This window comes from Pinus tabuliformis, chromosome 6, assembly GCF_031772625.1.
Source record: "Pinus tabuliformis cultivar Carrire ecotype Pingquan chromosome 6, CPIR1, whole genome shotgun sequence".
NCBI classification, from domain to species: Eukaryota; Viridiplantae; Streptophyta; class Pinopsida; order Pinales; family Pinaceae; genus Pinus; species Pinus tabuliformis.
In genome coordinates, this window is record NC_142292.1 from 890,553,563 (window position 1) to 890,697,741 (window position 144,179).

Consider the following 144,179-nt stretch of genomic DNA (forward strand, 5'->3'; position numbering starts at 1 on the left):
CACTTTCCATGCCTTGTGTTTCATTTGTGTCTCTTTTTGTGTTTTCGCTTATGTGAGTACTATCTCCTTTATTTCAATGAATGCTTGCTATCATTTTGATACATACTAGCTTGTCATAGCACTATTTCAGTTTTCATTGTTGTCGCATGAATGAAACTATTTTTTCACGAACAGTTCTCAATTCGGCGACTCGCCTCACCCACATGCATGTTGATGTGTTTACTGAATCTTTCATTCATGTTTGCATGTATTGTCAATCCCTTCTACTTTCACGAAGTGTCGCCTTGCAGCCACTGTCATATTTGCTTTCAATTGCCCGTTGGCGAGTCTGACCAACCTTGGTCTGACTCTGCCTTCACTGAGACATCATTGCGCAATATGGGGAAGGAAGGCTCTGTCTTCCTCTCCAGAAATGCACATTTCTACCCAAGAACTATCCTCCAGGACTGTTTTGCGCATTTCTAAGGGGCAGTGACTGCTGGCCCAAAAAATTGCGCAATTCAGTCACTGAGCCTGCAACCATTGCTAGCTGAGATTGTGCATTGCATAATTCTAGCAGTCAGCAGCCAGACTAGACTGTGCATTGCACAGTTCCAGCAGTCATCCAATCTCCAAGCAACCTAGACTATTCCTTTCATAGTCTTGGCAGTCAGTCTCCTGACCTCCCGGCCGAAATTGCACAACCTTCATGATCAGTCACACAGGCATGTTGAAAGTCAGTTCCCAAGTTCATTTTGGTTTTTGACTAACAGATTGCTTGCCATGAGTGTTTCCATGTCTCCAGATATTGCAGGTGTTCATTTTCCTCTCAACAGTGCAGGTACGAAGGTTTCCAAGAGGGCATAGTCGAAAACGTCATTCAAAGCACACCTGGAGATGCAGTCGATCAAATGCCTATGAGCTTGCCTACTCATGAAGATATCGAGTTGTTCGTAGAAAAGAACATCAATATATCACAACGAGAAACATCATGAATATCAACTGAAGGAAACATACCTAACACAACGAAGGCAACGAACACAATGAATGCAAGAAGAAGGTTGTTGACAATAGAAAGGCGGAACAAAGTTGCAAGATGAAGCAGATCCATTGGTAAAGCAACTTTGGAGACTCAGGATATGAGGTGACGGTGCAACATGAAGATCACACAAAGACAGATAATGGAACAAAGAAGGAAGAAGCAACTCGAGGAAGAACATGAAGTTGCATAGATAGACGAATGAGTTGCAGCAGGAATAGGAACAACAATGGGTGCAACATGCCCTCACAGATGAAACTGCGCCCGTACAAGTTAAAGGTCCATCCCAACAACTGGCATGGAGCAGACATGGTGAGTAGTGTTGTTGATCATATGCAATGGATTCAACAACATTCATGTCATTATGCACATGCATGCAATCCAACCCATTCAGCACACTCACCAAGGCGAAGACAAGAAGCAATTCCAACTGGAGCTGAACATGTACTTCGGCAAGTTGATGCGAATGACCACCAGCACACACTTGAAGATCAGCACAAACACTATGCATTAGTGTGTTTCCTATTCATCCACACCTAAGAAGACCATGTGCATGTTAGTAGATGAGTTCGATGAAGGAGCTAAAGTAATGCGCAGGTTGAATAGAGGCAAGAGTTTGCTTCAGCAAGATGTCACCATGGGGTGCATGCACACCATCACGGATGACCAAGTTTGGCAACTGCTCACCACATTCACCATCACAAGCATGTAAAAGAGTTGGTCTCATCATGGCTTGCTCAATCCATGGTGTCCCACATGAGTACATGTGCATTGTAATGTTGATTCATGTCAAGTGTAAGTCAAGTGTCAATAGTTGGATGTAATAATAATAAAGTAGGGCAAGAGTCATGAGGTTTGTTGAATTGTTACAAAGGGGAATGTCAAGGGTCACCCCAGCCTTTGTTATAAAGAGTCCCTCATAACTCATTGTAAGGGATTTTGGTCAGCCAATCTTCCAATAAGACTATCTTGGAGAGAGCTTGGATAGTATTGTAATGTGCCTTGGATTCTTCACTGCACGAAGCTAGTACATGTCTTTGGTGGAGCAGGCAGATGTGGCTGTAATGTCCCACTGTTGGGGCTACTAGGTTTACATGGATATATTGTATGATTGGAACTTACCTTTCTTTATATAATAAGAGCCAACATGTTTTCATGGATATGTTGTTATTGTAGTTGGACTGTTCCAGTTTCTGTAGAAATGTATGTTGTTTAACTTACGTAGTTGTGTATGAAGTTTTTTTATGCAATTAGATGAATCTTGTTGCAGATGTATTGTTGGTTTAACCATCACTTTGGATTGCCAGCTGACTTGCTTTCCATCTTGTGATGTATCTTTTCTCATGTGTTCCCTTCCCAACTGAGTACTATAACAGGTTGCCAAGGGGTACACTCATCTCAACCCACTTGCATTAGAACCTCTCATGAACATTCGTTGACTCACTGCAGCGGTCACACCCTTGCTATTGACAAAGTTATATTACTTGCCTCTGTGCAACATCGCGGTCAAGGCATTCCTATATGACCCACTACTGGGACTCCTACACCAAATGGTCTGAGGTCTAATTGGGAGTTATTACTGTAGAGATCCCCTTACGTGTTGGCGGATCCAGCACCATCAAGATTTTGGTGCTATAAGGAGAACCAAATGACAAGCTGAGTCCTCACATCTGTTTTGAATCTCTACACATCTATCATGACTCACGACCGAGCTTCTCTTCTGGAATGCATGTCTTATGGAAACGATTTCATCATCCCGAAAAAGCTCTCAGATAACTTGTCTCATAAGACATTTGATGGTGGAGGATATGTAGCCTTTGTAAAGCACGCGGTCGACATTGTAGGCTCATGTGAAAGACATGGATTCTTTGAAGAATACATGAGTTGCGCATTGTTCATCTACACACTTTGAGGTCACCCAATGAACTGGTGTGCCACGCTACCTGAAAAATCTATTCATTATGTTGCTCATCTGGTCGCAGAAATAGATCGTGCCTTCAATCACTTTAACTAGATTTCACTTGATCAAGAAATTCTAAAACTATGAAAAGCACTCGATGAATCCGTTGATCGGTTTTACATATTCTTTTGTAATCTTGCATACCGATTCCCTCAAGATGAAATTGATTGGGAATTTCTTTATGGAAGATTTGAGTATCTTCTTCTCATATCCGAACCCCGCTCAGCACACTTCGATGATGGAGCTGCGGAATCCCAAGCAGGCACAGTCACTGCCACAAGTGGCTGTTCACCTTCACCTCATTAAACAGCTCCACCATCGTGGAGTTATGTGGGAGATCATGCACACACCCTTGTTGAACTATCACATCCTCCCACCCCACCAGCTCTTGGGATTTGCATAGATTTGGCTTGCAACCCTATTGGTTGTCTCGTGGACTCATTCCCTCAACCTTTGTACTCGCATTCTTTTGATGCTTCAGATTGTACTGTCTTGTGTTCTCCCATTCCAGACTCCTCACTTGTCATGAATGAGGATCAAGCTGTTGACGGAGTTGGTGTTATGTAGCCAACCTGCACCATCATTCATGATGAGTGTGTGCGGGAATCTAAAGAAGAGTTCACAATGAAGGATGACTCCCTTTCAATCGTGCCTCGTCCGCTTCATCCTGAAATCCCTTTTGATTCTACCATGACTGCTTTCCCCTATGAAGACTCGTTTTTGGATGCTTCTACTTCCAATCATTCACATGACACATTGGATGTCAATCTGTCATTACAGTGTAGAGAGGGCACATCTTCCTCATAAAATCCGTCCAATCTGTCATTTATCTTTATTGAAGACACAAAGGGTGAACATCTTTGCTTCTCATCTACCCCTCTGCCGGATTCATCAAATCATGAGGATGCTGACAAGCATCTTGAATTTTCTGATCTTGGTTGTCATGATCAATTCACTTGTTCGTCCAATCACAATGTTTATTCAATCATTGTTAATCTATCCAAGATATTGGTCTACAATGATCTATCTGTAAATGAGGTTGAAACCACCCGAGACTATCGAGGCACTTCAGCCCAAGCTGATGGTTATTCCAGGCGCTCGCTATCCTGAGGTTGGTTTCACTTCCGGTGAGGAAATTTTTGAAACACTCAAGGCTCCTCATCACCCTCTTCTTTGCATTGAAGATCAATCAAATACCTAGATTTCACTTCCTCCACTCGAACTACACGATCCCATCACTCACGTGTAGGAGGAATCTCACACAGCAAGCACACATGCACAACAGAAGTGGTCTACCTTTATCATGTTTTCTTGCATGTCACAGTCAAGAGAATGCATACTCTCAACATGTGCATGCGATGTAGCACAACATCATGGCAACACCATAGAATTCATGTCATGCACTTTCACTCATCTTTGTTCTGTGGTCACTTGTAATCTCAGAGTGTGTTTGTCTTCACTGTTACATATTTCTTATTTGCTGATTCGCAGAATTGTCTTGTTCACGAACCATGCCTTCACCAACATGGGTCAACCAATGTGCCAGTGGCTGCATCGGAAGTATCACTTTACGTGAGATGACCCATTCACTGTTAGCTTAGGAGTAGGAGTAGTGTTTGCTTTTGATTTGTTTTCTTGCATGCTTGTTTGCTTACTTGCTCTGTTTGCTTGTTTGCTTGCTTTCTTGTTTTCTTACTTGTTTTGCTTTCAATTTCACTTTTGCTCTTACTTTGCTTTGTCATTTGTTAGTTCACTTGTTTTGTTTCGTAGGATAGTTTTGCATGAAACCATGTATGACTCTTGAAGGAAGCTGGGTAAAGTACAAGAGGCCTTGTGCTGCTATCACTACTTGGTTATCTATCATCCTGCCTCTGTATGAAGAACTTGTTTCTTTTAGTCCATGATACATCGAAGGAAACTACGTATTGTTTGAAGTGAACCTTGGTGAAAACATAATGCTTGCACGCTAACTAGTATCACCTATTCTAATAGGTTGTTTTTGGGTTAATCCTTGTCATCTCAGTCAAGTAGAGTAAGGTGAGGGGGAAATCCTTAATAGGAACAATAGAGATACAACAACTACTTCTCTGCTTGAACAACCTCTTCTTCTCTCAATAAGTCAAGATCCCTCTTCTGCCTCTAAAATGAATAAGTGCTATGCACAGTTACAAAAATAAAAAATGTGAACCAATATAACCCTCAACCCCAGTTTAAACAACTATGTTGCCTTGTCTTGGAATGTGTGTCAATCGACCCAGAGCTTCGCAGATGCTACATCTCACAATCAAGCTAGTGTGAAACTAGGATGAGCTGAGAACTGAACAATACTTCCGTAGGTTTTAGACTTTCCTTTCACGAGTAAGGTCCATTCAAAGAGCTAGAGTTCTACCAGTGTGTCGCCAAGTGTTTTAGCGGCTACAACCACCCTCCAAAATTTTTCCTTAGCTTCGTTTTGGAACCTCCCTGCCAACTTTTCACATCATCTTGCCTTGCTTCATCAAGTTCACAAGCTTCAGTGTTTTTCTTGCACAAAGGCAGCCTATCAATCACAACTCGATGCATTCCCCTCATAGGCTCATCACTCAGACTTTGTCTAGCTGCAGGCTAAGAAGTTCCACCCAGAAATTGTGTAATTTTGGAGGGCAACCATCCCCTCCAAAAATTGCGCAATCCTAACTTGCAGCCTGCTGGGCTCCAGAATTGTGTAATTCTGGCAGTCAACACTCATAGTGAAAATTGCGCAATTTTTCCTAGCAGGGCTACTAAGCCCAGAATTTGTGCAAATCTGGGCAGCAGTCAACTTCTCTAACCAGAAATTGCACAAATCTCTAGGGTAGCCAGCCCAGCTCCCAGCGAGAAATGCGCATTTTCTCCCAGCAGTAGAGCAGTCTCTTGCATGTGCAGCTGAGTTGACCAGTTCCCTCCCGGACTGAAAAAAGCTGACTTGCATGCATGGGCTACTTCACCTAAGGCAACATGCAAAGGCATCCCTTGTTTCAGGGATCTATGTTTAACAGTTGGAGGTTACATGCAAGGTTCATTTCAGGAACCTCCCATGAAGTGTCTCTTTCCCTAGACTTGTGACATGTGCGTCACAACCTCGATATTATAAAAAATCATCAACCGGACATTGCAAAGCTCATTCCTTACATCAACCTTGTAGCTCTGACATCCCACATCACATCTAGGAGTAGTCAGCACGTTCAACTCAGTTGTTTCAGGGTAAGCTTATTTTCCATGCCTTGTGTTGCATTTTTGTCGCTTTTTGTGTTTTTGCTTGTGTGATTAATGTCTGCTTGATTTCAGTGAACGCTTGCTATTATTTTGATACATACTAGCTTGTCCTAGCATTGTTTTAGTTTTTGTTGCTATCTCACTGTTGTCGCATGCATGAAACTTTTTTTCATGAGCGGCGACTTGCCTCACCCACATGCATATTGATCTATTTACTAAATCTTTCATTCATGTTTGCATGCACTATCAATCACTTCTACTTTCACTAAGTGTCTCCATGCATCCACTGTCATATTTACTTTCAGTTTCCCATTGGCGAGTTAGACCAACCCTGGTCTGGACTCTGCCTTCACTAAGATAGCGTTGTGCAATCTGGGGAAGGAAGGCTCTGTCCTCCTCTCCATAAATGCGCACTTCTGCCCAGGAACTGTCCTCGAGGGTTGTTTTGTGAATTTTTGAGGGACAATGATTATTGGCCCAAAAAATTGCGCAATGTAGTCACTAAGCCTATAGCCATTGCCAGTTGAGATTGTGCATTGCGTAATTTTAACAGTTAGTAGCTAGACTGCACTGTGCATTACACAGTTCCAGCAGTTAGCCAGTCTCCCAGCAACCCAGACTGTGTGCCTTTCGCAGTCAGTGTTGTTGGGTACCAAATTGGCCTATCTTTTCCTTGCATTTCCACTCCTCTTTTCATCCCATTTTGTGTTCATTTGCATACATTTACTATAAAAAACTATGAGGTAATTCCCCTTTATTGTCTCTTGGGATATTTAATTAATGAAGTAGAGTCATGTGGGTTTTACCTATGCGAGCCACTAAAATATGTTATGACAACAGATTATGGAGCACAGGTGTTGACCTCATGGCATATCGCAGCAGTTCCGTGATCCATAGCAGCTGATTGACCACGACGAAACAACATAACTGATTTGTAGTTATTCTCAGCCCATTTTAGATTATTCATGTTCTTTCTCTCTCAAGACTAGTGCTATGGTTGAACTGATGTATATATTTGGGCATATAGTTGCCAAGTTTTGGGGAGAGATGTTATTCCCCTTTATACAGTATAAAACACAGGTCATTCCTGTATCAAAGCTAGCCAGACCCTGCATTGTATTGTAACAGCATTGTTCAGATTAATAAAATATAAACCTTTTTGCTAATCTATCTTTCGCTGTGAGTAACGCAGCCCTGATCAAAGAGATGGGCCCACTCTTCTGATCAGGTGCTGTGTATTTCCTTGTTATGTGTGTATTGTTTATTGTTGTGTTTATTTCTTGATTGCTGTTGCAGATTCTTTAGATAACTGTGAATACCTTTTTAAGTTCTGTAGTTGAGTTTCTAATTCTGTTTCAGCAATGCTTTGATTTGGTAATCACAAACCCTTGGTCGATAACATATTGTAACCTTGCCTTTGCATATACCTTGGTGTTGCCTTGAAAATAATACGCACCTAGATTGATACATTAATGTAGGAAAAGGGGTGGATAAATTGCTCATACCTAGACACCAACAAGTGTTTTGACCTCCCAGCCGAAATTGTGTAACCTTCATGATCAGTCACACAGGTATGTTGAAAGTCAGTTCTCAAGTTCATTTTGGTTTTCGACTGACATATTTATTTCCATGGCTGTTTCCATGTCGCTAGGTATTGCAAGTATTCATCTGCCTCTCAGTAGTGAATGTACAATTGATTCCAAGAGGGCAAAGTCGAAGACACCATTCAGAGCACACCTGGAGATGCAGTCAATCAAATGCCTATGAGCTTGCCTACTCATGAAGATATGAAGTTGTTCATAGACAAGAACATCAAGATATCACAACGAGAAAAATCATGAACAACAACTAAAGGAAACATACCAAATGCAATGAATGCAGTGAATACAATGAATGCAGCGAATGCAATGAATGCAACAAATGCAACAGGAAGGTTGTTGACAACACAGAGGCGGAAAAAAGTTGCAAGATGAAGAAGATCCACTGATAAAGCAACTTTGGAGACTCAGACTATGAGGTAACGACATGAAATGAAGATCACACAAAGACAGATAATGGAACAAAAAAGGAATCAACAACTTGAGGAAGAACATGAAGCTGCACAGACAGACGAATGAGTTGTAGCAGGAGCAAGAACAATAGTGGGCACAACATGCACTCACGGATGAAATTGCACCCGTACAAGTTAAATATCCATCCCAGCAGTTGGCACGGAGCAGACATGGTGAGCAGTGTTGTTGATCATATGTAAGGGATTCAAAAACATGCATGTCATTGTGCGCACGCTTGCAATCCAACCCATTCAGCACACTTACCAAGGCAAAGACAAGAAGCAAGTCCAACTAGAGTTTAACATGTACTTCGACAATTTGATGCGCATGACGACCAGCACACACTTGAAGATTAGCACAGACACTATGCATCAGTGTGTTGTCGATTCAATCGCACCCAAGAAGACCATGTGCATGTTAGTAGATGAGTGGGATGAAGGAGGCGAACTAGTGCACCGGTTGCAACAGAGGCAAGAGTTCGCTTCAACAAGATTTCACCATGGGGTGCATGCACACCATCACAGATTACCAAGGTTGGCATCATCTCACCACCTTTGCCATCACAAGCATGTCAAAGAGTTGGTCTCATCACAATGGATCGAGTGTTAGGGATGTCTTGCATGGCTTGCTCAAGCCATGTTGTCCCACATGATTACATGTGCATTGTAATGTTGAGTCATGTCAAGTGTAAGTCAAGTGTCAATAGTTGGGTGTAACACTCATAGAGTAGGTGAAGAGTCATGAGGGTAGTTGAACTGTCACAAAGAGGAATGTGAAGAGTCACCCCACCCTTTGCTATAAATATTCCCTCATAACTCATTGTAAGGGCTTTTGTTCAGCCAAGCTTCTGATAAGACTATCTTGGAGAGAGCTTCGACAGTATTGTAACGTGCCTATCTTCTCCACTACACGGAGCTAGTGCATCTCTTTGGAGGAGCAGGCAGATGTGGTTGTAACGTCCCACTGTTGGGGCTAGCAGGTTTACATGGATGTATTGCATGATTGGAACTTACACTTATTTATATAATAAGAGCCAACATGTTTTCATGCATATGTTGTTATTGTAGTTGGACTATTCCGGTTGTTGTAGGAATGTATGTTGTTTAACTTACGTATTTGTGTATGAACTTTTTTTTATGCAATTATATGAATCTTGTTGTAGATGTGCTGTTGGTTTAACCATCACTTTCGATTGCTAGCTAGCTTTATTTCCATCTTCTGATGTATCTTTGCTCGTGTGTTCCCTTCCCAACTGAGTATTGTTACAAGTTGCTAAGCGGCACACTCATCTCAACCCACCTGTGTTAGAACTTCTCATGCACCTTCCTTGACTCACTGCAACAATCACACCCTTGCTACTGATAGAGTTATCTTACTTGCCTGTGTGTGACATCGTGGTCAAGGAATTACTATATGACCCACTGTTGGGACTCCTACACCAAATGGTCTGAGTTCTAATTGGGACTTCTTACTTGGGAGATCCCCTTTCATGTTGGCAGATCCAGCATTGTCAACAAGATCTTAGCAATGGTATTGTATGCATTACTCATATTATAATTTGTATGAAAATTGCATTAGTGAATATTTAGAGTAGCTATCCTCATTGAATTTAATCCCTGATAATTAGGGGATGCAAGTCAAGTCACAGGTCATAAGAAAATGTGTAACTTTGACATCGCAAGTCAAGTCTCATGCCCCAAGGTGTGATTTGAAACTTATAGCTTAACATAAGAAAAATGTGAAATCACCTGGTCACTTTCAATAGGTTTAGATAGGCCATAGGTTATAAGTCACAAAATAATATCATATTTGTCAAATGACTATGCTTCCAAATTGATCAACGACATGGAAAAGTGTATAAACTAAGGGAAGGTGACAATTTCATTTTTGAGTGGTTAATTATGATTTTGGGCCTAGCGAGCAAAACCAAGTTTTGGCCCCTTAGAGTCAATCTTTCTAGGTCTTTTGGAAACCATAGATAGGTTATAGAAGGTACAAAACCATGAGAAACCAAAGGAAAAGGGAGATAAGCAATAAAGTATGGGGTGTCTCTGAAATTTTGAAAGAGTCAAAAAAGTTTGGGCCTATTGTAGTAGCTACAATAGAAACCCAAGAGAAAGCAAGAACCTTGATATTAAGGACACAAAAAAAATGTAGAAATCAATAAGAAAATTCATCACACAGAATCAAAATTCCAATAACCAAAGTGTGATAAATTGAATAAAAATATCTTGAGAAAACGTTTTAGGAAACAATCTACAAAGAAATGAAGTTTCTTACTAGATTAGTGTACTCACTCCAACCAAAAGAGTGTGAGTCAAATGCCAAATTCATTATCCCACCATTGTAATAATAAACCTAAACATAATGTTGAAAATACATTCAAAAGTTAAGAGTGAACATGCAAACAATTGATACACAAGGCCAATTAAATGCCCTTACCCAAACTTAAGTAAGAGGGCATGACTAATAAACAAAAAGTTGGGTCACGCGAAAATATATTAAGAATGGAAATAAAACAAGTTGCCTTCAAATTGATGGTTATCCACGACAAGGGTTTTTACCAACATAAGTTTAAATGATTTTACTTGAGTTCAGAAGGGGTCTTTTGGAACTTTACTGTGGTGATTGCTACTATAGTTACAATGCCAAAGAGTGGATGTCCAAAAACGAGACCATTGAGCGAGGTCATGGGACATTAATGGGCTTATCTCCAATGTGTGTGTCAGATCACCAGGGCAAGAAAATATTTAACAGGTGAATCACAGAAGGTCGATGACAGAGATGGAGGCCAAATGGAAGGAAAGGAAAATTCCATTTAGTTGGGTCCTAAATAACCAAAAACATGGAGTGAGCAATAAAAAAGGGAGAGGAAACAGAAGAGTAGAGAAAAAAAGGAAGAAAGGAAGAAAAACCTAGGTAATGCAAGGAGAGAGTTAGTAGTTGGGGAACGAATCTGGGGAATCGGTTGTACAAGGGTGGGAGATAGGCCTTTTCGAGACAACATCAAGAGGGATATAATAGAGAAGATATATATATATATATATATATATATATATATATATATATATATATATATATATATATATACATATATATATATATATTGCCAGAGGTTAGTATCGGAAACCTATAGAAAATTTAGAGCAATAAACTCTCTCTAATATTATTGTCTTTGTGTGTGAACATAGTTATCAATCAAACAAGAAAGTAAATTGGTACCCGTTTTTTTGAGGTAGCAAAAAATCACCCGATTTTGAAATGTGGTGATCCCAGAATACACTTTTTTTTTAGCGTATTTTTGGCACTTTAATTTTTGTTATGTATCAAGTATGAACATTTTTTTTCGATGTTAGTGATTTTCATGCCGATTTTGAAAAGTGTTGATGCAGCATCAACACATTTTTTTAGAGGGCCTATTTTTTACACTTTAATTTTTTTTATATATCAAGTGTGAACATTTTTTTTTGTTAGTGATTTTCATCTTGATTTTAAAAAGGGTTGATGAGCATCAACCCTTTTTGTTTAGAAGGCTTAGTTTTTACACTTTAAATTTTCTAATGAATTAAGTGCGGATAATTTTTTTTAAATGTTGGTGATTTTCATGTTAGTAATAAACAATAAAAAATAATAATAAAAACATGAAAAAAAAAAAAAATCAAATACAAAAAAATATTAAAAAAATAAAAAACCTATAAAAATGTAAAAAAAACATAAAACATAAAAATAGAACATAAAGCATGACAAAAATAAAAATAATAAAAACATGTTAGTAATAAAACATAAAAGTATATAAAAAATAGAATAAAAAAACATAACAAAAATAAGAAACATAAAAATAAAAATAAAAAACATGACCAAAAAAAAAAAAATCAAATACAAAAGATATATATAAAAAGAAGGAAAAAAAAATAAAAAAAACCTATGAAAATATAAAAGAAAACCAAAATTAACTCGTAAAAAAAAAAAAAAAAATTGAATAAAAAATTAATGAAAATAAATAAATAAATGATTGTTTTTCAAAAAATATATAAAATTTAAAGAAAAACAAATTGATCCACAAAAAAAAAAAAAAAAATCTAAACACATTTTTTAAGTTAAAAAATTAATAATAATAAAAAACCTTATTACAAAAACAAAATCTTAAAATAATTACCAAAAAATAAAAAAAAAATAAAAAAATATTTAAGTGAGCTCGAGAGGCTTCTCTCCAAGCCTTTTGAGCATAGGAATAAAATCTCAAATCAAGCTAAATAATTCGTTTCTTTAGGTCCGATAGACTAAAGTTTGGTCTCAGTGGACGTTAACCACCATCATCATCATCAAAATAAAAAATAAAGAAATAACATTGAAAAATAATATATATATATATATTAAAAAACAAAATTCAAAAAAAAAACATTAAAAAAAAATATATATATATATATTATATATATATATATATATATATATATATATATATATATATATATATATATATATATATATATTCAAAACAATTAAAAAAAACAAGTTAAACAAAAAAAACAATTAAAGAAAACAACAACAATTAAAAAAACAATTAAAAAAAACATTTAAAAATAAAATAAAAATAAAAACAAATAAAAAAGAATAAAAAAACAATTTAAAAAATAAAATAAAAAATAAACAATTTAAAAAAAACAATATATATATATATATAACAATGAAAATAAATAAAAAAAATAAATTAAAACATAACCATCCTCACCCCCATCCCCTGTCGCCTCTCCCCCACCTGACCCCAACCCGACCCAACTACCCTCCCTCACCCCCGTCACCTCCCTCACCCTTGTCCTACCCAACCCACACCCTACCTGACCCACACCCCCTGCCCCCCTTAACCCCTGTCCCCTCTTCACCCCTCCCCCATCGGAGTGCCACCCCACTCCACCCCCGTCCCCGCAAGAGAAGAGGGAGGGAGGTGGGTTGTGGGTCGGGTGGAGGCGAGGAGGGGAGGGAAGGGTAGGGAGAGGGTGGAGTTTAGAGGGGGTCGAGTGGGGAAGGGGCGGAGAGGAGATGGAGGTTAAGGAGGGGAGGGGGGTAAGGGAGGAGGGTGGGGTGTGGGTCGAGTGGAGGAGAGAGGGGGGGAGTTGTGTAAGGACCTGCGATCCGGATCACCTTCACCGTGCGAAATGCGTGCAAGGAGCATGAGAAAAATACGAAGTGAATGAGCCAAGAAACGAGTTTATAAGGTGTTGGGTGAGTTGAGGGGGCGGTCCCACGAGTTGGGCGGGACAACCCTCCTCCTGGGTGAGACAACACATTGTGAACGAGTCGGCTTAGGCATTGGGCGTGGGTCGGCCGTGTGACACAACCTACCACCCACCTGTATATATTGGCATGCATTTGTGGAGGCAAAGGCATCATTTGATCAACACGAGTTCGATTAAGGAGTTCTATGGTTGCGGATGAGCCCGCACGACAGGTGAAAAACTCGTGCAGAAAGTTGGGTGGAAAACTCAGGTGAGAAACTCGGGCCAGAAAACTCGTGCAGGAAACTCGGGCGAGGTCGTTGGGTAGAAAAATTGGGCGAGGTCATCGGGCAGAAAACTTGGGTGAGGTTGCTCGGGCAAACCGGGCAAGGTCGTCGGGCGACCCGGGTGAAGTTGTTCGGGCGAGCCGAGTGAGGTCGTCGGGCGACCCAATTGAAGTCATTCGGGCAAACTAGGTGAGGTCGTTGGCCGACCCGGGTGAAGTCGTGTGGCGACCTGGGTGAAGTTGTTCGAGTGAACAGGTTAGGGTGAACGGGTGAACGTGCGAACGGGCGAGGGCACACCATGCACAATGAAATGGTGGAAATGGTGAAGTGTTGGAGTTGTGAACAGAGGTGTGACTTGTGTGGAGGCACCCGTGTGTGGCGACTTGGTTACAACAAGGCATGCCCAAGTTGGGCAAACAATACGATCGTGCGACGAGGTGAACGAAGGGTTGGTGAGTCATGCGATGACCATGTAGAGGTGCCGACAAGCTAGGTGACTAAGTTTGCCGAAAGTTGGAAAATTGGCTAAGTGTAAATTTGGGGTTTCCCAAGATTTAACTTGTACTTATAAAAGAAGATTATATATATTGATTCGGGTAGACGCATATTGCAGGGAGTTGCCCCTCCCTTTATATTGTTGTGCATTTCTCTTGTATAACATTGTTTATGTGAATGTTATGGGCTTTCACTATATAAAGGACAAAGATAATACTCGGTAACAAAAATAAACTAAGAATGGAATGTTAGGCGTAGTCTACAATCATAAGTATTGGTGAAAAGAAAACGGTTGGTAGTGCCGCACCTCGCTATAGTGCGGTTGGAAGATTACCGTCAGTGTAGGGGCATGACAGGTGGTATCATAGCTGATTCAGGTGGAGTGCAGATGAAGGAAGCTGATCTCACCAATAGGTGGAATCAAGAGCTGGTTCAGTTTTGCAGAGGGAACCTGGTGAATAGTGAAGAGTCAAGAAAGATGACTATCTTGCGGGACATGTGTTTTGCAACCTTCAAGGAATTTGAAGGAAGTCTACTTGAAGAATCAAGTAAGGTTGAACAAAGTTTTGTAGAATGGGGCAAAGGCTTGTTCAAATCAAAGGATGCTCTTCATGCTTTGGTCAAGGAAGGGATTTCTGACGGGAATAGGGATGAAGCCTATCGACTTGCAAAGGAAGTAGACTTGTTTGATGCAGAACTCAAGGAATTGACGATAAGGCAAAACTTGATTCGAGAAAAGTGGAAATGGATAACTCTTGAGAAGAAGCATTCCATAGCTTTGACTCATAAGGAGAAAGTTGTAGGATGCGATGGTAAGAAAGAAGAAGCTGTGATAGTTGAGGATGTTGCAGATGTGACAATGATGGAGGACAAACTTGAGGATGATCAAGTTGGACCAGGATCGTGCAGTTTGCAGACATGGGTGAATGAGGATACTCACATGGAGGAGCCTCATGATGACGATGATGTAAGTATTATTAAGTGTTTCACTTGAGCATTTGGTAGATGAACCATATGCAGGGAAGAGCAAAATCAGTTTGCCGATGCTAGGGAGGATCTTACCATGGATGTCTACGATGAGACCTTGCATGGAGAAGCAAGGATTGTTGACTGTTGCAGGACTTGTTGGGGTTGTTTGTGACCTTATGGTAGAAGGTACAAGGGCCTGTGATAAGGGAGGAACATGATGATCATTGAGGAGGAATGGGTCATGCTTTAGCCACATGGAGAATTGGCTAAGTGCCCGACATGACTCATGGGCAGATTGAGGGGCACACACCTGGCTATGATGATGCTTGGGTGGACTTCTCATGGCTAATACTAAGAAAAAGTCTTGGTGGAACCTTTGGTAGGTAGCTATGATGGAGAGACTCATGTGATGATGATATGGTTGGGTGACTGATTTCACTAGACCGAAGATTGCAGACTTGGAGGAGGATGATTGATTGTTATGGGTCTACTTAGTTGGACTACATGGGAAACTTAGTCATGGACATCAGGTTGGAGCATGGGAGTCTTATGCAGGGACATTATGCAGGAGCACTTGTAGAGGTGTCACTTATGGGCATCCAATGAGGAGTGCCAAGGCAAGGATGTTGTGCAGGTGGATTTGCTAGTGTGACATGGAGATGTTTTACTTATGAGCCGATGGAGAGGTTGTGCACTCTTGTACAACAAGGCCATGGAATTGGATGGAGTTGTGAGCAGACTATGGAGCATTCCTACTACATGGAAAGCTGAGGCATCTTGCAGAGACCTTTGGGCCGAGACATGTATGCTTGTTAGAGTGTTGGACTTGGAGGATCTGATGCATTGAGGAGCTGAGGTCAGAGACTTTGATGCAGGATGGGATGCATACTTCCGAGTACATGTATGGATGTGGCTTGGAAGTGTGACTTGATGTGAAGGATCGATATGAGACACTTTGGAGTGATGGAGTTACAACGATGATGATGCCTTGGTGACAACACTTGGGCATGGGTTCAGCCGAGACTTAACCACTTTTGACACATGGGAGATGAGACAGGTGTATACTTGTTTCTATGATAGACTTGAGGGATGGCACATATAGATATGATGGAGATTGCTTCGTGGACCTAGATGTGTCACATCGAAGAGTCAAGGTTTGATGAGAGGATCTCTTCACTTTGAGGAGATGGATGTTTTTCAGATGGATGATGATGTTGGGGTAGATGTGGCTGATTTCATGCAGCACATTAGTACCAAACTTCATGGACAGCATGTTACAGATGAGATGAGGACTACTTCATGGACCTGAGCATGGCTTACACTTATACAAAGATGGACTCTTGATCGAGTTGAGGATGTGACAGGATGTTCTGAGAAATGACTGATGGTGGCATGAGGATGTACATTCTCATGGTTTGAGTGTGACAATTGCACTGATCACCCGACTAGTTCAAAAATGGGGACGCGTAGTGTGCAGAGATGTGTTAACATTATGTTGGAGTATCATGGTAGCAGTTCACACGATGATGATACATGATGAGCTCAACACGGGATGTTGCAAGAAGCATGTAGCTTGAGATGGAAGGGCCAACCTTCCACGATGGGAAGCAGCGTGTGGAGATTGTGACAGGGTGGTTGACGATCATGGATTGAGATGATTTCTGATATATGACATACCGATGGGGTGTGTGCCTCGATATGATGATCTTGGTGATGGATGGTTGCCGAGATGATATATTGTTGAGGATGACAATGACTTCAGGTGGGGGAGGATGTAAGGACCTACGGTCCAAGTCACCTTCACTGTGCGAAGTGCTTGCGAGGAGCATGAGAAAAATACGAAGTGAACAAGCCAAGAAACGAGTTTATAAGGTGTTGGGAGAGTTGGGGAGGTGGTCCCACGAGTTGGGCAGGCCGACCCTCCTCCTAGGCGAGACAACACATTGTGAATGAGTCGGCTTGGGCATTGGGCGTGGGTCGGCCGGGTGACACAACTTGCCACCAACCCATATATATTGGTGTGCATTTATGGAGGCAAAGGCATAATTCGATCAAGGAGTTCTACGGTTGCAGATGAGCCCACATGACAGGTGAAAAACTCGTGCAGGAAAGTCTGGTGGAAAATTCAGGTGAGAAACTCGGGCGAGGTCATCGAGCAGAAAACTAGGGCAAGGTCATCAAGCAGAAAACTCAAGTGAGGTCATTCGGGCGAACCGAGCAAGGTCGTCAGGTGACTCAGGTGAAGTCGTTCCGGCGAGCCGGGTGAGGTCGTCGGGCGACCCGGGTGAAGTCATTTGGGCGAATCGGGTGAGGTCGTCGGGCGACCCGGGTGAAGTCGTGTGGCAACCTGGGTGAAGTTGTTTGAGTGAACGAGTTAGGTTGAATGGGTGAATGGGTGAAAGTGTGGACGAGTGAGGGCACGCCGTGCACGATGAAACGGTGGAAATGGTGAAGTGTTGGAGTTGTGAACGAAGGTGTGACTCGTGCGGAGGCGGCCGTGTGTGGCGACTTGGTTACGACGAGGCGCACCCAAGTTGGGAAAACAACATGATCGTGCGACGAGGTGAACGAAGGGTTGGTGAGTCATGCGGTGACCATGCAGAGGCGCCGATGAGCTAGGCAACCGAGTTTTCCGAAAGTTAGAAAATTGGCTAAGTGTAAATTTGGGGTTTCCCAAGATTTAACTTGTACTTATAAAAGAAGATTATATATATTGATTCGGGCAGACTCATATTGTAGGGAGTTGCCCCTCCCTTTATACTATTATGCATTTCTCTTGTATAACGTTGTTTATGTGAATGTTATGGGCTTTCACTGTATAAAGGACAAAGATAATACTTGGTAACAAAAATAAACTAAGTATGGAATGTTAGGCGTAGTCTACAATCGTAAGTATTGGTGAAAAGAAAACGGTTGGTAGTGCTGCACCTCGCTATAGTGCAGTTGGAAGATTACCATCAGTGTAGCGGCGTGACAAGTTGTGTCACACCCCCAATTCTCTTTTCCTTAAATTGGCCGAGTGCGGCACCGCCTAAGTAGTTAACATCTTCCATTTTTAGCTTACTTTACAAACTATGCCTTAACATTCATCATAAAAAATGAATAACATATTAATGTGCGGAAACCATTAATATAAAGACATCATGAACAACAGCATAAACACAATCATATGCAAGAGAAATCTTTTATTATATATGAGAGAGTTTGTACAATGACCAGGAGCTTGGCTCCATTGGCGTTTACATCCAAGTCAAGCGCCCACCCGTGCAAGAGCACACGGTGGTCTCACCATGACTTCACCCAAAATACAACATGAGTTTCTTTGCCGAATAGGCGGGCGCGCCCGTGCACGACCCATGCCCAACACAATCCAAACTCATATACAATACTCTGGCAGGCAGGCACCCTAGCGCATCCCCCACCCGCGCCCCAACCGAACTCCAAATTTGCGCAAGTCTTGTGTATCCCGCCCAGCGTGCGGGCGCATTAGAACTGCGACACGCTGTGGCTATACCCTTTATTCTTGCGCCTTTTCTTGTTGTTCGACTGAGCGATGTTCGATGGTTTGAAATGCCAACTCCTCCACGCATATATATGCTACCGTCATGTAGCACCACGCCCTGGCCGACACTTCAATTAAACCTCCAACCGCCGCATCCTCAAACGATATGCAACGCCATCATATGGTCGGTTCGCCCTCCATTTGCTACACTCCTCGGTCGGTTTCATGAACGAGCTCCCCAACTCGCCATATAAGCGTGGAACGCCATTCTGCCCGTGCATATTAACATAGCGCCTCATCCTTGGTCGCTCCACGTACTATTTTATGCCTTAGTCGCATTGTGGAGTGGGCGGAGCATGCGCCCGGTCACTCATCGACCGCAGGGAGTTACATCCTCCCCCACTCGAACTCATTGTCACCCTCGACAACCTCGACTGCCTCAGAAGCTTCCTCTCATACTTCTCAATCTTCTTCTTCCATCTCCAAAGTGAGTCCTCCGATTCCCAGCTTTCTTCCTCTGGTGCATTCTTCCATCTGACAAGAAATTCCCACTTCATGTGGCAACCAATCCCTGTAGTTCTGAAGCTAAAATCTTATCCAACTCCAGTCCTGGCTTGTCCACAATCTCGGCTGGTCCTCTCGGTGGTTCATCTCTCTCTGGACGTCAACATCAAGTCTGCATCTCTTCAACTGACTCATGTGAAAAACCGGATGCTTCATGTGCATATGGTGCAGAAGCTCTAGCTCATAAGCAACTTCCCCCACTCTCTTCTTCACTCGGAATGGTCCCTCATACTTCTGTGTCAGTTTGCTCGTAGTCCCCTTGGCTGGCTGAAACTGCTCCCCGGTAATCCTGAGAAACACCATATCTCCCACACTGAAGTGCGCATCTCGTCTTCCTCGATCAGCCGATTTCTTCATTCTCCTTGCAGCTTCGTGCAAGCGCAACCGTGCCAACTCCAAGGTCTCATCCCAAGCCTTCATGAACTTCTTCGCATGAGGACTCCTCAAAAAACCTCTTGTCACTATGGTATGCTATGCAACCGGCATCTACCCATTCACCAACTCAAATGGACTATACCCCGTTCTAGAACTCTTTTGAATATTGTAGCTGAACTGAGGAATATCCAAGAGTTCAGGCCAATTCTTCTGATCAGCCATCACATAATGTCTCAAGTAGTCCTCCAACAATGCGTTGATCCTCTCGATCTACCCATCTGTCTACGGATGGTAACTTGAACTCATCAATAACTCTGTACTGACTAACTTGAACAATGTGGTCCAAAATCTGCCTGTAAAATGCAATCTCGGTCCGACATGATGCTTAATGGCATCCCCCAATACTTCGCTATGTTCTTAAAGAACAACTCCACAGTCGGCTCGGCTCCACATAGTATCTTTGTTGGAACAAAGACAACATACTTGGAAAAATGATCAACGACAACCATTATCCCATTATACCCCTGAACCTATGGCAACTGAGTGATGAAGTCCATCGAGACACTCACCCATGGTCTCTCAGGAATCGGTAAAGGCTGCAACAGTCCTCCTTGCCTCTGAGTATCCGATTTGTCCTGCTGACAAATGATGCACGTAAGTACATACTCCTCTACATCCTCTTGCATCTTCTCCCAAAAGAATCCTCTCTCCAACAATGCCAAAGAACGACGCATCCCTAGGTGGCCAGCCCATGGCGAGTCGTGGCACTCCTTCAAAAGGTGCCTCCTGAGCCCAGATGACTTTGGAACATAGAGTCGGTTTCCAAAGAACAAGAACCCGTCTTGTAGAAAGAACTTTCGTGTCTTCCCCTCCTTTATCTACTTCACTATATTATGCGCCAAAGTATCGGTTTCAACACTTTCCTTGAGCTTATTCTGCATCTCTTCTGACATTTAAACTCGACTCCTACTCCTAGCTGCCCGATCTTCTCCCTCCAATGCCGCAAGTTGTCCCTTCCTGCTAAGGGCATCTACTACTGCATTGTGTCTTCCCAGTCTATACTCGATAGTCATGTTGAAATCTGCCAAGAAGTCCTACCAACGAGCTTGCTTCGCAGAAAGCTTCGGTTGTGATGCAAAATAACTTGCTGCAATGTTGTCCGTCTTGACAACAAACGACTTCCCAATCAAGTAATGTCTCCACACATGAAGACAGTGAATGATTGCAGTCATCTCCTTCTCGTGGACTGGATACCTCCGTTCTCTATCCTGCAACTTCCGACTTTCGTACGCCACCCGATGCCCATCCTGCATAAGAACCCCTCCTATGGAAAAATCCAAAGCATCAATGTGTACCTCAAACGGTCTCTCGAAGTTAGGCAACTTCAGTATCGGTGCTGTAACCATCCTCCTCTTCAAATCATCAAATGCCTTCTGACATTTATCCATCCAACTTCACCTCTTCTCTTTCTTCAATAGGTCTATCAGTGATGATGTTACCTTGGAGTACCCCTCTACAAACTTCTGTTGGTAGTTGGTCATGCCCAAGAACACCCTCATCTCATGGACATTCTTCAGTTCAACCTAGTCCTCAATTGCTTTCACTCTGCTCGACTCCATCCGTATGTACCCTTGACCAACAATATGCCCAAGGAACAGAATCTCGGTCTGAGCGAACACGCACTTAGACTTCTTCAAGAACAACTGATTTGCCCTCAGTGCCTCGAACACCATCGCCAAGTGCTTCTTATGATCCTCCATGTTGTCACTGAACACCACTATATCGTCCAAGTACACTACTACGAACGAATCCAAGTATGGTCATAGGACATCATTCATCAAAGTGAAAAACGTAGCAGGAGCGTTACACAACCCGAATGGCATAACAAGGAACTCAAAGCTACAATACCTTGTTACTATCACGGTCTTCTTCTCATCTCCTTCAGCTATCCGCACCTGATAATATCCATGCCTCAAGTCCAGCTTGGAAAACACTCAGGCTTTTGCAAGCTTGTCAAAGCAATCAACAGCCAATGGCAAAGGATACTTGTTCCTTACCATCTTCTTGTTCAATGCATGGTAATCACAGCACATCCGTAGCTCATTCGAATCCTTCTTCTGCTAGAACAATACCAGAGCTCCATAAGGGGACCTTGAAGGTCTGATGAAACCTGCATCAGCTAACTCCTTTAGCTATCGTTTCAATTCCTCCAACTCAGGTCCTGACAATCAATAAGGTGCTTTAGCCGGGGGTTGCTTTCCTGGCTCAAGCTCAATGCTATGGTCCACTGCACGCCTTGGTGGAAGCTTCTTTGGTAGCTCATCAGGCATCAAATCCGCATATTTGGTCAGCACCTCGAAAATCTCAGCTGGAACAGGCGTCCCCACTCCATCACCTTCGACATCCTTGAACATCACCGCATATGTCTCCATATTTGACTCCTTCATAGCCTTCTCCAAACTCAGTGCCGAAACATGCTGCACCTTGACTTCCCTCCTTTGCCTATGAGTGGGCAAAGTCCAAGTTTGTGACTGTCCAACCAGCACCACCTCATCACAGAAGGGGACAACAATAGCCATGTTGCCCTTCAAAAAATCTTGTCTGAGTATCATATCGAAGTCGTTCATCTCCATCACTGTGAAGTCCAACTAACCCTTCTAGTATTTTATCTGCATAGGCACTTCGTGTGCCAAACCCGCCACTTTAGCTCTAGAGTTCACTGCCTTGACTTCCACATTCGATGGGAAGATCATCGGTCTAACCTCTTTTGCTAACCGTGTCATCATGAAGATATGAGTGGCCCCCATGTCCACCAGAGCTTGAATGGTCTTGCCATGAACCATCAAGTCCATGAAACCCAGACTGTTAAACCATGATTTCTCCATAACTTTTCCCTACATACATGTCTGTTCTCTGCGTTCATCAAGCAACGACTTCACTCCTTGTGAACCTACTCTGATACCACCTGTCACGAAGTGCAGGTGTGTATCATATTCATCATACACTGGCTTCAATCATCACAAACTTGCTCTGATACCACCTGTCACGCCCCCAATTCTTTTTTCCTTAAATTGGCTGGGTGCGGCACCGCCTAAGTAGTTAACATCTTCCATTGTTAGCTTACTTTACGAACTACGCCTTAACATTCATCATAAAACATGAATAACATATTAATGTGCGGAAACCATTAATATAAAGACATCATGAACAGCAGCATAAACATAATCATATGCAAGAGAAATCTTTTATTATATATGAGAGAGTTTGTACAATGACCGGGAGCTTCACTCCATCGGCGTTTACATCCAAGTCGGGCGCCCACCCGTGCAAGAGCGCACGGTGGTCTCATCACGACTTCACCCAAAATACAACACGAGTTTCTTTGCCGAACGGCCAGGCGCGCCTGTGCACGACCCATGCCCAACACAATCCAAACTCATATACAATACTCCGGCGGGCGGGTGCCCTAGCGCATCCCCCACCCGTGCCCCAACCGAACTCCAAATCTACGCAAGTCTTGTGTATCCCACCCGACGTGCGAGCGCATTAGAACTGCGCCACACTGCGGCTATACCATTTATTCCTGCGCCTTTTCTTGTTGTTCGACCGAGCGATGTTCGATGGTTTGAAATGCCAACTCCTCTGCGCATATATATGCTACCGTCGTGTAGCACCACGCCCTGACCGACACTTCAATTAAACCTCCAACTGCCGCATCCTCAAACGATATGCAACGCCATCATATGGTCGGTTCGCCCTCCGTTTGCTACGCTCCTCGGTCAGTTTCATGAACGAGCTCCCCAACTCGCAATATAAGCGTGGAACACCATTCTGCCTGTGCATATTAACATAGCACCTCATCCTTGGTCGCTCCGTGTACTATTTTATGCCTTAGTCACATTGTGGAGCGGGCGGAGCACGCGCCCAGTCGCTCATCGACCGTAGGGCGTTACAAGTTGGGTCAGGTGGGAGAAGGGTAGGAAGGGACGAGGGTGACGGGGGTTATGTTTTAATTGTTTTTTTTTTTGAATTACCTTTTTTTTTTAAATAGTTTTTATTTTTTATTTTATTTTTAATTGTTTTTTTTTTTTTTTTTCATTTTTTTTTAGTTTTTAAATTTCAATTTAAGTTTTTATTTATTTATTTTTAATTTTATTAATTTTGTTTTTAACTTTTAAATTTAAATATATTAAATTTTAAATTCTTTTATAATTTAAATTTTAAAATATATTTACAAAAATAAAATTAATTTGTTTTTTTTTTTAACTTATTTTTTTAATTTTAATTTTAAATTTATTTTTTTAATTGTTTTGAATAGTTTTATTTTTATATTTTTATTTAATTTTATTTTCTGATAATTATTTAACATTTTTTAAAATGATATATATATTTTTTTTTAAATGGTCCTTCTTTTAATTTATATATATATATATATATATATATATATATATATATATATATATATATATATATATATATATATATATATTTATTTATTTATTTATTTATTTATTTTTTGTTTGTTTATTTTTTATATTTATTTATTTTTATTTTTTTACTTAAATTTTTCATTTTTACAAGCTAGTTTCGATTTAGTTTTTTTACATTTTTATGGTTTTTTGTTTTTTTGTTTTTTTGTTTTTTACATATTTTATGAAATTTAATTTATTTTTTGTCATGAATCGTCCCCTTGTCACCCCTGGCCAGTTGAGCCTCTGGGTCACCGCAAATTGTTTTATTTATTTTTTAAATGTTGTATTTTATTTTTGTAATTTTTTTTTTTGGGTCTTCTTTTCTTTTTCTTTTTCTTTTTTTTTAAGTTTTACACGGTATGGTTAATTTTTTGTTACATTTTATAGGTTTCTTTTATGTCATTACTTTATATTTTTTATATTTGATTTTTTTTGTCATGTTTTATTACTTTTATGTTTTAATTTTTTTTTCAATATTTGAATTTTTGTTTTCTTATATATATATATATATATAGATAGATAGAGAGAGAGAGAGAGAAAGATTATTTTCTTTGTAGGGTATGTGTCAATGCTTCTCTAGCAACCCGATCCCATTATGTGCAATTTGATCGCTGATTTTAATTTTTTCATTATAATGAATTGAGTCTACCCCACAATGTGTTAATTTCATGGTTGGTCTATAATTTTTCATTACCATGGGTTGAGCTCCCCTACACTGCGTGTCAATTTGATAGTTTATTTGTAAATTTTGTTCGCAATGTATCAAGTTGTCTTAGGCTAAGATTTCAAAATCGCTATACAGTTAGCATTTAAAAAAATTACTCTTGATATAATAACTCTTTCTTTCACGTGTTCATTTTTAAAGTTTTTTTAGTCATAAATTTTTTCCATAATGTCATGCTTAAAATATTTTGAAAATTTAAGATTGTTTTGTAGTCATAATCTTTGGTTTTATTTCCATGGTTGAAAATTTGTCAAGATTTTTAATGTTTTTCTAAGTCGTGACATTTTGTCTTTAATGTTATGGTTGAAACCAATTATAAATATGTTTTCTTAGCACCATGCTTGAAAATTGTTGGAATTTTAAGTTTTTTCAAAGAAGTGATATTTTAATTTTAATGTCATGCTTAAAAATCATTGGAATTTTAAGGGTTTTCAAAGACGTGATATTTTATTGTTAATGTCATGCTTGAAAATCATTGGAAATTTAAAGTTTTTTAGAGTCACGATATTTTGTTTATAACGTCATTACTAAAAAATGTTGAAAATGTACCATGAAAAAAAACGTTATTTTGGCGTCAACACTTTTCGATTTCAAGGTGTTTTTTGCACCAAACAAAATGGCTTTTATTGTTTTTCACTGTTATTTTTAGAAGATATTGAAAAATTACTCTGGAAAAAAATAAAAAATAAAAATAAAAAATCCTTGTTCTGGCATCAACAATTTTCGATTTCATGGTGTTTTTTCATGTTTTTTTTGGGATTTTTGGGCTCAAGTACCCGTTTTGAGGTAATAGTTCTCGTTTGATCGGTAACTATGTTTGTTGCTATAGACAAGGATTTTAGCAATATGTTTGTAACTAGTTCCCATGTTGTTTCATATCTTGTGTGATTTGCCATCGAATTTCCTTGTTGTGGTTCTGGATCTCCTGCAGTTGTGCTATTTGCATAATGGATTTCCATGTTGTTGTACCGAATCACTTGCTATTTCATATCTATTGCTATTTTCATATCACATTATGTGGGGTTAATTAAACCTATGCCTACAATATTTTATCATATTGTGTGGGGACAGATAACTCCTAGCATCAGAAAATAAGATGATTTTCATGGTCTCCACTAAGAAAATTCTGATACACAGCTCTGTGCAAGGCTTCACAACATAGTAATAATCATTCCAAACCATCCATGTTAAAATAGAAAGAGCTATGCCCACAAAAGCATAGCCCCCATAGGTAACGAGTTCTAAAATTTAAAGTGCATATAATGACAAATGTAACATCCAACTTAGGATTGAATACTCAATGTTTCGGGACTAACCTTCCTAAGTGGACCTATCATGAGGTCACAAAGGACTACATAATTTCCAAAAATGCCAAAACGAGAATATATAAGTCCAAAGCATTTATATCATAGATAAGTGTCTTGTGTGTGAGGACACCTGAGATCTGCTCAGCTAACTTATCCAGTACTTCAATCCATTCTCATATTTTGTGCCACTTACTCAAAAAAAAATTCCCATATGCACTTAATTTATCATGAACCAGCCTCATAAAGTGTGTGGTTCAATGGACTTGGTGTTGTCTTCTATGGTGGTCTTTGTATATCAGGTTGTATATCGAGGTCTTCCTATAACATATATTGTAAAGGAACATGGAATTCTTAAATGGGGTGAATTAAAGGGATAGATTGAACTATGAATTAGTACTGGTCTGAGGGTGGGGATAGAAAACCAGAGCAAAGTTAGAGTGGAGACAATATCTTTGGAAACCCATGTTGCCTTGAGGGTGGATACATTGATCTCTAGAGTCCTTTACTGATTAATGGGTGTGGGGTATACATCTCTGGAGTCCCTCAACAACAATTGGGTGTAGGAGATTAACTCTGGAATCCCTGGTTTGGTCACAAGCTCGGTGGTGGAAGCTACATTATCTGTACATTGTCAAATGATGGGAGGAGAACCAGGGAAATTATGCTCATGGAATCAAACACCTTAATATCAAGGTCATGTTAAGAAAAGTACTCTGCTATTGGGCGGAGGGGGAGACATGGTTAAATTTGTATACTGGTAGCTTAACAGAATTTAACTTCTATTTTGGGTGATCTGGTAATGCTTATATTATGTGTTTACAATGGGCTCTTGATAAATGGAATTCTACTCTTACAGTTTGAAATTATTTGCATATAGACAAGTAACATAGCAAGTGAATCTTGCAGCCTTAAAACTCTGAAGCCATCCACCTGTGTCACACGGTCTCTATATATCATATGTGGATGATTCCTATTGTAATAATAATTTCAAATTGGATTCTAATACCTCCTGTGTACCCATAGTCTCAATGTATGCTAGTCACTTATTTCTATGAAACTAGCTAATGAATAAATGTTGCTCTTCCCTTATACTATATCTAGAACTGCCAATAAGGGTTGCACTCAATTCCTGTAGCAGTTGCAAAAAAATTCACCATGGTTGACTATGCATTTTTCTTAAGTTTTTCCTTGTATAGTGACAAATCTTAAGAGAATTCCTTTGTACTAGTTAACAATCTCTAATCTCACTTTGGGGATGAAATTTGGACTGTATAGTATGTGGTGTAAACATGCCATAACTGTATGTGTGGAGCATATTGTCCTCACTGTCATAGGGATTTCAGCATGGGTAAAGTTGATCGATAAGACTCTATATGTTGAAGGCAATTACCTTCATTACTTTAGCCTCCTTGGACATAACTTATACGTAGTTTATAGATAATTAAATTTTTCCAACTTGGAGTGTGACCCACTCTTGTTGAGTTAGTGCAACAAGTAATGAAAATGATGAGGAATTGAGTCCAAGAAATACCTATCGGGTTTGTGACACAATCCAAAGCATGATTTTGAAATCTACTAACCATTGCATTCACCACAAAATTTCTTATAAAGGCATTATACTCTCGTGAAGACCAAATCTAGTTGCACTAATAATGGTTCCTAAGAATGATACCCTATGAATAAGGTAGATAATACTTAATAATGCTTACATCTTAAGGGGGGTCTGTATTCGTAATGATTTAGGTGATGTCTTTCTTCATTAATTAAAATTCTAGTGTTGTTAACCTCAGCTGAATAATAAACCCTAGGATCCTATTGGTGGATCACCCTTTCATTCATTACCTTACCTTCTAGATTTTGCTAGTATTTAAAAGACATCAATGATACATATATCATTTCAGGTATAAAAAACAACTTTATCGAACAACAAATTGTGTAAGTTTTCTTTTATTTGACACTCGAATTTTTCTAGAACCACAACATAGTCTATGTTATCAAGTTTCATAGCATAGAATCTTGTCATTTTTAGCCATACTAGGAAGTACGCTCAACTAGGTAGAGTTTGCGGGGTGGTGAATCCATACAATAGGTCTACTCTTGTGACAAAAGTAAAGACTCATGACTGACGAAACATTATCCATGCTATCAAGTTCTAGGCATTACGAGCCAATCCCTATAAACATTAGATTGCAGAAAGAAGGATGTATGCAACCCTGTCCAATATCTTCCCATAATATGTTGCTATAGAAAGAACTGCCATGAATTATTGTATAATTGATATTATGAATTATGGGAACTTCTAGTAAAGTCTGTGTGCTACTTTTGTAATTACAAATTTCAATGTTATAAATGTCTTAGTGCCAACATGTCTTACCCTAGGTATGACAAGAGTTTACCAGGGTGGAGTAGGGTGTCATGAAAGGGTTACAAAAGTGATGCCATGAACCTTGCCTGAAGGTGTGTAATGCCAATATCTCAATATAGGGTATGATACTTTGTGACCTAAGACATGTAGCCTCGTTCCCTTACTATTCCATATATAATGATATAATGGCAGGTACCATATGTATTATGGTTATGAAACATTGTGGTGCCAATTATGCTATTCTCATAATTACCACAAAAATATTGGTCCCTACTACAGGGAAAACTTACCTTGATGGTTATTAGGAATCTAATGAGAACAATTGGAAACAAGGGAATTTAATTACCTATAAACAAAGTAATTCCTATCAGACCATAATTGTTACTTGTTTACATTCCAAAGATGTGCTAAAGATTACAACTTGCAGTCTTGAGTAGATGTTGAACTTATCACAAGGAGAAATTGGAATTCTACAGGCATACTGGTATCTCAAGTTAGAGTGTAAAATATCTTGTTAGCGGTCCAATGCTAGAATATAGGGATTGATTATGGTAGTTAAGAAAATAACCAAAAATCAAACAAATACAGTGATGGCCATTCAAATCCTATAGGATTATACTCTATTTCGAGTGTGTGTCCTTGTGTATCGATGTCCCTTAGATCCCTGTGATGTGTTGTGGATGAGAAGGTATAGTATGGAGTTATGTGGAGGCATAAAAACTAAACTTAATATGATGCATGAAAAACACTTGTAGACAAATGATAATGGTAAGATAGGTGAATCTTAGGTGTTTCCAATTAACTTCTATGAGCCTACGAACTTTGCACATAATGACTCCACTACAAATTGGAAATTGATGTAACAATAATTATTTCTTCTACTTTCCTTATTCCAATTCACCAAGGTCACTTTGATACACAAGGGAAAGATCATACTAGCGATAACAATGTTTTTAGGTCTTTTATGGGTAACTAGAGAATAGATATTTAGGTCTCTTATGGTTTTGAGGTCAAGTTGCAATTTGTTGAAGTCAATATACCACATTCCACAAGAAATGTAGTTGATTTTGGCACAATCTAAACAACCAGAGATTTCCTAGGAATCCCACTACTAGAATTGTTCCCATGCCCCTTAAGACCACATGGTGGCTATCATCACCCCATATGCACAACTTACCAGTCTTAGTAATTGCACATGTGTGGTATTTACCACATGCAACAAATGTAATAATATGATTTGCTATAACATCAATTAATTATGGTTGAGAAACAAATGCACCCATACCATGGCCAAGTCAACCATTCAATTCCTTAATTGTCACTGTATGAGAAATAACTGTCAAATATTGGTAATAAATTTCCAAATTTGAGTTTGACAACTAACATAGTGATCACATGCCAATCACATTGAACTCCATTTTCTCTCTCTTAACCCATAAAAGAGAAATTTCGGTGTATCCTCTAACTCAAGGTAAACATGAGAAGAAATTTTAGTTGGGTATGAGGCTATCTAACTAATACCATAGATTTTACATGACCATGAAAGAAAATTCTTCATAGGTTTGGGTTTTTTAGAGTCTTGGTAACTGGCACTGTATAGCTATTCTTAACCCATAAATTTAATTTGATGGCATTGGAATGGCATGCCTCAATCTATTATGTTTATCTAATGAAAATAATGCAATAGCATTCTAGTATACAATGATGAAGCTTATGTTTAAATGCTAAGTTGTTACCAAGCAACAACAATCCAAGTACCTTGTTCCTAAATGAAAAGTGGAATTCTAGATATTGTGACAAGTTGACAACTCTTAAGCCACTTAATTTAATTATATTGGATGGCTCATATTTTGTTTAATGCATTCTACAATCAAATAATCAAAATAATTAGTGTTCAATCGAATTATGAGTTATGTTGAGTTCATGCTTCTCTTCAGGCTATTCTCCAATAGGCATGAATGAGCTCTGTTTCTGTATTGTTAAGGGATTGGTTCTTTTGTTTATGGTTCAATGGCCAATTCCCTATTATGGAGAATGTCTCCAAGGAATTGATGCCTACTTTTTTCTTACAACTTGGTTACGAAAAAGGAATTCTATTTTTTGTTGTAATTCTAAATACACTTTTCATACTGCAATTTTGTGACCATCTGAAAGCATACAATTATGTAGCTCTCGATCGATCAGTTATTCCTCTTCACCGCTCTTCTTGTATTTTAACCTAGATCTATGAGGCTCATTTCCTAAGCCTAAAATTATTAGGTGCCAACAAATTGGAGGATAAAACATGATAAGATAAACATTCCCATCACCATCCTTGATGGGAAAGATATAGCATTAATATACAATTGTTGATGAGGCGAGATAGGAAGATAGTTCATGGAGACCATACAAAAAATGACTTCCTTAGCCACCTTACGCCTAGACCGAGTTAAAAAATTGGTTGTCTCTCCACAATTTAGAACCATGGCTTAATCCTAAATGATATGCCCTTGGAAAAGTGACAACAAATTCCCATGGATTCTACACCAACCCGCAACAAAAAACCCATACCCAAAGTAGTATTTATGGGGAAATAAAATTTGTCTTCTCACCCAAAATTGTAAATACAACAAGAGGAATAATATGCTCCCCATAATCCTAAACTTGTATAACTTGTTCGGATGGGAAGAAACTAATGGTAAAATAAAAACAGGGAAACATGGCTCATTGAAGGAGATGCAAACTAAATTTTTTCATACATATGCAAAGCATTGAAAGAATATGGAAATAAACAAGGAAGATGGAAGCCAAATGAGGATATATTGGCAAAGGTATTAAAAAATGAGCTAAAATCCTATTCTATTCATACCAAATGAACGAAAACCCAAGATCTAATATCAGGGGTATAGAGCTTTTTATAGGATTATATTTAACCTTAATGGTAGAAGAGTCAAGAGTTTTAGGGAAGATGTTGGGGGCATTCAACTCTAATTCATAGCAATAATTACCAATGTCTGACCTAAGGGGGTAGGTTGACTCTGGTGAAATCAATATTAATTACTATCCTTATCTATTGGCACACTCTGACACATATCCCTATAGGAATTATTGAAAGGATTATGAAAAGTGACTTAAATTTCTATTTTCCTTTAACAAAGAAAAAGTAGGGTTCCCTCTGATAAAGTGGAAAGGAATTTCCAAACAAATTGAATATTGAGGTTGGGGGTCAAGATACATAGCTTTGGGAAGGCCCTAGCTACCAAGAGTTTGTAGAGAGTAATAAAAGGTGATGTTACCCATGGATCCTCTATAATTTGAGGAGTGAATTAGTGTCCCAACTAACCCTATTTCAATTGTCATGTGAAATGCTCTTCTTCAATATCTCTCTTCTAAGTATTAGAAAATTATGAGAAACTTAGGATATGTGAGGACTCCTTAGTAACGTGTGAAGGAACCCATATGATGCCTGATCCAACTATTCAATTTATTCACAATAATAGTATCTTCCCCTTTGATGATACTGGAAATGCCAACAACCACCATTTGAAAGCAGTGTCAGAAAAAGCAGAAAGGTCATTCTTAGCCTTGGAAGGTGATTCAAAGGATAGCTGGAATGACTATGACAAAAGAGTACAATATAAGTTCAAAAAAATTAGAGATGAGTAAACATAATCTTGTCCAAAAATCTAGGTATAGAATCATAAAGGAGCAATGTTTGTGCCAAGAGGCACTCTCCAACCGAGTATGGTAGAGATAGTTAAATTATCATAGATCCATCTTAACTGTGGATTTACCAAGCACCGAGAGGGATCAAATATGTTGAGGTGAAAACCTCTTTTAGAGTGAAAAGAGTTTTGATCCCTCTCGATGCTTGGGAGATCCAGAATTAAGATGCATCTAGGTTGGTTATTGAAGAATTGCAAGGGGAACTAGCTGGTGGTGGAGAAACAAATGGAAAATATAAGCACAAATCAAATCAAAATTGTTCCATTGGTTAAACCTAAGGAAAAAAGTTATTAACTAGGGACAAATTGCAACAAAGAACTTCCGAAGGACCAGGAAATTCTATTAAACCAGGATGCTCCCATTTTTATTATATCTTAAGAGGTCTATACTGGACATCAAGGCTATAGTAGAAAAATTTGTAGCCTTTCTTGTTCTTTGATTTATTCCCAAAAAAAATTATGTTTTATAGAGAAACTAAAGCATGATAATTTTATTAACTCATTTGATTTGTTTCTACTACCATATTTTTCCGACTCAATATGTTTGTAGTAATTTTTATGTCCCTATTATTTTTCATACTTATATGTTAAATATATGTTTGAGTATGAAAGTTTCCACAGATAATGGAAGCATCATAAAGTCAAGGTCAAAGACTCGGAAAAATTCATTGTTTGGAGAAAAATCAACCATTGTATTTGGTTTTAGGAAATACACTTGTTTATGGTAATAAATGAACATGTTTTGTAGGCCAGTTATTTCTTGAGATCAGACATGATTAGGGCGTGTGTGCTGAAAATGTATATTTGTTCCCATTTGTCTAAATATTTGCATTTTGGTTTGAAAACCGTAGAAATCATGACGAAATACCATGGGGTGAGGTTGGCATAGAGTATGTGGTTGAATTCACAAGTGTCTTTACTGACAAAGAGAAAGAAAATTCTCACTTGAAGGTTTGTTTATTGGTAGATTTTATGTTTCTATGGTGTACTTTTACAGATGAAGAACTCAACTTTTCCATAGTGATGTTGTTTTTTGCAAATAAATAATTCCATAGTTATATTTAGAAGTTGTCGATATTTCAAATCTAAAATAGGATCTTTTTTTGGATTCAAAACATGGACAAGTTTGAATATTCCCATTCCATAGTTCAATTATCGTTGGTTTTCCTTCCTTCAAAGTTTATCCCACATCCTATAATTTAAAAATATAATGTACCTATTAGTTCCAGTCTTCGCAGCCTGTCACCAGGGATCAAAATGGGCTCTTACTATGTCTGGTTTTCAGAGATGTTTTGCACATGATCTTCAATGCAAATCATATCCTAAGTATTTCCATAAAAAGAAGCTCAAAAAAATATTTCCAACTGTATATCACACTCCTGTAACGGGTTTCTGGATCAGAAGATATGATCGAAATGAATGAGTGATTCTCGGTTATGTATGTTTTGAGGTCAGTTGCTGCATACAATAACAAGTTTAGTACAAGATCAGTTTCTGAAATAATGGTAAGGGATTTTTCAAAAGTGAAAGAGGTTTTTGTCCATCACATATGAAATAAAAATAGCCTCCTTCAGTTTATGCACATGTGCTAGTATGTAGGAGATATGCAGTGATATTTGGAGCCTACATTAAACAAAGCAAATTTTTCATATTTTTTACTGTTTTAGTCATTTTAGTGTGGTGCCATTTTACAACAGATGGAAAGTAATTTTGAAAAACCCAAGGAGGTTTCTATTAACCACGAGCCATATAACAAAAACCTCTTTGAGTTTATTCACAGGTATCATGAATTTGAATATGTGACTAGATGTTTACAGCTCATTTTGACAGATTTAAGTTTTTAATGATTTTCTGTTTTAGAGATGATTTTGTGGCACAAATTCCGAGCAACTGGAAATGAATTTCCAGAATTTGAGAGAGGTTTTTATCCAAAATGACCTTATATACAAAAATTTCTTTCAATTTTGTAACAAGTGTTATGGTTTAGGAGATACGAGTTCATATTCAACACCTATTTTCAGAAATTCGGTCCAAGTTTAATGTAACTGATTCTATTTTGAAGAAGATGGTTGAGCTCAATTCCCTTAATACAGGGATGAGCTAAATGTGTAGATTTTATGAATTTCATAGTGTAGAGGTTTTATTTTTGCAGCAGAGAGGTTGTCTTGTATTTGTGTAAATTTTTTCCTGAATATCATTTTAATAAAGTAGTCTTTTGCCCTTTAGATCTGGGATTCATCACGATGCTGATGTTTAGTATGTTTTTCCTATAATTCATTTACACATTATGTTTTTTCTTCCTTGTTACAGCATTATCTAAGTGATATGTTAGGAATTCATCTGTAATGATGCTCCTTTCATGATGATTTTGTTGTTATTTGTAATGGTTGTCTTAACAGAATTCATCCTTGGCTAGATGCTCTGTTGAGAAACCTCATGATTCTCTTTCATCTAAAGTTGTTGTTGCATATTCATCCTTTGTTTGATGCCTACAGGGCAGCGGGCTTTCTCCCCTGTACTTCTCACATTTATAATCTTCACTTGGCTGAACATGGCACTTAATTTGCCCCTGGTTTGCCGGCAAAAACTGACATCGATTCCATAGTCCAAATCATCCTTTCTCTTGTTGTTTTGACTCAAAACAAATCCAAAGAAACCCTAATCTACTATACCTAGCCTAAAATCAGCGTTCATTTCAGTCATCTCAAGCCCTAGTTGCCAATATCCTAATTGAGATTGACAAGGAGAGAGCCCTCTCCGGACCTAGTAGGGCTAGCTACCAGGTTAAGCGTGGTTTGATGTTACCCTAGACCTACCTTCCTTCAGCCTGAGGTCAATATAGGCTCTAACAGAACCTAAAAGTTAGTTATATTTAGAATTTGTCGATGTTTCAAATCTAAAATATGATCTTTTTTTGGATTCAAAACGTGGACAAGTTTGAATATTCCCATTCCATAGTTCAATTATCGTTGGTTTTCCTTCCTTCAAAGTTTATCCCACATGCTATAATTTAAAAATATAATGTACCTAAAAGTTTATTAATCATATTTGATGGAACCAAAGGTTTATCACATGGTACTTTTGGCATGTGACCACTCAATCAATCAGCTCAACTAAGTAGCCATGATAGCTCAATTTCTTATCAATGGCTCCCTTGTGGGAGTGTGCCAGTGATTTTTTTGAGGAATCGAACTGTTTTGGGGGCTATAACACTACACCACTTTCACTAACCCAATTTTCTTCTAGTGGCCTCCTTGAGATATATATATAAAATTAATGTTCTTTTAAAACTTGTCTATCAAAGTGTTGCACAAACAAACACACAAATATAGTTGTTAACGAACCTTCCCTTGCCCTACTTGTGATGTTGAACATTTCCCAAGTGTTACAGAAACATACGTACAAATACAACTATTGATGAACCTTCCCTTCCCCTACCTGTGATGTTGAATGTCTCCCTCGATACCCAAGTGTTACACACACACACACAAATACAACTATTGATGGAACTTTCCCTACCTGTGATGTTTAATATGTCCCTTGGTAAAAAATGGTTAATAATTAGTGGTTGACATTTATACATAAGTTTTTATTAGGTCAAGCCCTATATATTGTTTGTATTGTGCAAAAAGTAAAGTACTAAATGCCAATTTCGAATTGTTTCTGCAAATGGGATTTTGGAACCATTTTTTTCCTTAGGAGTTGTGTCACGATGGTTCCTTCCATTTTTTATTTTAGCTCTTTTGTTTACAATGTTATAGGCATCAATTTTCTTATGTAACAACTAGTCTTCGTGTTGGGAAATGTTGAGATTGGGGGGGGGGGTGTGGGGTGAATCAGTATTTTAACTTTCACTATTATGATTTTCTTTTTCAAACAGTATACGCTACTTTATTGAAACCAACCGGCGTATGTTCGCGACTATAAAGAATGAAACCAGTGTATATGTAATAAATAGGTAATTCATTGTCTTAAATCATTGTGTGATGCATTAAGAAGTAAACAAATTTAGTAAGAACAAAATAGATCAACACACATAAGAAGCACACATGAACACCAACATTTTTTAGGTGGAAACCCAATGTGGGAAAAAACCACCACTGCTGTCATCTCAATCTTCAATCTTCTTATAATAAAAAGTGTTTACAAATTTTGTACCAGTGCAGACTTTTCCAATACGTAGGCATCTACCTGTTGAGGGCTACAACCTTCTCTCATTTTTTAGCAGTTTATTATGGAAGGGAGCTCCAACCCCCTAGCTCTTGCACTGGCTGATATGTTTACCAGTACATAGGCACCAACCTACAGAAGGCTACTACCTTCACTCTTCCTCCAGGGACCACGTTTCATAAATTTTCAGACTGGATACTCTTGGTACATAACAACACAATATGAAGGCCATGTTTCATCAAATTTTCATACTGGACCCATCAGTAACATTGAAGCTCAAAATTAATCACCACTACAATAACTGCATCTACCAACAATCAATCAATCTGAACAGTCAGATCACTGTCACCAGAACACAGAGCTGAACCTAGAACACTGCATCAACAATCAGAACCAACTGCAACCTCAAAAATCATATGTCAGAATGTATACGCTACTTCAGTGAAGCCAACTTGTGTGTATATGCTACTTCCTTTAACAAAACATGTGTATACCTCGAAAAATACTAAATCATAAAAACCTCTGAATCAAAACTTTACCAACCAGAATATTCTGAAGATCTACAATCAAATTACAGAGTTATAAACTGATAGTAGCAAAGATCACCCTTCTTACTCAGTCAATCAATCAATCAAAATCAATCTCCTTATACAGTCAGTTCTAATTTGAAATCTAATGAAGACATCACTAGCAAACAACAGTAAAACATCATCACTAATCAGATAGACCAGTCATCTCTGAACATCAAGCTTTTCTTCTGCACACGCTACTTGGAGGTGCCAAACCAGCATGCGTACATGCCTTCACCAAGGCGAACCATCATATAGATCTACAAATAATAACTTAAAACTTCACAAATTTTCCAAAATTTAGTCATACCCAGATCATAACATGTATAGGATAAAACGTGTGTTAACATTCAGATCTAACCCAACAATTATCATATCATACAATGATAAGTCATTTCAAGTCTCATGATCCTAATCCAACATTGTATCCAAGGTGCACAAGATATTTCAGATCATATCAAAACCATAGCCCTTACAACATAAAATATAGTTCAGATAGAAGTATTCATGAAAAACCCTTTCACTTGCACACTTAGCCCTTTGATCTTCTCCTCCTTATATAGTTTTATCCTTTCTCAATACCTCGAACCAAAAAAACACTTAGAACCTGTGGTATTCTTGGACGAGATCAAGTAGCCATTATTCTACTCAATATTGTAGGCTAATACCATGGCATGGACCCTTGGTATTCATTAATCTTAATTTTCCTTACTTTTCCTTCCCATATGCGCTTTTTCTCTTGTGAAAGGGCGTGCTTGTATATGCTACTTGGACTAGGTGAACCTGGGTATACAACTTAAAATAACTTAAAACATTATTTTTCTTCAATTGTTTGATTCTGATCTGTAATCCTTTGTCCCATCATCATGTTCTTCTGTACCATTACCGTGTTACCTCTAAATTGACCTGTTACAACATGAGTTTACCTTTATCAAATCTGAATTGACTTGTGAGTGGGTTTCCATCAAGGACAACACATGTACCATAATGCCAACAATCTCCCCCTTTGGACTTGATGGAAACCATATTGGTGTTGATTACTTCAAGTTGTAGAACCTGTTAGATATATCAAGCAACACCAACATACTCTCCCCCTTTGAAGTCAAGGGAAAAGGTCGTACCAAGATATTCTCCCCCTTTGAGATATACTATGATGTCCATGCTCCCCTTGAGTACATGCAGAGTCTGCAGAGATATTTTTCAAAAGAATAACATGACTCTATAACTCAACTATGTGAGTATGACCTTCCTATCAATGACTCATACATACATCAATCACCCAACCAAGTGGGGATATACCAAATGTTCATACATGACTCAAAAATTGTAATTATTATGTCATCCTTCCCATCCATAGTGGGGGTACAAATTACATCAAATGTCCAAAAGGACTCCTTAATAGACTCTGATAGAAAGAGTCATACTATTACACCATAGGTCTTTACATGACCTTTACAATAAACGATATGAATATCTAAGACCATAGCTGAATTCAACAACCATGATGCCAACAATGCATAATGTTTTTGAAGGCTAATTCTCCCCCTGACCCTGTGCTACATGTGCATTGTCAACAATTCATTCATCAAGGCATATTCATCAATCAAATAAATAGTAATTAGCATACTGTAACCATTAATAGCAGATTGAACACCCATGTCAGAAACTGATTCTGAGTCTGACCCACTATTTTTCTATCAAAAAAATACATACGCAACTACAACCACAAAAACTCATGTATATACGCGACTCTACTTCATGAAACCCACGTATAGGAAACATTCCTCTGAAGACTGGTTTTAATGGCAGGATGACGCAGAAACTACTCCCAAATTTTGTCTAAGATATTCAAATGTTTCTCCGGGAAGCGGTTTGGTAAATATATCAGCAACCTATTTTTTGGAAGGGACATACTCCAATTTAACCTTTTGTTCAAGCACTTGTTCTCATAGAAAGTGGTACTTAATGGGTATGTGCTTGTTCTTGGAGTGCATGGATGGATTTTTCGAAATACTTATATCACTTGTATTATCACATAGGATAGAGATGGGTGGAGAACATGTGATTTGAATATCATGTAATGTTTGCATCATCCAGAGTAGTTGTGTGCAACAAGATGCAACAACCAAATATTCTGCTTCAGCTGTAGATAAGTAAATCGAACTTTGTTTCTTGTTGAACCACAATGCTAATCGTGATCCAATATAGAATGCACCTCCACTAATGCTTTTTCGGTCATCAACATTTCTAGCCCAATCCGCATTTGTATATGCATGAAGAGTAAGATATGTATCTTTAGGATACCATAGAACAAAGTCTTAAGTTCCTTGGATATATTTGAATATTATTTTTACAGTCTGAAGATGTGATTCCTTTCGATTGGCTTGGAACCTTCCAACAATTCCTACTCCGTGCATAATATCTGGTCTGCTACCTTTTAAATAAAGTAGACTTCCAATCATAGATATGTATGTTGGTTGATTAACTGTAGGAGATTCATCAATAGAAATGAGATTGCTTCACGTTACCATTGGAGTACATACTAGTTTGGAATCTTCCATTATGTACTTATTCAAAATCTGCTTGAGATATTTAGTTTGTGAAAGAAACATGCCATCTTTTGTTTATTGTGCTTGTATACCAAGAAAATAAGTTAGTTCTCCGAGTAAAGAAATTTCAAACTCTTGTTGCATAACAGAAGAAAAATGTTCACTCATAGATTCTTCATTACTGCCAAAAATGATATCATGAACATAAACAACAATAATTAGCAGTTTATCATTCTCAATTTTTGTATATAAGTTGTTGTCTGCATATCCTTTTGTGAAACCTTGTTGTTGAAGATATTTGTCAAGACGATAATACCATGACCTTGGAGCTTGTTTCAATCCATATAGAGCCTTTTCAAGTTTTCATACAAGCTTTGCATCATTTCCCAAAATGAATCCTTCTGGTTGTTCAACATATACTTCTTCTTCTAAACATCCATTAAGAAATGCAAATTTTACATCCATTTGATACACTTTGAATTTTTGAAAACTTGAAAGAGAAAGAAACATTCTTATGGCTTCAAGTCTGGCAACAGGTGCAAAAGTTTCTTCAAAGTCTATACCTTCTTGTTGAGCATACCCTTTACAAACAAGTCTTGCTTTGTTTCTAATAACCTCTCCATTTTCATTCAACTTATTCTTGAATATCCATTTTTTTCCTATAACATTTTTATCATGAGGTCTAGGAACTAATTCCCAAGTATCATTTTTTTCAATTTGGTCAAGTTCTTCATCCATGGACTTAAACCAACATTCATCTTTTCTAGCTTCATTAACACTTTTTGGTTCTATGGAGGATAGTAATTCTAGATAACTAGAAGCTCCTACAAGAGTTCTTCTTGTCTGCACTCCATACCCATTTTCTCCTAGAATTTGAGATTCTGGATGATTCTTTTGAACATACCTGGATGGAGCCTTTTCCCTATCAGTTGTATCTTCTTTTGATGCTTCATTGGTTTCTTCCTCTATATAATTTCGATTGGATACGGGAAAGAATTCACCATCTTCATCATTATCATCTTCCTTTGTTGATTTCACTTGTTTCAGATTTTTGCATGTTTCATTGATTACGTCAATGCATTCAACAATTTTTTGAAGTCTCTTATTATAAAATTTGTATCCTTTGCTTCTAGATGAATAACCAAGAAATATCCATTCATTCGCTCTAGGTTCAATCTTACCAAGTTTTTCAGCAGTCTTTTTGCTGAAACATTTGCTTCCAAAAACTCTGAAGTGTTTTACTATAGGAGGCTTACCATACCAAAGTTCATATGGAGTTTGATCACTATTTACACGACTATGAGCTTTGTTGAGAATATTTACTACAGTATGTGTAGCTTCACCCCAGAAGGTGTCAAGAGTTATAGATTCATCAAACATAGCTCGAGCCATTTGTTGAACTGTTCTATTCATTCTTTCCACCACGCCATTTTGTTGAGGAGTTCTGGCAACAAAGAACAGTGTTTTTATTCCATGTTGTTCACAAAATTCAAAGAAATCATCTGATATGAATTCTCCTCCCCGATCAGATTTGAGACATTTGATTTTTAGTTCTAATTCATTTTAAACTAAAGTTTTGAAGTATTTAAAATTTTCAAATGCTTCATCCTTATGATTTAGTAAACCAATCCAGCACATTCTAGAAAAATCATCAATGAATAAAATGTATTATTCTTCTCCATGAGGTGACTTTTTCCTTGTTGGCCCACACAAATTAGTATGAATGAGTTCAAGAGGCTTACTTGTTGATCCTTCTTTAGAATTGAATTGAACTCTAGTTTCCATACTGAATTGACATGCTTTGCAGATGGTATTTTCTGGGATGATGATATCTGGAAGATCATGAACTGCCTTGAGCCTGCATGCTTTTATTATTTGAGAAAAGCTTAGATGCCCCAATCTTCTGTTCCATAACCATTTCTCTTTTGTTTTTCTTAGATATCATTATTCTTAACCTCCTTTTAGTATCTATATATATATATATATATATATATATATATATATATATATATATATATTTCTTGGAGTTATTCTACCTTTAATTCTGGTCTTTCCTGTGTCAAGCTCACAAACCACACATTCTTTTGATCGAAACAAAACTTCATTTCCTTGATCACAAATTTGACTAACACTCAACAAGTTATGCTTTAAAGCATCAACATACATAACACTTCCAGATTTAACCTTTTCTTTTAAATAAAAAGAACCCTTACCCTTAATGATAGCGGGTGCGTCATTTCCAAAAGAGACATTCTTTTCCTTTTCTAAAGCTTTGTAAGAAACGAGTTTATCTTTATCACCTGTCATGTATTTAGAGCATCCACTATCAATGTACCACTAATATTCTTGTCCTTCTACAAATAAAGCTATGCCACATCTTTCTGACTAAAATTCCTTCCTTTTCCATACCTTCGAATTTGATGATGTTTGTTCCTTTTGAATTGTTGGCCGAAATTTTCTCTAGCATTCGGATTCTTCATGACCAAAATTATTGCAAAATGAACATTCCATTTCATTTTCAATAGGAGAAAAGTTATTATAAGATCTTTTATTGATTCCTGTCACGCTCCTTTGTTTTCTTGCTTCTCTAGTCAAGATAGTATTGTAAGCAACACATTGAGCATCTTTATGACCAAATTTATGGCATGAAAAACATTGTCCGTTAAAGAAGAAGTTTCTATGATCATAAAATCTTTTGGTGTTCTTCACCTTTTGATTGGTGCTTTTATTGATGTTCACCCTTGGAGTAAGATGAGCATGATTTACATGGGGAGTACCTTCAGGCTTTTCCTGAGGATTGACGCATTGTTCACTAATTTTTGCTACATCAAGATATCTTTTGGTGCTGACTGAAGGCTTTTCTAGTTGGGATGTGTTGAGGGCCCCGAAATCGGGTCAACAACAAGGGGGATACCCACCCGGTCGGGAACCTGGTTGGCGGCTCCGTGCCCGTTTGGTGTAGCGGGTCCGACTGGGGATGACGGGACCAGCTTCCCGTTCTAAGGGGTGTGTGTGTGTGTGTAGAAAATGGTGATGTGTGTGTGTGTAGAAAATGATAGTAGAAAATCTGTAATTATTCCTGAACTAATCTAATTCTAAATTCTGAAATGACTTTATAGTACTTTAATCTAACAAAAACAATACATCTAATCTACACTAACCCGGGACAGAATTTTTCCATTATGCAATCTAGAAAGATTTCACAGAATAACTGGTAATGAAGATTATTCAGCTATCATGAGAATATAAATCAATTAAGATGAACCATCTTGCGTAAGAAATTAAGCAAAACGATTGTGAACAGCATATTGCATAATCAGCTATTCATGTATTAAGCACAAATCAATGACTCCACCATACAAAAGTGCCAAATGGTAGTCCACTCATTCATACATTAACATATAAATAACATCAGCTGTATATTACTCTAAGAATGCAAGCAGAAACTAGTCAAGAGATAAAAGTACCATTTATGACTGATTTTAAACTTACAGACCTTAAGCAATAATGATCTATTTCTACTTGCTTCTAATGCCTACTAAGAGTACAGAAGTGCAACATCAGTAGCAGGTATTAAAATGCAAACATAAATAAATCTTGATCTGTCCATTCATCAAAAACCCCCTCCGAGGGTGCAAAAGTGCATGTTCTGAGGACAAGTTTTTTGACAAAATTTCGGACCCTTCTCCAATGCAATGAGAAGGGTTAAATACTAGTAACCGACTAATTTTACTTTACACAAATTCAGGGAACAGCTTCAAATGACCGCCCTTTTACTAAAAACAAATTTATTTCTAAAAACTGAATCTAATTTCTAACCGTTTCTGTATCTGTTCCTTAGTGCTGTAAGCAATGCGCTGTTCGCCCTGAAAGAGTCGGCTGGTTGTCCTTTCCTTTTGTTCGAGCTTGAAAATTAGAAACAACAAGCGCTGGCACCTCTTTCTGTTAGATTAGAAGATATTTTCGAAAACCTTCTCTAGCTGGGTGTATTCGCTGTGCGCACACTTAGTACAACCCAGTTTCTTTTCGAACTGATTTTGCTATTGCTATTTCGGTTTTCGGTTGTGCGAATGACTCAATGAGTTAGAAGTCGCGCTGTATGGACAATCCCCTGTTTCGAGAACTGTTTCCGTTCTTTGTTCCAGGCTTTTCTGGAGCGTCTTTCTTCTCTTGCGCTTCTTTCTCTGCTTTACCAAGTCTGAGCTTCAGGATCTTTTGTAAACACGCTGCTTTTGTGTGCCTTTGACTCTGAGTCTTGGACAGTCTATTTTCATCAGTGCCTATTGGGCGATATTCTGGAATCCGCGGCTCTGCTGCATGCGGCATCCAATTGCGGAGGCATCTTCTCTCTGTTGTCTTATTGGCGCTCTTCCCTTCTCCTTAGATGTTTCCTGCATATAGATTTATATCAGTTGCATGTCTTGCAGTTTACACAAAGAAGAAGGGAAATGACGAAAAGATTGACATTAAAGCATTAAATTCTAATAAATGCGAAATTAATGACATTCATCATAACTTGACTCTTCAATAAATGTGATGCAATCATTTCTGGATATTCGAGCATGCGGTCATTAATTTCCCTTAAGGCGCGCTTTCAAATTTGAATCTACCGTGTATGTCGGAGAATTCTTGCGATGAGTTTTTTCTGCGATTGGTATCACAGTATCGATGGCTGCGACGTTATTAAGTGTTATCGTAGATCGCTAATATCGCAGATTGCAGATTTGCATGGTCGCAGATCGCAGATCGCATGGTCGCAGATCGCAGATCGCAACATCGCAAGGTTTTCACTTTGTCATTTTGTGTTGCTCGTGTGGCATTGCGACATGCGACGTCGCATATCGGCCGTCGGCGCTTCTTTAAGTTCTCCTTTTTCAAACGCTCTTAATGCGCGCGATGTGATGGGTTCTCGCGTCGCTCCTTTTTAGTGTATTTATGCGCTTTGGGCAAGCGCTCCTTTTTCCCTTGCGACGCGATATAGCTTTTAGGGAGCTGATACAAAAGAATTTTTTAAACAAAAATATTTTTTGGATTTTTGGCTAAGGGTCCCCCTTTGCTTGATGTTATTACTAATATCAAACGAAGAGGGGGGTTGTTGGTGACCACAACAATGGCGATTCACTGTGAAGAACCAGTTATCTCTGCATTTCTATTGATCGTTCACTTCCGAAACAGCAAAATTCTTATATGTCTAAATTTTGTTATGAACAGATAGAGTAGACTACCCCTCACCTTGTCAACGATACTTTGTCTCAACCTTTTTTAATCTCAATTGCTTGCTTCCTCAGGCTTTTTCTTGCATTCGCACCAGACATTACTTGGTCTTGATTAAAGATAAAATAAGGTCTTCTCTGCGTACTGGCTTAAAAGTATACTCATTTGTCGTAGGTAGAGCCTCTGCTGCTCGCAAGCGTCCATAGCCTCGACAGGGTTACCATGTTATCCAGCAATGATCCTTTTTCCTGCTTGAGGTTACTCGCAACATTCCAGAGAAAAATCCTTTTTGACACACTTTTCCTTTTTTAATTCTCTAAAGAACAATGTCTTGGTTTGGTGGCCAAATTATGACACAGTCATTCACTTGATTTACACTTTTGCTGAACAAGCCGGCTCGTGATGAGACCTCTTGTCTTTTGATTGCAACAATCTTAAGTCGTTGCCCTGTTTTGATAGACAGTATTGGCAAAGTCAGCAAGTTATAATATCTGTGATCATGATAAGCCGGCTCGTGATGAGACCTCTTATTCTTTGAGATATAGTGTTTTGCTTGGATTATTTCTCTGAATGCTGCAATTCCCTTTTAGCAGGGAGGAAGTCATTGTTTTTCCTTAAGAAAGCTCTGGACGACAATAATAGAGTTTTTTGAAAACAACAGCTTTGCAGAGAGTACTTATTTTATTATTGATGATACCTTTCATGGTGCTGATACAAAACAATTTTTTTACCAAAGGTTGCCTTCGTCAAAGTTCTTTGAGGTTGAAACTAATATCGTGATCAAGGTGAAGTTAACTCTATTTGTTAATAATAAAATTCAGATTTTTCAAAAATTTTGCTATTTGTACAAGCGAAATCAAAATCTGATAGAGAATTGGCATGCTCTTTTCATGAATCCTTTTCACATGATCATCTACAACGGGTTTTATTCATCAAAAAGAGAAAAACAAAACAAAATGAAATATAAAAACTAAATCTATCCTACAAAAATTAGAAGAATTTCTCTTCTATGGAAAATATAATTTAAGAATCAATCCATTGACAGGTAAAGAATCTCTCCTACCTGCCAGATCCTGCAACACGAATGTGGATGGGCCTACGACTTCTACAATCTAAAAAGGGCCAAGCCACAGCTTCTGGAATTTCGTATGTTTGCCCTTTTCTTCATGTGCCTTATCCCATTTCAAAACTAAATCACCCATCTGAAAGTTTTTTCTGGTTATAATGCTTGAGTCAAAAGAAGATTTTATTAGCGCTTGGTGATGTGCATGGGTTTTCCTAGCTTGTTCTCTTTGTTCTTCTAGTTTGATTATTTCCATTTGTCTTAATTGTAATGAGGAAGTAGGTACTTCATCGATGTATTGCACTAAAGACAAAGAGGGAATGACTAAGTGAGTCGGAAGAACCACTTCCCGCCCGTAAACTAAATTAAAGGGAGAAGTGCCGATCGAAGCTTTCTTTGTGATTCTATCAGCCCATAAAGCATTTACCAGCGCTTTGTGCCAATTCTTTTGGTTTTGATCGACTGTTCTTTTGATAATTCTGATTAGGTTCTTGTTTGTTGATTCAGCCAATCCATTACCTTGCGGATAGTAGTTGGCAGAATATTTCAGTTTGAACCCTCTTTTGAGCGCAAACTCGGTCATAGCATTTCCAGAAAAATATGAAGCGATATCAAACATTAAGGCCGTTGGCAATCCAAACCTAGTTATGATAAATTGGTCTATGAATTCAATAATGTTTTCAGAATGAACTGTCTTGAGAGGAACTGCTTCTACCCATTTGGTAAAATAATCAGTTGCCGTAAGGATATACTTATGCTGCTTAGAAGAGTGAGGAACGATCTCACCTATTATGTCCAAGCCCCATTGACTAAATGGTTGGTCGATGTTGACCGGTTGTAGCGGCATGGACGCTTTCCTTTGTTTTCCTGCAGCAGTCTGGCAGACCTGGCATTTCCTTACGTGATTGTATGAGTCTTTGAACAGCGTGGGCCAATAATATCCTGCACGCAAGATTTTGTGTGCAGTCGCATCTCCGGCATAGTGTCCACCTGCTGGTCCATCATAAAGTTCCTGCAAAACCTTTTCGGCTTCAGTTTTCTCAAGACACCTAAGAAGTACAGAATCATAATTCCTTTTAAACAGGACATCATTTATGAGCTGGTATTGCTTAGCTTTTAACCTCAGAGCTCTTTTCTTGGTATGATCCAGACGTGATGGAGCATACCCGTTCTTAATAAAATAAATGGTGTCAGCATATAATGATTCTGAGTCGTTTAGGCTTACCTCATACGCGTGTACCTCTTCAGACGAGTTCTCAGGGATTTGCGATGCTCCAGCTAACATCTTGCAGAAGCCTTGGCCTCTTACGATGTGTGCCGGTTTGATTTCAAGGTCGTATTCTTGTAAGGCGGTGATCCAATTCGCTCTCTTCTCGCCCACATCCTTCTGTATCAGGAGGTTTCTTACCGCTGGAAACGGTACTATGACTTTGGTATGGGCTTTTAGCAAGAAAGGTCTGAAATATTTGATTGCTTTGAAAACGGCATATGCCTGTTTCTCGATGTCAGAATAATTGAGTTCAGCACCTTGTAAGTTCGAGCTAAAGAATGCGATTGGGGCTTCTACCTTTTCGTGATTTGCTTGAGTTAAAATCGCAGCATAAGATTTTTCTGAGGCAAACGTGTATAAGATGAAAGGTTCTGAAAAATTTGGGGTAGCCAAAGATGGAGCGTTGATGATGGCTTGTTTGATTAAGTTGAATGCTTCGTGCTCGTCTAGACCCCATTTGAAATTTGAATTCTTTTTTATCATATTTTGTAAGGGTGAAATAATACGTGAAAAATCAGGGACAAATCTTTTGACAAAATTGATCTGTCCAAGGAAGGATTGCATGGCTTTCTTGTTATGAGGTATGGATATTTCGGAAATTTCCTTTATTCTGTCGGGTTCTATGTGAATACCAGATTTCGATACTATGAATCCGAGCAATTTCCCTTCGCTTAATGCAAAGAAAGATTTCTTTGGATTGAGCGAGATCCCATACCTCAAGCATCTTTGAAAGATTTGCTTCAAATCTTGGAGATGGTTTTTTCGTTTTCTGGAGTACACTGTTATATCATCCAGATAAATCACTACTAATTTATTGACCAATCCTTTAAACGCGATGTCCATGGCTCTCTGAAAGGTAGCTCCGGCGTTGATCAGACCAAATGGCATCTTCCGATATGCATAAGTGCCCCACTTGGTTCGGAACGTAGTCTTTAACTGATCATCGGGATGCACCAGTACTTGATTGTATCCTGAAAATCCATCCAGGAATGACATTAATTCTGAGCATGCTACTGCCTGTAGAATTTGCTCCATAGGTGGGAGGGGAAAGTTATCTTTCTGACAGGCTTTGTTGAGATTTCGGAAGTCGATACAGATTCTAATGTCTTCGTTTTTCTTCCTAACGGGCACCATATTGGATACCCATTTGGAATGCCTAACGGGGAAAATTATTCTGGCTCTCAACAACTTATTAAGCTCAGTTTTTATCTGGTTTTCTAGGTTAGGGTGTATTTTTCTGAGCTTCTGCTGGACAGGTTTCTCGTTGTCAGTCATAGGGATAACATACTGAATGATGGAAGTGTTGTAAGTCTTCAGCTCATCGTAGTTCCAGGCAAAAACGTTTTTGTACTGTCTCAGAAGGCGGATATATGCTGATTTTTCTTCAGGGGCTAAGCCCTGGCCTAGATTAACGTTTTGCGGCTTTTCGTCGGTTCCTAGGTTGACTGATTCGTAGTTCAGAGTTGAACTATAAAGCTTGGCATTAGCCGACCTTTTGAACCGACTTTTCAAGTCATATAAGTCTTCTAATTTGACCACCGATTTGGGTATAGCATTATCAGTGCTACTTTGTTGTGTTTGGTGATCATGACAGTCTTCGTCAATTATCTGGTTTGTGTAGGATCCTTCAGAGGTGAGGAAACTTACGATGTCTGGGTCGTCGTTGAACACTCTCCAGTTGGTGATATTGTCAGGAATGGAAGGTTTAAAAATTAATTCTATTGAAAACCTATCAGGACTAAAATCTTCGGAAGGGATAAGTCGAGAAGCTACATTAGCTAACAGGTATTCGTTTGCGTTTTGAATTCTTGGAATTGACGAGATGTTAAATGCTATGAAATGTGCAGTGAGATCTTGCACTAACGATTGATAATGCTTTAAATGACTAGATAGGCAATGTATGGTGTTACGTACCTGTTTTACGACGATCTCAGAATCTCCAAAGACTTGAAGATACTTAACATTCAATCCGATTGCTTTGTATAGGCCTTGAACCAAGGCTTCGTACTCCGCTGTGTTGTTCGTGCAATCGAACTCAAGTCTGCATGTGAGCATAATCTTGTTCCCGTCTGGGTTGATCAGAACGCATCCTGCTCCTGCCCCCTCGTTGGATTTAGATCCGTCAAAATATAATTTCCAAAATAAAGACGTATTTACAGAATTATCTAAAAAACTAAAGCATTTTGAGTCATCAGTTTGGGAGAAATTTTCAACTTGGGATAAAACTGAATTCTCTAAGTATGGCGAAATATGAGTACTGAAATTGCCTAGGAAAGAACCTATTGCGTAATTGCCTACAATGTTGCTATTGTATGTGATGGCTTCATTTTCTCCTTCTAGTTCTGTCACTATGTATTTTTGGTGCAACTCTCGTTCAACCTTTATCTGATTTGGTTTACCGTTGTATGGTAACCACATGTGCGACCAGTCGGTTGAGAAATATCCGTGGAGTTTCTCTGACCAATCCCTGCTAAGAATCAAGCCATAGAACTCAGGGATATCGGCTACCAGAATGTCGATAAACTGACACACTTTTGGGTTAGACGACAATCTTATGGTCACCTGATTAAGTTCACCAATCACTTCGACCTGGGATCGATCAAGTTGAACTATACGTACTGCAGATTTTTGAGGTTGCACATTCAATTTGGCACATATTGACCTGGGTAAAATATTCGTTGAAGCACCAGAATCGACCAAGCAATTGTGCACGTTTTTGTTGAAGATTTCATATGTGAGAAGAAAAGGAGGAGTATGAGACCTTGATCTTCCTCCAATCAAGGCGATGTCATTTGGATCAATTTTATTTATCGTATTGGTTGGAGGTCTTCCCAGATTGTGGGAAGCCACAGCTGTAGGTAAAGATGTAGTAGGCACAGCATGTAATTCTTTCATCATGATTTTCTGCTGGTGTTTCAGTTTACTCAATTCGTACAGAGTGATATTAGCCCTAGTCTTCTTCATGTCGTCAATGATGTTATAATCCATTTCATCCGACACTATTAGTGTTCTTGATGGAGGTGCTTGTTCAGATTGGACTGGGCTAAGCGGGGTCGCTTTAGCAGTTGTCTTTTTGGTTACGACCCTTTCTTTTGTTGCAGGGCTTGCGCCCTTTTGTTTTGGGGTAGTTTGGGGAGGATCAAGCTGATTTTTGCTTCTCGTGCTAACAGGAAATGCTTCATGATCCTCTTCCTGTGGGAGGATGAAATCCCACATTCCTTGAAGTTCTACAACTTCTTCCTCGTCGGTCTGCCCTTCAGTGGTATTCTCTTCTTCTTCGTCTTCTTCAGACTCGACGTTTGAGACAACACTGGGTGGTTTTACGTCCATGGGAGGATTTTTTTTAAAAGTCCTAAAGGGCTTTTTCGAAGAAGTCTCTGCTACTTGTTTCTTGATATCGACCATCTCATTGGACATGGCTTTCAACACTTTTTGTAACCCTTCCAAATCGAAAGGATCTTTCGTTTGCTTCTTCTTGGTGTCTTCTTTGAAAGAGATCTTCTTTGATTTGCGTTCTTCTATAGCAGATCTCTTTTCTAGGGCTACCACGCGTCTTTCCACTGCTAACGCTTCTGTCAAATTGTCAACTAATGTGGTCTTGTTTGCCCTATCTACAAAGATAGCCAAGTTTGGAGGTAAAGCCGTGATGTACCATTCACATCTTACTTCCTCGCTGGGTTGCGAAGCAGCGGGGATTTTGTTGAGGATCTTATTGAACCGTAAGTTAAAATCTTTAATGGGTTCTCTAGCCTCAGCCTTAAGATTAGATAGGTCATTAATCAATGTCGCCGTAGATCGGTCATCACCAAACTTAGTGAGGAACTGACTTTGAAAAATGTCCCAGCTTGTGATGGATCCGGAAGGTAACGAAAAGTACCATGACCCGGCCGTTCCTTGCATTGTATATGGGAAGAGCCGGACAACAGCGTCTTCGTTAGTAACTCCGTTGAGATTAACAGAAAGCATGAAATTATTGATATGTTCTTCGGCTAGCATACCTGCTTCTGGGTTGAACTTAGGTAGCCATTTCTCTGGATGGGCCGGTATAGGGCTCAGGGGTGGAGGCATTAAAACCGCCCCAGGATTGTTCCATGGAGACTGGGCCATCGTGGAGCTGCTAGCTAATGGAAGTGCAGAAACTGACCCCTGATGCTGAGAAGGTGAAGAAATCAGGATCTTTGATGTTCGAAGAGGAAGGTTTGTGGAAGACGGGTGAGTGAGTTGGAATGGAAAAGTGGGTGGTTGACTTCGCGGTGAGGGAGTTGATATGGACGAAGTGGATGAGAGAGTCTCTCCGTCAGACTCTTGAGGTGTTTTCCTTGCTCTTTTTCTGGTAGGAAGAGGGAGTTCACTTGGTTGTATGCCAAATTTTTCACTCTTTAATCTGGTAAGGGGATGAGCAGGGTTGTACTGCGAAGTCACGCTGCTTTTAGATTTATCAGACCTCTGGTTAAAAATGGAGAATCCCTGGAGTTTACAGATCAAAGTTTGAATTTCAGGGGGTTCAATAGTAGATTGGTCTGATATATTCGAATATGTAGCAGTGGTGGATACTCGAGCGACTTCGAATTCCGGGTTTAACCGTGTTGGAGAAGTCGAGGGAGTTGATGAGGGTGTATTACTCTCAGAATGGTATTTGGATATTGCTTTAGGTGCCATTCATAGTTCGTGCCCTCCTTCTAGCGCCAAATATGTTGAGGGCCCCGAAATCGGGTCAACAACAAGGGGGATACCCACCCGGTCGGGAACCTGGTTGGCGGCTCCGTGCCCGTTTGGTGTAGCGGGTCCGACTGGGGATGACGGGACCAGCTTCCCATTCTAAGGGGTGTGTGTGTGTGTGTGTAGAAAATGATAGTAGAAAATCTGTAATTATTCCTGAACTAATCTAATTCTAAATTCTGAAATGACTTTATACTACTTTAATCTAACAAAACCAATACATCTAATCTACACTAACCCGGGACAGAATTTTTCCATTATGCAATCTAGAAAGATTTCACAGAATAACTGGTAATGAAGATTATTCAGCTATCATGAGAATATAAATCAATTAAGATGAACAATCTTGCGTAAGAAATTAAGCAAAACGATTGTGAACAGCATATTGCATAATCAGCTATTCATGTATTAAGCACAAATCAATGACTCCACCGTACAAAAGTGCCAAATGGTAGTCCACTCATTCATACGTTAACATATAAATAACATCAGCTGTATATTACTCTAAGAATGCAAGCAGAAACTAGTCAAGAGATAAAAGTACCATTTATGACTGATTTTAAACTTACAGGCCTTAAGCAATAATGATCTATTTCTACTTGCTTCTAATGCCTACTAAGAGTACAGAAGTGCAACATCAGTAGCAGGTATTAAAATGCAAACATAAATAAATCTTGATCCGTCCATTCATCAAAAACCCCCTCCGAGGGTGCAAAAGTGCATGTTCTGAGGACAAGTTTTTTGACAAAATTTCGGACCCTTCTCCAATGCAACGAGAAGGGTTAAATACTAGTAACCGACTAATTTTACTTTACACAAATTCAGGGAACGGCTTCAAATGACCGCCCTTTTACTAAAAACAAATTTATTTCTAAAAACTGAATCTAATTTCTAACCGTTTCTGTATCTGTTCCTTAGTGCTGTAAGCAATGCGCTGTTCGCCCTGAAAGAGTCGGCTGGTTGTCCTTTCCTTTTGTTCGAGCTTGAAAATTAGAAACAACAAGCGTTGGCACCTCTTTCTGTTAGATTAGAAGATATTTTCGAAAACCTTTCTCTAGCTGGGTGTATTCGCTGTGCGCACACTTAGTACAACCCAGTTTCTTTTCGAACTGATTTTGCTGTTGCTATTTCGGTTTCCGGTCGTGCGAATGACTCAATGAGTTAGAAGTCGCGCTGTATGGACAATCCCCTGTTTCGAGAACTGTTTCCGTTCTTTGTTCTAGGCTTTTCTGGAGCATCTTTCTTCTCTTGCGCTTCTTTCTCTGCTTTACCAAGTCTGAGCTTCAGGATCTTTTGTAAACACGCTGCTTTTGTGCGCCTTTGACTCTGAGTCTTGGACAGTCTATTTTCATCAGTGCCTGTTGGGCGATATTCTGGAATCCGCGGCTCTGCTGCATGCGGCATCCAATTGCGGAGGCATCTTCTCTCTGTTGTCTTATTGGCGCTCTTCCCTTCTCCTTAGATGTTTCCTGCATATAGATTTATATCAGTTGCATGTCTTGCAGTTTACGCAAAGAAGAAGGGAAATGACGAAAAGATTGACATGAAAGCATTAAATTCTAATAAATGCGAAATTAATGACATTCATCATAACTTGACTCTTCAATAAATGTGATGCAATCATTTCTGGATATTCGAGCATGCGGTCATTAATTTCCCTTAAGGCGCGCTTTCAAATTTGAATCTACCGTGTATGTCGGAGAATTCTTGTGATGAGTTTTTTCTGCGATTGGTATCACAGTATCGATGGCTGCGACGTTATTAAGTGTTATCGTAGATCACTAATATCGCAGATCGCAGATTTGCATGGTCGCAGATCGCAGATCGCATGGTCGCAGATCGCAGATCGCAACATCGCAAGGTTTTCACTTTGTCATTTTGTGTTGCTCGTGTGGCATTGCGACGTGCGACGTCGCATATCGGCCGTCGGCGCTTCTTTAGGTTCTCCTTTTTCAAACGCTATTAATGCGTGCGATGCGATGGGTTCTCGCGTCGCTCCTTTTTAGTGTATTTATGCGCTTTGGGCAAGCGCTCCTTTTTCCCTTGCGACGCGATATAGCTTTTAGGGAGCTGATACAAAAGAATTTTTTAAACAAAAATATTTTTTGGATTTTTGGCTAAGGGTCCCCCTTTGCTTGATGTTATTACTAATATCAAACGAAGAGGGGGGTTGTTGGTGACCACAACAGGATGTTTCTCCAGTGTATCCAAGACCAATATTTATAAGAAGATAACGTTGAACCTTGATGATTTCATCTAAGGTTTCTAATCCTTTAGCAAATATAAGATTAAGATATTTTGTCTTCTCAAGTTATTTTCTTAGACCCACTACTTCACATTCTACTCTTCATTGTGATTTTCTATTTTAGTGAGTTGATGTGTCAAAGTGTCTATGACCATATTCTTTTCTTCCAAACAGATTTTAAGTTGAGTGATTTCTTCAATAAAATCTTCCTCTTCTAAGGCATCCATAAAACCATCATTGGCATAAGCCATGAGTAGTTTAAAACCTTGTTTAGATTCATCTTCATCACTATTAGACAAGCCACCACTATCTTCATGATTATAATAACTTCTTCTATTAACAAGCTGTTTTCTATTACCTTTTGCAGACTCCTTACCTTTTTCATGATTATCTTTATGAGGACATTTAGCGGCATAATGGCTAACTCTACCACAAGCAAACCATTTTAATGGAAGCTTTCCTCTGAATCTTCCTGAACCCCATTGAAGCTTCTTTACAAAGTTTACCTCATCTTCTTCTAAAATATATCCTGATTCCTTGAGATCTTCCTTTTCTTTTCCCTTTGTTGAAGCTTTGAAAGTGACTTCTTTAATATATGATGAACCTCATTTCCTCATTTCAAAGGTAGTTAAAATTCCATGAAGTTGAACAATAGTAATAGATTGAAGATCATGCTTCTCTTATATGGCAGATACTCTTGACTCAAATTTAGAAGGCATAGATCTCAAAATTTTCTCTACTAAAGTAGCCTCCTTTATTTTTTCACCCAGATTCTTCATACAATTTTTGATCTCATCTACTCCTAAAAAGAAACTAGAAATACTTTCATCACTATGCATCTTGAGAGTTTCATACTGAATTCTGAGGGTTTGGAGCTTAACACATTTTACGTGGGAGTCTCATTCGTAGCTATGAATGATTTTGTCCCATATTTCTTTGGCTGTGTTGAGATTCATGACTTTGATGAATTTTGATTTTGATAGACTTCCCAATAACACATTGACGACATTGGCATTGTTTTCATATGCTTTCTTTTCTGCTAGATTTGTGGGAACTGTAGTTGGATATTGGTATCCTCCCTCCACAATTGCCTAAACATCAACTCCAAGTGACTGAAGATAGGCTCTGGTTCTTATCTTCCAATATGCTAAGTTATTTTCGTTGAATATTGGTGGCCTGATAGATCCCATGCCTTCGTGATTGTTCATCTTGAGAGATCTCCATTCAAGTGATCAAGATTGTTTTGAAGGGCCTAATCTGATACCAATTGTTGGGAAAAATGCTTTTGGGGGGGGGGGGGTGAATCATTATTTTAACCTTCACTATTATGATTTTGTTTTTGAAACAGTATATGCTACTTTATTGAAACCAACCAGTGTATGTCCATGACTATAAAGAATGAAACCAACGTATATGTAATAAACAACTAATTCATTGTCTTAAATTAGAGTGTGATGCATTAAGCAATAAATAGATGCAGTAAGAAAATAATAAATCAACACACATAAGTAGCACACTTGAACACCAGGATTTTTCAATGGAAACCCAATGTGGGAAAAAACCACTGCTACTATTGTCTCAGTCTTTAATCTTCTTATAATAAAAAGTGTTTACAAATTTTGTACTTGTGCAGACTTTTCCAGTACGTAGGCATCTACCTATTGAAGGCTACAACCTTCTCTCATTTTCCAGCTTCTACTAGAAGGGAGCTCCAACCCCTAGCTCTTGCACTGGCTGATATGTTTACCAGTACGTAGGCGCTAGCCTACAAAAGGCTACTGCCTTCACTCTTCCTCCAGGGACCACGTTTCATAAATTTTCAGACTGGATACTCTCGGTACATAACAACATAATATGAAGGCCACATTTCACCAAATTTTCATACTGGACCCATCAGTAACATTGAAGCTCAAAATTAATAACCACAGCAATAACTGCATCTACCAACTATCAGTCAATCTGAACAGTTAGATCACTGTCACCAAAACACAGAGCTGAAACCAGAACACTACATCAATAATTAGAACCAACTGCAACCTCAAAAATCATATGTCAGAATGTATACGCTACTTCAGTGAAGCCAACCTGCGTGTATACACTACTTCCTTTAACCAAACATATGTATACCTCCAAACTACTGGATCATAAAAACCTATCAATCCAAATGGTACCAACAACAATATTCTGAAGATCTACTATGAAATTACAGAGTTCTAAATAGATAGTAGCAAAGATCACCCTTCTTACTCAATCAATCAATCAGACTCAATCTCCTTATACACTCAGTTCTACTTTCATATCTAATGAAGACATCATTGACAAACAACAATTAAATAACAACACTGATCAAATAGATCAATCATCTATGAACAATAATATTTTCTTCTGCATACGCCACTTTGAGGTGCCGAAACAGCATGTATACACACCTTCACCAAGGCAAACCAGCATATAGATCTATAAATAGTAACTTAAAACTTCACAGTTGTTACAGGCTTCAGTCATACCCATATCATAACATTTACAGGATAAAACATGCGTTAACATTCATATCTAGCCCAAAAATTATTAGATCATATAATGATAAGTCATTCAGGTCTCATGAACCTGATCCCACATTGTATCCAATGTGAACAAGATATTTCAGATCATATCATAACCATAGCCCTTACAACATAAAATATACTTCAAATAGAAGTATTCATGAAAAACCCTTTCACTTGCACACTTAGCCCTTTGATCTTCTCCTCCTTATATAGTTTTAGCCTTTCTCAATACCTCGGACCAAAACAACACTTAGAACCTGTGGTATTCTTGGATGGGATTATGTAACAGTTATTCCACTCAATATTGTGGGCTAATACCATGGTATGGACCCTTGGTATTCATTAATCTTAATTTTCCTTAATTTTCCATCCCATACGTGCTTTTCCTCTTGTGAAAGTGCGTGCATATGTATACACTCTTTTTGTTCTGTGAACCCGCTTGTATACACTACTTGGACTAGGTGAACCCATGTATACAACTTAAAATAACTTAAAACATTCTTTTTCTTCAATTGCTTGATTCTGATCTGTAATCCTTTGTCCCATCATCCTGTTCTTCTGTACCATTACCCTGTTACCTCTGAATTGACCTGTTACAATATGAGTTTCCCTTTATCAAATTTGAACTAACTTGTGAGTGGGTGTCCATCAAGGACAACACATGTACCATAATGCCAACACTTTGATACAATGGATTTCCTTTCTCATCAACCATATTCATTATTAATGTTTTGGATGCTCTAAGGTTATTAAAAATTTGATCTATTACTAGATTAATGATCATAGCCTCACATAATCTAGCATCTAATAATGGTGTGAAGGTGGCAGTTCCTCGAGGTGGCATGTTGATCCAAGAATGGGATCCATTGGCTTATGTCATCGTAAATGTTTTCAATGCAAGGAATTTTGTATAGGTGAGTATCACAAATGTTGTTAATGCAAAGAATTTTGTATAGGTGAGCTTTTGATCTTGATAATAGCACCATATTTATTTGTACCTATTTGTATCTAATTAAGATAATATTTTTCAGTTTAGTAAACGAGCATCCTTATTTGTGTTCTAGTAGTACTTGGTTACAAAATCATTCCTTGAATTTATCTAGCCCATTGATTTCAATGGTTTTTTTTTCAGTTGATTGATGAATTTATCTAGCCCATTGATCATATTCTAAAAACCATTTATCTTGGGTGGGGAGCTTACCCATATTTTCCATGATGTAAATAGTGATAATGCCATGTTGTGTGTATTTTAGGCATACCTTTAAGAAGGTATCATTATCTAATGGAGGCTAGAAATCTAAAATGTTATCCACTGAATGAGATATAGGATTATATTTTTCGTCATGGGAAGGTTTATGGAGTTTGAGCTTATAGGAATGAATTACCAAAGAATGCCCTAATGCAGAGGAAGATTTGGTTTGAATGGAATTTCATGAACCTACTGTATAATCTAATATTTACAATAATGGAGTGGAAAAAGGGACTTTTCCTTGTTGACCAATATCTTACCATGTTCATTCATAAAGGGACTTTCAAAATTGAAAAGAATAAAGTCAATGTATTATAGGTATTGTGGGGAGGTATAGTGTACCATAGGTTTGATAGGTATTGAGGGGACATTAAAAGTATATCCAATAAAAATAAGGATTTTTTATTAGAAATGTGTATCTGGAGGTAGGTTTTAAGAAAATCCTATTTGAAGGTATTTATCAACACCTAGTGAAATTAGAAAACTAAATTGTTCGCTTGAAATGGACTTTGAAAGAAAACATTTAACCCTTCTTGCAATGACCATTATAAGAATCCTATAATTGCAACTACATAGATATATAGGTTTGTATTCTTTAAAGGAAACTAGGTTATCAAATTCCATAATAAGGGATATGAAACTCACATTAAATGGTGCTTGAATCCTCTTAGGGGATCTTGATTCATTAACCGCTCTCAACATTTCCTCTTCCAGAATGTTTAAAATGCCTATTAAAGGAGAAATCCATTGTCTACCCTTCTAGATTCAGAACTTTGTCTTTTCGGGAATTTTGTAGCACAAAATGCAAATTTTCCTTGGACACCTCTTCCATTAAATAGGCCATTTTTACTACGCTTCTTTTTTTGCTGACTAGCGGAATCGGCAATAGCAATGATATCGTACTCGCGTTACACAGGATCAAATCCCACCAGCTGCCACTATAACCTCTAGGAGGAACCGCCCAGCCTGCAAGGATGGCCCTCGATTAAGATGAGACTCGAACTCATGACCTGCACAGCGACACGGATGACTTAGCAGAGCATCCACTAGCCACAAGACCAAACCTTTGCGGGCCATTTTTACTACACTTACAGAGCTAGGGAAAATGATTTTTTTTTTATTACCTTTGATATAATAGCTCTTATCTCAACATTATAGATGTTTTTAAAATAATATATCCCCATGTACGAAATATTCTCAAAATTTGAAGAAACTAGCCCATCTCTTCTCACCACCCTCTAAATAGTAATGATTTTTCTCTTTTGGCTTGTATAACAATGGAAAATTTTAGTATTTTCATCCCAACTTAATAGACAAACAACCCTATTCTCAAGTTTATGAGGTTATTCCTTTTCCAACAAGAACTTTCTTGTCATTTATTTAAAAATTATGCTTTTAGCTTATGGTTCTTGAGAAAGGTAAGAAACCACTTATTTATTATACAAATACTCTAATTAAATTCCACCTGATATATAAATTTTGTTGGGTTGTTTTATATTCTTTCCACAACTAGCCCATGTAGTTAACCAGGGAGTTAGAAGTGGGGTGGAGCCCCCCCTTCGTTGCACAGATTGTGTAGCGAGGGGAGTCACAGGGGGTTTGAGGGGTCCAGATAACCCCACTTTATGGGGTCCGGGGCAGCGCCCCAGAAAATTTTGTTTTTGGACCCTATGTTAGGTTGGGCGGACCTACCTATGGTTTTGTGCATGATTTTCGCACATGGTTTTGGACACGATGGTTTTCGGTCCATGGTATTGGATGCTTCAGCATGTATAAATATGTATTGTAACATTGAAAGGAACATAATGAAAAATCAAGCTGGTAGTCCCAGTTTTGGGATCTAGGGGAAAATCTTTGTGTATATGTGTTTTATGTGTTATGCTCTCGCATTGTTGATTTTATGTGTTTTATAATTTGTATGCAGGTAATTTCTATACGGGCTTAAAACCTACATTTGGTATCAGAGCTATTTTGGCTTCAAGGGGATGCCTTTGTTGCTGAGGGGTTTCACTTGGGCCTGTGGTAGACCCTATTCAGTGGGAGATTTGCGAGATCGATTCTTGTGGTGAAAGAAGATGGCGAGCAATGGAAAGATAGAGATCGTAAAATTTAATGGTCAGAGTTTTGAGTTATTGAAACTCGAGATGGAGGATCTATTGGTGGATAAAGACCAATGGATCGCAATAGATCCAGGTAATAAACCAACGGGAGTGTCCGATGAATAATGGAAGAAGTTATATCAGAAGGCAAAGAGCACAATACGATTGTGTGTCTCAGATTCAGTATTGCTAAATGTATCAGGGGAAGCTACAGTGAAGGCTTTGTGGGACAAGTTAGGGACTTTGTACCAATCTAAGTCTCTAGTGAATAAATTGTTCCTACGAGAAAAGTTGTATAACCTAAAGATGAATGATGGTGACTCGGTGAGAGAGCATATGAATGCGTTTAATACTATGGTAAGTCAGTTATCATTTGTTGATATCAAAATTTCATATGAAGATAAGTGCATTAGTTTGTTGTGTTCTCTACCAGATTTGTGGGATAGTCTGGTTATTGCAATAGGTAGCAATGCAACTGCCTTGCAGTTTGATGAAATAGTCTCATCCTTGCTAACGAAGGAGATAAGACGGAAAAATATGGAGAGCCAGAATGGTGATGCCTTGTCTGTACGAGGACAATCCTAGAACAGAAACAAAAATAAGTCATCGAGTGGGAGATCTAAATCTAAAGGGATATCTAAATCTCCAAGAAAACCTATAAAGGTGGTGTGCTAGAAATGCGGAAAGGAAGGTCACTACAAAAGGGACTGTAAATCTAAATCTCCTGACAAAGGAAAGGCATCTGATGATGCTCCTTCTGCAGAGGTGAAAACCACCTCAGATGAAGGTGGGGATGTGTACTTGGCTTCTTCAAGTACACATGTAGATCATGAGGCATGGTTGATTGACTCAGGTGCATCCTTTCACTTCACTCCCCATAGAGAGTGGTTCTGCGAGTATGAGAAATATGATGGTGGTGATGTCTTCTTAGGGGATGATAGGAAGGCCAGAATCGTTGGTCGCAGAAAAGTAAAGTTGAAGTTGTAAGGTGGAAGGGTTAGAACACTTTTGTGTGTTCTACATATTCATGCATTGGCCAGAAATCTGATTTCTGTAAGCAAGCTGGATGATGCAGGTGTAAAAACAGTGTTCGAGAAGGATACCTGCAAGATGGTTCGGGGGGCACTAGTATTGATGCGGGGAGATCGAATTGGAACTCTATACAAGCTGCAAGGTGGCACTTTTGTTGATGGGTGCAACAATTCCGTGGTTCCTGAAAGTGGAGCAAAAAATCTAATGGTCTCTGGAGAGAAGACCATGTTGTGGCATCAAAAGCTTGGACATATTGGAGAGAAGGGCCTTCGAATACTTCATGGTAAAGGTATGGTAGAAGGTATGAGTAATAGCTCTCTGGGTTTTGATTTCTGTAAAAATTGTGTATATGGGAAGCAGAATCAAGTGAGTTTCCCCTCTGGTGGTAAGAGGGTGAAACGGATATTAGAGCTTGTGCACAGTGATGTGTTTGGACCTGTGAAGGTCCCATAACTGGGTAAGTCTGTGTACTATGTATCATTTATAGACAATTTCTCAAGGAATACATGGATATATTTCCTTAAGAAGAAATATGAAGTATTTGACAGGTTTAAATAATTTAAGGCTCTGGTGGAAAACCAGACAGAGAAGAAGATAAAGGTGCTGAGGATAGAAAATGGTGGAGCGTTTTGCAGTAAGGAATTTGAAGAATTTTGTAAGAAGTGTGGTATAGCACGGCAAAAGACTATTCCATATACACCTCAGCAAAATGCAGTTGCAGAAAGAATGAACAAGATGTTGATGGAAAGGGCAAGAAGCATGCTAAGTGGTACCGGGTTAGGATAGGAATTCTTGACAGAGGCGGTGGAGACAGCATGTTACCTAGTCAATAGATCACCTTCATCAGCGTTGGAGGATAAGACTCCACAAGAGGTATGGACTGGTAAGAAACCCTCTCTTTCACATCTGAGGGTATTTGGATGTGATGCATATGTACATGTTCCAAAGGAGAAACGAACTAAGTTGGATAGTAAATCTGAAAAGTGCATCTTTATTGGGTATAAGGATGGTTTAAAGGGTTATAAGCTTTGGAACCCAGTAACAAGGAAGGTTGTGTATAGCTGAGATGTGGTGTTTAGAGAGGTGAAAGATGTTATTAAACATGAAGTCCAACCAAAGGAACATGAGAAGATAAAGTTTGAGCTAAAGGAGGAAGAATCAGACTCTACAATAGAGGAGCAATCAGAAGATGAAGAGCCACAAACTCCGGGTGTGAAAAGATCAATTCGAGAAAGAAGGCAACCAGAAAGGTATAGTCCATATACTTTCTGTTCAAATTTTGCTTTATCTATTACTGATGATGATCCCAGAACTGAGAAGGAAGCAGCAGATTCAGAGGATGGAAAACTCTAGAAAGAGACCATGGGTGATGAAATGGCATCTTTGCACAAAAATGAGGCTTGGGATCTGGTGGAGTTGCTGGCTGGAAGGAAACGCATTGGCAGCAAATGGGTGTTGAAGAAGAAGACAAATGCAGAAGGAAAGGTGGAGAAATACAAATCTCAATTGGTAGCAAAAGGTTATTCCCAGGTGTCGGGAATTGATTTTGGTGATATTTTTTCTCCTATTGCCAAGGTAGCTTCTATTAGATTACTTTTATCTGTTGTTTTTGCTTTTGATTTTGACGTAGAACAGATGGATGTGAAAAAAACATTTCTTCATGGGGATCTGGAAGAGGAGATCTACAAGGAGCAACCTGAAGGCTTTGCGGTGAAGGGTAAGAAAGAACTAGTATGCAAGTTAAAGAAATCTTTGTATGGGTTAAAACAATCACCAAGGATGTGGTATCATAAATTTGATACATTTATATGGGGACTTGGCTTCACCAGAAGCAAAGCAGATCATTGTGTTTATTTTAAATTAATTGGTGACAATGTTATTTATCTGGTCTTGTATGTGGATGATATGTTGCTGGTTGGAAATGATAAAGAAATTATCCAGGATTTGAAGATCCAATTTTCCTCCAAATTCAAGATGAAAGATCTTGGTGCTGCAAACTATATTTTGGGCATGGAAATTAAAAGAGATCAGATAAAGAAGAAGATCTGGTTAAACCAGAGGAAGTATGTCGAGACAATATTGCAAAGGTTTAATATGCAGGATAGTAAACCAGTGAAGGTTTCTATTCATGTAGGTGTAAAGTTATCTATTGAACAATGTCCCAAGACACAAGAAGAGGAAGAGGACATGTCCCGTGTTCCATATGCAAGTGTAATCGGTAGCCTGATGTATGCGATGGTCTGTACTAGACCATACATTGCACATGCAGTGGGAGTATTGAGAAGGTTTATGTCAAAACGAGGGAAGGAGCACTGGACAATAGTGAAGCGGGTTTTCAGGTATTTGTGTGGCACTGATGATTATGGTTTGTGATACCAAGGAAGACCAGGATTGGACAGTGTTTGATATTCATGGCTTTGTCGATGCAGACTGGGCTAGAGATCTAGATCAGAGAAGATCTACAAGTGGGTATGTGTTTAACCTATTTGGAGGTGCAGTCAATTGGATGAGTAAGAAACAATCTGTAATGGCAGTATCAACTACAGAGGCAGAATACATGGCAGCCATTCATGCAAGCAAGGAAGCGGTTTGGTTGCAGAGATTGTGTTCGAATATGGGGTTAGTATAGGGAGCTATAAGGATAGACTGTGACAATCAAAGTGCAATTTTCTTAGCAAAGAACCCTGCATATCATTCAAAGACAAAGAACATTGATGTTCAGTATCACTTTGTGAGGGATATGATAAAATACAAAAAGGTGTTGCTGGTAAAGGTGGACACTTTGAAGAATACTGCAGATGCATTGACAAAATCTGTGAGCTCTGAGAAGTTCTCTTGGTGTATAGAAACAATGGGTGTTGCAGGGTGTTGAAGCCCCGAAAATCGGGTCGACAACAAGGGGGATACCCACCCGGTCCGGACCTTGGTTGGCAGCTCCTTATCCGTTTGGTATAACGGGTCCGACTGGGGATAATGGGACCAGTTTCCCAATCTAAGGGTGTATGTGTGTGTGCAGAGTTGGATGATGCTGATCTAAGAGTACTTAAAGCTAATTTAATTCAAACTTTTAAACTAACTCTATGCTATTGTAATCTAATGAGAAACAACACATCTAATCTAAGCTAACCCGGGGTGTATTTCTTCTATTATGCGATCTAAAGAGATTTCAAACAATAACTGGTAATAAAGATCATTCAGCTATCATAAGAATGGAAATCAATTAAGATAAACCACTTTGCATAAAAAGTTAGGCAAAACAGTTGTGAACAGCATATCGCATAATAAGTTATTCATATATCAGACATAAATAAATGACTCCATCGTACAAAAGTGCCAAATGGTAACTCACACATTCATGCAGTAACATATAAACAACTGAAAACTGTATATCACTTTAAGAATATAAGCAGAAATGGCCAAGAGATAAAAGTACCATTTATGACTAATCCTACTCATAAGCTTCAAGCAAAAACGATTTATCTCTACTTGTTCTAACATCTACTAAGAGTACAAAAGTGCAACATCAGTAGCAGACATCAAATCCAAACATTAATAAATCTCGATCCATCCATTCATCAAAACCTCCTCTGAGGGTGCAGAAGTGCATGTTTCGAGGACAAGTTTTTGACAAATTTCTGGACCCTTCTCCAAATGCAATGAGAAGGTTAAAATACTACTTCCTAATTCTAATAATAGTGTATTTACAAAATTTAGGATGCGGTTTTCAAATGACCGTCCTTTTTCTAATCTAATTTTAAAGAAAAAACAACATTCTAAAATAAGGCTACTTCTGAATTTGGTCTTTAAAGCTACAAGTGTTCATCATGGGCTTGAGGAGAGTCGGCTGGCTGACTTCTGCTGGGCTGCGAAAACAGAATCTATGAGAGCCGGAACTACTTTTTCGGCCGCGTTTATGATGCATTTCACAATCATCCATTGACTATGCGGCTTGACCAAGTATGCCCAGTAACACTCCCAATTTAACCTGTTTAATGCTTGGATCACTTTTCCCTTTTCCTGCGCCTTCTGCTTCCAGTCATAGTTTATTTGGTAGGTACCCTGGGGTGGTCTCTTCAATTAAATTGGCCCTGTGTAAATTATCGGGGATATACAGAGGCAGGACATGAGGAGGTACAGTGCTTCCAAACACTCTAATATAGGTGAACCATTCTTCCCCGAACCATCTTGCGATGGGGATGATATCTATCTGTGCCTCGGGTGAGCACCTCGGGGGGTCTTCATCATACATCATTCGTTTTTGTCTTTTTTGAGCGGCTCCTCTTTTCTGGACCAATCTTTGGTGGTCTCTGCTAGGTTTGGGTTCTCTGCCACAAATTTCTTAACAAATTGTGCATTGTAAGTCGCCTGCGGTTCAGGAAGATGATACATAAGCTTTAAATCTTGTGCAGCGAATGATCTGATGAGCCCATGTCCTTGAATCTTGAATTGTCTGTTGTTCATCTCTGCATTGTCAAGTATCCACTTGATCATATCCATATATGGTAGAATTTTGGGCCTTGCTGCTATCCGGTGAAGAAATGAACATGCTAGCTCCTCTAAGGACGCCTCGGAAGAGCGTTGTGAGCCCGCGACAGTAGCAACCTTCATTATTCTGGGATTCTCTTCTTCAAGTAGTCTGTACATGCTTTCCCATGTCGATATCCCTGCGTCTCTGTTACAGGCTGTGTCTCTATACAAAGGCGCCATCTCCTTCGTCTTTTCCTTCGCCTCAGAGCCTTGAGCTTTATTTTTCTTTCCCATTTCTTCCTGCGTTTGGCTTTGAATCGTCTTTAGTTCTTCGTTCCTACAGCTTACGAGTGAAATGGAAATGACTGATCAAGAAAGGTGATGGGAGAGTTTTAAATGCAACAGATATATCAAATATGCCACCTTACATGAAGTAATTCTTTACAAAAGCACGCGTCTTCATTTCATTTAATAGCTGACAACTAATTCCTTTACTATCATTAAAAGCGCATGATCTTGAGTCAGATTATGGTAAGTGGCTTTTCTTTGAATAGCGTGCCCGAAGGATTCGTGATGAAGTGATTTATGATTTGCTTATGTAACATCGCAGATCCGCCATCGCAAATCGCAACATCGCAAATCACGCAAACATACGAATATAATATCGCAGCGATCGCAACATCGCAGGTCGCAGAAGTTTAATGTTTGCCGAATCTTGTCAGCTCATTTTTGCGATATACGATCTTGCGATCGGTGTTATCGCAGATCGGTAAATCTTGAAGTTTTTTCCTTATGAGTATTACTTTATTGCGATGCGATATTATGCTTAACACGAGAGTCTTGCGCTTACCGATATTATAGAGAAATGGAGGCATTTCCTATCTTTTTGCAACGCGGTTTTAAAGATATTTCCCTTATCATAGACTTAGGTTAAAAAAATATTCAAAAGACCTTCGTAAGCTTACGATGGTAACCTTATTTTGAAGAAAGGAAACTCTTGCTTTTTTTTCTAAAATTTAACTAAGGGTCCCCATTCATTTAGTATTTTGGACAACACTTAAATGAACAAGGGGGGGGTGTTGCTGGCCACAACAATTGGCGATTCACTTGGGAGAACCAGTTATCTCTGATCTTCTATTGATGTTTTCAAACTTCCGAAACAAAAAAAAATTTCTCAGAAAACTTAAACTTTATTATAAAAAAATAAAGCATATTATACTTCAAACTGTCAATGATATTTTGTTTCAACCTCTTTCTATTTTAATTACTTGTATCCTCAGCTTGTCCTTGCATTTACATCAGCCATTACTTGGTCTTAAAAAAAAAAAAAAAAAGTCTTCCCTGTGTAGCAGCCTTTTTAAATATGCTCCTTTGTCGCAGGTAGAGCCTCTGCTGCCAGCAGGCGTCCATAGCCTCGACAGGGTTACCTATTACCTAGTAATGATCCTTTATCCTGCTTAAGGTGATCTACAACTTTTAAAGAAAAAAAAACCAGATTGATACTTTTTCCTTTTTTTATTCTTAAAGAACAATGTCTTGGTTTGGTAGCCAAATTATGACACAGTCATTCACTTGATTTACACTTTTGCTGAACAAGCTAGCTCGCGATGAGACCCCTTGTCTTGTGATTTCAATAATCTTAAGTCGTTGCCCTGTTTTGGTGGACAGTAATGGCAAAGTCAGCAAGTTATAATATCTGTGATCATGATAAGCCGGCTCGTGATGAGACCTCTTATTCTTCAAGATATAGTGTATCCTTGGGTCTTTTTCTAAATGCTGCGATTTTCTTTAGCAGGGAGGAAGTCAATTTTTTTTTTCCTTAAGAAAGTTCTGGACGACAATAATAGAGCTTTTTGGAAATGGTTGTTTCTACAGGGAATCCTTATTTTGTTATTAATGCCTTTCATTGTACTGACATAAAACAATTTCTTCACTAAGATTGCTTTCTTCAAATTTCTTGGAGTTGAAACTAGTATCATATCTGGGTTAAAGTTCTATTGATAATAAAGATCAAGTTTCCAAAAGATTTGCTATTTATAGAAGCAGAAATTCAAAATCTTGATAGAGAAAAGGTGTCTTTAGTAAATGTCAAATGCTGTTAACCATAGCAAATTTTATTATGGAGAAAAATATTTAACGAAATGAGAGGTAGACATTCCCTAGGATTATGTACAGAATAGGGATAATCTCTTCTCTTATTTTGCCTACCAACTATTAAAAGTAAACCTAATAACCTAGCTAAATTACTCCTACTCCTATTCTAACTATATACAGAAAATTAACTAGGTGAAATGATATTTCCAGTGGAACCATCTTTTCATTTTTATTCCTACACGTATGTAACTTTCAAACATCAGTGTTAAGAACAAAACTTTTCTTGGACTATTAATGTTGGGTGTGGAATAAGAATGTGTAACTTCAGTTGGAATTCTGTCTGAAATTTCTTTCTCATGAAAACTTCTTTCCAACTGGATACCTATTGGATCATAAAAATCAGAATGAATTTCTGTTATGGATTGATGATCTCGTAATAGGAAAGATGACAAGCCAGGTTGCGAATATGATTTTTTAGTTTTAATGGCCTGTAACCTACTGTGCGTTAGAGTCAAGCTTTTAGCAATTTCTTGTAAAAGGGAAGTTTCCATATATAAATCACTAAATAAATCAATGAAGAATAGACGGAAATTTCTGGAAAGAGATTTATCAATTGGCGTGAATTGCTGACAAGTTTCGAAAGGTACTTTCCTTCATTGATGGAGTTTTGGATGCCAAAGAAGTTTTTTAAGGAAGTCTGATATTGATTGATCTTGGATTTGAAAAAGTTCTATACTTCCTTGACACAGTTTAGTTTTCCAAAATGGTAGCACATCTTTTGAATGTTCTTTGATAAGGTGCTCAACATACCATAGTAATCTATCAAAAGTCTGAAAATTTAAAACACAATCCGATTTTGTACAAAATGAGTGCAAGTGAGAAAGAAAGAAATGATTATCTGTACAAATAATGTTACAGCACAACTGGGATTGACTTGGAATATCTTGTTTTTCACAAGAACTGGCCAGAATTATGGGATCTGAGCAATTTCGAATTCTGTCTTGTGAATCAGAAGACAAGTCATGATTGTGAATAGGCATGGGGGTTTCCTCATGATATGAATCATAGATCGGGGTATTGTCTTGGATAGTAAAATCATGCAAATGATCTTTTACTTTGAAATGAGGATTGACTGATATGATTCCTGAATTAGAATATCTCTCATTATCTGAGCTTTGTTGAGTTACTTGGGATAAATCAACAACATCATCGTTGTCAAAGTAGCTATCTTAAATGATTTTACAGGTTTCCCTAGATTCTTCTTTTTTGTCATATATTTTCAGACAAGGAAGGTCAAGTGGTTCTTGTTTGAAAATGATCAAAGGATGTTCTATAGCTGTCTTTTTATCTTGAAAACCTAATGATGACTCATTTGAATAATCCTCTGTACTTTTTGAGATATCTTTAATATTGAGAGGGGAAAAATTATCATCACTAAAAACATCAGGATAAAGAGAAAAATGCGATTCTTGAACAATGCATTCGAAAATATCATCATGGAAAAATCTTTGTTCATCAGATTCATCATAGACATCGGGCTTTAGATCATACCTTTGTGTACTGATACTTTTTGAAAGAGAAATAGTTTGTTGTTCTAACCTTGGCATCTGGATTTGTTGATTTGCAACGATATTATCTGACCTTGTATCAAAGTCATCTCCTGGTTCCAAGGCAGGCTTTCCTCCAGCATTCTCGCTTTTGTCTTCTTGCATTAGAGCATGCATGTCTCCTAGGCTTTGGGAACTTTCTTCATCATGGCTGATTTGTATATTCAAATTGGAATTCTCATTCACATTAGAAGAAAATGAGACAAAGCTTGGACTAATTTCTGCTTGATCAGACATAGGAGGCAGGGAATGCTCAGCATAATCTGAAGGTTCTTCATCCATGAGTTCACTTTCAAGATCATACTTTAGATAATTAAGATGAAATCGCATATTAAAATCCCTAACAAATTCATCTTGTTTCCGTAGATAATCAATTTCATCATATACCTGGTCATAGTCATAACAATCAAATTCACAAATGAAAGTCTTGACGAATTGGTCCCAGTTGTGAATTGAGGCAACTGGGAGGGTTCTGCACCATTTTCCAGCTTCCGCCGTGAATGTAAGAGTAAAAATTCTGCATAAAACGCCCTCATCAATTCTTTGAACATCCGAACTTGAAACTCTTTGAATAAATTGAAGAGCATGATTAAAAGCAGAAGAATTATTCTTACCATTGAATTTTACCTGAGACAAGAGTCTTACCACTTCAGGTGGAGTGTTGGAAGAGGTAGGAACATGGATGCAACTCCAAATGGGAAGTTTGTGAGCAGCCATCTTGATTCAAATGTTACAATTGAAAATCATTCCAACAGACACTATGTTCAAGCCCTCCTTCTAGCGCCAAATATGTTGAAGCCCCGAAAATCGGGTCGACAACAAGGGGGATACCCACCCGGTCCGGACCTTGGTTGGCAGCTCCTTATCCGTTTGGTATAGCGAGTCCGACTGGGGATAATGGGACCAGTTTCCCAATCTAAGGGTGTATGTGTGTGTGCAGAGTTGGATGATGCTGATCTACGAGTACTTAAAGCTAATTTAATTCAAACTTTTAAACTAACTCTATGCTATTGTAATCTAATGAGAAACAACACATCTAATCTACGCTCACCCGGGGTGTATTTCTTCTATTATGCGATCTAAAGAGATTTCAAACAATAACTGGTAATAAAGATCATTCAGCTAACATAAGAATTGAAATCAATTAAGATAAACCACTTTGCATAAAAAGTTAGGCAAAACAGTTGTGAACAACATATCGCATAATAAGTTATTCATATATCATACATAAATAAATGACTCCACTGTACAAAAGTGCCAAATGGTAACTCACACATTCATGCAATAACATATAAACAACTGAAAACTGTATATCACTTTAAGAATATAAGCAGAAATGGCCAAGAGATAAAAGTACCATTTATGACTAATCCTACTCATAAGCTTCAAGCAAAAACGATTTATCTCTACTTGTTCTAACATCTACTAAGAGTATAAAAGTGCAACATCAGTAGTAGACATCAAATGCAAACATTAATAAATCTCGATCCATCCATTCATCAAAACCTCCTCTGAGGGTGCAGAAGTGCATGTTCCGAGGACAAGTTTTTGACAAATTTCTGGACCCTTCTCCAAATGCAATGAGAAGGGTTAAAATACTACTTCCTAATTCTAATAATAGTGTATTTACAAAATTTAGGATGCGGTTTTCAAATGACCGTCCTTTTTCTAATCTAATTTTAAAGAAAAAACAACATTCTAAAATAAGGCTACTTCTGAATTTGGTCTTTAAAGCTGCAAGTGTTCATCATGGGCTTGAGGAGAGTCGGCTGGCTGACTTCTGCGCTGAGCTGGGCTGCGAAAACAGAATCTATGAGAGCTGGCACTACTTTTTCGGCCGCGTTTATGATGCATTTCACAGTCATCCATTGACTATGCGGCTTGACCAAGTATGCCCAGTAACACTCCCAATTTAACATGTTTAATGCTTGGATCGCTTTTCCCTTTTCCTGCGCCTTCTGCTTCCAGTCGTAGTTTATTTGGTAGGTACCCCGGGGTGGTCTCTTCGATTAAATTGGCCCTGTGTAAATTATCAGGGATATACAGAGGCAGGACATGAGGAGGTACAATGCTTCCAAACACTCTAATATAGGTGAACCATTCTTCCCCGAACCATCTTGCGATGGGGATGATATCTATTTGTGCCTCGGGTGAGCACCTCGGGGGGTCTTCATCATACATCATTCGTTTTTGTCTTTTTTGAGCGGCTCCTCTTTTCTGGACCAATCTTTGGTGGTCTCTGCTAGGTTTGGGTTCTCTGCCACAAATTTCTTAACGAATTGTGCATTGTAAGTCGCCTGCGGTTCAGGAAGATGATACATAAGCTTTAAATCTTGTGCAGCGAATGATCCGATGAGCCCATGTCCTTGAATCTTGAATTGTCTGTTGTTCATCTCTGCATTGTCAAGTATCCACTTGATCATATCCGTATATGGTAGAATTTTGGGCCTTGCTGCTATCCGGTGAAGAAATGAACATGCTAGCTCCTCTAAGGACGCCTCGGAAGAGCGTTGTGAGCCCGCGACAGCAACAACCTTCATTATTCTGGGATTCTCTTCTTCAAGCAGTCTGTACATGCTTTCCCATGTCGATATCCCTGCGTCTCTGTTACAGGCTGTGTCTGTATACAAAGGCGCCATCTCCTTCGTCTTTTCCTTCGCCTCAGAGCCTTGAGCTTTATTTTTCTTTCCCATTTCTTCCTGCGTTTGGCTTTGAATCGTCTTTAGTTCTTCGTTCCTGCAGCTTACGAGTGAAATGGAAATGACTGATCAAGAAAGGTGATGGGAGAGTTTTAAATGCAACAGATATATCAAATATGCCACCTTACATGAAGTAATTCTTTACAAAAGCACGCGTCTTCATTTCATTTAATAGCTGACAACTAATTCCTTTACTATCATTAAAAGCGCATGATCTTGAGTCAGATTATGGTAAGTGGATTTTCTTTGAATAGCGTGCCCGAAGGATTCGTGATGAAGTGATTTATGATTTGCTTACGTAACATCGCAGATCGCGCCATCGCAAATCGCACCATCGCAGATCGCGCCATCGCAAATCGCACCATCGCAGATCGCGCAAACATACGAATATAATATCGCAGCGATCGCAACATCGCAGGTCACAGAAGTTTAATGTTTGCCGAATCTTGTCAGCTCATTTCTGCGATATGCGATCTTGCGATCGGTGTTATCGCAGATCGGTAAATCTTGAAGTTTTTTCCTTATGAGTATTACTTTATTGCGATGCGATATTATGCTTAACACGAGAGTCTTGCGCTTACCGATATTATAGAGAAATGGAGGCATTTCCTATCTTTATGCAACGCGGTTTTAAAGATATTTCCCTTATCATAGACTTAGGTTAAAAAAATAATCAAAATACCTTCCTAAGCTTACGATGGTAACCTTATTTTCAAGAAAGGAAACTCTTGCTTTTTTTTCTAAAATTTAACTAAGGGTCCCCATTCATTTAGTATTTTGGACAACACTTAAATGAACAAGGGGGGGGGTGTTGCTGGCCACAACATAGGGCTAGATAAATGACTAAGCTCTCTTGTGGCCCCCTGTGGAAAGAAAACAACAAGTGGGAGAATGTTGGGTTGTGTTATATTCTTTCCACAACTAGCCCACATAGTTAATCGGGGGGTTAGAAGGGGGTAGAGCCCACCCTTCTTTGTGCCGATTGCGTAGTAGGGGGAGTCACAGGGGGTTTGAGGGGTGCATATAACCCCACTCTCTGGGGTCCGGGGTAGCACGTTGGAAAATTTTCGTTTTGGACCCTATGTTAGGTTGGGCAGACCTGCCTATGGTTTTGTGCATGATTTTCGCACATGGTTTTGGACGTGATGGCTTTCGGTCCATGGTTTTGGACGCAATGGTTTTTGGTCCATGGTAATTTATGCTTTGACATGTATAAATATGTATTGTAACATTGAAAGGAACATAATGAAAAATCAAGCTGGTAGTCTCAGTTTTGGGATCCAGGGGAAAATCTCTGTGTATATGTGTTTTATGTGTTATGTTGTCGCATTGTTTATTTTATGTGTTTTAGAATTCGTATGCAGGTAATTTCTGTACGGGGTTAAAACCTACAAATTTCTCATCTTTAATCTTCATAGCATGTGCCAAAGTAAAAGAAGCTTGCTTTACTTTTTCTAGTTTTTTCTCTAGTGGATCCAAGGGAATCCTCAAATCTTTTATCAATCTGTCATAGTCCTCATTTACTATCCACTGAAGTTAAATTTATATGGACTAGGGATTTTCGTCTTAGTAGAAGCTACTTTAATTAAAACTAAAAAGTGTTTGAATTCCCCTTAAGATCTTATCTATCGTCTAATTTTGATATGATCATCAAGCCAAGCATTTGACACTATAAATCTATCCAATCCTTTTTCTATTTTCTCTTCTTACATCCTCTTGTTCTTCTAAATAAATTTTTAATTTAGTGAGTTCAATATCATATAAATTTAGATCATCTAACTTAAAAAAGAAAAAATAGTTCCACGAGATCTGCACTGAAGCCAAACCCTAAGTCTATAAGCTCTTCAATGTAACATTGATATTTTCATATAAGTATATGAATAATATTAATGCATAATAAAATTCATATCCCAATTGATAATTTGAGATTAAATATTCATTTTGAAAATTTGTACTGTGTATTTTTTATTAATAAAAGTATAATTTATGTATTTAAAATAAATATTAAAATAAATCAATGTAATAACACAACATAATTTAAGATTCAGTTTCCAATGAATTTTGGAACTCTCCATTTTCTATCCCTCCTTGAATGCCAAAATGACAAGCATATAGGTAAGATTTGATAAAAAATGAAAGTGTATGTTACCTTCTAATAAGCTAACAAAGACAGACAAATATATTAATCAGTGTACTTATTCAGTTCTACTATCCAACACAAAAGTATCTCTCCCACTCGACCCCAAAGTAAGAGGTCTTTGATAAAATCTCAATCTTCATAAAGGCAAGGCACTAGGTTTGAGTTGTGCTCCTAAGTCGTCACAGATTTGTTGAAGTTCCAAATGGCACAAGAACTAAAAAAATAAATCACAGGTGTTTTCTTTGGTGAGGCCCCTATATCGTCGCAGGACGCATTATCTAGTCTACGTTGGTGCTTTTTTGTGCTCTAGGGCTTAGGGTCTGCAGAAATCCCCTATATGTTTCTAATAGCCCATCGGTTATCTATAATGTTGGTGGGTCCGTGATGTTTTGAATTCTACGGGTTTTCATCATCATGCCAACCTTTTCCATGCTAAAAACACTCTCAATCGAGTCGAAGGTATGTATCATTCACAAAGATTTCTCGTTACATGGATATTTTTTTCAAACATTTGTTAAATTTGTATTATTTTATAAGCTTCAGCAGTTGGTCTGATAAAATCGTGTATATGAATTTTCTTGTAGTGTTGAAATTATAGGAAATTTGCATCTAGATGGGGTCTTGAGATTAAGAAAGGTTTGTTCTTCTTTGTACTAGCTGGGTTAATGAAGTCTTACAGTTGGGTTTTGAAATTGTCTATCTTTATTTTTTAAGTTTTGATTATTTTCTCCAAAAATTGCACATCTAATCCATGTTTAAGATGTAGATGTAATAGATATGCTAATGGGCACTGAAGATTCAGAGTATCTTCTACAAAGGTTCACCATTGCATTGTTTTCATTTTTGTCTTCATACTTAATCTTCACATTTTGGTATTTGAAAGTTTTTATTGTATAAATTGCTTTAAACACTTCATATTCGTAGAAGGCCCTTGTTGCCATATTTTTTGTACTTTGAATTTTTGTAAGGACCATTTTAGGGTAGTATGTGTAGGCCTTCATTTTGTGTAGCCTTGTCTATATCTTTTAGGTCACTTTTTTAAGTCATACCAATTTCAACATACTAAAAATCTTGTGTATTTAGGACGTGAAGGACATATCTAGTTTATTTTTCCCTTTCATACTCAAAAATTGAGCATTTGAATTAAATTTAGTGTTGTTGGCATGAAAGTGAATCCTTTTACTTGTTTCTACCAATACTCTGCACTTGTTGATTTGTGTGTCTAATGTTCCCATTGTTTAAAATGGGTTTCTCCTTTTTATGCTGGATTGTGGAAAATAAATTTTAATTTATGTTGTCTTTAATGATTGATATGACTATTTTCATCCATGGTATTTTTTATTATAGAAATAGGACATGGATCTGCCATCATTGTTTGGTTATAGTTTTGATTGTTATAGTAAAATTATAACAAGTCTAGTACACTTTCTCTTTATTTTTTACAATCGTTTTGTATTTTCACTTCAAAACCACTTAGGCAAGGATTATGTTACAAGGTTTTATGAAATTCAACATTCAGATTTGAAATTCGTTGAACTTAAAAAAAAAAAAAAATTGAGGTTCAATCAAACTTATGGTCATTCACTAAGTCCATAGCTTAAGCTCGTAAATAACATCATATCCCAGCTCAAGCTTGTAGTCTATCCTTGAAGTTTCCAAGCCCATAGTAGCATATATATAGAAAATGTATATACTATATAGATGAACCTAATGGAAAACCTCATCTGAACCTCATTGAAACAATTGAACTCGAGTTGAACCTAATCATTGTTGAACCTGAACTTCAACCTGAAGTGTGTGACTTAGGGAAAGGATACACTTCATGTCAGGGTTGTACTCTTGTGGTTCCTCTCACATTCACTAATGAGAGGGTGTTTGAAGTTTTATTATTTTACATAGAAAATTAAGAATGCTTAGGTGATTTTTCATGATTATTTATGTCTTGAGAGTGCTTGAATATTTCTTATCTTGTATTATTTCAGCAATCATGGATAATAATAATAAATTATCAATGTTGACACTTTTGTGCTTTGACATAAGGAATAATACATAACAAGATCTTGTCTCATTATATCAGGTCTGAGTTGAAATATTATAGGTAAATAATTATAAAAAATAAACAACATGTGTTTAGTGCCTAGATGTGAACACATGAAACCACGGTAATCTGTTTTCAGAACTATAAATATGTGCATAAATATTTCAGTAATGCTATAAAATATTAATGAGATTTATTGTAAACTGTATGCAGAGTTGATGAATGTTGGGAAGAAGCAGGAAGAATTACATGAACTTCACAACTTGATAACATCAAAGCGGTACAGAGCATAGAAAAAGACACTCGAAAAGATAATTTTCAAATATGAGGAACTTTGTGTTGATATGAGGCTTGGCAAGTCTGCAAAGGATGGACTTATTCAATATCGCATTGTATGCCTACAAATGAATGTCAGTTCCTTGGAGAAGGTTATCAAGTATTTCCTTCATCTCTCTAGTGAGAAGGCTAAACAGGCTCAAGCTCAAGCACATGCATCTGAAATTTCTCTTGATGTTGAGGACTTAGAGTCAAAGAAGACACCAGATGAATGGATGCTCAATTATGTCAATGGATAGAAAAGGAAAGACAAGTCTGATTGGGAATTGGTTACCCCATGGTTTAATTTTCTTTGGGAAACCTATAGAACTGTATTTGAAATACTTTGTGAATCATAAAAATTCAAAGTTGGAAGCATCATATGGGGTGAGTGCATATTAACTAGTGTTGGAATAGATGGGACAATTAATTAATTTGGATAATTTAATAGTAATGGTTGATAAAATGTATTCCACTTAATTCTTTCACTAACAACTCCAAATAGCCTACCCCAATCCAGTAGTGGATGCACTGACATTGATTGATCTTGAGATATCCTGTTTTAGGATCTTTAAATGTTTGTCTATGGAAAGTATGGCAAAGTTTGTTCTATATATTTTGTTTCAATGACAAAGTATATATTACGTTTCAATGACAAAGACACATCCTACACTCCTTCTAACATGTGCAATGGATATAACATCTAATGATTACATAAAGGAAAAATATTGTGTTGTTTTTTAGTGGCCTGTTAAAAAGTGTTTTGAATAAGGTCTTTATTATAGTATGGAGAACTACAATCCTAATTGGATTAACAGATGACTGCACATTGAGCCTTTTAATTCTGTTTGTAATATAAATGGACAATAGAGTTTTGTTGGCTTAGTGAAATAATACACAAACATCTTATGAATTTCAATAAGTATAGGAATCAAAGAGACGAGCTTGACCTGAATCTCCGTGAGAGTTTGTAGCTTTACCTTGATACAAGGTTTGAGATGTTGAAGGTTGCAATTGAGCATGAGGTATGGTAGGTTGGTGAGCTAAATTTCTTATTTGTAATATTTTTTTTTCCTTATACTATTTCTTATGACAAATGGCATATAATATATAGGAATCTTTTCACTCTATAGAATATATTCATGGCCTTATGTGTATGGTCTAGAAGATTCCTAAACCTCAAATGATGACAATATGCTATTCAAAGTTAACAAATATATTTTGGATATTAGAAAGTCATTTGTATCATGATTATGCATGGTACAAGCTCTATATCCTCCACAAAAGCTACAATAAATACTTAGCATAGAAGGATTTGTAGTTGATGGAATCATTTGGATTGTTGGCTACCATTTTTATTATTCCCTATGACCACAAGCACGGGTTCACCATTTTGAATTGGAGAATGGCAAGGAAAGAAAAGGTCAAGAATGGCTAGTCTTTTATGTTTTGGGATCTAGTTTGGATTTTAAAATGGATACCAGAGAAGTGGTAAGTTATTTCAATGAAAGGGATTAAGTTCATATGTCACTATTTGAGATGTTTTCATTTGTATATGTTTTTCTAGTATAAGTATTATATTTTATGCTTAGCTCAAGGACTTTTCTTCCAATATGTCTAATAATAATATGGTTTTTTGGTAGTTGTCACGCTCAACACTTCTATCTAAAATGATAAGTAGTAGGTATAGAGCTCATTAAAGAATTTATTGATGAAATTAAGTCCTTCCTTAATGTTGTTGAGAAGTCAGAGAGCACATATATTCTGCTAAGCACTTTTTATGCTTGTACATTTTTTTCTTTTAGCAAGCTACATAGTTTCAATTATAAATGGATAGGATCTAGTGCAATATTAGGACAAATTTTACTATATCTACTTATATTTATAGCTTATACTAAATTTTTGTATCATATAATCATAATGCGGTTCATTTTTAATAATTCAAAAGCATATTCACCTCAAACTTACTAGTTCTACACATCTCCATTATTTCTTATAAAAAGATTGTTTATCTTAACTCTAATCTTCAAATATAACTTAACATTTGAGGATATGTGAATATAATTTATTCGTACTAACTTTAAAGTCTCCTTGGGTTCATGAAAATAAATTGGCAACATCTATGTATGTGGGTAACTTGTGTCTTTATTATATTTTAGGTTTCCAAAGCTGTCATGACATATGTTCTGCAAGAAGTGAAAAAAATTTATCATCTATTAGAAAATGATTTCCACCCTTTAGGTATTACTAATAAAGTTCAATCATTGCTAGGTAAGCTCTCTAAGCTTAGTGACAAATTGTCTTCATCTGCTCTGGTCTCAGAAGTGCAATTGGAGCAACACGTTCCTTCTTTAGAAAGGTTAAAAACTTAGAGTGTTACAACAGGTGATGGGATTTGATTCCTACTTTTGTTTCATGCTTTCTATTATTATGTGGTGTGACTACTTGTGATCTATAAATGTGGCCTACTTTTAGAGTTACACAACTTACAAAATATGATGGGGAATTTAATTATTACATTATTCAGTTCATTTGTCTCTACTATTTTATGCCATATGGTGTGACAATATTGGATTTGGTATATTTCTTACACTTTGGTGTTAAAGTGTACACACTCTCTTGTGTCTTCTAAAAGTAGAATTATTTAGGTTTTCTAAAGTTAACTCTTGCATGTTCCAAGTATCACTAGTGTATCAAACAATGAAAATCACAGTCTTGTCAAGGATGATATCATTTTCTAATTTTTCTATTATAAAGAGGCTTAGTGTGAATGATATGAAGTACAAATTTTTATGGTTGAATATTTACCATTTAAAAGGAATTGTACCGTTTAGCAGTTAGGTGAAGTAATATAATTTTCTGATTTTCAATATTTTGTATAAAAATACTTCTTCTAATTTTGAGGATTTAGCTTTTGGTCATGGAATATTTTCTAGAATAAGCATAATATAAGCTCATCAGTGAATTTATTTATACAAGACCTTGATTCAGAACATTCCATATATCAGAATCTTATTGAATTGTCTGAATAGTCCATATATTAGAGCTATGAATTGTAGTAGGAGGGGCTCAATAAATTAAGTATTGTTATTACTTATAGGCCAAATGTACCTCCTTAAATCATAATTCAAGTATTGTTATTATCCACTATTGCGGAAATAGTTACATGACTTAAAGTCTAGATCTCCTAAGGCATGGATCAAAAGACACTATAATATGATACTTGAAGGATCTTGTGAAAATAGGATGTGAATCTACCCTTGTATTAAGCATGCATGATGATCTGAAACCATCAGAAATAAATTATCTATTTTATGTACAAAGTAGACTTAGAAAAAATAGTGTGGTCTATAACATTTCTGTTGACATATCTAATAACCAAGACTGACTACAAATCTTCTCCTGAGATGCTTGCTATTAGTTTCAATGCTCATAATAGATATTTTATGCCTCATCAAGGTCTACACAACTATTTAGGGACTTTATTGTTACTAGTAATTATTAAGGCTTGCATGTGGAATAGATCATTGTGCTGACCCTAATATATAGTTGTGGACCTCTATGAGTACGGTGCTACTGTTGGTTTACCATAAGTTACTTTTTTGTTTCTAATACCTATTAAGGCCTATGCATTGAGCATGTTACCTGTGTGGAGCTACTATATACTTGTCTGTTTTCATCCATGACGGTAATTCTAGATGTTATATCTCTGTAGCCTTATATTTCTATAATAGTTAACATAATGAAGGTATGGTGGTCCATATTCAGGTGCAGTTATTTGAGAGATTGATAGGGAATGTCTCAAGCTAAGGCTACATAAATTTAGTATCCTTGGTCTTGAGAATCTAGTGTCGTAATTTCTTCAGACCTGCAAAATTACTTGAGTAATCGATGTGTGTTGATTTTAACCAAGATTATGTAAGTGCAATATGTAAGAGTAGTAGTAACTATAAGCCCTAAGCATACATGTGATTACTATTTCTTGGACATTGTTGCTTAAGGTGATCAACACACCACAAGCCAGATTTAATATGAGCCATTTCTTTTTATTTCCTCATTGAGGGGGATATGTTGATATGGCCTTCAATGCATTAATATACTCCATCGCTTAATGGTGTAAGTAGATCCACTAGTGTTCACTAGACATTTCCATTGATGTTATCACATATTAAGGCAATGCTATTTGTGTTTTTGGGCCCCATATAAACATTTTGGATATAGAAGCAATCAAGTAGCACAAACCAACAGAATTTGTGGACACCCATTATAAGAGGGGTGCATAGATAAAAAGGATGTCTGAAGCATGAGAATATATATATATATAGATATGCTAATTGGTGTTTGTACATCCTTCCATTGTATCGTATTCATAAACCTTTAATGCCTTACTTACACCTCTGTAAGATGGTTCTCTAATTGACCTTATGCCAAAGTATAGCATTAGAGAGGCTTTAATTATACCATATTGCTGGAAACAAGTTTGAAAATGCAATATCTGTGTGATGGATCCAGACTCTCAAGAGGTGGTCATGTCAACTGCGCTTCAATGGCATCTAATGATATGTGGCTAATCTTCTCATCTTTATCATATAATAAAGTAAGGAGAATGAATCAATAGGTGTTAGCTCTAGAAGCGTTATGGTAGGACTGAGTTTGCAATGATGCTCTCAAGTATTTCCCCATGGAATTTCCATAGGAGGCATAGTGGGTAAACCCTCATTCTTGTAGAAACATGTGGTAGGAAGTTGACCCTTAGCATATTCATATCTCCTATTTCTGTAGTTCCATCTATTTAATACTTATTTCCACTAAGGGGACTCTAGTTATTGTGACTGTTTGGTAGCATAAAAGGGCATGGATAGTAACTGTATTACTTTAGAACACTCTTACCTCTTTATAGGCCAGATTTTGTAGCAGAAAAACCATGCATATACTATGGGGATTAGACCTATAGCATGACTCGGAGACATGTAACAACAACAATGTACCAAGACAACATTAAATTCAACACGTAGGAGACTACAACGATATGATGACATGGCTACAATTTATAGAATAATTTGTCAGGAGATCCTATAAATTTTATCATCACCAAAACAATAGTTGAAAGATATGCTTTTAGATCCATAAAAGTATGGTTTTAGGTCCATAGCTCTAACTAGGAAGTAAAGGGTTATCGTGGTTGACAAAAAAAAAAAAACTATATGATAAATAAATAATGATAAAGGGGTCTATTACACCCTAAATTAGGGTCTCATAGTATTTCAATTAATTATTAGATGATCATGATGGGTCATACTTTCTAAGCTAAATGCTATGACTCGTCATAGGATATTATTAGAGATAGTTTACGAAGGACCTCTTTGGCTCAAGGGTTAAGGAAGGATTTTGACTTCAGTATCGAAAAATCAACTATATCCTCAAGATTTCTGCCATCATGGAGGAGGGGAGACATTTTTCTTCAAATTCATTCTTCTACCTTTTAGGTTTTTCAAATTTGTTTGACGTTATCTTGAGGGAGGCACTCCTCCATGGATGACATTGGAATTTCAAAGATTTTGTTTACTACTATTATATGTCTATTAGTTTGTTCTTGGGTGCCTTCAAATAATGAATGGATTTTATAGTTTTATCAAGAAGACCATTGGGAACAAGCAAAATCATCCTCTCTCACCCAAGTTGTTTAGGATATATATCAATGAGAATGATTCCTTTTTATAGGAGCATATTCAACCCTCACTTCTTTAAACATGTCTTCGTCTACACTCTCCTCTTATTGATGATGTGGTCCTCTTGGCATCTACCTAGGAGGGTCTTCAAATGATCAACCTTGGGAAAATTAGGGTTTATGATCTTTAATTGCTTGAAGAATGTTTTCCATTTCTCGCAGGTGGAGATTGAGATCACCATAGCTTATACCTACCCAGGTGTTTCATTTTTCAAGCTCTCAATTCGGATTATGATTGGTTCTCTAGCCTTAGATAATTAAGGGCTATGGTTATATTTCCCTTTTTGAGCATTAGTTCTTTCAATGCCATTTTTAGGACATTTTTCCCAAGATGGACCTTTTGGATAGTCATCAAGTCCACAACTTTTTAGAGTTTTGACATCTAGGGACCTAGTTAATTAGAGGATTATTACTACTATATAGAGAGGGTTTAGACTCATTATGGAATGCAAGAGGATGGTTCCTAGCATATTGTTCAAGAAAATTTTGCAACACACCCCTTTTTATTTTTTAATATTATTATTATTGAATCTTATCTACATCATCCTATGGTGTCATTTAAGTCATATATTTTACATTTTTTTTCATTTAGTTCCTTCATGTACGTCTTATTTCTATTTCTTGCAGACATATCTATATGGAGAGTTTCATCGTGCATCAGACACTCTTTTTATAGCTTCACAAATCCCCTAATAATTCAAAGCAAAATCTATTAAAAGAGTTATTGGTAACCAAAATGGCATTTTAAGTTAGGTTATCGACAACCGTGAAATGTAATTGATTAAATATGTTTTGCTTCCCTTGTGGTGGCATGTATGTGGGTTTAGAAGAGAAAAAAATGAAAGTCTCTAACAAAATTCCCATATTAGAATGGGAAAAAAAATGCAACATTGGTATGTGTACCTAACCTTTTAGAACATGTTCTAGACAGGGACTCCATGCTGAGGACTAGGGTATGTACTAGGTGTTGTCCACATGTACCTTGTTACCTCCAAAATTTGCAAGTAAATTGTTACTTTCGATATGAAGAATTATCAGCCACTAAGATAGAAATCAATGCTTCGCCTGCCAAAGGTCCCAATGTTCAATCAAAATCAATACCCATAGTAGCAATGCCACCTCTAGCTCATATCCTAGATATTATTGGTTATGTAATAGGTTTAGGAAATGCGCTTGTCCCTAGAGATTAGTAAGTAGTAGGCTCTAGGTGAGTATTATATTATTCAATTCCATTTCATTTTGTAAAGAACAAATGGAAAAATTAGCTTTATTGTTGTTAGATGTGAATTGTATTTACTATGATAAGTGTCAACCTAGTTAAAGAAACTTGTGATCTTTGGTTAATGCTTTGTGCAGACCTCCATTTCCTATTTTACTTGCATCATCGATAGGTCAAGGCCTTCAAATGAATGGGAAACTTATATGGCATGTATAGCTTGAAGTTTTGGAATAACTCTTTCGCTTTTGCAGCTGTTGGACCTCTACAAGTATAGTTCATAAAATCTGTAAATTATTGAAATATTAGTTCTATTTATTGTAAATATTGCTAGTTTTATGGGATGTATATTAACATGTATTTTGAGTCCTTTTTTCTAAGTTTCATTCCTAGTAAATTAGGTGCCACCATTGCAGCTTGGGAGCTCAGCAGACACATTGTTGCCAATGGTATTGTTTCAAAACATATCTCTAGGAAAAGAAAACACTCTTTTGTAGATGGAAGTAAAAAACAATCAACAACTTGTTTGGTATTTTAATGATAATATTTCATTTGAATTTTTCTTCACCGAGGATGGTAGGATGGAGCGTGCAACATTTTTGTAGGTAATAATGAATGCTAGGATCTAAATTTCAATTTTCTTCACTAGGGATGGCGTGGTGGAGAATACAACATTTTTGGAGGTAATAATGAATGCTAGGATATAAACTTTAAGCTTTTGTATTGATCATCTGTTCTTTAAGACTCGTGTTAAATTGTGATGTATTTTTAAGTTGACAATAAGGATTTTATTTATATACTTGTCACATTTTACTATTGTTATTTTTTATTCCTTAGGGTGTACACTTGTGTTAAATAGAACTCAATGACCTAATTGTTCGACATTCATCTAATTTATTTCCTTCTAAGGAATGTAGTGGGTTATGCTTGAGAATTCATATTATAATTTGCAATCTAACAAGATATCTTCTACAAACATGATCTGTACCAAAATTATAGGTTTCAAAGAAAAATTTCATGAGAGAAGGTAAGCTTGGTTAAGGATATCATCAGGAATTTAGGAGTATGCCCTACTCATGTTTTCTATTGTAATTTATTTTTTCATTTGAATGACTAGCAATAACAGTGACAAAAGTACGACATAATGCAAATATTGCATCTATGACCAAAAATTGCCTGCAACTGAGTGTAATGTAAGTGAGGATTAAGTGGATTGAGAATAATTAATCACATGTTATTATTGGACTCAACCCCCATCCATATTCCACTTAGTGGGGAGCTCAATTCTAAATATAGGAAGATGTCGTATTGTTTGAAGACTGCAGGTCTTATTCTTAAAATATTCAAATGAATTTTGGCTTCTTATGTGACTAAACACACATAATCACTTTTAGATCTTCAAATTAATTTGAGCTTCTTAGGTACATTTCTGAGTGTGCATTGAACCAGAATTTTGTAGTCATTCTTGCCTCCAAATAGACAGAGACAATTTTTAACAACTTTGGTTCCCCTCCATCTTATGCCTATGCTTAAATATGATATGTGCGTGTGGGGGAGGAGGGGGTGATAAACCACTTGAAGTGTTAAGCATAAATAAAATAATCACTCCATTGATTGATATATTATCCTTGGAGTTCCCAGATTCTATGTCGTTTGGATGGTAAGATGTTCACTATTTTTTAGCCTAAGGGGCCTTTCTTGCATATATAGTGTGGTCAAGATGGTGAAAACATTAAGGAATATTTCGCTATAGTTTCTGTGTAATATTTTGTTCCCCATTCCACCTTTAAAATCATTCAAGTACCTTGAGGTTCCCACCGTTGGGAAAAATACTAAGAGGGGGGCTGAATAAGTATTTTAAAAACTCACAATAATAATTTTCTTTTTTGAAATATGTACGAGACTTTACTGAACCCAACTCGCGTTTGTATGTGAATATTGTAAAATAAACTAGCGTATGCTTAGTAAACTTGTAAAACAAGTCATTCTTTATCTGTTAAACTTAAACCAGAATGTAAGAGATTTATCAGGCATTTCATAAGTAGTAAGCAGGTGCAGTAAGAACATAATAAAGTATAACACATGGAAACTAGGATTTAAGGTGGAAATCCAATGTTGGAGGAAACCACCGTTGTTGTCATCTCATTCTTCAAGCTTATTAATATAAAAAACTTCTTAAATTCTTGTACTGGTGGAGACTCATGCCAGTACACAAGCACCCACCTGTTGCAGGCTACAACCTTCATTTGTTCTCCAACTCCTACTAGAAGGGAGCTCCAAGCCCCCAATATGATTACAATCAACTACTGGCAGGAAGCTTTGACTTCCTCATTGAAGGCTCCAACCCTCAGCAACATCCATGGACCATGTTTCATAAATTTTCACACTAGATCCACCTGCTTTAATACATCACAACTTGTAGATCAACTGAAGAAAACACCAACTTAATTCAAACATAACAGTGAGATCACTGTAACCAGAACACATAACTGAACTCAGAATATTGCATCAACACACAAAATCAACTGCAACCCTGATCATTCATATGCCAACATGTATACGCTACTTCACTTAAGGCAACCTGCGTGTATACACGCTTTTTTGTAGAGAAACTTGCGTACAGATCTCAATATACTAAAAACTTGTAATTCTAAATTAGAAACAGAGTTGACCTGAGTTATTCTGAAATATTCTATTAGCTTACAGTACCCTCATAAAGTTAGCAACATCAATAATCTTTTCAACCAATCAACATGTAACCAAATTAAACTTCATCATTCAATCAGTTCTACTTCAAACATTATCACTCAACCTAGATCAACATGATGACACCATTGACAAAAAACAAAGATATATCAACACTGATTAGGTTGATCAGTCATTTATGAACACAAACCATTCCTTTATGTACGTTACATTGAATAAATGAACCCATGTGTATATGGACTTAACTGAGACCAACGTGTGTACATATATGAAAAATTTGACCTAAAATTGCCTAGCTCTTCAGAACTTCAGAAATGCCCAGATCATAATATTCAGAGATAAAAACATGTGTCAATACTTATATCTACTCAATCCATGAGCAGATCATACAATGGAAAGTCATTTCAGGTCTCATGATCCTGATCCATCATTGTATTCATTGGTGCATAATTATTTCAGATCTATGTGTCAATTATGGCCCTTACAATGAAAATATACTTTATATTGAAGTATTCATCAAAAACCCTTTCACATGCACACCTAGCATTTTTATCTTCACCTCCTTATATAGTTAGATCCTTAGCTAATACCATGAGTCAAAAGTACACTAGTGTCGATGGTAATCTTCGGCAGGATCAAGTAACCATTCCTGCGCTCAATATTGTGGGCTAATACCATGGTAAGGACCCTTGATATTCTTAAATTAGTGCACCATATTGTATGTGACGTTTCTTCTTTGTACCTGTGTGTATACGTGACTTGGCCTTGATGAACCCACGTATCAATCTTAAAATATTCACCTTTATTAAACTTTTAATTCAGATCTGTAAACCTTTGTCCCATCATTCTGTTATGATATTCCATCACTCTTTCACCTCTTAAATGCCCTATGGATTCATCTAGTTACCATATACTTGTTCTCTTATAAGTGAGTTGCCATCAAGGACAACACATGCATCATAATGCCAACAATCTCCCCCTTTGGACTTGATGGCAACCATGTTGGTGTTGATCACCTCAACCTGTAGAAACCTGTTAGATACATCAAATAATTGTTATTCAAATACCAATATACTCTCCCCCTTTGACATCAACAGCAAAGGGCAGACCAAAGACCCCCCTTTGGATTTGATTTGCAATATACTATCCATGCTCCCCCTGAGCACATGTTGAATCTTCATAAATATTTTCAAATGAAGAAAACGACTCTATAAATCAACTGAGTATGACCTTCCTATCACCAAGGACTCATACTTACATCAATCACCCAAACAAGTGGGGATACATATTTGACTCAACCACCCAACCAAGTGGGATTACATTTTTGACACTACCACCCAACCAAGTGGGATTACATATTTGACATGACCTCAAAAGTCCATACATGATTGAATATGACAATTATTACATCATAGGTATCCACATGAACTTTAAATCAAATGACAAATATGACATTAATAACTGAGATCAAAAGATCTTAATAGTATCATAATTCAGTAACCATAATGCCAACAATGTATTATATTTTGCAAGGCTAATGCTCCCCCTGACCCTGTGCTACTTTTTCATTGTCAACAACTCATTCATCAAAGAATCTTCATTAATCAAATAAATATCAATGAGAAAAACATAACTCAATACCATATTAGCAGATTGTACCCATCAACATCATACCAAGAAAAATCAAATCAAAGCTGTTAGTAGCATGTTATAGATTGATCTTGAGTCTGTCCCACTATTTTTCTATCAGAGAAAAACACGCGCAACTGTATACAAAGAAACTCGCGAATATATGCGACTATACTTCATGAAACCCGTGTACATAAAACAATCTTATGATTTTTCACCTATAAAATGAGCAGACTAGATTAACAACAAAATGAGGCAGAGACAACTTCCAATTTCTGTCTAAGATATTCAAATTCTTCTCTGGGAAGACATTTAGTAAATGTATCAACAACTTGTTCTTTGGAGGGAACATACTCCAATTTAACCTTTTGGTCAAGCACTTGTTCTTGTAGAAATTGATACTTAATTGGAATATTCTTTGTCATGGAGTGCATAACAAGATTTTTCGAAATACTAATAACACTTGTATTACCACAGAGGATGGAGATGGGTGGAGAACATTTGATTTGTATATCTTGTAACTATTGCATCATCTAGAGAAGGTGTGTGCAACAAGATGAAATAGCCACATATTCTACTTCTACATCTAGATAAGGAAATGGAACTTTGTTTCTTGTTGAACCAAGATACCAATCAGGGCCCCATGTAAATTGCACCTCCACTAGTTATTTTTTAGTCATCAACATTTCTAGGCCAATCCGCATCTGTGTATGCATGAAGGGTAAGATCTGCATCTTTAGGATACCATTGACCAAAGTCTTGGGTTCCTTGGATATATTTTGAATACTCTTTACTACTTGAAGATGTGATTCCTTTGGATTGGCTTGGAAACGTCCAACAATCCCAAGTGCATGCATGATATCTGGTCTGGTACCTATTAGATAAAGCAGACTTCCAATCATAGACCAGTATTTGGGTTGGTTTACTATAGGAGAATCATCATTAGAACTGAGGCTACATCCTGTCATCATGGGAGTACATACATGTTTGCAATATTCCATCCCATACTTCTTCAAAATATTCTTGGGATATTTTTTTTGTGAGAGAAAGATGCCATCTTTTGCTTGCTTCACTTGTAGACCAATAAAATAGGATAGTTCCCCGAGTAAGGACATTCAAATACTTGATGCATAATAGAAGCAAAGTTTTGACTCATAGATTCATCATTACTGCGAAAGATGATATCATCAACATAAACAACAATAATTAGCAATTTATCATCCTCAATTGTTTTGTACATGTTGTGTGAAAATCTTTTTGTGAAACCTTATTTTTGAAGATATTTGTCAAGACGATAATACCATGCCCGTGGATGTTTTTTTACGCCATATAAATCCTTTGAGTTTGCATACAAGGTTTTCATCATTCCACAAAATGAATCATTCCGTTTGTTCAATATATACTTCTTCTTCTAGATCTCCATTAAGGAAAGAAGATTTTACATCCATTTGATAAACTTTGAAATGTCAAAAACTTGAAACTGCAAGAAGTGTTCTTATGGCTTCAAGTCTGGCTACTGGTGCAAATGTTTCTTCAAAGTCTATACCTTCTTGTTGAGCTTAACCTTTACAAACAAGTATAACATCGTTCCTAATGACCTCTCCATTTTCATTCAACTTAATTTTGAATATCCATTTTGTCCCAATAACATTTTTATCATGAGGCCTTGGAACCAATTCCCAAGTGCCATTCTTTTCAATTTGATCAAGTTATTCATTCCTAGCCTTAACCCAGCATTCATATTTACTATCTTGATTTACATTTTTTGGTTCAATGGTGGATAATAAAGCTAGATAACTAGGAGATCCTACAAGGATTCTTCTTGATCGTACCCCAGATTCCTTTTCTCCTAGAATTTGAGTTTTTGGATGATTCTTTTGAACATACCTAAATGGATCCTTTTCTTTGTTTGATGTGTCTTCTTTTGTTGTTTCATTAGTTTCTTCTTCTATATAATTGCGATTTGATGTGGGAAAGCATTCATCATCATCATATTCTTTTGGCGATGTTACCTTTTTGCGATCTGTGCATGTTTCATCAATCATGACATCAACACATTGAACATTTTTCTGAAGTCTCTTATTGTAACATTTGTATAATTTTATTCTAGATTAGTAACCAATAAGTATTCCTTCATCTGCTCTAGCTTCAAACTTAGCAAGTTTTTCATCATTATTTTTGATGAAATATTTGATTCCAAAAACTATAAAATGCTTTACAGTGGGAGGCTTACCATACCAAAGTTCATATGGAGTTTTATCACTACTCACACGAACATGAGCCTTGTTGAGAATATTTACTGCAGTATGTGCAGCTTCACCCCAAAAGGTGTCAGGAGTTCCAGACTCACCAGGCATAGCAAAATCCATTTGTTGAACAATTCTATTCATTTTTTCTACCATGCCATTTTTTTGAGGAGTTCTAGCTACAAAAAATTGTCTTTTTATGCCATGTTGTTCACAGAAATCAAAGAATTCATCTGATATGTATTCTCCTCCTCGGTCAGATCTGAGACATTTGATTTTTAGATCTAATTCATTTTCAACTAGTTCTTTGAAGATGTTAAATTTATCAAATGCTTCATCTTTGTGTTTCAATATACTGATCCAGCACATTCTAGAAAAGTCATCAATGAATAAGATATAGTATTGTTCTCCATGAGGTGACTTTTCCCTTACTGGTCCACACAAATCAGTATGTATAAGTTCAAGAGGATTACTTGCTAATCCTTCTTTGGCATTGAATTGAACTCTGTTTTCTTACTAAATTGACATGACTTACATATGGTACTTTCAGGTAGGGTGATGTTGGGTAGATCACGAACAATTTTGAGCCTGCTTGACTTGCTTATTTGAGAGAAGCTTAGATGTCCCAACCTTCTATGCCATAACCAATTTTCCTCTACCTTTCCTAGGTAACATTGTTCTTGGCCACCTATCAATATATACAAATTGCTCAAGGTTCTCGTTCCTTTTATTATGGTCTTTCCTATGTCAAGTTCATGAATCAAGCATTGTTTTGATCATAATATCTCCTCATTTCATTGGTCACACATTTGGCTAACACTCATCAAGTTATGTTTTAATCCATAAACATACATAACATTACCAGCTTTAACCTTTTCTTTTAGAAAAACATAACCCTTACCCTTAATGATAGCAAGTGAGTCATTTCCAAAAGTGACATTCTTTTTGTTCTCTAAAGAATTGTATGAAATAAGTTTATCTTTATCACCTGTCATGTTTTTTGAGAATTCGCTATCAATGTACCATTTATTTTCTTGTCCTTCTTCAAAAAATTATGCGCCACATCTTTCAAACTGTAACTCCTTCCTTTTCCATACCTTAGAATTTGTTGATATTTGTTCTTTTTGAGATGTTGGCTATAATTTTCTCCACCATTCAAATTCTTCATGTCCAAAGTTATCACAAAATGAGCATTCAATTTAATATTTAAGAGGTGAGAGATTATTATAAGTGTTCTTCTTGACTTCTATCTCATTCCTTTATTTTCTTGCTTCTCTAGTCATGATGGTTTTGTGTGCAACACATTAAGCAGCCGTATCACCAAAATTATGACATGAGACACATTATCTATTAAAGAAGAAATTCATGTGATCATAGAATCTTCTGGTGTTTTTTACCTTTTGACTGGTGGTTTTGTTGTTGTTCATCCTTGGATTAGAGTGAACATTATTTACTTGTGGAATGACTTTATTATTTTGTTGAGGACTGAAGCCTTGCTTACTGCTTTTTGCTGCATTTAGATAGCTTCCGGTGGTGGCTAAAGAATTTTCTATTTCAGATGTTTCTCTAGTGTATCCAAGACCTGTATTCATAAGAGGAGAGCGTTGTACCTTAATAATTTCATCTAAGGTTTCAGATCCTTTAGCAAATCTAAGATTCAGAGTTTTTATTTTCTCAAGCTCCTTTCTTAGACTTACTACTTCACATTCTAACTTATAATTATGCTTTTCCTTTTCTATGAGTTCATGCTTCAATGTATCTATGGTTAATTTTTTTTCTTCCAAGCAAATTTTGAGTTAAGTAATTTCTTTAAAGAAATATTTTTCTTCTAAATCATCCACAAATTTATCATTAGACTCATTAGTATTTTTCTCAAAAGTCATGAGTAATTTAAGATCTTGATTAGATTCTCCTTCTTCACTATTTGACAAGCCATCACTAACTTCATGAGTATAATAACTTCTTCTATTGTCAAACCGTCTCTGTTGGGTCCCTATAATACTAGTGATTACCCCATTAATATTGTAGTTGCATCCCTTATTAATATTTCTGTGCCCCTATTATCCCCATATTGTTATTACTGTGCCCCATAGAATCCCTCTATTGTTATTTTTGTGGCTTTATATTATTATTGTTAGGTCGACTGGGTTATATTGTGACTCCTTAGACTCCTATATATAGAAAGGAGGTTTTTTCATTTGAATCATCCAAGAATTGTTCATTTATGTAATGTAAAGGAGGTTTCCTCCTCGAAGAGGCTGAATTCTAAGGCGTTGATCTATCTTTTCTATCTTTTCTTGAGCTGGTTTTATAACATTTGGTATCAGAGCTTTGGATTCTAGGGTTTCGCTGCTCCAAACAGGTCATCGTGGAATTTTCGCTATAACTTTTTTTATGTGCCATTTCAGAAGCTAAAAAAAAAAACCCATTTGAGAAGAAATCGCGCTGAATCTTGGGTCCAAATTTCCGAGTTGTTCGTGCTATATTTGCGGAGATATGATCTGAGGAAGTTGGTCTTCTTGCAAACTCCTGAATTTCATTCCAAACAGGTGACCTAGGGAAAATCATCATAACTTTCTCTCTGAGCATCTGATTGAAATTTCGTAAGAAGGTACAGAAAGAGGATGGAATGTAGTTTCTTTTATATGTTTTTTAGAGCCAAAGGTCGAAACAGTGACTCGTGGCACGTCGTACAATTTCGCTCTACTGAACTAGTCTATAATCAGGTCACTGTGGGAGATTTTTCATAACTCTTCCTTGGAGAATCCAATTTGGATCAAATTGGTGGCATTGGAAAGAGCACATAGAGGGCTATTGCAGGTCGCAATTTTAGAACTGAATGATTTGAAAGTACAGAGATACATCAGAGGCAATATCGAGCTCCTATAAAGTGAAAAAAGGTGTGTAGATTCTTTTAAATTATTGCTTAAGATTGGTTTGAAAATTTATTTTGAAGGAATTCAAAGGGCATAGTAGAGCATTATTATTGGTAACAGATGCCCCGATGAAAGAAAATGCAAACACCTAGTAAGCAACCTGAAAGCCCTCGCATGACTCATGAAGAAGAGGAAGAAATGCTACATGATATATCAAAATTACAAGAACAAGTGCAACAAATGTCACGCTCACAAAAGCTAACAGAAGCTAAGATAAATGGCGTGGAATCTAAGATAAAGGGAATGGAAGCTAAGATGGACGATTTGAAGATAGATTTGAAGACAGATTTGAAGAGAGACATGGCAGATTTGAAGACAGACATGGTAGATTTGAAGACAGATTTGATAAATTTTATACAAGAAATACTTACTAATGGTGGAAAGGTTGTAAAGGAAACTCATGATGCGAACAAAAGAAATGTTAATCATGATTTCATAGACTCCAATGTGGGATCGAAGACCCACCATATTCCAAAAATCGATATGAGGAAGTTTGATGGCAAGGATCCCGCAACATGGATATTACAGATGGAGCAATTTTTCGATCTCAATAATGTGCAAAACACACAAAAGGTATGTACTGCAACTTTATATTTGGAACCAAATCAGTTTGTATGGTATCAATGGCTTTGCTCTCGTAAATAAATTATCACTTGGGCAATTTTTATGGAAGAATTGACAGCACATTATGAGGATACAAAAAGCAACACTTTTTTTAGCCAATTGATAAGTCTCAAACAAAAGGGTTCAATAATGGAGCACATTGAGGAGTTCCAAAAATTGAACATAAGGGTAAAAAATATTCCAGAGGAGCATAGGATTGATGTGTTCATAGGGTCTTTAAAATAAAATATCCAACATGATGTTCGCCTTTGGGAACCTGATTATTAGAGAAGGCATTCAGGTTAGCAAGAAAAATAGAAAGCAAAATTATGGCAACCAGGAAGCATACCACTCACAACTATAAAGATGGAAGTGTTGTTGCCCCTAGTCTTCCACAACCTATAAGGTTGACACCACAACAATTGGAAGAAAAAAGAGCAAAAGGGATTTGTTACAGTTGTGATAGCAAATACACTAAAGGTCATAAGTGTGCTGAGAAGAAATTATTCTACATAGATTGCGAAGAGGAAGAAGAAAAGGAGCAAGAAAGGTCAAAAGAAGACAATATACTCTAGGAACAAAGCCTAGATAAAGAAGAAATGAATCCAACCATATCTTGTAATGCATTGGCTGGAATTACCACTCCTCAAACCATCAAGATAGAAGGACAAATCAAGAAGAAAAAGGTAATAGTGTTGATTGATTCAGGAAGTACCCACAATTTTATTGATTGTAAGGTAGCAAAAGAATTGAATTGCTTCTTATATCCAGCACCAGAGTTTCAAGTGATGGTTGCAAATGGAGGAACAATAAATTGCTTTGGAAAGTGCCATAATATCAAGCTATCGATAGGAGAATATGTATTGACTAGCCCAATGCTTTCCATTCCAATGGGAGGTGCTGATGTTGTACTAGGAGTCCAATGGCTACAATCCTTGGGTACAATAGCTTTTAATTTTCAAGAACTTTTCATGAAATTTTCTATGGAAGGAAAGGAAGTTGAATTAAGGGGTATTGCAGGGAAACCAGGAAAGATAATCAGCTCTAATGGTATGACAAAGCTTCTAAGAAAGAAACAAAGGGGTGTAATTACACAATTATGTTCGCTAGATGTTTCCACATTGGAATCATCTATTTCTCCAGATCTCAAAAAAGTATTGAACAATCATTCCAAGGTATTTGAGACTCCCAAAGCTCTCGCACCTGTTCGTGATCATGATCATTCTATTCATCTGATTCCAGGAAGTGTTCCTCCAAACATCAGGCCGTACAGATATCCCTATGCCCAAAAGAGTGAAATTGAACGTATGGTTGCAGAAATGCTAGAGGCTGGTATAATTCAACCGAGTCAAAGTTCTTTCTCTGCTCCAGTAGTATTAGTGCACAAGAAGGATGGATCATGGCGCATGTGTACGGATTATAGGGAGCTCAACAAGCTCACTATTAAAGATAAGTTTCCGATTCCTGTCATTGATGAATTACTGGATGAATTGCATGGATCAATTTACTTCACCAAGTTGGATCTTCATTCAGCATATCATCAAATCAGAATGAAGACTAAAGACATTCCGAAAACAGCATTTAGAACTCATCAGGGTCATTATGAATTTTTGGTCATGCCTTTTGGCCTTACCAATGCACCTTCAACATTTCAAGGTTTGATGAATTCCATTTTCAAACCATTCCTTAGAAAATTTGTGTTAGTATTTTTTGATGATATAATAATCTACAGCAAGTCTTGGAAGGATCATGTTGAACATGTTGACAGGGTGCTACAACTATTGGAGGAGAAACAATTATATGCAAAATGATCCAAATGTTTCTTTGGAGTACAAGAGGTGGAATATTGGGTCATATTGTGTCTCATGAAGGAGTTAAGGTAGACCCTAGCAAAATTAAAGCCATTAAGGAATGGAAAATCCCCACATCCATAAAGCATCTGCGAGGATTTCTCGGGTTGACAGGGTATTATCGCAAGTTTGTTAAGAATTATGGGAGAATAGCAGCACCTCTAACAACATTATTGAAGAAAGATGCATTTTCATGGACTCTAGAAGCAACAAAGGCCTTCGAACATCTTAAAGAGGCAATGTGCCAAGCACCGGTCTTAGCTACACCAGACTTCACAAAAACCTTTATTGTGGAATGTGATGCTTCAGGAAATGGAATTGGTGTTGTTTTAGTGCAAGATGAAAGACCCATTGCTTTTGAAAGTCGTCCAATCAAGGGAAAGTTTTTACACAAAGCTATTTATGAGAAGGAAATGTTGGCAATACTCCATGCACTTAAGAAATGGTGACCCTACCTAATGGGAAGACACTTCAAGGTAAAAACAGATCATGATAGCCTTAAATACTTTTTAGAACAAAGATTATCCTCTAAAGAGCAACAAAAGTGGGTCACAAAGATGTTAGGTTATGACTTTGAAATCATCTACAAAAAAGGGAAGCAAAATGTGGTGGCAGATGCACTCTCAAGAAAGGATGAGGATGTGGAAGCATTGTTGTGCGCCATTTCTATTATCCAACCAGATTGGATAAACGAAGCAAGGGAGGAATGGAAGAATGATGAAGAAGTGTGGGCACTTATTCGAAAGTTACAACAAGATTCCAGTACGTCTGATACATTTAGCTGGCAAAATGATTCTTTATGGTACAAAGATCACTTATACCTCTATAAGAATTCCCAACTAAAACAAAAGATTCTTATGGAATTGCACACTTCTCCCTTAGGAGGGCACTCAGGATTTTTAAAAACTTACCACAGGGTTAAGAAGGAATTTTTTTGGGATGGCCTTAAATTGGATATTCAAAAGTTTGTGGCAGAATGTTTGGTTTGCCAACAAAATAAAGTTGAAACAACTAAGACCCCGGTCTATTACAACCTTTATCCATTCCAAGCCAACGTTGGGAGGAGGTTTCAATGGATTTTATCACAGGTTTACCCAAGTCTGAGGGAAAGAGTGTCATCATGGTGGTAGTTGACAGACTTACCAAGTATGCACACTTTTGTGCATTATCACATCCATTTAAAGCCAGTACAGTTTCTACTGCATTTATGGAAACAATTCAAAAGCTACATGGAAACCCAAAGATTATTGTAAGTGACAAAGATCCCATTTTCAGTAGAAATTTTTGGATAGAATTATTTTCTTGTCTTGGTACTCAGTTAGCTCATAGCTCATCTTATCATCCTCAATCTGATGGGCAAACTGAGATAGTAAAAAAATGTTTGGAAGGATATCTTCGTTGTTTTGTATCTGATAAACAGACACAATGGGTCAAATGGTTGCCTCTGGTTGAATGGTGGTATAACACTTCCTTCCATACAACAACAAAAATGACCCCATTTATGGCACTTTATGGATATCAACCACCATCCATCACATCATTTTTAAGAGAAAATTCTAAGGTTCAAGTAGTGGAACATCACATCGAACATCAAAAACAAGTCCTCCAACTCTTAAAGGATAACCTCGTGTTGGCACAGAATAGAATGAAACAACAGGCAGATCAACATCGCAGCGAAAGAAGTTTTGATGTAGGTGATTGGGTATTCCTACGGCTACAACCATATAAGCAAATGTCCCTCAAGCAAGCTAAGAAGGATAATAAATTATCACCAAAGTATTATGGTCCATACAAGTTGTTGCAAAAGATTGGTACTATGGCATACAAATTGGAGCTTCCTGCAGCTTCTCGATTGCACCTAGTTTTCCATTTTTCATGTTTAAAGAAGGTTATAGGCGACAAGCTCCCAGTTCAAACAATATTGCAAAAACTTGATGAGTAAGGAAAAATTATATTGGAACCGGAAGCAGTCACAGAAACAAGAACTCGATAGCTACGAAATCGATCAATTTCGGAGTATCTTATCAAGTGGAAGAACTTATCTGTTGAAGATTCTGCATGGGAGGATGAGAATTTTATACAAAAGCATCCAGAACTACTCAAGTGTTGAGGACAACACTTTTTTGAAGGAGAGGGGCATGTTGGGTCCCTATAATACTAGTGATTAGCCCATTAATATTGTAGTTTCATCCCTTATTAATATTGTTGTGCCCCTATTATCCCCATATTGTTATTATTGTGCCCCATAGAATCCCTCTATTGTTATTTTTGTGGCTTTATATTATTATTGTTAGGTCGGCTGGGTTATATTGTGACTCCTTAGACTCCTATATATAGAAAGGAGGTTTTGTCATTTGAATCATCCAAGAATTGTTCATTTATGTAATGTAAAGGAGGTTGCCCCCTCGAAGAGGCTGAATTCTAAGGCATTGATCTATCTTTTCTATCTTTTCTTGAGCTAGTTTCAGAACAGTCTCCTATTACCTTTTGTAGTATCCTTCCCTTTGTCATGGTTATCTTTATTTTGACATTTAGCAGCATAATGACCAACTCTACCACAAGAAAAAAATTTGAAGGGAAGCTTACCTCTGAACCTGCCAATGCCCAGTTGAAGTTTCTTTACAAAGTTCACATCATCTTCTTCTGATATATATCCTAATTCCTTATGTTCTTCCTTTTCTTTTCCTTTTACAAATGTTTTAAACGTGGCTTCTCTAACTTTTGAGGGACCTCCTTTCTTCATTTCAAAAGCAGTCAGGATCCCGTGAAGTTGAACAACAGCAAGAGTCCACAAATCCTTCTTCTCTTCAATGGCGTACACTTTTGTCTCAAATTTAGGATTTAGAGATCTTAAGATTTTCTCTACTAAAGTGGTTTTGTTTATTTCTTCACCCAACTTTTTCATGTGATTTACAATCTCATCTATACGTAGAAAGAAACTAGCAATACTTTCATCATTATGCATTCTGAGAGTTTCATATTGAATTCTGAGAGTTTGGAGTTTAGCACTTTTTACCTTGGTATCACCTTCATAGCTTTGAATGATTTTGTCCCATATTTCTTTTGTTGTGTTTAGCTACATAACTTTGACAAATTCTGATTCTATCAGACTTCCCAATAATGCATTGACAACTTTGGCATTGGTTTCATATGTATTCTTTTCTATTGCATCTGTGGGAATTGCGACTGGATATTGGTAACCTCCTTCCACAATTTCCCAAACATCTGCTCCAAGGGACTAAAGATAGGATCTGGTTCTTGTCTTCCAATATATTAAATTATTTACATTAAAGAGTGGTGGTCTGATAGATGTCGTTCCATCTTGATTTCTCATCTTGGGAGATCTTTCTTCAAGTGATCAAGATTATTTTGAAGGACCTACTCTAATACTAATTGTTCAGAAAAATACTGAGTGGGGGGTGAATCATTTTTTGAAAAACTCACAATAATAATTTTATTTTCTGAAATATGTACGTGACTTCACTGAACCCAACTCGCATATGTATGTGACTGTTGTAAAAGAAACTAGCGTATGCTTAGTAAACTTGTAAAACAACTAATTTTTTATCTGTTAAACTTAAACCAATATATAAGAGATTTATCAAGCATTTGATAAGTAGCAAGTAGGTGCAGTAAGAACAAAATAAAGTATCACACATAAGAAACACATATGCTAGGATTTAACGTGGAGACCCATTGTGGGAGAAAACCATAGTTGTTGTTGTCTCGATCTTCAAACTTATTAATATCAAAAACTTCTTACATTATTGTACCGATGCAAACTCATGCCAGTATGCAGGCACCCACCTGCTGAAGGCTACAACCTTCACTCGTTCTCCAGATCCTACTGGGAGGAAGCTCCAACCCCTGATCTGATTACCAGCTACTACTAGAACGAAGCTTTGACTTCCTCACTGAATGCTCCAACCCTCAATAACATTCGTGGACCACGTTTCATAATTTTTCACACTAGATCCACTTGCTTTAATACATCACAACTTGTAGATCAATGGAAGAAAACACCAACTTAATTCAAACATAACAGTGAGATCATTGTAACAAAAACACATAATTGAACTTAGAATATTGCATCAACACACATAATCAATTACAACCATGATAATTCATATGCCAACATGTATACGCTACTTCACTTAAGAAAAGTTGCATGTATCCATGCTTTTCTGTAGAGAAACCATCGTACATATCTCAATATACTAGAAACTTGTAATTCTGAATTAGACACAGAGTTGACCAGAGTTATTCTGAAATATTCTGTTAGCTTACAGAACCCTCATACATTTAGCAACATCAATAATATTTTCAACCAATCAACATGTAACCAAATTAAACTTTATCATTCAATCAGTTATACTTCAAACATTATCACTCAACCCAGATACATGAGGACATCATTAACAAACAACAAAGATACAACAACACCTATTAGGTTGATCAGCCATTTATGAACACAAACCATTCCTTTATGTACTTGACTTTGAAGAAATGAACCTATGTGTATACGTGACTTAACCAAGACCAACCTGCGTACATATATGCAAATTTTGACCTGAAATTGTGAAGCTCTTCAAAACTTCAAAAAGACCCAGATCATAATATTCAGAGATAAAAAGTGCATCAATACTTAGATCTACTCAATCCATGAGAAAATCATACAATGGAAAGTCATTCTAAGTCTCATGATCCATCATTGTATTCATCGGTGCATAATTATTTCAAATCTATGTGTCAACTATGGCCCTTACAATGTAAATATACTTCAGATTAAATTATTCATCAAAAACCCTTTCACATGCACACCTAGTAGTTTGATCTTCACCTCCTTATATAGTTAGATCCTTAGCCAATACCATGATTCAAAACTACACTAGTGTTGGTGGTAATCTTGGACGAGATCAGGTAACCGTTACTGTGCTCAATATTGTGGGATAATACCATGGTAAGGACCCTTGGTATTCTTAAATTAGTGCGCCAGCATGTATGTGACTTTTATTCTTTGTACTTGCGTGTATACATGACTTGGCCTTGATGAACCCATGTATAGATCTTTAAATATTCACCTTTATCAAACTTTTGATTCTGATATGTAAACCTTTGTCCCATCATTCTGTTATTCTGTTCCCTCACTCTGTCACCTCGAAACTGACCTGTGGATTCATCTAGTGACCATATACTTGTTCTGTTACAAGTGATTTTCCATTAAGGACAACACATGCATCATAATTCCAACACCCACCAAATGCTTCTCTGTAATGTTAATAATTTTGTCATGGACTTTGACATCTCTCATTTATTTCTGAGCATCCCCTATTTGCTTGGTTGGTAACTAGTCATACTATCATGCTCTTCCACAAGTCTAAATGGACTTGTAGCTTAATGATATTGTGCCTCGCTCATAACGTAGAATTATGAGCTTAATAAAAATCAAGAGAGCTATTCATAGTAGCAATCTAGTTTTGTCCTTCATCATTCTACAAACACCATTGTAACCTATTCCTTCAAGTGTATATCATATATTCAAGTGGTTAAGACAGAATAGATGTGTAGTGTATAAGTGAACTACTTCATTCTCTTGATACCTTTCATGTTATTAGCATTTGGAGTATTTTACCAGGTGACCAAGTATGCACCCTTCAGTATTCAATCTTCTTGTAATCCATGTTCTATCTTGGACATAAATATATGCAGCCAATGGTTCATGGGGGTGAAAATATTGCAGTATATTGAGAGCATTCATAGTCAATATTTCAGGTGTGTAGATCATTTGGTACCAAATAACCAAAGTTAAGCTAATTGTAGTGCAAAATAGTAGCCAAATTGACTAACAAATCTAGGTTAGGGGTCCTTGTGCATACCCTGTAGAAGTTGATAGTGTGTGGGTATATGATTGAAAGGTTGTGGTTTATGCAGTTTTATTTCTCGTCATTTTGTTTGGGAATAACTTTGTTCCATATATAAGAGGTACTCCTCAACTAGTTGGAGACGTTATTGAAACTAATCATCTACAGACTTCAGTTGAACCCTTAAAAGATGGCATACGTTTATTGTTTTATTAATAATAGATTTGTTGAATGAGGTGGCATGCTTCAGTTTTCTAGTCACACAGACTTCATTTTCTATGTGTGTGTGTGTGTGTGTGTTTTAAATCAAGAGGTATGACATGCCTTAGTAAATTAGGAATTCTTCGTGAAAAACTCTGCTCTCGAATTTAGGATGTATATTTTTCTTAGTAGAAGTACATGGGACTTGTTAGTGTCAAAGGATTTTAAAACCTTTCGCACAAGCCTCATTTCCTCATTTCATTGAAAACATTATTTTCCTTGACCATATTATTAATATATGTATCGTGTTTTATAGGTAGATTGAAGTCTATGAGACAATATTGGATTAGCTTATATTAAATTTTCTCATTTTTCAGCTATTGATATTCATGTCACCACTTTATAGTTTCCAAAGGGATTACAATCAATTGCAGACTTTTTCTTGTTTTTATTCTAGTTTAGATTTATTGGAAACATCAAGTAATTCCAGTTTGCTTTAGATTTTTTGTATGTATTTTTGAGATCTCTACAAACCCGATAATTAAGGAACTCTATATTCTTCAATGTAGTATCATGTTCTATGGCAGTTGGATTTGTACTCCAAATTTGATCTTGTCGACTGTACACTCAGATGTGCATAGTATTAATTTAATTGGTTTATTATCTATCTCCTCAACACATTGAGCTCTTTGACTGCTAATTGTTTGAGTGTTTGTAGAATTTCTATATTATTACAGAATTGGGATGAAAATATTTCACTAATATACTTTTGTTAGGCTACCGAATTCATTTCCTGTGGGACAATTAAATTCATATGGGAATTTTGGCGAATAGTTGGGGAAAAAAGACATGAGAACTTAAACCATGTAATACCACGAGTGGTAATGCAACATTAGGAGAACTACATAATTGAAGGTGCATATGAAGGAAAATCTATGATCATAGACATCAAGGATGAACGAAAAACTTAGCATAATAACTTACAAGTCGTGTTGTTGTTTTGGTATCTAACAATGGTCATAAGCTAAAAAAAACATAAGCTAAAGTGGGAAGATTAGCTAAAAATAGTATGTTAACAATTAGAGTACACATATTTTCAGGGAGTGTATTGTTGAAAGTAATTTGGAAAAGAATATTCTTGGCTAGGTGTTGCCTTTGAGTTTGAGTATGAGTGAAGCATATAGAAAATTTATTGAAGCATGGTGACTTACTGTATACAAGTGACTGTATGTACGGTCCTCCTAACCAAGAGGCCTGTATAAAATATTCTTGAAAATGATAAGGAGACTCAAATATAACAATAAACCCTTTTGGAATTGTATAAAATATTCTTGAAAACGATAAGGAGACTCAAATCTAACAATAAACCCTTTTAGAATTATCTATGGGATATGATTAATCTAAATAGTGTAATTGAATATATGGGTTGGAGACTTGTTGGGTGATCTTATCAAACTTTGATCCATAATAATGTTTTTGGAGATATTTGCAGTTCACATATAATCTGAAATGGCCTGCTACTTTACATGGAACCGTATAACAATATAATATTTGTCATATCATGCAAGGGTGAACGTGAAGAAATCTAATTGTCTTTCTCACTAGTTTGGATTTATCTCTCTATTCTATTGTGGTAATTTTCTTCCACTTAGAAACTTTGGTACTTTTTGGATCTTGCAATATCTAAGAGTTGTAGTGGAAGACTAGAGGAACATAAGGAATTGAGGAAATTCATTTTTGGATTTGCATGGGGAGGGATTTCAGAATTTGGAATAAGATTTATGAACTTGAGTGCAAATTTTTATATTGTTGTGAGTATTGTGTTTATGGAATTATGCCTCATATGTTATAATATAGTGAATCAACTACATGTTATTATATACTATAATGACCTGAGAACTAAAACAACAGAGTCAAATTCTCTTCTGGGAAATAGAATAGTCTAGCAGATACCAAAAAGAAGTCTTTACCAGATGGTGCATCAGTTAAGATTTATGTTGCTGGTAAGTAGGGTTAGGGTATGAAATTTTGGCAAGTTAAAAAAACCTTTAGATCCCATTCACAAAAAGTTGCATTGTGAATTAAGTCTTCTCAATAACCACTTCTACTTATCACAGTTGATAAGGAGGGGTGTTACAACATCAACTCTTTTGAAATGTTCTAGTTTTTTTTCCTTTTTTTCTGAAGTTCGTCATGTAGCTACAATAGGTAACATAAATTTTCTTCACTAATATGATGGTACATTTTAGCTCATTGATTTTTATATTTTCTAATCAAGATAACACATTTATTTAAAGGGTGCTAACTCAGTGGAAGAGCACCTACTTCACAAGAAGGAGGTTGGCGGTTCGATTCCATCATGCCCTAACATGAATTAATCACTGAGGAAACATAAAAATTCACATTCTATATTTTGTTTCAAAAGATAGATTTGTATTATCTTTAGAGACATATTAACTGGGATTAAAGACATATTGTCTCTATAGAGGCAATAACTGGGATAAAAGACACATCGTCTCTGTAGAGACAATGTCTTTAAGAATGGTTATAGTCTTTTGAGAGACAAAAATGAATTTTCTCTTAAGAGAAAATAATACTTGTGCTCTATATTGTCTTTATAGAGACAGTTTTTTAAGACAATATTTTGAGACACCCACTTAAATACAATATTTAAGACAATTGACACGTTTTTTTTTGTCTCTTGATAGATAAAAATGAATTGCCTCTTAAGAGACATTAATACTTGTGTTCTATATTTTATTTATAGACACAAATCTTTAAGACAATAATTTGAGATACCCGCTTAAAGACAATATTTAAGACAATTTACAAGTTTTTTTTCGTCTCAATTTAAAACAATTTACTAAAAAATTGTCTTAAATATTATCTTAAAATCCCCTTTCTGTAGCAGTGGACTTTGCATACAAGTCTTGCTTTATTTCAAATTACTTCTCCATTTTCATTTAGTTTGTTCTTGAACACCCAGTTTTTCCCAGTAACATTTTTTTCATGAGGCCTTGGTACTAATTCCCCATGTATGGTTCTTTTTTATTTGATCAACTTCTCCATGCATTGCCTTAACCCAACATTCATATTTTTTTTCTTGATTCACATTTTGAGGTTCAATTGTGGATAGTAAGACTTAGTAACTAAAATTTCCAACAAGAGTTCTTCTAGTTTGTATTCCTACTTCCTTTTCACCTATAATTTGTGATTCATGATTATTTTTCTTAACATATCTTGAAGGAGTCCTTTCTGATGTATTTGTATTTTCATTTTCTTCTTCTGTTCCTTCTCTATTTCCTTCTCCTACAACTTTTTGGCTTGTATTAGGGAGATGTTCGTCATCTACTGGTGGTTCTCTTTTGGTACCTGTGGATGCTTCATCAATCACAACATCTATGTGTTCAACAATATTTTGAATCTTTTTATTATAGCATTTATATCCCTTGCTACTAGACATTAGATTATGAAGGTATCCCATTTAGGTGTCATAGATGACACACTTATGGTCACTTAGTAGAGGGTTATGAATTTAATTTCAAAAGAAGATATTGTGATAAGAGAAAGGAGGATTTTGGCTGTGGCATTGGGTTGAGAAGGAGCGATGCAAAAATGGCTTGAGAAGAGATAATTAAAAGGGAATAAAGATTGAAGGTGAAATCTTGAATGAGATTATTAGGAGTACACCAAATTTTATGTCTAATAAATCATCTCAAAAAGTGTATCAAATGGTTAGGCTTCAATGACCAATGTTTCTAGTGGAGTTGAGCAACGGAAGGTGGGTTAGGTGATAAGATCCCTAAGAATGAGTAGGTTTGGAACCAGACAATGATACGCTTTGACGTCTCAAGGAAGGATTTTTTTTCTGATAAGTTTTCAAATAAGAATGCACCCATCAACTTATTTGTTCTTACATTAATTTTCAAAAATTCTTAGAAATATGTGGGATTGGATATGGGCCCTATTAGTATTGAAAGGGATAAATGGGGTTTTTTCCTTGGTTTCAAAAGTAATTATTGTTTGTGGTTCTCAAATATTAGTTCATCTTTAGACTTTTAAGACAACAAGATGCCTAATAATCTTCGCCTATATATGAGAACCAAGGCATATCATACTAAATTGAGGTTAGGAGTTACCTGTAACTCATGGGTAAAGGAAGAGGAAGGAAATCTTATACTAAAAAAGAATAAGTTAGAGATACTATAGATGTTATTGCTACAAAACAAATGACAATTAACAAGGTTCTCAAAGTGATAAACACCCTAATTGGTATGCTTAAATGATCTTCCCTTCCTTTAATTTTAAGGGGTTGACCAACTCCACTAAATGACTCGTCTTGAGGAGGTTCTTGGAGAAGAACGAATTAGATGTGTTTTTCCATAAGAAATTTTAGGGGATGAGAGAGTTATACATAAGGTGTTAGAAAACTTGTTGGGATGATGGAGTTTTTTGTCATTAGATATTGCGGGAGATGAGGGGGTATTTTGACAGGGTGGAAAAGCAGGACTATGAAGTATGCTAATAGATGGCCTATTGACTTAGGAATAGCGGTGGCACTCCTTTCCAAGGATATTGGAAAATGTATTATTTTCATGATCTTTGTGCCTTACATGGATAAAGTTGCCTTTTGGGATTAACTTTGTAAGAAATATTTTATAACTTTTGGGGCTCTTATTTAAGAGGAAATATGAATTTATCCTTAAGAAATTTAGAGGCATTGGAACCTAAAGATTAGTCAGTTTATTGGAGTATTTCATTCATAAGTTAGCTAAAGATAAATTGATTGATATAAAAAAAGGCTAAGAGAAATAAACATGGGAAAGGAAGATAAAGTGGCCAAACACTTAAATCAATTCTTAATATCTAAAATGATATTGGAAAACCTTCTAAAATTTTAACATCATTCAAAATCAAACATTTTTTAAATTAACTAAAAAATAATGACAGTCATCCTTATATAAAAAATATATTCTTATTTATTTAATTATTAAATAAAATATTCTTCTAAATATATTTATTAGATATAACCATAAAATTCATTATTTTTGTTTATTTTATATTCTTATTCTTTTTGTATACTCTTATTCTTTTATTTGTTTTCAAATTTTCATATCCTTCTCCATTTCTTACTTATATTTCTATTCATCGATTATATGCTATTATTTTTTAATTTATGTTTTAATATAATTCTATTCTTATTGTTTTACTTTATTGTATATCACTCTACAATCTTTAATCTTTTATAAATATATTTTATTATTTTCAGGTTTATCATTTACATGTAACTATTCATTAATATTTACATTCTCATCGTCAGACCCCTTTCCTCATTATTCTTGTTCTTTCTATATTATTCCAATAATTTTTATATTACTTTTTCATATTCTTATACTTTGTCCTCGTTCTTCTTTTGTTCGTCCGTTTTTGTTTTTTCTTCCCGCTTCGTATGCTTATACTTTGCCGGCTCCTCCTTTCCTATTCTTATACTTTCCGAAGCTTCTTGGTCCTTCCCGCATCCTGTTATTAGATATGACTGAAGTTATCAATCGTTGCTTTTCTTTTTCAGACCAACTAAAGAAAATGACCCGTGCTGCAATAATGGAATTGCTTTAATCGATTGCTTTTCCATCTGTCTGGAGACCAACCTAAAGCAAAACGTATCTCAATGCTTCCTTTCATGTCAATTCCTATCTTTGTTTGTGTGTTGTGTTGCGCATAAACAACTAAATTAACCTTTAACTTCAACTTTTCAAATTTAACAATCATTAGGGGAGAGATTCCTAATGTTGTGCAGGGACCAGTGATTGATATAGTACTGGTCCCACCAAACTACCATAAATTGAGACTTTTGAAACCAATATTTAAACAAAAATAAATAACATTAAGTATAAATAGGTATTAATTTATGTCCAAAATTTCCCTATACATTCACTGGGCCCACAACTGTCCATAAATAGTATTTTACTAGTTAAGACTGCAAACCATATTGATCCAACTAGAAAACAGCGAAAACCATAAAGGCTTCCAAAATGGTCTATTCTAGAAGTAGAAAGCAGCAGTCACGTCAACCCCCACTCACTGCAACTTTACATCCCAAATAAATATGCCTACCTGCACATAACAAAAGGGAATGTATGTCAGCCATCACTGTTGTGTTGTTCAACAATTAAACACCCTATGTTCAATAAATGACACCCAACCCAATAACATTTAAACCCACTTTGTGCAATAAATGACACCCAGACCTACTAACTGCAATAAATGACACCCAGACCTACTAACTGCAATAAATGACACCCAACTCACTCTATTTCTCATTAAAACAGATCAAAGCACATGGATCAACAAATAACCAATTCCCAACCATTAGATCACATCAAATCAAATCCAGAACACACATTCAAAATGAAGCCATTGCAATCCATGTGCATCCATGTCCACCAATTAAATTCAAGTGCCCAAAACTATAAAAGAAATCCACCCACTGTTGAAGTTGCATCTTATGCTTTCAAACCATTCAGCAAACTTGAAGACAACATCACAAAACAGTGGCGAATATATCCAAGTTAGTTATATGAATTACAACTCATTCTTCTTACAGTTTTGTTTTCATTGTTTTCATTTATCAGATTTCTTACATGATCTGTCTGGCCATAACTGCTAGAAGGATACCTGGATAGTTTCACAAACAGCGATTGAAAGTCATTGTTCTTACAGTTCTATTTTCATTGTTTTCATTTATCAGAGTTCTTACATGATCTGTCTAGCCATGCTAAATATTCAGAGTAACTAAATATTCCGAGGGAGGTTTTTCTTGGTTTTCTTGAAGATAATAGGGACGCGGATCAAAATAGTTCCATGCTACTATACCAAAAATAAATTCAAAATTTTATTTAATAACCATGCGGCAACAATGCTGAGAACAAGAGCAAACAATCTTGATTATAATTTATCATAAACTAGAGACACATCAACGGGGCTCTTTAGTGCCTTCATTACATAGGTAAGCCTATGTTTTTGGTAGTCATTGCTTGATGCTGGAATACAATACAATTTAGCGTCAAAAGAGACTTCACTAATTTGAATGAGTATGGTATCAAAAATCATTGTGGTATTGGCATGGACCATTATCTTTGTTGTGTTTTATAGTGAGATATGGGCTCAAAGGAATCATGCTTTGAGATGGTCAAAGGAGGAAAACAAAACATTGATAAAGTACTTGACAATTATCCTAATTTTCATCACTTTTGAGATTTTGGCATTGCTTCTTTTTATTCTTCCTTGAGATTGTTGCTTGCAAGTTTCCTCTTCAACTACTATTTCCAAATCAAACCTATGGTCTCTCCAATGAACGCAAAATTGAAGATTAAAAATATTCCATGCAAGTGGCATGTTTTACTTAATCAAAGTAACAAAATTTCTATGGTGTGATCATGGGTCCTAGTTATTCATGTATTTCATGGACACCTTGATATGGTATTCCATTCTCACATCCTTCATTTTTTGTGGGAATATTCTCCCATCTTGGTGAGATAAGGAATATTAGACATTTGAGGTTGTGAGTGCTATCCAAAACCTAGAGAAAATATTAAAATGTAAATCCATCAATGTGAAAACTAATTTTTGCAGGTGGCCCTAGGAGGTGAATTTTGACTGCTTATTTCAGGAAAACGAAGCAAAATTTTGAAAATCCACGAGAAGTTGCAGCACTGAGACATTTTTAGCAATGCCAAACAACGAAAAATATGGAAAATGATATTTGAAACAACTATCATAGAATCCTACTTGAATACATATAAAAGTTGCTGAATTGATGAACTATGGATTTTGAAACAAATATCATAGAATCCTACTTGAATCCATATAAAAGTTGCTAAATTGATGAACCATGGATTTACGTGGAATGACATTTGCAAAATTTTGACACTGCCCTATGAAAGTTAAACATTTACTCTCATTTTGAAAACAGATAAATACATGGAAAAATCCAGTGTGAACGAAAAAAATACTAAATATTCAGAGTAACTCCAGAATATTGAAATGCTCGATAAGTTCCTTGCGGAAAGAGGATTTGCATTAAATCGAAGGCTAGAAAATGTGAGTTCATATTGATGTGCAATATTAATATGATTTATCACTTCTGGTGCTCCCATATCCAAGCTTCAACAGCTTGAGAAAGAGAATCTTTTGAAATTGGATGTAGAATTTCATAGTTGTGTTATTGGTCATATAAAAGTTGCTAAATTGATGAACAAGTAGGCAATTGAGAGACCACAAGGCTGATCACAGCTGCAAGTTGTTCCCAACATAAAATTTATGCCTAGAATGGTGGCCATGGACTGCAATGGAGAAGTTGCAATATTGAGACATTTTTGGCAATGCCAAAAAGCAAAAAAAAAAGGAAAATGATATTTGAAACAACTATCATAGAATCCTACTTCAATCCATATAAAAGTTGCTAAACTGGTGAACAGACAAGCAATTAAGAGACCACAAGGCTGATCACAACTACAAGTTGTTCCCAACATAGAATTCATGCCTGGAATGGTGGCCATGGACCGCAATGGAGAAGTTGCAGTACTGAGACATTTTTGGCAATGCCAAACAGCAAAAAAAATGGAAAATGATATTTGAAACAACTATCATAGAATCCTACTTGAATCCATATTAAAGTTGCTAAACTGATGAACAAGCAGGCAATTGAGAGACTACGAAGTAATGCAATTCGATTTCCTGTAACATAAGTAATGCAATTCAATTTCCTATAACATACATGTTGATAATTTCCTGTAATAAAGGAAAAGTATTTTTGCAGAAGTAATAAAGCATAATTTACAAATATTCTAATGTCTAAATTCATGCAATAATTTTACAGGTTGTTGCGTCTATGGCAAAAGGAAGTTACTCTGCTCGTACAAGGAGAAGTGGCAGGAGAGTGACAAGAGGTGCGCAGCCGCGATGCACATTGTCTGATGATGATAGGCCAGCTGATGTCAATGCCAACAATGCACTAGGGAACATTGTTGAGGATGACCATGTGACAGCAGCAGATGTTAACACACCATCAGCCACAGAACCACCATCAACAACAGTCCAAGGGGCAAGCTCAACTAAAAATATCAGTGCTATAAGAGGATGGACAAAAGAACAAATGTTAGTTGCAATTGACAACATAGAGTTTAATGGATACTCAGTTCGGGAATCTGCAAAAAAACATGGTATTCCTCCCTCATCAATACATTATTGGATAAATGGACTGACTCATACAAAATGTAGAGGGCCTCTTACAGTTATGACTGAGGAGGAGGAGGCCGAGGTGGTTGAGTGGTGTAAAGAGATGGACCAACTGGGACATGGGCTAGAGTTGATACAACTCAAATCAACAGTTGCTCAAATGTATCAAGGGAGGCCAAACCCATTCAAAGATGGGTTTCCTGGTAAATCATGGTGGTTTGGGTTTAAGAAAAGGCATCCAAAACTTGTATTGCATACTGCTGAGGGCCTTGACAGAGACAGAGCATTAAATTTGCGCCCTGCAGTTGTGCAAAAGTTCTATGACACACTTTCTAGTGCTTACGATAAACATTCTTATGGAGCAGACCATATATGGAACTATGATGAAACAAGTTTAGAGGCAGGGAGGAATTGTGGCATGCGGGTAATTTCCAAGAGAGTGAGCCGAAATGTGCCAAAGATTTTGCCCAAGAGCAGGGAGTGGATAACTATTTTATGTTGTGTCAATGCAATTGGTACTTCAATCCCAGGATTTTATCTATTCAAAGGTAAAAATCAACTGAAAAACTATATACAGAACTGTGAACCAGGTGCATGCATGGCTGCACATCCCCATGCATGGATGACTAAAGAACTATTTCTAAGTTGGCTTTTTCACTTTGTTGCATCGGTACCAGGTGGCGTCTCACCTAATAACAGACACCTTTTGATATTAGATGGCCATGGGAGCCACATGGCTGTACAAACAATTGAGGAAGCAAACAATTTAGGCATCGACCTGTTGACATTGCCAGCTCATACCACTCACATACTGCAACCACTTGATGTTAGTGTGTTTGGCCCTTTCAAGAACTATTTCAGGTCGGAGCGCGCTGCATGGATGGCAAAGAATCCAGGGGTTGAGGTGAAAAGGTTTGAGCTAGCAGAGCTTGCAAGTAAAGCTCTTAAAAGGGCTATGACTCCATCAAATATCAAGGCTGGCTTTAGGAGGACAGGAATCTGGCCACTGAACTATGATGTTCTTATGCATGATACTGGTTGTAGCTAAGCGTTTCATGTGGATGGTTAGGAAGAAGGGAATGACCAAACAGGGGTTGAAGTGCAAGAAGTAGATGACCAAGATGATGTTGTTGCAGCTAGAAATATGATTTCCATGTCTCAAGGACACTTATATGTTGAAGATGATGAAATTGTATGTGAAACACAATATAACAATGAACAAATTCGCAGTAACATGGAGATCGTTCCACCAACTCAAGAACATGAAGTTCCTGTTGTTGATATTGTTAATGATATTATTGAACATGCAGTTGACAATGACCAATTGACATTGCCAAGCCAAGTAACCCCACCTTCATAGCTAGCAGAAGCAATGATCAATATGAATGCACATAGTGTCTCAGCAACCAATGAAGAAAGCATGAACATGCCCTCACAACCAGCAGAATTGAATAGTGAAATTGTTCATTTTTTTGTGGACAATAGATCAATGGAAGAAGATGAAGGACATAATGAGGCATCAAATGAAGATAATGATATAGTTCAATCAATTCCAACAGATACTGAAAGGGAAGTACCAAGAAATGACATGTAGGTGGGAGGGGTGGAGAAGACACTTAGACGGTTCATAAAGCTACCATAGAGAGAGTATCAATGAAAAAAAAGCAAGGTGCACCGGGTAGTCTTCGTCTGGGCCGAAGCTCACAGTTACTCACCTTAGAGGACTATATAAACCTGTTAGTTGAGTCTGAAAAAAACAAATTTGAAATGCAAGAATTAAAACAGAAAAAGAAGGATCTAGTCAAGGAGAAGAAGGCAGCAAGGATTGTTGTAGCACAATGTCGAGCAGATGAAAGGATTGAAAGAGATAAAGCAAGGCAAGTTAAGGATCAACAAAAGCAAATGGCAAGACAGGAAAAGGAAAAACGAAAGGCACAACAAATGCTTGAAAAGGAGCAAGGGATGATCAACGATACAAGAATAGCTGATGAAACCAGGATTATTTCAAACTCATTGGACTCCATTGCAGATAATACACCATTATTCCAAGATCTCATAAACATTCAAGTGCCCCACTATCAAACTGAGGGTTTACCCACTTGCCTTGTTCCTACCAGAGTTGGTGTCAATTCTCTGTTTTCTCATTACACACCTCTACTTAATGCAGGGGTCAGTAGTGCAAATGTGAGGTATGGGTACTAAGTACCTCCATGGTTGGAAGCTGCAAATTGGAATCAATCATATGGAAGCAATCAACCATTTCCTAATCAGCCCTTGACTGGTAGGCCAACCTACCTAGCTCAAGAAGGTAACTCGGGGAGTTTTGGCACTCAAGATTCTCAGGGCCATAAAGAATAGGGGTGTCATATGTTTTTGGTTCTAAACACATTATGATGTGGATTTTGGATGGATTGTATCTTTTTCTTGGCACAGAAACATTTTGGCTTACAACACTAGATTGTATCTTTTTCTTGTCACAAAAACAATTTGGCTTACAACACTAGATTGTATCTTTTTCTTGTCATAGAAACATTTTGGCTTACAACCTAGTAGTGATTTCTTGTGGCAACCTAACTGTGTGTTGAAAGAAATTTTCAATGGAATATGTCTTTCTGTAAAATATTAATTATGATAAAAACTATTTCTATAAGTTATTCTGTGTGTCAAAGCGCATGGATCTGGTACGACACCTGTCCACCGTGGAGATCCACGTGTTGGGCATTGTGTCATCACATAAAATTTTGTGTCTGTGCCATTTCTTCCGTTTTTTTGGGGTCATTGCTGCGATGTTTCTAAATTATTCTTAATCCTGGGTCATTATGGCCTAGAGTTTCTAAATTATTCTTAATCCTAGGTGGATGCAATCCTTAGGATATTCAATCTAAGGCTTAAAGTGTTGAGACAGGGAATTTCCATGTTAATAATCGAGTTTTGAATCAGAGTAGGAATAGAGCACTGGAAAATAAGTTGTTGGTCAATTTTGATAGCGTTGCATATGCAGCATTCACTCCAAAAAAGAAAATTGCTTTGATGTTGATCTGAATCAGAGTTGATTCATGATTCACTCACAATTCCTGTTAGATGTAGTCATGGACACAACCTTATGAAATGCAACACATAATAGGCCATAACAATAAAATAACAGATTCAATACACCATTCCCATATACTTCTAAAGATATACAACACTAGAAAAGAGCAAACTTTACTCAAAATAACGAATAATGTACCAATAACATTTATGACCGTTTTCCAAGTAAAATCTTATAAAGGTGGTCAATGAGGCCTTGACAATGACCAACTATATCTGCAGCATTCCTTCAAAAAAAGAAAATTGCTTTGATGTTGATCTGAGTTAGAGTTGATTCATGACTCAGCAAGCATAACTCGCAACTACTGTTACATGGACACAACCTTATTAAATGTAACACATAACAAGCCATTAGAAAGATAGTTCCAACATCTCATTCTTACAATAAAATAACAGATTCGACACTCCATTCCCATATACTTCTGAAGGTACATAGCACTAGAATAGAGAAAACTTAACTAAAAATAACAAATAATGTACTAATAACAATTGAGTGTTTTCTAAGTAAAATTTTATAAAGTTGGTCAATGAGGCCTTGACAATGAGCAACCACACCTGTGGAAGCTCGTACTCAATTACCAAAGTACTCTATTGCAAGTCAAATGTCAACAGAAAAGGACTATGGATATCCTTCATTCGCAAGCAAACACAACCGCAACCATTCATGGGTGGGGCAAATGAAATTTCACCCATCTGTGAAAGAACTGAATGGTGCCAAGAAAAAATAATTTATCATCGTCCTCAAGATCCCTTTGCATGAACATTTGTGCTTACGGTACAAGAATGAGTATTGAAAACATAAAATAAATATTGGTATTTCTGCTTTAATTTTCTCATCTCGTCCCATTTAAGACAACTATGAGACAATATCCATCATAAGCTTCTTTCTCATAGAACTAAGTAGTAATTTCCAGCTTCTAATGAATCATAAATTTTGAAAAAATAATCATGTCTATCAGCATAACATACATGCAAGGCTTAACTTGCAGTTTCAACAGGCCAGACAAGCATCAACAAATAAGAACAAAAAACTATGCTTGCTAGTCTAAATAATGTCCAAGCCAGTGAACTGCCTCCCCTTTCAAAATTATTCTTAATCCTAGGTGGATGCAGTCCTTAGGATATTCAATCTAAGGCTTAAAGTGTTGAGACAGGGAATTTCCATGTTAATAATCGAGGTTTGAATCAGAGCAGGAATAGAGCATTGGAAAATAAGTTGTTGGTCAATTTTGACAGCGTTTCATATGCATCATTCACTCCAAAAAAGAAAATTGCTTTAATGTTGATCTGAATCAGAGTTGATTCATGATTCACTCACAATTCCTGTTAGATGGAGTCATGGACACAACCTTATGAAATGCAACACATAACAAGCCATAACAATAAAATAACAGATTCAATACACCATTCCCATATACTTATAAAGATATACAACACTAGAAAAGAGCAAACTTTACTCAAAATAACGAATAATGTACCAATAAAATTTATGACCGTTTTCCAAGTAAAATCTTATAAAGGTGGTCAATGAGATCTTGACAATGACCAACTATATATGCAACATTCCTTCAAAAAAAGAAAATTGCTTTGATGTTGATCCGAGTTAGAGTTGATTCATGACTTAGCGAGCATAACTCGCAACTGCTGTTACATGGACACAACCTTATTAAATGTAACACATAACAGGCCATTAGAAAGATAGTTCCAACATCTCATTCTTACAATAAAATAACATATTCGACACTCCATTCCCATATACTTCTGAAGGTACATAGCACTGGAATAGAGAAAACTTAACTAAAAATAACAAGTAATGTACTAATAACAATTGAGTGTTTTCCAAGTAAAATTTTATAAAGTTGGTCAATGAGGCCTTGACAATGAGCAACCACACCTGTGGAAGCTCGTACTCAATTACCAAGGTACTCTAATGCAAGTCAAACATCAGCAGAAAAGGACTATGGATATCCTTCATTTGCAAGCAAACACAACCGCAACCATTCATGGGTGGGGCAAATGAAATTTCACCCATCTATGAAAGAACTGAATGGTGCCAAGCCAAAATAATTTATCATTGTCCTCAAGATCCCTTTCCATGAACATCTGTGCTTACGGTACAAGAATGAGTATTGAAAACATAAAATAAATATTGGTATTTCTGATTTAATTTTCCCATCTCGTCCCATTTAAGACAACTATGAGACAATATCCATCATAAGCTTCTTTCTCACAAAACTAAGCAGTAATTTCCAACTTCTAATGAATCATAAATTTTGAAAAAATAATCATGTCTATCAGCATAACATACATGCAAGGCTTAACTTGCAATTTCAACAGGCCAAACAAGCATCAACAAATAAGAACAAAAAACTATGCTTGCCAGTCTAAATAATGTCCAAGTCAGTCAACTGCCTCCCCTTTCAAGATTATTCTTAATCCTAGGTGGACGCAGTCCTTAGGATATTCAATCTAAGGCTTAAAGTGTTGAGATAGGGAATTTCCATGTTAATAATTGAGGTTTGAATCAGAGCAGGAATAGAGCACTGGAAAATAAGTTTTTGGTCAATTTTGATAGCGTTGCATATGCAGCATTCACTCCAAAAAAGAAAATTGCTTTAATGTTGGTCTGAATCAGAGTTGATTCATGATTCACTCACAATACCTATTAGATGGAGTCATGGACACAACCTTATGAAATGCAACACATAACAGGCCATAACAATAAAATAACAGATTCAATACACCATTCCCATATACTTCTAAAGATATACAACACTAGAAAAGAGCAAACTTTACTCAAAATAACGAATAATGTACCAATAACATTTATGACCGTTTTCCAAGTAAAATATTATAAAGGTAGTCAATGAGGCCTTGACAATGACCAACTATATCTGCAACATTCCTTCAAAAAAAGAAAATTGCTTTGATGTTGCTCTAAGTTAGAGTTGATTCATGACTTAGCAAGCATAACTCACAACTGTTGTTACATGGACACAACCTTATTAAATGTAACACATAACAAGCCATTAGAAAGATAGTTCCAACATCTCATTCTTACAATAAAATAATAGATTCGACACTCCATTCCCACATACTTCTGAAGGTACATAGCACTAGAATAGAGAAAACTTAACTAAAATTAACAAATAATGTACTAATAACAATTGAGTTTTTTCCAAGTAAAATTTTATAAAGTTGGTCAATGAGGCCTTGACAATAAACAACCACACCCGTGGAAGCTCGTACTCAATTACCAAAGTACTCTAATGCAAGTCAAACGTCAGCAGAAAAAGACTATGGATATCCTTCATTCGCAAGCAAACACAACCACAACCATTCATGGGTGGGGCAAATGAAATTTCACCCATATGTGAAAGAACTGAATGGTGCCAAGCCAAAATAATTTATCATCGTCCTCAAGATCCCTTTCCATGAACATCTGTGCTTACGGTACATGAATGAGTATTGAAAACATAAAATAAATATTGGTATTTCTGCTTTAATTTTCCCATCTTGTCCCATTTAAGACAACTATGAGACAATATCCATCATAAGCTTCTTTCTCATAGAACTAAGTAGTAATTTCCAGCTTCTAATGAATCATAAATTTTGAAAAAACAATCATGTCTATCAGCATAACATACATGCAAGGCTTAACTTGCAATTTCAACAGGCCAGACAAGCATCAACAAATAAGAACAAAAAACTATGCTTGCCAGTCTAAATAATGTCCAAGTCAGTCAACTGCCTCCCCTTTCAAAATTATTCTTAATTGCCGCTTTCGATAATTAAGGGTTAACAACAGATAACTAATTTGTTCATAGATATAAATGCAGGGAAGCTATATATGCTCATAGTTAAATAACTGCAATGGTAGACTTATACAGCCCCATACATATGGCCATTAAAGAATTTGTTATTTTCAACCCAACCAAAATAACCCCAAATTTGCTTAACTGTAAATATACTCAAATTAGTCAATCTAACAACTTTCTACAAAAGTGCAATGGCTTAATAATGATATCCATTGATCTTAGACTTTAAAGATAAGTGGATTGCGGTCATTCAGAGTGGTTGGAACCCAAAAATTATTTTTAAATTGAATTTAAGAAAATTGCAAGATGAAACTATTGGATAGGTGAGTAGTGAAATAGCGAGAGAGGCTTCATTTCAAATACAAAGAGTGAAGTTCCTGACAAAAGCTTTCACCGACGAGGTGAAGGCAGGTGATGGATGCCATGAGAGGATCAGCTTTTAAAAGGGAAGCCTAAGGGAAATGTTATGCAAGTCAATTGAGAGCAGCGACAGAGAGTCTACTTAAACACCATTTCAGAGATGTAATGGATGCATTGTTCCAGAAATACGGAGAAACACTAGGGAACAGTTAAGTAAAATTAAGGAATTTGAGATGCAGAGAGGATATCTCATCATGGCCTAGGAGTGTAAATCAACTTGTTGACCATTTACATAGTAATTAACACTCTTAATTCATATAAGCCTATGCTCTGTCCTTGATGCCAAGAGGAGAGCGGAATTGCGGGCCAAGAGGAGAGGGAATTGTTGTCCTGGCTGGTTGTTGGGCGAAGCCCTCCGCCGAGGATGGCACGGGGCGAAAATAACAGTGAAAACAAGGAATCTATCAGACATATCAGAAATTAAGTCATACCAAAAGACAAGAGGGTTTCGAGGGTTTGTTTGGGGTCATTGCTGCGATGTTCCATTTTCCCTTTGTCTTTCTGCTCAGGGTCGGTTGTTGGGCGAAGCCCTCCGCTGAGGATGGCACAGGACGGCCGAGGATACCACAGGACGGTGAAAATAATAACAAAACAGCAAAATTTCCACGAAAACCCTATACCCTCAACAACAAACAGCATCAAAATATCCACAAATACCCTAAACCCTCAAAAAAATGCCATAGAAAGTTTACAAAATATCCAAATAGAGTTGTTTGTGTTGAAAAACACAGAGAAATTGCTGGTAGGATTAAAATCCTACCAGATACAGGCCATGGATGGTCGCCAACTTTCCCCACCTTCCCCGGAGCTCGCCAGACCTTGTCCACACTTGCAACGACCTTTTCCACACCTGCAACGAGAAGAAAAAGCCATTAGACAACAGAAAACCACCAAAAACACCAGCACAAAACAACAAATTAACAGCAAATTCTTAAATTACCTCGAGCTTAGTAAAACTGCAACCGGCTCCTCCCTAAACAACAAAATCGCCGAATAAGACCACCACCAGAGAAACCCTAAACAACCGACAGTCCAGAACGACCAAGAAATCCAGGTGGAAAACCACAAGAAAAGCAGAAGCAATGTTCCAACCACAAACCCTAAACCTCCAGCAAACATTTGCACCAGCACCTGCATACCAGACGAAGCGCGCAGGTCCACAAACCCTATCAATCGAACAAATGCTTGCAACAGCACATGAATACAGGATGAAGCACGCAGGTTCTGGGGTCGGCCCACGCCATCTTTGGCAGGGGGCTTCGCCCAACAACCAGCCCCGAGTAGAAAGACAAAGGGAAACTGGAACATCGCAGCAATGACCCCAAACAAATAGAGGAAATGGCGCGGAGTGAAAGTTTTATGGCATGACATGATGCCCAACACGCGGAGCTCCACGATGGACAGGTGTCGTACTAGCTCCATGCACTTTGTCACGTGGTTTTCTGACGTAGCGAGGAAAGTGCACAGATAATAGCAACCCTCCCCTAGGTAATTCCAAAACAATCTCCAAGACTCCACCCACATTTCCCACTATATTACAAATTTATATGTACGAAAAGCTGTCGTTAAATACATCTTACAACACCATCAACTTTAATATTATTTTTTTATGCATGTATAGATCTAAAGATGTAATGCAAGATCTAATGTACAGCCACATTCTTGTTTGCCACTATAGTCATCATCGTGATCAGCACTGAGGTCTGGGGTTATAATAATGATTTAGGCGGCCTACGGCTCTACTAAGATTCTCCGTTGACTGTCAACATCTTGGAAATAATAATTCAGCCGTCAACAAAGGAGAGACGTAGAGATATAAAAGTCTTGTGCGTCATTGTAGGTCGAGCCGATACTGTTTGTATAATGGTTTTTTTTTTTTTTTGGTCTTTCTGTGTGTTTTTTAATGAAGCATCTATTATGGTTTAATACAAATTAAATATTGTTTTAAATTTAGCTAGAAATGGTATGAAATAAGGGGAATTTGGGTAAAACTGATTCAAATTTAAGACAATTAAATAAAAGTCAATGTAATTTTTTTTAATAAATATTAATTATGATTTAATTAAAATTAAATATGGCTTGAAATTCAGTAAGAAATGGTATAGAAGAAAAGATTTTTTTTTGGGTAAAATTGATTTAATCTTAGAAAATTAAAAATTTTGATGGTATAATGGAAATTGTGCTAATATATATTATTATTATTCAATTTTAAGGTATACCAAATTGGTGTATAAGACTTTTTTGTTTATTTGTGGGATAAGGTAAAATTGATTTAATTTGTATAAGACCTTTTTGTTTATTTGTGGGGATAAAGTAAAATTGATCTAATCTTAGACCTTTTTGTTTATTTGTGGGGATAAAGTAAAATTGATCTAATCTTAGAAAATTAAGAGTTTTGAGACTTTTTTGTTTGTTTGTATACATCTTTTAGGAGGAAACACATGCTCTTAACCATTAGACCCACTAAACCCTCTGGTTTTGGACCCGTGACCTCTTAGAAGGAAACACATGATCTTAACCATTAGGCCCACTCAAGCTATATAATTTAATATAAATTAACTCATCTAAAAACCCAACTTCAAGGAAAATGGAGAAATTTGAATATCCAATAATTCAAGTTATCCAAAAAAATGTGAGATAATGGACATTTACATTATTTTAATTTCTTACAAAATATGAAATTGTGATTTCCCACTGTTTAAAATGTGTTTTTGAATGTATAAATAGATTCAACACCCTAAAAAATCCCCATGGCACTTGAGCTTGGCAAACTAAACAACTTAATCTTATGATTCTTAAAAATCTCTACAAGATTTTGTCAAAATTTATTAAAAAGATGCCCAAAAAAATGTCATTTTGTCTCCGACTTAAATAATGTTACCAAATACAAAACTTGTCAAAGATAAAATAATAAAATAATTTGAATATCCAATAATTAGACAGATATCCATGTTTATTTTGGAATTGCCCAAATAAAATTTTAATTTAATTATCCATAATTATTCACTTTATAGTAGGAATTTAACCTCAGAATATTTTAGAATATTTATAATAATATACACAAATCAAAGGTTGAGATTTATCTCTAAAATAATTATGACTTATTTATCTTTTTAATTAAATTGACTAACGAATAAAATTAAAAAATTCTCATACAATTAAGTGCCATGAAGTAAATTATAGTTTGTAGCCTTTTAAGCATGTGCTTATTTTTAATTTATATGGCTGTGCTGCCCTAACTTTTATAAAATTCTTAGCGATTCATTAACATGGATCATTCCAATAATTATTTAACTATCTCTAACGGCTATCCGTAGGCTAACTCATCACCAATATTCACCAATATTCAAGGAAAACCACGCCACTTAGAATAACCAGCGGTTGGTCCATAAGGGGGCAGGTTTTCACTAAGGTCAGATATCTCTAGGTCGTGGGGTGTTAACCTGTATCCTTACTTCCCAAAAAAAACTCTTAACCAATCAAAAACAATTTTAAAATATACTTTAAACCTTTCCAATAATTATTTACATAACCTTACTTTCCATCTATATTTATATTTTTTATTAAAAGCTAGAAAAGTTGTGGTTTTACTTTCTATCTATATTTATATTTTATTAAAATTTAGAAAAGTTGTGGTTTTGGGGTCGAATCAGAGAGTTATCTCACCAAATGAGAGAGAGATTGAAAGGACACTGTGCATCTGAATGAGCTGAGGGAATCAGCTCAAAACATTTGAAAAAACCAAAACCTTGCCTTTGGATTCTTATTGATGCATACAGCTTAAACTTTTCTGCGGGAACTTGTAATCGCCGTGAACGAAGCCTCCAAGTTAGTTCAAATAGCATCTGGAGACTCGACTATGTATTAATTCTCGAGTCAGGCTTAATTCTCATTGTCAGGAGCTCTGACAAAATGATTGTCAACTCCACAATATTTATGGTAGAGCTGTTTGGACTAAGAGTCTGGTGCTCTAACAGATTTCAAATTTAGTCTCTTGATCTATCCTTTAAAATGATTTGCTGGCGTTCGCCAGCAAGTCCCTGAGATTATGGCTGTTCGTCTACTTAAGGGCCGAACCAGCGCGCCGCATTGACTTTGCTCGACGAAAGTCGAACTTCGACCAGTTGGTATATTCAAATGATGCTCTCAATAAATAGTTCTCGTACCAAGCTTCAAGAAAAACTCTAGAAATACATGCAAATCGTTTAGTAATAAAATCTCAGCGTATTCATGCGTCACATTATATTAAGCAGTAGCACTGCATGTTAAGTTATAGCTGCCTTCTATTTAGAATTGTATGTGAAACTAACAGTAACGATGAGAGGAAAAAAAAAAATACAGATTTGGAGAGGATAAAAATATCCCAGATGTGAATAAATCCAGGCTTAATGGATTTGGATTAATATATGTATGTGTGGGTAGGAAGCTATAAAAATATCCACTCTTGAACATCATGTCTAAGGTGCCATTATATAATGTCTGGCTGGTATATATGAGTTTGCTAAATAACTGTATCACTGGTATGGAGGTAGTGGCCTCCCCTCTAACATATGGTTGATAGTTTGTAAGGAAATGATTCTATATCTTTAGAAGCAGATAGTCCTAGAAAATTCATAGTTTATTGTAAAATCTCTTTAATGGTGAGGAGGGCTTGCAGTAAGCATTGTGTTTTCCATTGGTTTCATTCCTGTCTCTGCTTGTGAGTTTTAACAATTATGCTTGTTTGCTCAGCTTTCTCTCCCTTCCAAAAATTCCCAGTTTATTATAATATCTCTTTAATGGTGAGAAGGGCTTGCAGTAAGCATTGTGTTTTCAATTGGTTTCATTCCTGTCTCTGCTTGTGAGTTTTAACAATTATGCTTGCTTGCATAGCTTTCTCTTCCTTCCCTTCCTACTTTCGGTGTGGTTTGTACTGTGTGTGAATAATAACAGTCCAATACTCCTATTGTCTTTCTATGTAATCTACTTAGCTGCACTTCTTTCCTTTTGCCTTTTAAACTGGGAATCTTCTATAACCATTTGTTTACTAAGTAACTTTTCAACTTTTCTACAGGAAATCACTGATTCTGAAGGGGAATACACTATCAGACATGGACTGGTCCATTATGAAAGGTATGTTTTTCTCTCTGATCGAAATACTCCATACTCCACAAACCTCTTGTGAAATAGTAAATTAAACTCCATCCATCAGTAGTCTTCAATCTAAACCACTTGCGTGCAGTATTAGTGAAACTCTGACTAAAAATATATATGGTAAACGAGTCATGGATGCTTTGAAAATTATTGTCTTTTGCTTTTTATATTTGTGGAAGAAACTGTCTAATTTCAAATGAAAAGCGAATCCTCTTATAGCTTTTGAGATGATTTGGGTATTGTTCTAACATCTGTCTCTTAAATTTCAGCTCTATAATCTAACTTTTAACTAATGCAGGAACCCTTTCATGGGCCTTTATCTCCCGTTTCCTTCCTGGAAATTACTGCCTCAACAATTGTTCTTTACAAGGAAGTGTAATCACATGGTTTACTGCTTTCCCGCATAATTTATTTACAACTGCAATCAATCTCTGTTTTGCCGTGATTTTTCTCATAGTCCTTATCATTTCTCGTGGATATCGTTCGAGATATTCTTATATGTATGATAAGAGACCAGCTATAAATAGTGTTTCCCTTTTTTTATCGTCCATTATCGGTCTTGCAAACCTCGGATTTGCAATACAGATTGTATTTGAAAATTTGGATAAGCGAAAGCAGGAGTCAATTCTGTACTGCATTCAAGGATTGACATGGGTTGTGTTAGCTATTTCGTTAAAGCTAAATCTCAAGAAACCACCAGCCATTGTTGCCATTACCTGGTGGACCATCGAATTTGTTTTAGGATCACTATTAGCCTTTTCCTCTATAGCAAAAGTTTTCTCAACTGAAACATTCTCAGCTAAAACAATCCTAGATATTACTACATGGGTAAACTGTTTTCTTCTACTTTGCTGTGCTATCAAAGCTGTTAGATGCCATACCTTCATCAGCACTAAGGATTTATCAGATCCCCTGTTAAAGGAAACTGCAGAAGAAGAGATCCAAGTTACTCCATTGAGTAAAGCAGGGTTTTTGAGCCGTCTGACTTTCAAATGGTTGGATCCTTTACTACGTCTAGGCTATTCAAAAACATTGGAACTCAAAGATATACCGCATTTACCCTCTGAAGATGAAGCATTCACAGCTCAAAAGGCATTTGCAGAAGCATGGGATCTTCAGAAAAACCAAGACCCATTAAACAAACAGACAATATTCAAAGCATTATCAAAATGCTACTGGAAAGATATGGTAGTCACGGGAGTATTTGCATTTATGAGATCAGCAGCAACAATTTCTGCACCTCTGTTTATGCGGTCCTTTGTACAGTTAGCAGGTAGAGAACAGTCTTTCCAAAATGAAAAAATTATTCTTGTTGGAGGTTTATTTGCAGTTAAGCTCATAGAGTCCTTCTCTCAAAGGCATTGGTACTTCAATTCCAGACGCACAGGTATGCGAATGCGTTCGGCCTTGATGGCAGCTGTATATCAGAAACAACTTCGGCTGTCCAGTCTAGGAAGACGAAGACATGCCACTGGTGAGATTGTAAACTACATAGCTGTAGATGCATATCGTTTTGGAGAGTTTCCGTGGTGGCTGCATTGGGGTTGGACCGTCCCTTTGCAAATATGTGTAGCAATTGGCATCCTTTTTGCCACAGTTGGATGGGCAGCTATTCCAGGTTTGCTCATCATCATTCTTACTCTCATTCTAAACAAACCTCTGGCCAAAACCCTCCAGAAGTGCCAAGCTGAGTTCATGACTGCACAGGATGAAAGACTCAGAATAACATCTGAAATTCTTAATAGTATGAAAATAATCAAACTACAAGCATGGGAAGAAAAATTTAAAGAGCTGATAGAAAATCTCCGAGCTGTGGAGTTCAAATGGTTGTCTTCAGCACAGTTTAATAGAACATATGGTACCATACTCTACTGGATGTCACCCATCATTACTGCATCTATAGTTTTTGCCGGGTGTGCTATCATAGGGGATCCACCGTTAACTGCCACAACCATATTTACAGTGCTTGCAACATTCCGTGTGATACAAGATCCAGTGAGAATGCTACCTGACGTTTTGGCTATATTAATTCAGGTTAAAGTCTCCTTAGATCGTCTGGACAAGTTCTTACAAGATGATGAGCTGAGACCAGATTCTGTTGTGAGGAAAGCACTTGCCGGATCCCAGTATACCATCAAAATTCATCAAGCCATACTCAGCTGGGATCCAGAATCTTCATTGACAAAACCAACATTGAAGGGAATAAATCTGCACATTAAAACTGGAGAAAAGGTAGCAATTTGTGGCTCAGTGGGATCAGGGAAATCTGCTCTGCTATATACAATTCTTGGAGAAATCCCAAAAATTTCAGGAGATGTAAGTTGAACATAAACTACTCTTCTTGAGCAAAAGTAACCATTTCATAGTTCAACAAGATTGTAGATGCAGCTTTTTGCTTTCTATATACAGAAATTCTTCCATAAACTTTTTGATTGGACTGCGTGCAGGTTGAAGTATATGGCAATGTTGCCTACGTGGCACAAACAGCTTGGATTCAGAGTGGTACTGTCAGAGATAACATACTCTATGGGAAACCAATGGACAAAATTCAATACAAGAAGGCAATAAAAGCTTGTGCATTAGACAAGGATATAGAGAGTTTTGCTCATGGAGATATGACGGAGATTGGGGAGAGAGGATTGAATATGAGTGGAGGACAAAAACAGAGAATTCAGTTGGCTAGAGCAGTATATAACGATGCTGACATTTATCTATTGGATGATCCGTTCAGTGCAGTCGATGCTCATACAGCTTCAACTCTATTTAATGTAAGATAACATTCTGTTCTGTGAATTAATTTTTTGGGTTTTGTCTTAGCTGATTTCTTGCTCTTTGATATGCATAAACGGAGTAATTTTTTTTTCAGTTCTGAAGCAATTAAAGATAGGGATTGAATCTATGATTCTTATAAATTTAAATTTTTACAGGACTGTGTGATGGGAGCATTGGCAATGAAAACAGTAGTATTAGTCACCCATCAAGTGGAATTTCTTCCTGCTGTCGATAAAATCCTGGTAGGCAAATAACTTATCTTCTATGGACTTGATCAGAAAAGTCATTTTATGAAATGTCATGGTTTCTTACAAATAACTCTTCCTTCTAGAATTTTGAATACGGTAGCATATTTCATCTATCTTCACAGGTCATGGAAGATGGAGAAATCAAGGAAGCTGGGAGCTATGAGCAAATATTAACAGCAGGACAAACATTTGAGCAACTTGTTAATGCGCATAAGGAAGCCATGACTTCTGCTGACCCAGTGAATTATCCTGCTTCAGTTGGATCTCAACAAATTGACATGAACCCATTAGAACCTCCCAGGACACAGAGTGCAATGGTTAGAGAAGAAAGTGTAGCAGATATTTCCTTTAACACAGGGCAATTGATTGCAGAAGAAAAGAAGGAAACGGGAGATGTAGGATTGCAACAATACTGTGATTATATTCGTGTAGCAGAAGGGGCGTTACTCTTCTTCTGCATTGTAATATTACAAGGAGCATTTGTTGTTGCCCAAGCAGGATCCAACTATTGGCTTGCATCAGCAATCCTAAATCCAAATATTGATAGTGGTCTTTTGGTAGGAGTATATGCTTGCATTTCATTATTTAGTGGAGCTTTCGTCTATGGGAGAGCTCGGCTTGTTGTGTTGTTGAGCTTGCGAGCTTCAAAGGCCTTTTTCTCTGGAATGATCAATTCAATATTCAGGGCACCCATGGCCTTTTTTGATACCACACCTGTAGGAAGACTTCTAATCCGGGTAAGAAATATTCCTTAGAGGTTTCTCTTTAATCAATTTTAAATTTAGGGCTTGAAATCTTTTACTTGATTCTAACCAAAAGCTTTTATGATTTTGCAGGCATCTTCAGATATGAGTTTGTTAGATGTAGACATAGCTTGGGCCTACAGCTTCGTTTTATCTGCAGGCTCTGATCTCATAGGAATGATATTTATCATATCATTAGTCACATGGCAAGTTTTGGTGGTTGTCATTCCGGTGCTCTTTATCACTAGAAGGATCCAAGTAAGGTTTCCTTCCATTCATGTCCATCTTCTGCTTAGAAAATTATACATCTGTTAATATTCTGTCTCTCTGTCTGTCAATATGAGCAGATGTATTATCTAGCTTCTGCAAGAGAATTAACAAGGATCAATGGCACTACTAAAGCACCAGTAATGAACAATGCTGCTGAAACAGCATTGGGTGCAGTGACAATCAGAGCATTTAACATGGTAGAAAGATTCAAGGAAAAGAATTTGAATCTTATTGATACAGATGCAAGTCTTTTCTTTCACACCAACGCTGCTATGGAATGGTTGATCCTAAGGTTGGAATCACTGGGAAACATTATCCTTTTCACTTCAGCTCTTCTACTCGTTTCATTGCCTTCGAGTAGCATAACTCCTGGTAAGCACGCTCATAATTTGGTTTTTCGCATAACAGCTCTTTTGAGCACATTGAATGTATGGTTGGTTTCAGGTCTATCCTAGGCGTTAGCTACTGCATTTGGCATTTTTATTTGTAATAGAATATATCTGTACCATATTTGCAGGATTTGCGGGTCTTGCTCTCTCATATGCACTCTCACTTACATCTTGTCAAGTATTTCTGGTGCAATGGCAATGCAATCTCTCCAACTTTATTGTTTCTGTGGAGCGTATAAAGCAGTACATGAACTTGCCATCCGAGCCACCAGCAATTATAGAAAGCAGCAGACCTCCTGTCTCATGGCCAAGTGAAGGTAGAATACAGTTAGAAACCTTGAAGGTATGGCCATAGACACACTAACCATTCAAACTGGGAGAAATGGATATATGGGGTAAATTTAAAAATAAATGGTATTTGTATCTTGCCAACAATATTTGAATCTCTTCAATGGAAATCCTCTGTTTTGCAGATAAGGTACCGCCCTAATGCCCCTCTCGTTCTGAAAGGTATTAACTGCACATTTATGGGTGGGAAAAGAGTGGGAGTGGTAGGACGAACAGGCAGTGGTAAAACGACTCTTATTTCAGCCTTATTTCGACTCATTGAACCAGCTGGAGGAAGAATTCTGATCGATGACCTGGACATTTGCTCTATAGGTCTTTGTGATCTGAGGTCAAAGCTTAGTATCATTCCTCAAGAGCCAACCCTATTCAAGGGGACCATAAGAAGTAATTTGGATCCCCTAGGCTTGTACTCAGATCATGAAATTTGGGAGGTAATGTTTATAATCTCCTTGGCAGTTAGATGTACTCATTTATCAAGTATGGGTAATCTTGCATCCTTATTTAAAAGGTGTATATAATATTTATATGAATTTAATTGCAATGTTAACTTGGTCTACGAGCATCTGCATTCATTTCTATTGGGGTTTCTAATGTTTGTAAGGGGTTTCTAATGTTTGTAAGATCAGGCGTTACAAAAATGTCAAATGGGCAAGTCCTTTGAAGATTTACCGAACCGACTTGATTCTTCTGGTCAGACATGTTTCTCTGTCCTTTGAGTTCATTTGCTGCAGTATGTTCATATGTCAAGCGAGAATAAATAGAAATAAAGGAATATGGCTCTTTTGCAAACAAAATCTCGTTCCCCCCTCATCCATTAGCCCTAAGAAACATTGGGTTTAACTACAGATACTAATTTCATTAAGCAATGACAAAATCTCGAGCTTTTGCTTAGAACGGTCATTAGGTATTCTCCATACCTCTGATGCATTTATCTGTTTCCTTTTACAGTGAGTGACGAAGGGGAGAATTGGAGTGCTGGTCAAAGGCAACTCTTGTGCTTAGGTCGTGTTCTCCTAAAGCGTAACCGAATTCTGGTTCTGGACGAAGCAACTGCCTCCATCGACTCTGCCACAGATGCACTTGTTCAGAAAGTCATCAGACACGAATTTTCCAACTGCACTGTCATAACAATTGCCCACAGGGTGCCCACAGTCATTGACAGTGACATGGTCTTGACCCTCTCTGATGGTATGAATGAATGATGCTCTTCTTCTTCTAATGTAGTCATGCAGTCACTAAAGATTGAACCTTAATATGTTTTTCGTGGGTTTCTTGCAGGCAAACTTGCAGAATATGATGAACCTGCAAAACTTATGGAAAATAAATCATCATTATTCGCAAAGCTTGTGGCGGAGTATTGGTCCAATTGTAGCTACAATTCCATGCAAAATTTGGCTGATTACAAGTGATTTCTATATCTTTGAAACCAGGCCAATGCCAGAGTCATAGTACACCTAAATCCGCTATTACAATGAAATTTAGTACACCTAAATTTGCTCCTCCACTTGCCTGTATTTCTTAAAAACTGGGTACTTGGCTCACACTCGAACAGCTGAGTTAGACCTTACCAGAAATAGAGCAAACCAGGAAAAGAATGTAAAGCATGCAAAATTGGGCTACTAGGTGCTGCCAACTTATTACGCAGTTTCAATGGAATAGTAACGTGTCAAATTGAACCCATCTATCGATAAGTCCGATGGCTTGTCGGGTTTAATTTAACGCGTCAAATTGAACCCTATCGATCTTGGATTGGATGGGTTGTCTGGGGTTTTAATTGTTTAATTTTTAGAATTTGTTTTAAGGGGAGAATCACTTTGGGATTAACAACGGTTTTAGAAAATAACATGGATCTAACTTTATCAAAGGGCTATTTTATGATTAAATTATTTACTAATATTTCCATAAATTTATCCTCATCAAGGTTGATAATTTGAAGATGGTTTTTGCAAACAATTCCATGGGAATGAGAAAATTAATAATGCCAATGTCAATTTAAGGCAGTACCAAATTTGATTTTAATTATGTTAATTTTTTTTAAATTTTAATAAAAATAGTTTTTTTTTTAATATTAGTGAATTATATTGATATTTTTTTTTTTTTAAATTTAAATCCATGTGGAAGGGATGGTTTTCATGATTTTGTCAATTGCAGCGCTAAATACAATGTCAAGAAAAAATGGTGTTCAAAGCATGTCTAGCTTTGTCTCCACCTTCAATAACCTTACGCCTGGGTTTGGGTCTGCTGCGTTTTCTACCAAACTTGAGTCAGAGGACAATGTTGACCATGGTCAACACTAATCGTTTTCTACCAAATTTGAGTTAGAGGACAATGTTGACAATGGTCAACACTAATCTCATTCACAAACCATTGCGTATTAAGCTCTCTTTAACACGGTTAGTTATATTTGATTGTCCATTAAAGACCTAATTGGTGGGACCCTTCTCATAGGGAAATTTGTTGGCCATAATGATACTACTCTTAAAATCAAGTTTGGCGTCCTTGTGAGAATGCTTTATTGGATAATCATTGGCTTATAGACCAATGTTTAAAGATGTGTATATATTATATTATGTGGGCCTCTAGTATTGAAGTAAGACTAAAAGCTATGTATTGGTTGGGAAATCATGGCCCTCGGTGTTGTTTAGTTATGATAAACATATTTGTATTTGTTGCGGAAGGGTTTGAACAATGAGATTTCGAGAAGAAAAATTACGGAGGGGTTTGAACCATGTTTTGTCAAAAATAATATATATATATATATATATATAGATAGGTCATAAACTGACATTGTGATAAAGTATATGTTAAGATTTTGCATTAATAATGATGCAATGATTTGGTTTGTAATATTGTTGTGACTATACACGGGTTATGAGGGCATCTATGATGTTAAACCATGTGTCTGAAGGTTATTAAGTCATGGTTGTGGTTTCACAACATTTATATGCTTGTTCGCATTTTTTTGTGTCAATTGTATGGGTGGTTCAACACTAACCCTATTTTTACACCGATATTTGAGGTCCACCATCATGTTAAAAATTGTATGAGTCTTGTGCAACCTTGACTCGGTTGTATTGCATAATATATGACTCTTACACTTGGTTTTGAAACATTCTAATGTGAATTGTATGAAAATTCGTGGACAAATGAGATTTTGTTCATAGAAGGATCAGAAATGTGTGTAAAGACTGAAAATAATTTAAACAACTTTTTACTCTGAACAGGATATGAAATCTTTATGAACATGCTCTGAAATTTAACAAAATTTCATATATCAAATTGATTGATTTGATGAGAAGTACCTACTTGTTTTCCTGCGGATGAAGAGGCTTCATAATTGCTCCAGCTCTCGCTCTCGTTACCAAAAGACCATAACCTTCCAGCAAAACTAAGTACAACCTAGGTACTTAGTCCAGAATGCTTCTCAATTGCTGCACTCTGATCCCCCGTGCCCAAAAACTTTAGAACAAACAAGGCTCAAAGAGATTCCATGATAGGGTGTTAACCCTGGTCCCACTAGGAGGGGTGGAGGTATTACCCACCATTTATCCTCTGAAACTTGGAGTCATGGGAGCACTGTGCGAATCACGCTCCCCTAGACGTGTGATGATGACTGCTAGATGCCTACTGGGAAATCAGGTTGATATAATCAACGCTGATACCCTTAAAAGCCTATGAATGGTTAGTCAGTATAGCTGATGCCATGGCATACTCTAGTAGAGGACGGATAGGATGGAAGCGGAAGAGATTATGAAGGATAGGATGATTATAGAATAGCTGGGAAACCAACTGGGGCAGAACATGGATATTATAGTTGTAAAATTTTAAAAATATTAAAGAAAACAAATTCAATTTTGTAATTGTAAAGACTTATATACTCATAATAATCATTAATATATTTTAGAAACCCTAACTTCGGGACGAAGTTTTTGGAAGGAGGGATGTATGTAATGACCCACCTATAGCTATAAATAAAATACAAGTATTAGCATACATACGAGGCCTCCATACGATAGCTATGTATGCATGGACCCGTATGTAACGCACTATATATATAATAAACCCTCAAACGAACAGAAATGTTAGTTTTAATGTTTAAAATTTTAATTTGTAAATTAAAATTTATGAAATTAAATAAAATTAATTAAATTAAAATTATAAATGAATTAATTAAAATAATAAATCAAATTTAGATATTCGAATAAAATCACCAAATCAAATCAGATTTGTTTTATAAAATCAACACGTATCAAAATTAGGACACGGAGATGGAGGAAGTCGGTGAATGAAGACTTATAAGAAGGAAGGGGCGGTTGGAGGAAGGGGGGAAAAAGGAGGAGGAAAATTTGTAACACAGAGTTTTCAACAGTAAAGACTGAGCCTTGTTTGTTCTGAAGTTTTTGGGCACGGGGGAACAGAGTGCAGCAATTGAGAAGCATTCTGGACTGAGTACCTAGGTTGTACTTAGTTTGGCTGGGAGGTTATGGTCTTTTGGTAACGAGAGCGAGAGCTGGAGCAATTCTGAAGCCTCTTCATCCACAGGAAAACAGGTAGGTACTTCTCATCAAATCAATTAATTTGATATATGAAATTTTGTTAAATTTCAGAGTATGTTCATAAAGATTTCATATCCTGTTCAAAGGAAAAAGTTGTTTAAATTTTTTTCAGTCTTTACATTTGGTATCAAACCAGGTTAAACTCTCGGATCTGTTAAGTCTGTTAAGATAATGTTACCTGATCTAAAAACAAAGAATAAAGAGTCAAAATTCTGTGACAATATATTATAGAAAAGCCTTCCACTACAAACATAATGAACTCCATCTAAAGAAGTAGTGATAGCAAGTGCTCCACTGCTGCAGATGCATCTTTTGATTGAAGAAATGCAACTAAAACCCTCTCCATTACTAAATACTTCTGTTTTCAGATGACTTAGAAAAGAGTCCTTATCCTGGAAAGGTAACTCTGTATCCGAAAAGAAGAAAGGTGATTAGTTTACATGTGCATGCTTTACCCAAGCATGGCTTTAGGCCAAGCAGTACTTTCCTTAAACACTTGACTACCCCATGACAAAATTCTTCAGAAGCCTCAGGGTGACAACAAAGCCCCAGAGGTTAATTTCCTTATTATCATTGACATCCGATCTATTGCTGTTGATGTGCATCACCGCAAGAGCTCCTCTAGACACAATAAAACACCTTTAGCTACACTATCGCTAATCAAGAAAAGTGTGCCATCTCTTCTTGAGTTATTTATACAATCCATGTCTTTGATTGATCTGCAAACAAAGGTTTCATCTTGTTCAGAAGCTTTAAAATCTTGAGAGGAAAGCCAGTTCCCATCAAAAAATAGACATGCTTATATACATTATAAAATTTTATTTAGAGCTGCTGTCAAGCTAAACGAATGACATATATTGCAGCGTAAATGATGAAAACTACATATTTCTAAAGCTAACCTTAGAGAAAAACAATCTACCTACCTAAAAGTAGCCAAGTCCATCTGTATTCTGCTGTTTTTGTTGACTGCATAAGTTCGAGAGGCTCCACCTCTCGGTTTACAAGCATGTCTTGAATTATAGCAGAAGACCTTGCTTCTAACGGCATCTTCATTTTCATTTGATTTCTTGTCACCGTATTGTCGTTTTTCTTCGGACCGCTCCATTGAACCTCGAACAAACTTCCAAATTCTTTGAAAATTAACTCCCTCACCGCATCATGGTTTCAAAACCATGCCCGCTTCATCTGCTCTGTTCTGGAAACAAAAGGGATGAACAACAGTGCTAAAAAGAAAGGGAAATTCTTATATAACAACGCTTTCATATAAGTCTGCTAGCCTCTTCAGGACCAAACGTCAATAGCTATCCACACGCCAATCACCTCCGCGAAGTATGCAGGCGTGTTACTGTGAAGACGCGTCAAGGAAATAATTTTATTTTTTAGGTGTCAAGTGATGAATTAAGGTTCAAACCATATGTTATATCATATCATAACCATATATTAAACCATATCATAAATCATATCGCTCCAAACCTTAATATAGGTCATATCAAATAAATCATATCGCTCCAAACCTTAATATAGGTCATAAATCATTGGGCAAACAAGTATACATGAATGGGATAATTGCTTATCTTCCATTAAAATGGGAGATTCATCTTTTCCACCGAATCATCCTCACCTTGATGCAGAGCTCTATGCAGTACTCCGCTATGGTTATGATTCTCTGCCCAATTCTGAAGTGAAGAGGTGCTTTTTCTATTGTGCTATGTATAAGGACGATGATGAAATTAATAAGCTCCATTTACTGTACATGTGGATTGGAAAAGGTCTAGTGAAGAGCAAACAAGGAAGCTATTTAATGGGCATGGCTGTTGGGCGCAAGTACTTAAAACTCATGATAGACCGCTGCTTGTTCCACGGAGTCAGAGAGCGCACGGATGTGTTTTTACAGAGTGCAATAGGAGTTGACAAGTGTATTCGTGATATGGCGGTCTACATTGGGCAAAAAGAGGAGAACTGTTTCTTCATGGCAAATCAGGATCAAAGAATTTTACCTGAGGTTCAGGATGAGAATTGCTGCAGGATATTACTAGCCAATAATCTTTTGGAAGGGCTGCCCACACAGTTGAGATGCCCAAAGCTTGCCATCTCACCTTAAAGGGCAATCAAGATTTGAAGGAGCTCCCATCAGAATTTCTACTCAGTGTAACTTCTCTCAGAGTTCTCAATCTATCCGGCTGCACCAAAATAAATTCAATCCCAACGGCAATTGGGTAGTTAAGAATGCTTGAGTTTCTCTCATTCAGAAAGCTTCCCATCAAAGACTTGCCAGAAGAGATTGGCCATCTTTCGAGACTTCAATTTTTGCATCTTTCAATGACATCTCTAGCATCATTACCATCTAAGATTGGAGAGCTTAGAAGTCTCAGGTGTCTTAATTTACACAACTGTGAGTCCTTACGGATGATTCCAGGTGAGATCTCTGAACTTATTTCATTGAGCAGACTCCTGTTAGGCACATCTTTAAGTGTGGAAATGGAAGCAACTGGAAGTATTTGGTGTTTGAAGGGTCTGAAAAACCTGACAGAGTTAGAGTTGGGAGCAGGCATAAAAGCGTCTCAGGATGGAACTAAGTCAGCAATTAAAGATGGCATAATGGGAACCTGGTCGGACATGAGGCACTTAAGTTTGGCCTACCCATTCGGTTCTTCAGATGAAATCATGGAGAATCTTCCTCAAGACATGCAGAACATGACGAAGCTACGGAGTTTTAGACTATAGTTACAAAGGGGTAAGTCTGCCTAATTGCAAGTTTGAACATCTTGAAATGGTACAAGTATTCAACTGCAACAACATAACAGAGCTCTTTCAATTGGAGTGGATGCCAAATTTGAAGGTTCTAAGTTTGTATTACTGCAATAATTTGAGGGAGTTGGGGATAGGGAGCCCTGGCAGGCTTTCGAGTGGATATTTAACGATACAGAAATTGTTTCTTAAATATCTAATGATGTTAAAGAGTCTAGCTGGACCATCAAACACTGGAGTGTGGGAGGAGAGAACACTACCTCATCTCCGTGTCTTGAAGATAAGTCACTGTCCATCTTAGAAAAGATTTCCCAAAGGAATGGAAAGGCTGCGAAATTTATCTGCAATATTAGGATTTCCCCTGGATTGGTGGAAAAGCATTATATGAGAAAATGATAACTTGAAAATGAAGTTGGAAGAAATCTTTAAAGTATATTTACCAAGCAGGTATGTTTGAAATTATTTTATTAAGATTTTTTTAATTAAATTTTAATGGTTTTACTAATTTTAAATTTTATTATATACCATATTAAAATTAAAATATATTTTTACAAAAAAATTATTTATAAAAATAAATAAATAATATATTTATTAATCAATTTTTTATTATTTTTGCATTTATTTTCAAAATGCAAAAAGGAAGAGGATTTGGAGAATGCACTTGATGATGAAATGATAATAATAACTTGCTTTTTTCTAACATTTTGTTGACAAATGTTTTTGTCACAGGTTCCACAAATCAGCTTATCAAGGGCCTTTGTAAAGCAAGTCCCCAGAATAGAGAAATATATGTGTGAGAGAGATGAAGCATAGCGATTAAATAGGTATTTTTAAATTTATATTCTTAGAAACTTTATATATTTTTTTAGTTATTGAATTAATTTGATTTTTATTACAGAATTGAGGCCAATATATTGATCAAATAGTTGTATATAATTTTATAGTTAAAATATTAAAATAATTTAATTTAGTGTAAATATATTTTATATTAAGCTATATTAGTGTATTTTAATTAGATTTTTATTTTTTTAATTATAAATACGATGTTTTATATTCTTGAAATTTGAAAAATATTAAATAAAAATAGTGAAAGTATATTATAGTTTATATTAAAATATTTAAAACAGTGTAAAAGAGGTACAATAAATTTAAGTATTTCATAATACATATAAATTTACAGAAAGCATGACACCTAACAATTTATTTATTTATTTATTTTTGCAAAATACAAATCTTAGTGGATTAGTTCTACTTTTTCAAAGATAATGCACAATGTCTTCTTTGCTCGGTCGCCCACACTCTGAATTTCATTAGAAGCTCCAAATTGCTTACCTTTTATCGAATTGATTAAGATGGTATTCATAGATTTTTTTGTTGTTATGAGAATCAAACTTTGGTTTCTCATAAAAATATCACATGACTCTAGAGTGCATATCTTATTTTGTGAAGTTCCTTATAATCCATTTTGAAAATGCAACAAAGTAATTCTAATTACATTCCCAGGCTTAGAATATGGAAATTGCTCACCCATTGTCAAATTGATTATATGTTATCCATGGATTTTCATTGTTGTTATGAGAATCAAGTTATGTTTTGCATAATAGAATTGACATGAGTGTAAAGTCCATACCTCATCTAGGGAAGTTACTTGTAATCCATCTTGAAAATGCAAAAAGGAAATTTTCATTACAAATTTAAAAATTCAAAAGTGTTTACATTATGACCCTAGTTTAGTAATAGGTCTCTCAAAATCCATTATAAGAATAATAAGTCATTCAAATCCCACTATAACAATCGGTTTGACTTCGAATATCCATAAAGAGCACTAATGTAAACATTAATGCATATATATATATATATATATATATATATATATATATATATATATATATATATATCTGAGAGAGAGAGAGAGCAAGAGAGAGTAAAGTTATTCCCTATTCAAACAAGATTAATAACTATTGTAACCACCCCCTCCCACATTTACCCAATTTCTCTGACCTACTCGGGTAAACATGTGACAAAGAGTTACTATGACATGTCCTGACCTCTATACTCTAGTTAAGGAAGTGTGGCCTACAAACTAACCACCGAATGACAACTCACAACATCCCTAAGGGCTACAAGACACTCGTGTGCTAAAGAACGTGTTGGCATTATGATGTATGTGTTGTACTTGATGGCAACCCACTTATAGTAGAACAACTCACTTGTATATGGTAACTAGATGAATCTACAGAAGAGATATCAGATGTGATAGAATGCATGACAGTAGTGTTTGCAGATGTGATGAAATGCGTGGTAGTTTCAAGGAATCAGTTCATAAGGCAACTCACTCAGATGAAAGATCACAATATAGTAGGTAAATAGCAAAGAATGACAGATCAGTCTTCACAGAATGAAGAAAGAGAGGTATACGCAGGTTCACCATTGACTAAGCTGCGTATACACGCAGGTTCACTGTATACAAGTCACGTATATGTACACACGCACTTTCATAGAAGGAAAAGCGCATATACCTTGGAAAACTAAATTTTTGGTCTGAAGTATTTGGTCCATGGTATTTTGATCCATGGTATTGGTCCAAGGTATCTGGTCCGAGGTATTGACCCTAGGTATTTGGTCCAAGGTATTGGTCCTAAGTGGTTTTGGTCCATGGTATTGAGAAAGGCCTAAAACTATAAAAGGAGGAGAAGATCATTAGGCCAAGGTGTGCAAGTATCGAATATCTGATGAAGTGTGAGATCTAATATGCAAGTTATTGGCTTATGGTGTTGTGCTCGATCTGAACCAAGGATGAACCTTAGCGTTTGATGAAGGATAAGATCTAATGATGTATTAGGATCTTAAGGGTTGAAGTGAATTATCTTTATGTGGTTTGATCATGTATCTGAATAACTGGCACATGTTGTAGTCTGTAAATATGATGATTTGGGTATGAATAAAGTCTGGAATAGTTGTAATGTTTAAATTGTCATTTACAGATCTATACGCAGGTTCACTTTAGAAAATGAGCGTATACACGTTGGTTCTGCATATCAAAGTGGTGTATACATCATAAATTTGATTTGCAGATCTCCACACTGGTTCTCTTTGAGGAAAACATGTATGCAGGCAGGTTCGACACATGGAAGTAGCGTACATCTTATAAAATATGTTTTAGTGTCTTCTATTTGCTGTTGCAGTGTTCTGGGTTTTGGCTTGGGTTCTGGTTACTGTATTCTGGTGACAACATTCTGAATGATCAAATTGATGGGTTGTCAAAGTGATTGATTGATTCGGTTGTGTTTGGTTCAAAAGAAGATTGGTTGATGCAGATATATTTGATGATTGAATGATGTTGTTGATGGATCCAGTCTGAAAATTTATGAAATGTGGTCCCTGGTACAAAAGAGAAGGTTTTAGCCTTCTGTAGGCCGACACCTACATACTAGTAAACATATCAGATAGTACAAGAGCTAGGGGGTTGTAGCTCCCTTCCAGTAAAAGCTGGAGAACGAAAGAAGGTTGTAGCCTTCTGCAAGTAGAAGCCTGCGTACTGGTATAAGACTACACCAGTATAAAATTTGTAAACCGGATTTTCTTATTATCAAAAGAAGACAGAGACGACAGCAGCAGGTGGTTTTTACCCACATTGGGTTTCCACCGTATATCCTGGTGTTCTTGTGTGTTGCTTATGTGTGATGCTTTATTCTGGTTTTACTGCACTGTCTAATGAATTCCTGATATACTGATCAAAGTTCAATACATGATAATTTGGGTAAATCTAAAGATCTCTGCATATACGTTGGTTTCATTAATCATAGTTGCATATACATGTTAGTTCACTGAGCTGAAGTAGCGTTTACAAATCAATTTTTGAAAATTAAATTATTGATCTGATAATATTGATTCACCCCCCCTCTCAGTATTATTTCGAATAATTGGTATCAGAGCAGGTCCTTCAGAAGAAGCTTGATCGCTTGAAGGAAGATCCATCATCATGAGTAATCAACAAAGCAGGGGATCCATCAGACCGCCAATCTTTGATGGGGCAAATTTATTTATTAGAAGGTAAGAACCACAACCTATCTTCAATCTCTTGGAACAGATGTTTGGGAAATCGTGGAAGGAGGATATACATTTCCATCAGCAGTTCCTATAGATACGGCAGGTAAAAAGCAATATGAAACCAATGCCAAGGCTATCAATACATTATTGGGAAGTCTGTCACAATCAGAGTTTGCCAAAGTTATGCAGCTCAAATTAGCCAAAGAAATATGGGACAAAATTGTTCTAAGCTACGAAGGAGACTCTCATGTAAAACATGCTAAATTGCAAACTCTCAGAATTCAATATGAAACTCTCAAGATGCACAATGATGAAAGTATAGCTAGTTACTTCTTACGTGTAGATGAGGTTGTTAATTGCATGAAGAATCTGGGTGAAGAGATAAAGGAGGTTACCTTAGTTGAAAAAGTTTTAAGATCCTTATCTGCTAAATTTGATCAAAAGTATCTGCCATAGAAGAAAAGCAGGATCTACAGACTATTACTATGACACAGCTTCACGGAATCTTAACTGCCTTTGAGATGAGAAAAGGAGGTCCATCAAATATGATAGAAGTTGCATTTAAAGCTTCAGCAAAAGGAAAAGAAGGACTCAATGAATTAGGACACATTTCAGAAGAAGAAGAGGAAGTAAACTTTGTCAAGAAGCTTCAACAGGGTTGTGGAAGATTCAAAGGTAAACTACCTTTCAAATGGTTTTCCTGTGGTAGAGTCGATCATTATGCTACCAAATGTCCTCATAAAGATAAAAATGATAAAGGAAAGGAATCTGCAAAATGGAATAGAAAACAAAGTGTAAGTAAAAAGAGCTACTATACTCATGAAAATAGCAATGGTTTATCAAATAGTGATGAAAATGAAAATAGTAATGACTATAGACTTTTGATGGCTTATGAAGATGATGATTTCTTGGATGATTTAGATGAAGATTGCCTTTATGAAGAAATATCTAAACTCAAAATCTGTTTAGAAGAAAAGAATATGATTATAGATACCTTGACATACCAACTTGTTGAAAGAGAAAAACACAATGAAAAACTAGAATGTAAAATTGTGGGTCTAAGAAAGGATCTTGAAAAAACAAAGCTCTTAATCTGAGATTATTTAAAGGATCAAAAACCTTAAATGAAATTATCAAAGTGCAGTGTTCTCCTCTAATAAAGACAGGTCTTGGATATACTGAAGAAGCATCTCAATCACAGAAGCCGTCAACCTCCACTAAAAGCTATCTTGATGCAACAAAGAGAAGTGGACAATTTGATAGTCGTTAGCAAAGGCATAAAGCAGATCACCAGGTAAATCAGGCTCAATTTACTTCAAGGATGAACAGAAGCCACAACCAACCTCAGGTAAATCGTACTCAATTTGCTTCAAAGATGAATATCAATAGAAACTACAATCATCAGGTCAGTAGATTCGATAATCGAAGGAACTTCTTTAATGGTCAATGTTTCTAAAGTCATAATTTTGGACAAAAAGCTGGTCAATGTGTTGCTTACAAAACCATCATGACTAGAGAAGCACGAAATCAAAGGAATGTGACAAGGATCAAGAAAAGCCTATAATAACTTTTCTCTTCTTGAAAATGAAATAGAATACTCAATTTGTAACAACTTTGGCCATGAAGAATCTGAATGTAGGAGTAAGTTTCGGCAAATATCTCAAAAGGAGCAAACTCCATTAAATCCCAAAATATGGAGAAATAAAGAACCGCAAACAGAAAGATGTGGTATAGCCTTGTATGCTGAAGGATAAGAAAACGAGTGGTACATCAACAGTGGATGCTCAAAACACATGATAGGTGACAAAGAAAAACTACACTCATATAATGCCTTAGAAAAGGAAAAGAGTGTCTCATTTGGAAACAACGCTCCTGCTGTCATAAAAGGTAAAGGCTCTGTTTTCTTGAAAGAAAAAGTTAAAGTTGGGAATGTTATGTATGTTGATGGCTTGAAACATAACCTGTTGAGTGTGAGTCAAATGTGTGATCAAGGAAATGAAGTAGTGTTTCGACCAAATGGATGTGTTGTTCGTGAGCTTGATACAGGAGAAATCGTGATCAAAGGTACAAGAACTACAAACAACATATACATACTCAAGGGAGGACAACAACAGTGCTATCTAAGCAAAAATGATGAAAAATAGCTATGGCACAGAAGATTGGGACATCTAAGCTTTTCTCAAATAAGAAAAGCATGCAGATTCCAGGTTGTTCGTGATCTCCCAGATATAAACATTCCTGGAAATACCATATGCAAATCATGTCAATTCGGTAAGCAAACCAGATCTCGCTTCATCGAAAAGGAAGGGTCAGCTAGTAAGCCTCTTGAACTTGTTCATATTGATTTATGTGGACCATCAAAGAAAAAGTCACCTCGTAGAGAAGAATACTTTATATTGTTCATTGATGATTTTTCCAGAATGTGTTGGATAGGTCGTCTAAAGCATAAAGATGAAGCATTTGAAAAGTTCAAAGCCTTCAAAGCCTTGGTTGAAAATGAATCAGATCGCAAAATAAAATGCCTCAGATCTGATCGAGGAGGGGAATTTACCTCGGATGAATTCTTTGACTTTTATGAACAACATGGAATAAAAAGGCAGTTCTCCACTACAAGGACTCCTCAGCAAAATGGAGTGGTAGAAAGGATGAACAAAACTGTTCAACAAATGGCTCATGATATGCTAGATGAATATGGAACTCCTGCAACCTTCTGGGGTGAAGCTGCATTCGCTGCTGTCACTATTCTCAACCAAATAAATGTTCGGGTAAACAGTACTCAAACTCCACATGAACTTTGGCATGGTAAGACTCCTACTATAAAATACTTCAAAGTTTTTGGAAGAAAATGTTACATCAAAAGGACTGATGAAAAACTTAGTAAGTTTGAACCCATACCAAATGAAGGTTTTCTTCTTGGCTACTCTTCCCGAAGTAAAGGATATAAATGTTATAATAAAAGACTTGGGAAAATTATTGAAAGTATTGATGTTGTGGTTGATGAAACATGCAAAAATCCAAAACAGATAAAAACCAAAGATTATGACAATGAGGACGATCAATTTCTCTCATCAAATCACACTGATTCTGAAGAAGAAACCAATGAAGCACCAAAAGAAGAGATAACGATAGAAGAAAAGACTCCGTCCAGGTATGTTCAGAAAAATCATCCAGAAACTAAAATTTTAGGGGAAAAAGGGGTGGGTGTGCAGACAAGAAGAACCATTAGAGAAGCCTCAAGCTATCTAGCATTAATATCTTCCACCGAACCTCAAAATGTAAATGAAGCATGCAAGGATCAATTTTGGGTGAAGGTCATGAATGAAGAACTTGGGAAAATTGAAAAGAATAATACTTGGGAATTAGCTCCTAGACCTCATGATAAGAATATCATAGGAACCAAATGGATATTCAAAAACAAGTTGAACGAAAATGGAGAAGTTATCAGAAACAAAGCCAGACTCGTTTGCAAAGGATATGCTCAACAAGAAGGTATAGATTTTGAAGAAACTTTTGCACCTGTTGCTAGACTTGAAGCCATAAGAATGTTTCTTGCTCTTTATAGTTTTCAAAAATTCAAAGTATACCAAATGGATGTAAAATCTGTCTTTCTTAATGGAGACTTAGAGAAAGAAGTCTATATTGAACAACTAGAAGGATTCATTCTTGGAAATGATGAAAAACTTGTATGCAAACTCAGAAAAGCTCTCTATGGTCTAAAACAAGCTCCAAGGGCATGGTATTACCATCTTGACAAATATCTCCACCAACAATGTTTTTCAAAGGGGTCAGCAGATAGCAATCTATATACAAAGATGGACACTGATAAATTGCTAATAATTCTTGTGTATGTTGATGATATCATTTTTGGTAGCAATGAATAATCCATGAGTTAGAATTTTGCCTCTGTAATGCAGCAAGAATTTGAAATGTCCTTGCTTGGTGAGCTTGCCTATTTTCTTGGTCTACAAGTTCAAAAAAATAAAGATGGTATTTTTCTCTCACAAACCAAATATCTCAAACAGATCCTGAAAAAGTACGGCATGGAAGACTCTAAACTAGTATGTACCCCAATGGTAACAGGATGCAATCTTAGCTCAAATGATGAATCAGCAGCAGTACATCAACCAACTTACAAATCCATGATTGGCAGTTTGCTTTATCTAACAGGTACTTGACCAGACATCATGCATGCAGTGGGAATAGTTGGAAGATTCCAAGCAAATCCTAAGGAAACACACCTTTAGGTAGTCAAAAGGATTTTCAAATATCTTCAAGGAACACAGAACTTTGGTTTATGATATCCTAGAGATACAGATCTTACACTTCATGCATATACAGATGTAGATTGGGCAGGAAGTGTTGATGACAGAAAAAGCACTAGTGGTGGTGCATTCTATATGGGTTCCAGGTTAGTGTCTTGGTTCAGCAAGAAACAAAGTTCAATTGCATTATCTATAGCTGAAGTAGAATACGTGGCTGCTGCATCTTGCTACACACAACTACTTTGGATGATGCAAACCTTACAAGACATTCAGATCACATGTACTCCACCCATCTCCATTTTATGTGATAATACAAGTGCCATCAGTATTTCAAAGAATCTAGTCATGCACTCCAAGAGCAAGCACATACCCATCAAATATCATTTTCTACATGAACAAGTGCTTGAGAAAAAGGTCAAACTAGAGTATGTTCCCTCCAAAGAACAGGTTACTGATATATTTACTAAACCACTGCCCAGAGAGACATTTGAATATCTCAGACAAAAGCTGGGAGTAGTTGTTGCATCATCCTGCTGTTAAATCCTAATTTCTTCAAAGAAAGGTGGTTATACGTGAGTTTCATAAAACGTAATCGTGTACATACGCAGGTTTCTGTGGGCACAGAAAGCAGTGGGCCAGACTCAGGAAAAAGGGATCTGCCATGGTTCTGTCAATTATTTGCTCTGTTTGATGATGGTTTCACTCTGTTGATAACATGTGGAAATATATTGGTTCTCATAAAGTTGTTGATAACTTGATGTATATCTGATTGATGATGACGCTTTGATATGTCT

General features: G+C 36.8%; 1 protein-coding gene and 1 pseudogene across 1 annotated transcript; both read left to right on the top strand.

Moving 5' to 3' along the window:
- Nucleotides 1-14,607: 14,607 nt before the first annotated feature.
- On the top strand, nt 14,608-79,166 carry LOC149261782 (eukaryotic translation initiation factor 3 subunit A-like; annotated as a pseudogene).
- Nucleotides 79,167-121,617: 42,451 nt separating this feature from the next.
- LOC149261783 (ABC transporter C family member 8-like) lies at nt 121,618-129,579 on the top strand. Its single transcript, XM_089422781.1, has 13 exons — nt 121,618-121,993; nt 122,920-122,978; nt 123,298-125,315; nt 125,447-125,767; nt 125,927-126,013; nt 126,142-126,756; nt 126,856-127,020; nt 127,110-127,404; nt 127,550-127,764; nt 127,895-128,200; nt 128,396-128,459; nt 128,718-128,957; nt 129,048-129,579. Exons 2-13 carry the CDS (start codon nt 122,957-122,959, stop codon nt 129,176-129,178), a joined length of 4,479 nt encoding a protein of 1,492 aa, XP_089278907.1. The 5' UTR covers nt 121,618-121,993; nt 122,920-122,956; the 3' UTR covers nt 129,179-129,579.
- Nucleotides 129,580-144,179: the final 14,600 nt, after the last annotated feature.

Bases quoted from the DNA above. Each gene is read 5' to 3' on its own strand.
- LOC149261783 (XM_089422781.1), top strand. From the start codon at position 122,957: ATGGACTGGTCCATTATGAAAG. The intron at 122,979-123,297 runs GTATGTTTTTCT...TAACTAATGCAG, and splicing joins GGACTGGTCCATTATGAAAG to GAACCCTTTCATGGGCCTTT. The intron at 125,768-125,926 runs GTAAGATAACAT...AAATTTTTACAG, and splicing joins CAGCTTCAACTCTATTTAAT to GACTGTGTGATGGGAGCATT.